General features: G+C 38.5%; 5 protein-coding genes, 1 long non-coding RNA gene and 1 pseudogene across 11 annotated transcripts in view; 6 read left to right on the forward strand and 1 right to left on the reverse strand.

Annotated features, from left to right (window-relative positions):
• Window positions 1-11,712: 11,712 nt before the first annotated feature.
• On the reverse strand, window positions 11,713-13,237 carry LOC143861274 (zinc finger BED domain-containing protein RICESLEEPER 1-like). Its single transcript, XM_077372216.1, has 2 exons — window positions 12,711-13,237; window positions 11,713-12,529 (listed from the first exon to the last, which is right to left on the reverse strand). The coding sequence occupies exons 1-2, from the start codon at window positions 13,235-13,237 to the stop codon at window positions 11,713-11,715; spliced, it is 1,344 nt and encodes a 447-aa protein (XP_077228331.1).
• A 1,631-nt stretch (window positions 13,238-14,868) lies between these two features.
• On the forward strand, window positions 14,869-33,455 carry LOC143862611 (transcription initiation factor IIB). Of its 2 annotated transcripts, XM_077373673.1 has the most exons (9): window positions 14,884-14,990; window positions 18,589-18,665; window positions 24,169-24,623; window positions 24,707-24,731; window positions 29,601-29,730; window positions 29,817-29,947; window positions 30,340-30,428; window positions 32,654-32,730; window positions 33,057-33,455. In XM_077373673.1, exons 3-9 carry the CDS (start codon window positions 24,271-24,273, stop codon window positions 33,188-33,190), a joined length of 939 nt encoding a protein of 312 aa, XP_077229788.1. In that variant the 5' UTR covers window positions 14,884-14,990; window positions 18,589-18,665; window positions 24,169-24,270; the 3' UTR covers window positions 33,191-33,455. The 2 variants fall into 2 exon arrangements, with proteins under 2 accessions (XP_077229789.1, XP_077229788.1); XM_077373674.1 differs by lacking the exon at window positions 18,589-18,665 and having other exon boundaries at window positions 14,869-14,990.
• Window positions 33,456-40,560: 7,105 nt separating this feature from the next.
• On the forward strand, window positions 40,561-59,520 carry LOC143860116 (transcription initiation factor IIB-like). Of its 3 annotated transcripts, none has more exons than XM_077370644.1 (8): window positions 40,561-40,683; window positions 42,365-42,563; window positions 42,645-42,669; window positions 51,132-51,261; window positions 51,349-51,461; window positions 51,959-52,047; window positions 58,744-58,820; window positions 59,193-59,520. In XM_077370644.1, exons 2-8 carry the CDS (start codon window positions 42,553-42,555, stop codon window positions 59,324-59,326), a joined length of 579 nt encoding a protein of 192 aa, XP_077226759.1. In that variant the 5' UTR covers window positions 40,561-40,683; window positions 42,365-42,552; the 3' UTR covers window positions 59,327-59,520. The 3 variants fall into 3 exon arrangements, with proteins under 3 accessions (XP_077226759.1, XP_077226758.1, XP_077226757.1); XM_077370643.1 differs by having other exon boundaries at window positions 40,587-40,683; window positions 42,337-42,563; XM_077370642.1 differs by having other exon boundaries at window positions 40,652-40,683; window positions 42,298-42,563.
• Window positions 59,521-60,515: 995 nt separating this feature from the next.
• LOC143862031 (large ribosomal subunit protein uL11 pseudogene) lies at window positions 60,516-61,323 on the forward strand (annotated as a pseudogene).
• Window positions 61,324-80,182: 18,859 nt separating this feature from the next.
• Window positions 80,183-93,232, forward strand: LOC143860705 (aquaporin PIP2-4-like). The gene is made up of 4 exons (XM_077371492.1): window positions 80,183-80,588; window positions 89,881-90,176; window positions 92,336-92,476; window positions 92,957-93,232. The coding sequence occupies exons 1-4, from the start codon at window positions 80,273-80,275 to the stop codon at window positions 93,095-93,097; spliced, it is 894 nt and encodes a 297-aa protein (XP_077227607.1). The 5' UTR covers window positions 80,183-80,272; the 3' UTR covers window positions 93,098-93,232.
• A 1,625-nt stretch (window positions 93,233-94,857) lies between these two features.
• On the forward strand, window positions 94,858-102,634 carry LOC143861104 (uncharacterized). Of its 3 annotated transcripts, none has more exons than XR_013239886.1 (6): window positions 94,858-95,390; window positions 95,693-95,781; window positions 96,013-96,063; window positions 97,466-97,533; window positions 99,137-99,276; window positions 102,380-102,634. It is a non-coding gene; the product is annotated as an uncharacterized LOC143861104 (long non-coding RNA). The 3 variants fall into 3 exon arrangements; XR_013239885.1 differs by lacking the exon at window positions 102,380-102,634 and adding an exon at window positions 99,749-99,778; XR_013239884.1 differs by lacking the exons at window positions 97,466-97,533; window positions 99,137-99,276; window positions 102,380-102,634 and having other exon boundaries at window positions 94,868-95,390; window positions 96,013-96,998.
• A 28,164-nt stretch (window positions 102,635-130,798) lies between these two features.
• The window catches only part of LOC143861043 (aquaporin PIP2-4-like), a 17,487-nt gene continuing 4,106 nt past the window's right edge, over window positions 130,799-144,179 (forward strand). Inside the window, exon 1 of the mRNA XM_077371928.1 lies at window positions 130,799-131,201. Within this exon, the coding sequence (XP_077228043.1) occupies window positions 130,886-131,201 (316 nt within the window). The 5' untranslated portion in view covers window positions 130,799-130,885. The remainder of the gene's footprint in view (window positions 131,202-144,179) is intronic.

Consider the following 144,179-nt stretch of genomic DNA (forward strand, 5'->3'; position numbering starts at 1 on the left):
TTTTTTTTTCACATTTCATATATAATTAATTTTTCTGAAATAAATTTTCGATGAAACGGGTTTTCCCGACAACTATGGTCTAAAGTCATATATGTAAAATACTGAAGATTTCCACTAATCTTTGCTTATCTTACAATCAAGCCTAATGAGTGTTTATATAGAACACTCAAGAGGATAAACATAGAAAGTAGTATCACAAGATTTATGGAAAGAGATTTGACAATATATGAGAAGATAATCTCAATACCTAATCTAGCATGCCTACATAATCTTCCCCAATTAATCCAAATCAAATCTTGGAAGATGTGATTTTATTCTACCTAATCAAACCATAGTTGCCTAATCTAACCTATTGGTGAGATCTCACATATTCTAACATGCCCCCTCAAATGTATATGGATTGAAAATCGATATACGCTTGATTACAATGAATATCCCAAAAAAAATGTAAAAATTTGCCAATTTTGTTGCACGTTGTCACGATTGATGTCTGCTTGATGTATGTTGCCAATATTGTTGAGATGATGGCCGCCTGTTGTTGAAGAATGTGTCACATTAAAAGGTGAGCCGCAAAGAGCTTCAATGAACTGAATTGGACTCAAGCCTGAATGGGCGAGTCATTAGGCCGATTAGAATATCGAACTTTCTGAAAATGAGTCACAATGGACCAATGCCGGAATGGGCAAGAAATGGCCTCTATGGGCAAAAGAAAGCCTCAATGGGCAAACTTCACGGATTAGCTTGAGATACCGATCCTTATGAAAGAGAGAAATTGCTCTCTCAGGCACGAACCTCAACGAGAGAGGCCCCTCAACTGAGTAGAGCTCCTATTTTGAGCACGCACCACAAAGAGGTACCTTCACCGAAATAGGCGAAAGACAAAAATATAAAGAAAGAGAAGAAGAAATAGAAGAGAAAGCGACAAATAGCGGCTAGGAATGGTGGCAACAATTATCGACGAAAAATTGGACATTGGGAAAAAGTGTGCAAATATCAAATACGTGTTTTGAAAATGCAAATCCCTTTTTTTATGAAGTTGTTGACAGCAAAATAAGGAGACCGTGTAATTGGCACAAGATGATACGAGGGGTGCATTCAAGAAGATGAGGGGTTATTGAAGGCAACCACAAAAGTCTTGAAAATTAGATGAGAAAAGAATGCAAGGAGATTGAACAAGAATGCTAAGGAATTATGCTAAGGATGCAGGGAGATTGAAACTGATGAAGCTGGTAAGGAAGACAGTACTAGTGGTGTTAATTTGAGAAAGAGAATGTGGGAGCGATGGTGGCTGGGTGGATGGCTAGATCGGCCGTCCGTCGGAGAGAGCAGCTATTTGTCTTGTGGTCACTCCAAGATCGGTGGCTCTGATACCATGTAAAATATTGAAGATTTCCACTAATCTTTGCTTATCTTACAATCAAGCCTAATGAGTGTTTATATAGAACACTCAAGAGGATAAACATAGAAACTAGTGTCACAAGATTTATGGAAAGAGATTTGACAAGATATGAGAAGATAATCTCAATACTTAATCTAGCCTGCCTGCATAACTTTCCCCAATTAAGCCAAATCAAATCTTGGAAGATGTGATTTTATTCTACCTAATCAAACCATAGTTACCTAATCTAACCTATTGGTGAGATCTCACATATTCTAACAATATAGAGAGACTCTAAGACGAGGGATAGTATGCACGAGAGAGAGAGAGAGAGAGAGAGAGAGAGAGAGTGTAGAATACGTTTTTCATGCATCTCACACAGGTCTCAAATATATTTTTCACATTTCATATATAATTAGTGTTTCTGAAATAAATTTTCAATGAAACGGGTTTTTCCGACAAGTATGGTCTAAAGTCATATAGAGAGAAACTCTAAGACAAGGGATAATATGCACGAGAGAGAGAGAGAGAGAGAGAGAGAGAGAGAGAGAGAGAGAGAGAGAGAGAGAGAGAGAGAGAGAGAGAGAGAGATTGGGTCATTTAGAATACGTTTTTTCACGCATTTCACAGAGGTCTCATATATTTTTTCACATTTCATATACAATTAATGTTTCTGAAATAAATTTTCGATGAAACGGGCTTTCCCGACAACTATGGTCTAAAGTCATATAGAGAGACTCTAAGATGAGGGATAATATGCACGAGAGAGAGAGAGAGAGAGAGAGAGAGAGAGAGAGAGAGAGAGAAGAAGAGACGAGAGATGATTCTGGGTTTTAAAGGAAGAGAGGGAAGATATTTTGGGGCTCGAAAACATGGTTGTTGAAAATGGGTTCCTTGCGCAGAGAGAAAATTCTCACAAAACCTCGGCCATGACAAAAGTGGGTCGACTTGAGCGAGCTAACCATGACACAAGCTTTGAAACTATGCATATAATTTGCATGACTGTAAATGATGTGTGAGGTGGGTCCCCTCCCTATCAGCTTGAGGGGCCCTATTAAGGAGAATCCTATCTTAGAAGGAAATCTCACCAAACATGGCAACTTCCCTTGTAACAGTCCTTGTAAATAAGGACACTAAATATTTAATTAATTATTTCTTCTATAGTTGCTTTTATTTTCCTTGTATATTATTAGCATCCCGCAATCAAGGGATTTTCCAACTCATTGTAACGTGTATAGTGTTTTTAAATATATCAACAACACAGACTAACACAAGTTTTGAGTTGGTCAAACTTCATCTTCTTCTTCTGTGCAAAGCATTTCTTCCTCTTCCTTTGCAATCTTTTACGAATAAGCCCATACTGGCCCACATATTGATAGGCTATCAAATTCTCACTGATTTTTGCATGGTGTTGGGAAGATTTTTCAATTGATTAGAGCAAAAGGCTTGATGATATTATTTAATTGGGATTTGCTCGGAAAGCCATTTCGCCACTGACTTTATATGAGATAACAGTCACCTTAGATGAATTAAATGAATAAGACAAAATCTGCTGAAAAGTGAGCCTATGTGGCCTTTCCTTCAGGCAAAAGCTAGCCGTAAAATAACTTTCCGCGCGATTGCGCAATGGCATGCCTAGCAAATTCCTAATCTTATTATATAAATAGGACTCTCCACCTTCTCCCAACTTGGCATCAAGTCCTACTTGGCACCCTGAATATGAAAGCTTTAAACAGATGTCAAAGGTTATTACGTTTCCCAAAAAGATCTAAGCCAATTAAAAGAGAAAATACTTGTGGTGCAACTTGGGGTCGGGCTCAACCCGAACCCGACGGATTCAACCCGATTTTGGCTCGGGTTGGGTTGGGTTAGGGCTGGGAAAAGTCAACCAGATTTAAATTCGGGTTGGGTTAGGGTTGAGGCCTTTGCTACCCGACCCGAACCCGACCTCCGTATTCTAATTTTTTCATGATTTTCTCAAGATTATGTTTTTCTTTCTTGTATTTTTCTGTTTGGTCGTAGATGACCCGATCCCAACTCGACCTGATTTGGAGGCGCGTTGGGTTAGGGTTGACCAGCCTCAACCCGACCCAAGTTGCACCCCTAGAAAATACAGGCCGAGTTTGTGCAATTATTAAAACATGGAAGCGTAAATATCAGTTGGCTATATGTAGGTTATTGATATGTTCCATACATTGGCCCTGTTTTATACTTTTTAATTGGCTACTGTGAGCTTTTTGGAAATTGTAATAGCTTTTGACAGCTTATCTATTATAATATAGCTAGATGGGGGTTTCACTGTTCAAGCCTACGTGGACAGTCCCCCCATCTACCGTTTGATCTACGTGGCACCCTTTGCACATAACACATGGCGGGTTTTGATCGGATCACATTTGTTTATGAGAATTAGCCTTCCCAACACTTTATCATGGTGGAGATAAATAGTCAGAGGGTTGTTCTTGACCTGTACGATGCCATCAAGGAAGCCGGTATCATCATGTGCTTCTCATGTGTCTCTTTTTAGCTCATAATTTATTTTTGTATCGTTTTGTTCTCTTAAGAAATTCTAATTAATCTATTATTCATTTCTTTGGGGCAGTCTAACCAAAGTACTGTTTAACTAAGGCCGGAATCTGTAAGTTTCCTTGCTTTTCTTTTGAAATTTTCATGTGACATGTTAACAATCAGTGTTTATGACGATAACCCCTCTTGGAAATGCCACTTTTATGAATCCATTTCCGTTTTAGCATGTTGGTATTGAGAGAAATCTTGGAGTTTGGGCTTTTTCTACGCTCACCCTCTTTATAGTAAGATAGGATTTTCAGATATTATTAAAATGTATATAAGGTGTTGGGGGATTTAAGCCCTTTTTGTTAATGAATTTGAGAACGGGTTTTAATTGTGAAATTGGTTATTGGATTTCCAATTTATTCTTTCACCATCTCTTATTCCAAACTGATTTTAACCTATTTAGGTGTTAAAATTCTGATTTTTTCTTTACCCATCTCTTTCAACCCATCTGATTTGTTCTTTAATCAACTTTTATTTTATTTTCAATCTTAATTTACTCCCAAATCGTGCATCACACGGTTGGACCCACTAGTTAAACAATGTAAAACAAGGTGAGTTTGCCCCATTATCAAACATGGTGGTGTGGATATCAGTGGCCTATAGTACTTAATGAATTGAATGTGGTCTGGTCTATTGGATTGGGAATTTTGCTTCTTCATCTACATGAAGGCCATCGATTATTGGATCGATTGAAAGACCAGTTGTTGTCACGATACGCATGTTAATTGTACGGTGAAGATTTTAAAAGCATGATTAATTTAGTGAAATGATATCAGCACAACCATTTTTCTATATTTGCACTAAACCATCTTGTCTTTTATTATTTAAAGAGCTGTCAAAGCTTACTACAGTTCCAAAAAAGCTATCACAAGCCAATTAAAAGAAAAGAAAAGACAAGCATGTTTGTGCAATTATTAAAACACAGTTGTGTTGCTATCATTTCCATTAATTTATTAATTTTTTGGTAGGTAAGACAGCATTTGGCAGAAACCCCTACCAGTTTATTAATTGTAAAGAAAGATGATACATTTAAGTATGAAAACCATCCCTATTCTCGAAATACATTAGGACGGGAAAACAAATGACTCAAATGATCCAAATGCTAGTGACCTGAGAGCGAACCGATGGCAAAGAAACAAATTTCAAGCACATCGGGTTGACTTTGGAATGGAAAAGGGGTCTGGGCAGATGGTTTGAGTGAATTTGATGCCCCTAATTTTCAAGGAGGTCTATTGTTGAGCTTCTTGATTCTCCGAATCTTCCTCAACTTTTGGTGGTTTGTCCTCAATGGGAAGAGGGCTATCTTCTACTGACTCAACTTCCTGTTTTCTCTAGCTCATTGCAGGGGGAGAGTGTGGGGACTCATCCTCCTCCTCTTCTTCTTCTTCAGAGAGCACCTCGTAAAGGTTTTGGGTGCTAATGCTCGTAAGAAGTGCCTTTTTTCCTAGCTTCAAATACCTGTATTTGTCTGGCATGGATTGAGAACTGAGAAGTATCTGGCTCCTCAGGAGTGGGGCCTCGGTAGGGACAGTGGCTCAGTTTTAAACGCGTCTCCATTCATTTTTGGGAACTTTGGCAGTCATCTGTTCATTTGAGATAATGGGGCAAGAAGTATAAGAGTGGTTGAAGGTCCTGCAATTAGAACAAGACCATGGTTTCGATTTGTACTTGAACTTTTGAATTAATTTCCCCATGGAGTTTTTATCTCAATCTGATCTGGCAGGGTTGTCACAGCTTCCACAACCTCTACCTCAATACTAACTATAGCATAGCTTAATCCGAGCTTCCATTAATTTATTGTTGATGTCCACATAGATTATGTTATGATAATGAGACAAACTCGCCTCGTTTTGTATCTTTTAATATGCTGCCTAGAGATTTTTGGGGAATTGTAATAACCATTGACAACTAGTTAACAATGAGTTTGCCCCTTTATCAAAATATAGTCGTGCAGATAGATATCGGTAGCCGACGCTAATTTGATGAATTGAATGTGGGCTATCGAATTGGAAATTGGAAAAAATACAAATATGGGACATCAAAATATGAGAATTGCAAGAAAAATTATAAATGCGGGTTGATAACGGAATTTGCGGGAAAACCTGACCAAAATGCCCCTAAGGGTTATCAAGTCTAAAAAAGGGTTATTCACTGGTTAACAGGTCTAAATATGATTTAACAACTCTAACCTAAACAGAGTTATCAAATCTCGCCCGGGGATATCAAGTTCTCAACAGGGTTATTGAGTCTCACAAGGGGTTATCAAGTCTCTATGAACTTGATAACCCCTTTTAGACTGACTTGATAACCCCTTTTAGATTTAATAACCCTAGGGGCATTTTGGTCAGGTTTTCTCTGTTTACTACTTATTAACCCCTCTTTAGACTTGATAACCCCATTTTCTACCCCCTTATAATTTTTCAAAAGAGTGTCCCCCGTTGGCAATTCTTGCATTCTGGTGTCCCCCATTGGCAATTTTTCCTTGGAAATTTTGCTTCAGCATCTGCTCGAAGGCCATCAACCTTGGTTATTGGACGTGCATGAAAACTAGTTCCAATCCCCGTAGGCATGCCAATTGTATACTGGAGATTAAGAAGCAGTATCAGTTTATACTGTGTGCGTGTGAAGTTCATAATTTTTCAAACGTACATTGAGGCTCACTTCATAGGTTGATCTAAACCATTCGTTAACTTGGCAACAACGTAGATAGGCTGTATCTCATAAAAATACTCCATAGGATGATCCTTACCCTCCAATATGTGGAGTGACTGCAAATTATAGAAACCTCTATATAGATCGGAGGGTTAGGATCACTCCACAGATTGGAGGGATAGGATCATCCTGTTAGATACAACTTATCTGCATCGTGGCCGAACAAATGAATAGTTTTGATCATCCTACGGAGTGGGGGCCCACTAAACTTTTTAAAAAATACCAGACTTCATATGCACACTCGGTATAAAACTCCAATTTATGAAGTGCGATTACTGATACTGTGTTAGTGGACCTAGACGGTCCGATGGACCACCAGAATCTGAACTTTAACGGACAGGATCTAGACACGCTACCATGATCCATGGACACATTTCAGAACCCTATTATAAGATTTGAAATTAACAACTAACAAAAGCATGCGAGACAATCCTAAATCCAATTTTATTATACTATTTTACAAAAATACCCTCCGATTTCTTATAACTTTTAAGTATTATTTCAGTAGCCTTTTAGTGAAAAATAAGTCATATGCAATTTTATTTTATTTTTTTGAAAGATTCATATTTTTAGTATTTTTTCCATTCATCTTTCGTAGGTTTGGAGCATAATTAGCAAAACACTGTTTTAAATGACGTTTTAAAAAAAAAGGTGTTTTATTGGTTTGCCGTTTAATTCTCCTTTTAAAATTCCGTTTTTTAAGAAAAGATTTTAAACACATTTAAAACCCGTTTTAAAAGTATTAACTGTGATTGGGTTTTGTTAACGAGGTGCATTGAAAATGTAAAATCTACACATTGTTTCAGAAAAATTACTCAAAAGCCATGTAAAACTCTTAATCCCTATGTAAATTAAGGGAAATGATTTATGTGCTCAAGTGCTTTGATAAACACACGCTTCACTTGCTTGTCGTGTAGTATTTAAAGGGTTTTAAGAGCTTTATGAGAACCATAATATCCTATGACATCCCTTTAAATACTACACGACAAACAAGTGGAGCGCGTGTTTATCAAAAACACTTGAGCGCAAAAATCATTTCCCTAAGGGCCCGTTTGGATAGCTCATGCATTTGTATTTTGATTTGGATTTGAGTTTTGGATACAAAACACATCAATCATCTGCATGATCATGTGTTGAGAGAGAGAGAGAGAGAGAGAGAGAGATATGTCTCGCTACTGCAGGAGCAACGCGAGGAGCAGCGATGGTGACGGAAGTTGCCACAAATATTGATTTCCAAATAATGTCTCACAGAAAAGATTTGAAAATCGGATTTTTTTGCACTGTTGTAGCTGAATTGGAAATCTAAGGATCTGATTCAGTTCAAAATATCAACTAAATCCAAATCTAAATCTTGCTAGTATCCAAACGTGGCTAAACTAATTGTAGATTTACATTTTCAATGAACCTTAACGAGTGCCCCGGGGGCACTCTTTAACAAAACCCAATGTGACTTTTGGCCAACTTTCCAACTTCCTCACTCTATTTTGTAAATCACAAAATTTTAAACGCATTTTTTGTGATTCCGTATTAAACTCGATTTTTCCCATCCCGATGTTTCCCCTAATCTCGTTCTACTAAGGTCTAGAGTCACCCTCTTCTTTCTCTTCTCTAACCATTTGACCCTAAGTCCTTAGCCTAGACACTCGAGTTCGCCCTCTTATGAGAATTTTAACCGTGTAAAATGTAAGTCGACCTACTAGTAGGGGTGGACATGGTTCGGTTCGGTTCGGTTTTGGGCTAAACCCAGAACCGAACCATATATAATCGGTTCCTTAAAATTGGAACCAGAACCGAACCATATATGTATGGAACCGAACCGAACCAGAACCATATATAATCGGTTCGGTTCGGTTCGGTTCTGGGTTTACCCACCTTCACCAATGGCCCTGTTTGAGTGTTTATTAGGCCATGTCCACCCCTACTGTTTATAACTATGCATAATTAAACAATGTACTATGCCCACAAAAAAAAAACCCAATGTACTGTAACAGCATTATCACCTCAAAAACACATAGTTGCAAGTACACCACAATTTACAAAAGGTTTTTTTTTCTTTTTTCTTTTTTAATGGTCACAACTCACAACCTACGATGGTTATTCCACGTGTATTTAAAATTTGAAACATCTTATTGAACAATTGGCAAAGTATAGAGAAAATCGATGTCTCTACATTCGTTGGTATTGAAAGACTGAAATTTACACTGCGACCGACCTTTGCATTTCCATGCTTGATACAAAGCATGCCAAGCTTTGAACCATCTGTGGTGTGGATCATTCGAATAAGAAGTGGGCCTGACAACTGTTGAATCACATCTGTGGCAGAGGACTTTTAACAAATATAAATCAGATCTACAGAGCAACACCATATGCAAGATGAAAGCATATTCAAGAAGATAGAAAGAAAGTTCGCTAAAGAAGATTTCCATTTTTCTCTTTTTCTTTTTTTGTGTGTGTATAATATGAAAGCATAAATAAATGAGGAGCATACAACTATAAAAACAAATGGGAAGATAAGCAACTTTTTATTACCCTGTCAGCAATGCTTAAGTACTCCATTAATGCATGATGTATAATAGAATGATCCACAATCCCTTTCTCCATAATTGGCTGAATTACAGAAGTCATGTGTTGTACAACAGAAGACTTCTGAAGACCAAGTTTGGAAATTATATCTACTAAGCTGATACAAGGAAAAGAAATAAACAGTGTGTAGTAGCAACTGCAAAAAGAGCAACTGCAAAAAGAGAAGTATAACAGTGTGTAGTAGCATAGCATTTCAAATAATTGACCAGCATACATGCCTTCACTCGTTGAGGTCAAGTACTTAAACAATTGAAGCTCAGTAGAGTACAATTCTGAAAATATCAAAGAGAATATATATTGAAATGTATTCATGATCATAGAGAATATATTGAAATATCAAAGGATATTCATCAGATTATGTTGGGTAATGCAGAAAGAAATTCACATATGTTTATAGCATACCAACTGATCCAACCAGATAATTAGATAGTACCATTGCTCGCACCAATTGGGAATGTGCAAGCTATATAATTAGATGGTACCTTACTGAAGTACCGCTGAAGGCTGAAGCAAGCATTCCTTCAACACGCCACACATCCCATAAAAATATAGCAAATTTGACATCACCTGAACATGATTCAGTGTCTAATTTTATAAGATTAGGTTTCCTACAAGTGAGAGAATGTAATCAAATAAATAATTAAAAGGGATCCACCATTGATACTCCATTAATAAGCCTTTTTTACCATCACCAACACAAGAAGTAAAGCAGTATAACTTGGGCAAGGATGCATTTGCTGAGGTAGATCACAACCATAAGGTTTGAAACAGTAACCTTAGAAACCAAGATATGGTGGCAAATAGAAGGCCATAAAGAGTAGCACTAAAATACATCCATGTAGAACCTTGTTTAAAAAATATATCCAAAAATGCGAAACAAGAACAATGGTAATCTTTGAAACATAAACTCTTATTATACAAAGGTCAGAAGCCTGCAAATAAACCATAGAGTATCAAGTGCATTTATTCTGGAACTCTTGCACAATAGCAACCCAAAACAAGGAAAAAGAATTAAAGGGTAATATTGCTGCTATATTGAGATGAAAATTTAGATGCACATTTCCCTAAAATGAAACTACAGAGAGCATTTTGCAAATGGACATAGCATATGAATGGGGAGAGCTGAGAACAGAAATCCGTGTCAAGCAATTTTGCTTACTGTTTTGACCAGATAAATGAAACATATTTCCATTCAATATGTGAAACATTACCTTAAATTGAGAACTATCTTTAACAGGGGCTGTTTTATACTTACAATGGCCAGTGCCATGTTATAAAATTTTTGTATTACCCAAAGTAGTCAAGAACATCTGCCACCTGATCTGCTAAGTCATCAACAGAAGGCACGGGGATATCTGAAGAAATTGCCGCTGCTCCTAACTGCAAGAACTCTTGAGGAAAGTGCCAAACAAAATAACGTGAGTATAGTGTTGGATAGAAATGGTCCGTGCACAAACACAAGCCAACCAAAATGCTAGATCCTCAAAACCAATAAAGCATTTCATCCATTTTACAGTACCTCAATTGGATAATTGAAAGAACTAACTAGTTCATTTCATACATTTTATAGTATTAAACTTCATTAAGGGAAACATTACAAACAAAAAAAAACAACACAATTCCAAAGTCAAGTTGCATATAAAAGTCAAGTTCCTCAACCTGACATAACATCCAAGCATCCCAAGCCATAAAACATCCAAATAGAAAGGAAAAGTAAATAAAAAGGAATGCCATCAAATGATTCAAATCCTCCATTCCAATGTCCAAGTTCACGTTTCTTTGCATCATCCTCTTCAACATGAGTGAAGTGACAGTTGGACTTTCAAGGTCAATCAAGAGAAGTAACAACTGCAAAAGTATACAACAATTAATGTAGGCATACAAGTTACAATAATTAATTATAACAAAAGAATTAAGACAACAATAAAAAAACAAATAAAATGTTACCTGATTCAAATTCTTCAAGTTCATCTAGCTTTTCTTCTACTTCAATAGGGAGTGGCGAAGCCCGTAACCAATCTTGTCCACAAATCAAGCACTCTACTAATTTAGGGGTTAGAGAACTACGAAACTGATCAAGAATACGACCCCCGGTGCTAAAAGCGGACTCTGAGGCAACAGTAGAGACGGGAATAGCTAGAACATCTCTTGCTATTTTGGAAAGAATTTTGTATCTAGAACTATTCACTTTCCACCAACCCAATATTTCAAATTTTGGGTCTTGCTTTTCACATCTTTCTTCTAAGTACTTATCCACCTCAGACTTAGTATCCACACTCTCCTCTTCTTCTAAAAATGCAACAAAGTCCGAATCAACAAGATCTATAGTTTGCTTACAAGCGTCTAGGTTTTGCTTGTCAACCCCCATCTCATCTAAGTGTTGAACTTTATTGGGAGGCGATGTGGAAAGAGATTGGTAATGCACAAAAAGACGTTGAAATACTCCATATACTCTATTAGTGAGTGCACTAACCTTTTTCCGAAGCATAGAGTTTAGAGTAACAAAATTTAATATACTTCAACTTAAAGCGAGGATCCAACACCACGGCAAGTAATAACATCATATTAATTTTATCGATGTTCCCCCAATACTTGTCAAATTTTTCTTTCATTTTCAACGCCATAATGCTCAAATAAGCATCTCCACTTTTTGACGACTCATCCAAAAGACGTTCAATCTTGAAAACTTCATGAAAATATGAGTTAGATGTAACATATAAAGATCCAGATAACCGTAGAGTAGCCTCATAGAAAGATTTCAAAAATTGAGTCAATACTCGAGCATTATCCCAATCATCATCATTAGGGCACCCATCTTTCAACTCTGCCATAAAAAGTACATCTTCCTCTCCAAACCGTTCAAAAGCTTTTTGAAATTTCAATGCAATTTTCAACATAAGATAAGTAGAGTTCCATCGAGTTGGAACATCTAGGCAAAGTAAACTCTTACATGTAATTCTCTCTTTCTCCACACAAAACTTAAATCTCTGTGCTCTTGATGGAGAACTCCTAATGTACCTCACATCCCCACGAATTCGAGAAATCGAATCGATGACTTCACTTATCCCGTCTTTGACAATCAAATTTAATATATGGGCACAACACCTCATATGAAAAAACTCCCCATCTAAAATGAAACCGTTCCTAATAGAAATTTTTTTCTTCAAGTATCCAACAGCAGTATCGTTTGAACTTGCATTATCTACTGTAATTGTGCACACCTTTTCTATACCCCATTCTATCATGCATGACTCGACGGCTTGTCCAATTGCCTGACCCTTATGACTAGAAATCACACAAAAGTTTATTATTCTTTTATGTAATTTCCAATCATGATCAATAAAGTGAGCTGTAAGGCACATATAAGAAAGGTTTTGTAAAGATGTCCATGCATCTGTTGTTAGGGAAATTCTTTGGTATGTTTTATGCAACAAATCCTTTAATTTTTTTTTTCTCAATTGCATACATTGCCAAACAATCCCTAGCCACTGTACGCCGCCCAATCAACTTAAATCTAGGTTGCATGACACTACAAAAATGTCGAAAACCCTCTCGTTCTACAAACTTGAAAGGCAATTCATCGATGATAATCATCCTATTAAGCGCTTCCCTACACAGCTCTTGGTCAAATTTCCATGCCACAAGACTACTATCCCCTTCTTGTGACAATGATTGATATGAAGAAAGGAGTGTTTGCCTCCTGTCTTGAAAATTGGGATACTTACTGCAATTTTTAATATGCTTCCATAACGTACTAGTACCATAAGAACTGCTATAAGTATAAGAATTGTGGCAATAATTGCATGTTGCCTTTTCAAGTTTCCCCCCTTCCGGATCTTTAAGTCTAGCAAAATGCTCCCACACTCCAGATGTAAAAGACCTTTTTTTCATTTGGCATACCTTTGCTTTACTTTGAGACGTGCCTTCCTCAATAGGACTTAAACCTCCAACAGGTACATCATTAGGAATGTTGGTGTCTCCCATGCTCGACATCTAACAAGATAAACAAGATATGGAATATGGATGGTTAGATGCCTAGATGGTGTGACAAGAAATTCTAAGACAAGCTGCATCAATAAAATGAATTGAACTCAGACAATAATATGAATACGAATTGAACTCAAATTCTAATAGCAATAATTCTTGAGAGATGCATCAAAGCAGCATGTAAGAATATGATTTGAACTCAGACAAGCTGCCAACAAGAATATCTAAATGCCTCAAGAAAACGTGCAATGTGGTTTCAGAAGAAAATACCCTAATTAATTATGCACTTTCACAAAATATAAGAATTCTAAGAAAATAAAGTTATCTAAAATTAATGTTGCAAAGGACAAAATCACAAACCCTAATCTTTAAGTTTAAACCCTAATCTTTAAGTTTAAACCCTAACAAAGCTAAATGGATCAAAATTTGTAACAAAGAAAAACTACTCAATAGAGTCAAAAATACTAATATAAATCTGCAAATCTATAATGTGCAAAACCAATAGGGTTTTCCCCTCTTTCTAAAACCAATCTGCAAAACAGAAACCCCCCAAAAAAAATTCCTAAAATCTATAAATCTGTACAAAAAAAAGAAATCAAGGCCATGAGAAATAAAAACCCAACAATGAGAGAGAGAGAGAGAGAGGAATAGAGGGAAAATGAAACCCGAAATAGGGTTTTCCCCAAAAAACATAAAAATAAAATAAAAATTGCACCTCAAGAAATCAAATTCAAGTATTCAACAGCAGTTTGAACTTTGAAATAGACATACAGGTAGAAAAGATGGAGAAAATTGATGAAATTAAACTCACTCTGAGGCTGAGATCTGGAAAAAAATGACTCGAAGCTCGATTGGAGAAATCCGGCCGCCGAAAAGCCAAAAAACCCCTCTTCGAATCTTCTTTAACTAGGAAAGAGAGTGAAGAGAGAAAACGGGTTACAAAAAAGAAGAAAATAGAGAGAGAGAGGGATAAAACCCGAGAGAGAGAGAGAGAGAGAGAGAGAGAGAGAGAGAGGAGAATCATACCTTGCGGGAGCGTCGGAGACTCGGAGCGAGAGAGTCGGAGAGAAGGAGTGGCGGGAGACGGCGGGAGACGGCGAGAGCCGAGAGACAGAGAGAAGGAGGGAGCGGCGGGAGTGGAGGCGGTGGAGGCGTGGAGAAAAAAAAAACTAGGGTTTCTGTTTTGATATGTGATTTGTGAATATATTTTTTAGTTTTTTAACTTTTAAGTTTTAAGTTATAACTTATAAGTTACAGGGGGTGATTTAAAATGGGAGAGGGTGATTTTATCAAATGAGGAGTGGCTAAGGTGAGGGTCGGTTCTCGGTTCCGGAATCCCAAACCCAGAACCGAACCGATTTTCCGCCGGTTCCCGGATTTCGGAACCGGAACCGAACCATATAAATTTGGAACCGAACCGAACCGAACCATATGTGCCGGTTCGGTTCGGTTCCTCAGTTCGAAAACGGAACCATGTCCGCCCCTACCTACTAGGACACTCCGATGGATGGTCCGATTTGAAATAGATCGTGACCAAGACAAAGGAGTGGGATCAAAAGAACACTCCGATCCGGCCCAACCAGGCCCGGACCGACCCATATAAAAGAGGATCCGATCCGAAGTGGATCCATTGCACCCCTAACCATACCTCGCTGTCACGTGCCACCCAGTTCACCCGCTACAAAACAGTGAACATGCATTCATCCGAATTAGTCTCTCTCCCTTTCTCTCTGTAAACGGCCGGAACGTGAGCTATTAGGTCAGAGACTTCATCTTCTTTCTACCCGTTTTAATTTCGAGCTTTTAATTTTTTGTTCTCAATCCCATAAAACAGAAATCCTGGTGCAAAAAAAAAAAAAAAATCCTTCTCTCAATCTGAAACCCTAATTTTATTGTCTCGATCCCTGTTCTATACAATTCATCACCTTCACATGTTTTTGGAACCCTAAACATGTAATCGTGGAAGAAGTGCAAACCCTAGAAAATTAGGCAGTGTTTTCGTCATTTTAGTGAGGCGTTTTGTGTTCGCTGCATTTGTTTTGATCTATGAATTTCAGTGTGAATCGTTAGATTTTTTTATTTTATTTTTAAAGTTTCATGTATTTTATTTTGTGGAGACAGTGATATATAGATGGATTGCTTGTGATGGTTACCTATTTGTTTGGGGAAGAAATTGTTTGGAGATTCGGAATGTATCTAATTTTCTTGTAATGATTTATGCGTGAAGTGTCAGATTATTTTTATTCTTTGTATGAAATCGCTATTTGAATCATTCAAAAAAAATTAAAAAATCGCTGTTTGGTTTTGTGTTACAAACAGTGGGTTTAGAGGATTTTCCACATAGTATCTGTGATATGTGCATAATTTTATTATGTTTACAAGTAGTTGTAATGTAGTTATTATGTAATTGTGGTTATGTGGTTTAGGGTTGTGGGGGTTAGTTATTGGTGATGTGTCTTGTAAGTAGGTAGATGAGCTTGTGATGTGGCACTCTATTTTGCTTGTATTTAAGTAGTAGTAATTCAATGAAATGAAGAAGTAGAGAATTTTGCAGCGAAGAAAACTTTGTTCTCAGGAGAGTCATGGTCCCTCTCGAAATGAACCTCTAGGTAGTCCGGTTGGCTCGAATCAACCTCTTTCCCCATCTTCTCTATCTTTTGTTTTGTTTATTTGTGTTACGGCTAATTAGGGACATAAAATGTGGTATAAGAGCACTTGATCCTGCTCCATGGCTACAACTTGGGAGATTTTGGATTCTATGCGTGATGATTTTGAAAATCAACGCCCTTGTTTTGAAATTGATGGAAGAATACTGATGATTTGCGGAAAGCTTGGACAAAATCAGCATAGCGATCGAGGAAATGCCAAAAAAGATGAAAAGTTGAAACTTGAGAAAGCTAGTTTTTGTGCAGAGAAAAGTACGAGAATTGATGCCGACAAAGATGAAAAATTGTATTTCTTTTCGAGTTTGATCACAAAGGATTTTGAAAGTGGAGTTCAAAAGATCGCGGCTGTTATTTTTGAAGATGGAAGTAAAACATTAGTTGTGTTGCTCAACAAAATCACGCCCAATACGATATGGTACCCCGGTGGATTTAAGTATTTTCTCCAACAAATTCAACCTTGAGGACAGGGTTGTTTTTAAGGGGGAAGGAATGATATGTGCATAATTTGATTATGTTTATGGGTAGTTGTAATGCCGTTGTTATGTAATTTTTGGTATGTAGTTTAGGGTTGTGGGGTTAGTTATTGGTGATGTCTTGGAAGTGGGTAGATGCTCTTGTGATATGACACTCCCTTTTGCTTGTATTCAAGTAGTAATTCAATGAAATGAAGAAGACGGAACTTTTACAGCAAAGGAAACTTTGTTTTCAGGAGAGTCATTGTTCCTCTTGATTTGAACCTCTAGGAGGCCCGGTTGCCTCCAATCAACTTCTTTCCCCATCTTCTCTATATTTTGTTTTGTCTATTTGTGTTACGGCCAAGTAGGCACTCTGGAAAAATGAAAAGTTAAATTCCATATGTTGTCAAATTGGCTCATGGTTGACTTCTTTCACAGTAGAACAATTCTATATGATGTTAAATTCTCTGTTGTCAAATTGGCCCATGGTTGACTTTTCTAGTAAGGACTCCAATTATAGATTATGAATGTGGGAGCCGGATGAGAAGCTTTCTATTGACATCTTGTTTATGGAAGCTTCATGTCCCCTTCTGTCACCCCCTTAAAATGTCGACACACACATTGGCTTGTGGTGGCACCTCGCACCCTTGACAATGTGCACTTGGAACATCAAGGTGGGAAGAAGGCCATGAGACCAAGGCTTTGGCATGGCCTAGAGCATAGGTGTGGGCTATGCATAGCTTGCACGGGCAAGCATTAGTGGGAACCTAACCTAACCTAACTCAAGTATGGACTAGTTGGGCACTGGACTAGTTGGGCACTGGACTAGTTGGACACTGGTTGGGCACTGGACTAGTTGGACACTGGTTGGGCACTGGACTAGTTGGGCACTGGTTGGGCACTGGATTCGTAGGCACTGGATTGGTGGGCACTCTCATTGGTGGGCGTAGGCAAAACCAGCGCACCAGTGCGCATGTGACAATTGGCAAGCGTCGGGGTGTGTTGGCACATGGAGGCAATCGATACCATTCTTGCTTCTGTTCAGTACATCTTGACCTCCACCTCGTCATGATGCCAATTGCCAATCACTCAGATGAGGTCGCTGATTCTATCATGGCACTTACATATTCTGTCTACAACCGCTCTAACGTTGGATGCGTCGATGTAGGAGACTCGTGCCTGTGATTGTCTACATATATACCTTCTTGCTCTTGCTTCTCTCCATTTGGATTCCGTTCGCCCATCCAAATACTGTAAATCAATTTCCCTTGAAATGGTTCCCCCTGAATTCTATTTCCCCTCGATTTGATTTCTCTTTGAAATTGTTTTCAGTGCAGTTAAATAACCCCTTAATGTTGACATAAGCTAGAGGAAATTTGGTTCTGGTCAAAGTTGGAGGGTTTTTTCAGAAATCAATTATGGTTAGAGTGGGCCCTTCTAATCACACTTCACATATTCATGGAAAACATAAGAAAATAATGAGGTGACTTCCCTAATACGATCGTGTGGGTAAAGGAATTTAACTTTAATAGGAATTATTTGGACAAGCGAAGGCCGGCTAGGATAGGTGCCGTTAAGCTTAACTTGCCTTCTTAGGGTCCGGAGGGTGTATTTGGCTTGAACACTCATTGTTGGAGGTGTTAAGGTCCTTTATCATCCTATGTGGTAATCCAAGTGGAGACTTTGAATGCATTCTCATGGTAGGACTTTTCAAGTGTAAGGAGGTGTGAAACAAAAATAGGAGTCCATGAAGGTTGTGAACACATTAGAAGAACCATTGGAGTTGCCAGGGGATTGAGGTTGCTTGTCGTTGCAAAAGAAGGTTGTATCATGTCCCTTATTGTGCTTTGAGCAAGACGTACTGAAAATTTCTATTAGTTGCATCCCATAAAAGTTGGGTCATTTATCAAAGAAAAAGAATAAAAAAAGAAACAATTGGCTCATGGCTATTGGAGAAAAAGAAAAAGAGTGGTGGAGTGAGCTTTTTTTAGTGAGTATGTTACACATTTTGTTTCTAGAAAACGCACACATCCAAAAAAAGAAAATGAATAAGAAGCTCTGTTACAGATGATGCATGTGAATAGATTTGATCTTGATTTAGAATTTCTGATGTAATTAATCTGATAATGTTTGTTTTGATGTTTCTGCGAAGAATTATTGATAAATTAATTAGAAATTATATTTCATGCTTTTCAATGCTTCTTTGTCTTTCTCACTCTCTCTTGTCTTCTCTAAGGTGTGAGTGAAAGCTCAGGATTTGGTTTGGGTGGCGTGGAGGTTCAGCACATTTTCTAGGCATTTTCAGAACAATAAGTGGGTTTTCAATATTTGTCACTCCAATTAGTTATACTAAATCTGGTTTTGCTTTTCTTTTGGCCAATGTTAGGCAATGAATTCACTTTATCTAGATTGTGGCACGTCGTTGTGGTCATCATCATTGTGTGTGTGTGTGTGTGTGTGAGAGAGAGAGAGAGAGAGAGAGAGAGAGAGAGAGAGAGAGAGAGAGAGAGAGATTGGGTTTTTATTTGTTGGATTTAACTGTTCTATAATTTTATGGGAATGGCTTATGTTAGTTATTGTACTAGAACTACGGTAGGAAAATCTATTTCTCTTTTACTATCTCATCCGCATTGCACTTGCATTTTTATTAAATGAAAAAATAAAAATAAAAACAGATTAGAGACAGTTTGATTTATGAAAAAGAAAATAGAACCAAAACCAAACAATTGGAATAGAAAGTGCACATTTTGATGCACTGACTGAAAAAAGTTTAAATTTTGATAATTGTAATTATGTTCTCTTTTTGAACTTCTCCCAAAATCAAAGCCTAAACCTTAAGATACCTTTCTACCCAAAAGAGAAGAAGAACAATCAGTTTCTCGTCATTTCCCCTCTTCGTTTTGGATGATGGTCTTTTGTTTTCTTTGGTTTGTCTATGGTTATTCAACTCAACTCTCAACTCAACTCAACTCAACTCAACAAAGCCTTTGTCCCAAACTAGTTTGGGTCGGCTAAATGAATCCTTTAGAAAAATTTCATAAAGAAGGTGAAAGGAATCTACCCGGCTCTAATCCTGGCTCTAGTTGGGTTCGTCTACGTGAATCATTTTCTTCCTTTCTATCCTATCCAAGGTCACGTTCTATGTTATGTTCCTAGCTATCAAGTCTTTCCTCACTGTTTCTACCCAAGTTGTTTTCAGTCCGCCCCTACCTCTTTTTACTCCATCAACTTGGCACGAGTCACCTTTTCTCACTGGAGCATCCAAAGGCCTACGTTGGATGTGTCCAAACTCCAAACCATCTTAAGCAGTGCTCTCTCATCTTCTCCTCAATTGGTGTCACCCACACCTTTTTACGAATGTCTTCATTTTTAAATCTATCTAACCTTCTGTGGCCGCACATCCATCTAAGCATTCGCATCTCCGCTACACTCATCTTATGCACCTGCTGCTTCTTGGTGGCCCAACATTTTGAGCCGTACAACATGGCTGGCCTCACAACTGTCTTATAAAACTTTTCCTTCAACTTGGTAAGGATTTTACGGTCGCACAGAACTCCTGAGGCAAGCTTCCACTTCAATCAACCTGCTCTTATTCTATGGTTAACTTCCTCTTTAATCTCTCTTTCCTTATTTAGAATTGAACCAAGATAGCGAAAGATATCCCTCTTAGGTACCTCCTGTTCAGTCATATTTACTACATTCTCGTCCCGCCTCCTTACATTACGAAAGTTGCACTCCATATACTCTGTCTTAGTCCTACTCAGTCTAAAACCTTTGGTTTCCAAAGTAGTTCTCCATAACTCTAACTAAGCATTTACTCCTGCCTTGGTTCTGTCGATTAATACTATGTGATCTGCAAATAACGTACACCACGACACCTCATCCTGAATACCCTCCGTAAGCTCATCCATAACTAGCGTAAAAAGATAAGGGCTTAGAGCTGATCCTTGGTCCAGTCCTATTGTAATTGGAAACTCAGACGTGCCATCCGTGGTTCTGACACTAGTTACTGCTCCTGGGAATCCTATCATACGCTTTCTCCAAATCACTGAAAACCATATTAAGGTCCTTTTTATTTTCTTTAAATCTCTCCATTAACCGCCTAATCAAGAAGATAGCTTCCATAGTCGATCGTCTGGGCATGAAGTCACACTGATTCTCTGACACCTTAGTCTCTTTTCTTAGTCTATGCTCAATTACCCTCTCCCAAAGCTTCACGGTGTGACTAATTAGCTTAATTCCCCTGTAATTGGCGCAACTCTGAATATCCCCTTCATTCTTATAAATAGGTACTAATGTACTCTTCCTCCACTCATCAGGCATCTTCTTAGTCTATGGTTATGAAACTACTAAGAAATATTCCTTACAAGCTGATTTCTCTCCTCTATTCCCATATATGTGAACCCCTTAATTTACTGTCTATCCCTTTGGTGAACGCCAGCTCATCTGTTCCAGATCACTCATAACGTCTAATGTATTGACTTGATATGGCTGCAAATTTTGATGTTGAGTAAACAGTAACCTATCATCTGTCGCAAGTTGGATTTCAAAAGGGTACTTAGAAAGAGCACTGGTCAATGAGAGAACCAATATGGGAGAAGTCCAAGAAAGATCTGAAAGCTCAGAGAGCTACGGATTATCGAAGGATATGGGATCTCACGTATTGGGAATGGAGTAGACTCAACTACCAGAACTTTTGGTATAGGTTTTAATGTAGGAGATGCAATAAGGGGTGGACATCTTTTGATAGAGAAATAGGTAACAGGAGAGAGATAGATAACAGGCATTCGGGTTGGCAACGATGAAGAACATGAAAGGGATGAACAGATTATTAGGGCAACTATCAGCTAGAGAAAGAAAGAATCTAGACGAAAGGAATCATGGCGTAGAGAAATACTATCGAGATGTGGCTCAAGGTACAGAGTCATCATAACTTAACTTCACAATAGTTATCTTGAAAGACCTAATAATTAGAAGATGTTAACATTATGGAGCAGGCAAGAATGCTTGGTGAAGTGGACATTCAAAAAACAATGCTTGAAGAGTGGTGGCTTTTTTAGGAAAAGTTTTTTGATATACAAAATAAATAGTTACACGGTTTTTATTGAACCATCGATCATGGAGGACTCAAATCTGATGATTCACACCATACCTCGACAGTATTTGTCCAGGGATGTGGACAAGTGGTGCCCGGTAAGATCATTGGATCCAATTGGGACCTTTGTACTCCGTGACTAGAGTCCCACTACACGCTTGGGAGGAATCCACATTCCAGACGATTGATAGCCAAATTGGGGAAAACCTGGAGCTGATCTGTTCAGCACGTTATGAGTTTATGTTGAAGGAAGGTCGGATTTTGGTGAACGTGAATGGCTGGTCCCTGTCAGTTCTACACTTCAGATTGAAGGTGAGAAATAGGCCCTTTTGGGTCAAGATTTTGTTGGTCTGTGAGGGCAACTCGGTTGGAACTGGTTATGTGCATTTTCTGAGTCATTACTCAATGGAACCCTGAGCCAAGAAGCTTGGTGAATCGGAAGTTTTAAGAAGACGACCAATAGAACTCATCCCAACAGTCAATCAAGTGTGGTAATGAACAACTGGCACCCATTAAAGAAAAATCCATAATTTGCCCGCCGAAATGGGAAAAAAGAAAGTTTTGAGAAAAAATGTGGCAGAAAAAAAAGATTTTCCAGTATAATGAGGTTTGTGGAATCATTTACATCTAAATCCAATCTTCACCGCCCAAAACTTATCATTTTAAAATGGAAGGAAATACTTTGGAGGCGGAAATCCTGAGCCAACTCGCTAAATTTGGGAGACGAAACACTGTATATTTCCACAAAATGGCTTATGCTCGGCCAAGAGTCAACAATATCCATTGCATCATGAGGATCGAAGAGGCTAGAGGCCAAAGAGGAAATAAAGATCACTCATTATATATTCTCAAATCTTTATAGTAAAGAGAATGATTGGAGGCCTAAGATGGACGACTTCCAATTCAAATCCATTTCAGGGGAGAAGGCAGAAAGACTTGAAGCATCTTTTGAGCTATATGAGGTCAAAGAGGTGATTTTTCTATATGGCCAAAGACAAAGCCCCTGGCACCTGATATATGAATTCCACTTCTATCATGCTAATTCCCAAAAAGGAAGACGATGTTGAAGCTAAAGACTTCAAACGTAACAGTCTGGTGAATATCTTGTATGAGATCAACAAGGTGATCTCGAAGGTTATCACCAACCACACTAGGAGGGTGTTTTTTTTTCTTGAATGGCAATGTATAAATAATAGAGGGAGGGAAAATACAAACCGATCGAGAAGGTCAGCTAAGAAGGATGAAAATAAGAGCTACAAGATAACAAGGAAAGCAACAGACAAAGCCTTAACAGGGGGCTATGTCACAAATGTCCTTCTTGGGAATTTCTCGGCAAGGGAAAATCTCGGTATGCATTTTTTTTTTTCGGGTTTATATTGGGGAAAAAACGGTAAAGATAATTTTTTATGGGTAAAAATAAAATTATTTTAAAAATATACAATTATTAAATTTAAGAAAAAAATATAAAATAAAAATATCGGGATAATATCGCGATATTATCTGAAAATTTTATGATAAAAACAAAAAATATTGCTATATCTTGGGATTGGTTGAGGATTTTGTCGTTCTATCAACATGTCGCGATAAAAATGCGTTATTTTGAAAATATCGGAGATATTTGCCGATCCCATCACGTGTTGAAAAGATATTTCTAACCCCTCAACACGACCCACGATCCATTATCTCATCAATCTAGCAGGAAAACCTCCACTAGGAGGGTGTTGTTGCTTATTCTATCAAAACATTGAGGGGTGATAGATTCTAGATGGAGTCGTTATTCCTCATGTGGATATGTTGCGCCATAGTAAAACAAAGGGGGTGTTTTATAGATTATATGGAGACCTTCTTTGATTAGTTAGTTGATTTCTCTCTAATTCAAACCTATTGTTGGAACTTTACTTGGATGTGTTGATTTCTATTGATGAATTACTTTTAAAGCTCTGAATCTTTATGAAAACTTGTTTATTTTGATTTGGGAATGTACGTTGCTGTTAATCTGATTAGAAACCTTCCCTAAACTCCAATGTTCTCAGAAAATGCTGTGTGAACCCTAGGTTTGCAACAATATCGGTACTCTTGCAGTCTTGCCCCCATCAAGATATATCTGACCCCTTCTCTTCCCAGTTATGTATATGGGATATTTTAAGAAGAGAACTTATTTCTTAGTAGAAGTTTCGGAGAAGGAATGTGGAATACGATTTCATTATATTTCTGATAAGGAACAAGACATCTCACAAGAATATTTTTTAGTCAAGTTATAGCTTTGAGAAGACAAATTTCCTATCTTTTTCATCCCAGGATAAATGTGATAGGGGAGTCACTCTTAGGCGGCTATTTGGCGACTAGTTAAGTAGACATGCGTTTCACCGGTCTAGGAGTAGTTCTTTCTGTTGTTTTCAGTTTTGTCAGAGTTACTAAATCACAGATCAGAAACGCTGGACACAAAGCAAGTATTGTGAGTCATAAAATTGAAATCAGAATGTTCATCGCATGCAAGTGCGTTGGATATAGCTCATGTCATTGCCTATTTTAAGCTAAGTTAGGTGTTTGTCTTTTATAAATCTCAGATTGGTCCTCTTATCTTTTCAACTCAAACAGAGGGTAGACCATGGCTGTATTCTACACTCCTCTATTCATTGATAGTCTTACAACTCCTTTGTTTCCTCTTCTCATTCATTCATTGATAATTCCTCCCGTTTTGTTTTTTTCATCCACTGCCAGAAAGAGGGAGAGGGAGGGAGAAAGATAAAAGAAAAGGGATTATATTCCCAAACAAACAAAGAAAGTACCAGCAAGCGTATTCGTAGATTAATTCTTTGATCCATGGCGGAAACATACTGTCCAGACTGCAAGAAGAATACAGAGGTGGTTTTTGACCACTCGGCGGGGGATACTGTGTGCTTCGAATGTGGCCTTGTCCTGGAGGCCCACTCCATTGATGAGACTTCTGAGTGGAGGACGTTTGCCAATGAGTCAGGCGACAATGATCCTGTCCGTGTTGGCGGCCCCTCCAATCCTCTCCTGACAGATGGGGGTCTCTCCACTGTTATCTCCAAGCCTAATGGTGCCCAAGGGGACTTCCTCTCCTCCTCCCTAGGGCGCTGGCAGAATCGTGGGTCCAATCCTGATCGGTCCCTCATCCAAGCCTTTCGCAGCATCGCTACCATGTCTGATAGGTATGTTCTTTTCTCTGAATGATAACGACTCTCAGAAAGATATATAAAAAAATGTTACTGATCTGGTTGCTCTGTTTTTTCAGGCTGGGCCTTGTTGCAACCATCAAGGTACACTATTGTAACTTGCATATGGTTATTATGTTTGATGTTTTGGTTATGGAACAGTTGCATTGTTGGAGATATCATTACTTACTGCCAATGCTTGCAATCGAGCAATATTATTATTTCAAATCCTATGTTTGCAAATTAACTGTTACTTTTCCTTTTTCTTGTATGTATGTTTGGTGTTGCAATGGGATTGCCAAATGCCAACTATGAGCCTCTATTTTTTTTTATCTCTATCGATGAGTATAAATTGATTCTTAGCATATGGACTATATTCATTTTTAATATGAACTATATTCATTTTTATACTTACACATTTTATTATGAAAAAGAAAGGATTACAGCATATTCAAGAGGAAGTCGTATGTGTTAGAATGGGAATAAAACTCCCAATACACAAAGACAACTTTCTTTGTGATGATATCCACCTTCCTTATTTGCATTCCTATCTGATGCAAGTAGAACTGTAATCTGAAAATTACAGGTACTACTTTCTGATTTGTACATATAGGAAATTCACAACTTGCTGGGGGGGGGGGGGGTTCTTCTGAACATTTCAGAGTTCTATGAAATTTTCTGCATTTATGAAATTTCAGAGCCCAGAAAAATTCCAGTCTGAAATTTTCAATATGCATGGAAATTCAGACTTCTAGTAGTTCAGAAAACGCGCAGTTGAATTTTCCACACGCAGACTGTAATCAAGAGCAGCACAACCTTTTGTGAAAAATTTCAGAGCAAGAGTGAAAGTGCTCTTGCTGTTGATTGAGCTGTACAAGGAGTGTGCCGCTGGTTGAAGACAAGTTAGAAAACTCACCGAGTCAACTCATGACTTTCCGAATCAACTCATTTTTTCATAAAACCGAGTTAAGACTGTTTTTGTCCAAGTTTTTTATGAAAACAGTCATGACTCAACTGTTTTTGTCCAAGTTTTTTTATGTCTCGGTGACTTGCCAAGTTAGAAAATAGAACGAGTCAGTACTGTTTTTCTTTATTTTGCGTTAAATGCAACTTGGGCAATCAATTTACGACTTGAACGAATCCCCAATATTTGGATGCGCAGCATAGACTCAGAGAGTAGTGGAATTAGAAGCCAACATGGAGGAGACAATCATTGGATTTGCCTAAAAGTACCTTGGTGAACAGTGGTAAGTAGTGTTTGGTTGTGCGGCATAGACTGAGAGAGTAGGGGAATTAGTAGGGGTGTCATTATTAATATAGAGAGAAGAGAGAGAGGGAAGAGAGAAAGAGAGAAAGAGAGAAAAGTACCATTCCCAATAATTTTCAAGCTAAATTCTACCTTTTTGGTGGATTTTGGCTTGGAAGTCATAGGGGGGATATGAATTCCAACTCAGTAGACATGCAATAATTACCTAGGAGACATCCTAGGGAGTCTCCGGAGAGTTCAATGCTATATTGGCAACCATATGAGGAGTAACATCCCAAATTCAAATCGACGACAACTGGGATTTTGTGCAACCAAACACAGCCAGTGTTTAAAAACTCCTTGACTCGACAAGGAACTTACCCGAGTCGACTCCTTTTTACCTTGGCCACGTTCCGCGTTGCACCACATCCGCATTCTGCATTTTGCACTATAGAGTCAATAAACTCCTTTGACTCTCCCGAGTTATGACCGTGTTAACTGCGTTCTTGGCCGCGTCCGCGCCTAGTCGACAAGGATTTCTTTTGGCCGTGCTCCGTGTCATATCCACATTTTTAAACACTGAACACAACCATTCAACCCAAACTAGATCACTATTCGTGCCTTTAACTCCTACTTTAAACTAATCATAGAAAATGAGGCCAACACCATTTCTAAACAGTAGGGTGAGACTTAGGTCTGGCTTTTAGGGGAAAATCCAATGATGCAGATTGTAGTCCCAATAAGAGGCATATTTGCCCATTATGACTTTTAGGGATTTATTTATTTATTTTTAGTAGTTTTTAGGGATTTATTTATTTGGGGGACCGTAGCTTCATAAGTACAAGGTCGTGCCCTCCATAAGACTGACAATCCGAAGTCACAGGTTCACCTCTTTAGGATTGATCTTTGACTATCAGTTGATGGAGAGGGAGGAGAAAGCGGGAGACAGGAATGAGTGGGCCCCCTATCACGTACTAACCTGTCTGATGTTATGTTCCAGGCAATGAGTAATGAAAATGCTCCAAAGAGCTCAAAAGAAGGATACAAGCCAATTAACATAAAAGCAGTCAAAAGAGAGGTATGTTGTTTAGTTTCTAGGATTTTTTATTTCCTTGGTATTTAGTTTTAGAACTGGTGGTGGGAGAGCCTTGGCGCAACGGTAAGGTTGCTCTATTGTGACCTGGTGGTCACGGGTTCGAGTCACGGAAACAGCCTCTCTGCAAAGCAAGGTTAAAGGCTGTGTATACCTAGCCCTCCCTAGACACCGCAATGGTGGGAGCCTCGTGCACTGGGCTGCCCTTTTCTTTTCTTTTTTTCTTTTTTGGGTTTGAGAACTGCGGTTGATCATGTTAAAGAGAAATTGGCTTCATTGACAGGACAGAAGTTACATGCTTTCCATTTTCTGTGCACTGGGCGTGAGCTAATCACCTTCTTCTGCATCATCAATCTCCAAGTTACATGCTTTCCATTCACAAGTTCCTATGTTGTACAGGTCCCCTGCAAAAGGCTGCACAAATAATCCATGTAACACTGCTTCCATTTGGAGTGGCGCGAAAGGTTATGTGCTAGAAAAATTGAAGGCATGCTAGGCTCTGGCAAACGAACAGCAAGTCAAAATATTAGTAAAATCTCCAAGAAATGTTTAATCCCACCAAATCCAATGATCGGCATTTGCATGCAAGAATATTTTGAAACGCTGCATACACGCATCAGGGACTGGCAGATATCCATTTGTTATGAGTCTCCTTAGGCTTCTTAGTTTCTTCTAAGATTTGATATCAATACCGGAATCACTTGTATAGTATTTGAAACGGTTATGCTTATGAACATGTTATCATGCCTTGATGATTAATCTTGCTCAATTAAGCCATTGTGATTGCCTTATTTCAGGAGAGTCAATTTGAAACTCTTGCTTGACCTAGGTATGATGACTAAATTTAAGGAAAACCTGAATCCTTTGATTACTTGGTTCAAACTCAGATCTAAATTAGGGCTTTAAGGCCAAAAGTAAAGCAGTGTCTTATCTGAGATACCTATTTTAATCTTGAGTTAAGGCTTTCTCTTTTTGCATCGTTTGTGAATGTCAATTTGACCCAATTCTAATATATAGATCCTTTTCTGTATGGCACTATGCTGCGCCTGTTTGGAATTAATTCTTGCATTATAAGTTGTCTATTCTATATTTGTTCTTAAGAAGTGCATTGATGTATTGCTTTCTTATGTTCCTTTTGTGAGCAACCCTTTGTTTACTTGCATGGCTTAAATCACTTCGGATTTTAATATCTGTTTGTGACATTCTCGGCATCCAAGTACATTTTAGTGGATCTGCAATTTCTATTCATCCAGCTTTATTCATGCTTGGTGTGTATCTTCCTAATTTACTTATTAGAGTGTTGGCTTTATCGTCATTATTTCTTTCCATTTCATGGTGTTTCTTTGCTGTTTATTTGCATGGTTTAAATCACTTCGGATTTTAGTATCTGTTTGTGACTTTCTTGGCATCCAAGTACATTTTAGTGGATCTGAAATTTCTATTCATCCAGCTTTATTCATTCTTGGTGTGTATCTTCCTCATTTACTTATTAGAGTGATAGCTTTATCGTCGTTATTTCTTTCCATTTCATGGTGTTTCTTTGCTGGCACTTTCTTGGTTTTTCTTGATTGTTTTGAACTATGCATTCTGGCTATATGCACTTCCTCCATTTGCTATGTTAAGGCAGTCTAATTGACGGCAGCCATTTTGGCATGCTTTGCATTTTCTTCTTATAAAAATTTGAATCTTGCTTGACTGATAAAAGTAGATTAGGTTTTACCTTTCTCTTGGAATAGCTATACATGATTCATAATTATTTTACTACTATAAAGACTTGTATTGATCTGTTCATTAGGCTGTTGTATGCTATTATTGGGCTATCACAGCCAAGGCACTTGTATTGGTTTGGTCTTTTGGGGACCCACTTCATCTTTTTTTTTTTAATGATAAACCCACATCATCTTTCTTGTGAAGTGCCTTGGCCAACACTGCAGTTCACTGAGCTAGGTGCCTGCATTTAATTGGTGGGCAATTTATGGCTAGTCATTTTTGAATGACAAGTTTAATGAATGACCGGCAATTCCCATGGAAAACATGATTTAGATGATATAAACAGGATAGGCTGTATATTGGGGGAGATTTGTTTCTGATGAACAGGGATATTCTTGGAATAAATGGTATTTATGAGGCCGTTAAAGTATAATTTGTAAAAAAAAAAAAAAGCTACACAAGTTTGCAAACTAATGGACCATGGTAGTTTGGTCATTTGAAACCTAAATATTGATCTAATGGGTATTGGGAATTCATGATTCGCTGTCATAAATGTAGTTGACTGAAGAACCAAGTATACTCTTTATTAATAGAATTAAGTGTGCAATATTCAAAGGGAAATGATATCAACACTATCATGTTATGATATTTTCACTAACACTTCTTGTTTTTTAGTATTTAAAGAGCTGTCAAGGTTATTACAGTTTCCAAAAAACTCTCACAAGGCAATTAAAAAAGAAAAGACGAGCTAGGTTTGTGCAATTATCAAAACATGGTTGAGCTGATATCATTTCCCTATGCAAATTGCAAGTGTTATCTTTATAAAGTTATTGGATTTGCAATTTTCATGTTAGATCGTACAAATGTAATATTGTTAGATGTTCTTGAGTGTTTCCTATTGCTGACTTTGGAATTTGGTATGAAGGACCGGGCCAACGAGATATATAAGAAGGTGGAAGATCTAAAGTCAATTAGAGGAAGAAATCAGGATGCAATTTTGGCCGCTTGCCTGTACATTGCTTGTCGGCAAGAGGACAGGCCTCGCACTGTTAAGGGTACAGTTTAAAGCTTAACATATGGATGCTTCCTGGTTTATCTTTCAATATCTATAAGCTTCCTTGGATTTGTGACTTTCAATTAGAAATTTGCTCTGTTGCCAATGGAGCTACAAAAAAGGAAATTGGCCGAGCAAAAGAGTACATTGTGAAACAGCTGGAAGTAGAGATGGGTCAATCAATGGAGATGGGAACTATTCATGCTGGGGATTTTCTGGTGAGTTCATCAAAGCTAAATCACAAATATCATTCTCGGGAATTTCTTGGCAAGGGAAAATCTCGGGATATATTAAATTTGTTTTATTTTTCGGGTTTATGTCGGGAAAAATGATAAAAATAAAATTATTTAAAAATATATAAATTAATAAAAAAATATTAAATATAAAATATCGTTAAAATACCGTTAAAATATTGTGATATTATCACGATATTATTGTGGTAAATGGAAATATCGCCATTTTTTTACATTTCTCGGGATTATTTCAGGATTTTGTCGTTTCATTGAACCATCTACTGTATGTGTTGCTTTTAATTGTTCTGTTGGAATTTGACTTTGTCGATGATTCGTATAAAATTGATCTCTAATTTGTTCTCCGTCTTAATCTACAGAGGCGTTTTTGTTCCCATCTTGGCATGACCAATCAAGCAGTTAAAGCTGCCCAAGAAGCAGTTCAAAAGTCGGAGGAGCTCGATATAAGGTGGGTTTCTGGTCAGAATCTCTGGATAGGTCACTGAATAATAATATTATGGATATTTATTTTATGAGGAATGCTAGTTGCAGATGCATGGCCTGCAGATGCACGTCAAACATGCAGAAATGCATCTAATGAACTACAGTTAATGTGTTTTGAATAGTTAGTTGAAATAAGTGTGGTTATCAGTGAAGGTTTTCCTCAACTTTTGAATTCAGATATGTATGTTGTCTCAGGTGTGCTGTTAGTTAAGCATCTCTGTCCACGATGTCAGAGTGCTTTTGATTTATCTGGTTTTTCCATTTGACCTTGTTGTCATATCTGGTTGACTTGACCTCATGATCCATCTTTTATCTGAAGCATCAATCGTGAGAATTGAGACAGATAATCAGTTTTGGACTCACAATATGCTGAGCACCTCACAATGAAGTTTAATTTTGAGTCCAATACCAATTATTGGACCTGCTTGCACCTGGTATCATATAGATTATAGGTACCAGCGTACCGTATACTTGGATACTCATCAAGCTGTTGATCCCCATCCATGTTGCATATGGAAATATATGTAAAGGCCCTGGTTTTATTTTTTTTATTTTTTTGAAAATGCTGCCATCTTGGATGCATGTTAAAAGAAGCTATAGAAGGAAATTTTAAAGTTATCGATTTTCTTTTTTTGGACATATTCGATATATGCAATTTTGATTCATATTTTTAAAATGTATATGTTTTTCCCTTTTATTATGATCTGATATGCATATTATTATTCTTTTATTTATCATACCATTGTATGCTCATGTCTACTTTTTTGGATTTCCAGGATCGCTAGTTTGACTTCTGCTCACCTGTTATATCCAAGTTTGATAGTCCATAACTGCATTTCTGGTTATATACTATAGTTTTCTATAGAATCATTATTGTTAACTTACCTACTTCTCCAAAAGCTTAAGCTGTTGGAGAAAGGCGTTATTTATCTTTTATACTTTAACACTCCCCTGCACGTGTGGCCCACTTGGCAAACACGTGGCACATGTGGTCCCACTTTGGGCCGACCATCACATGTGGATTTTTGCTATCTGGGAGGTTTGAACTCGTGACCTTTGGCTCTGATACCATGTTAAACAACCAGTTACTCCAAGAGCTTAAGCTGTTGGAGAAGTTGGAGAACAGCATTATTTATCTTTTACAATTATCATATACATTATGTGTTTCAACTTTCAAGAACAGAATAAGCATCTCCCTCGATGTAATCATTTTGTGTACAAAGCCAAATACCAGTTGATTGTGGTAAGGGACGATCAATGTCGGAACCGGGTGGGATCAGATGATCCCTTTTAAAGCCCGGATTCTTTCAAACTTGGTTTCCTTGCATTAGCTCTATCCACTCAGTCTGCTGTTGAAAGCATTGAATTCGTCAACATGGCGTGTCTTATTTTAGTATTTCAATATCTCATATCCAGGCAATTACAAGTTTTCAGTAGCCCTAGCTTCAACATTCTGTTAATGCATAGCTGCTGGTTAACTTTATTCGTCAATGTGAGGCCTCGTAGCTAGAAGAATGTGTGTACTGTGCTGTCTATTGATTTGTTCTGAATTTTAATTATTTTATTAGTTTTCTTTTTATTTTTTTTTAATATCCCTTTGCAATGAATGATGAAGTTCTAAAGTTTGTGCTCATTCAATAATAAAAAACATTGTTAGTTTTTGCACGTATCTCGTGAATGCAGTAGTTACGATTAAGATCTAAAAATATTAGAGAGAACATGACTGGAATACCAGCCTAGACTTTTTTACTAGACTTTAGAATACATTAAATTGGAGGTTTGCCCAAATGGATGGCAAGCATTCTGATGAAGGAATGCACTCTAAATGGATATAACAGAACAAAGAGTAGACCACTAATAGGCTAAGAATCCATCACGGCAACACATAAGAAAAAAAAATAACAAAAGGAGAGGACAAAATTGTCCCCGAAAGAACTGGAATGGGCCAGCAAAGACTACTACTAACCACAACTAAAACCACCCATGTTTGTTGTAGAGCCAAAATGACCGTATGATATGGTCCTTTCTTGCCTTCAGTACTTTCATACTTTACGAGGTACCATGTCCCACTTCATGTGTAGATTATAAAACAATGAGGATTGAACAGCGCTTTTTCCCCCCCACTGTATCAGTGTTATGTGGACAGTCCATATTTTTCTTACAAAGAGAATTCATATCATGTATTTGCAGGAGGAGCCCCATATCAGTGGCAGCGGCGGTTATTTACATGATAACCCAGCTATCAGATGAAAAGAAACTTCTCAGAGGTTTTAAAATCTCTCCTTCATCTACTACTGTTGCATTTGTTGCTAGCATCATTACTTCGTAGAGCAATCTTCAAAATTTTGATTGAGATTTTGCGCCCATTTTTTTTTTTAGAAACGGCTTGAGCAGGAACTTGAAGAACTTGTAACATTAGATTATATTAGGTTGTTAAACCCTACTAACTAAATGGAATATTTGACTGGGTTTTATCATTCGAAAAAATGTTTCACCGAGTTTTGTATCGACCCATAATTGGGCAGTCATTGGTCAACTTTGCGTTCCGATTTTTTAAACCTTGCCTTCTTAGATGAGAATTGCACTCTTGCAGATATTTCACTTGCAACAGGAGTTGCAGAAGGGACGATCAGGAACTCCTATAAGGACCTCTATCCCTATGCTTCAAGACTGATACCAAGTTCGTTTGCAAAGGAAGAAGACCTCAGGAATCTATGCACTCCTTAAATGAATTTTGTTGACATATAACTCCTTTCTGAACGAGAAAGCCCCTTAAAGGGTAGGGGCTATGGCAGAAAGAAATTCTCTGACTTTGACGATATCTGCATTGAATATGATGTTATGTTACTTTGATCAACAAACTTAATACATATATGTCCAGGATAAACCCAAAACAGATATTGGGCTTTTTTTCCTATTGTTCTTTTCCTCTTCTTTGTATTCATTTAGAGAGAGATATTTGATTGTTAGTTGTTTTGTAGTTTGTATTATTTATGACTTTTTTCCTCAAAAAACAAGAACAAAAAAATAAGTAACTGAATTGGACCTATAAAAGAAAGAAGGCAAAGGTCCTTTTCGACCTTTGATATATATGATTTATATCATAGTTTTATTATTTATTTGAATTTATTTGTTTTTAATTTGAATTTCTTAGGATATTTTAACCAAAAAAATCTTGAAAAAGGGAGAAGAGGGATGGTATCGCCATCCATGGTTTTAAATTTCGTCCGAAATCCAAAATCCGAAATTTCAGATTTCGGTGGAGACCAAAACTGAAATTTCCTGAAATTCTATTTTTTGCCATTTACCAAATTTCGGTAATTTCGGTCCAAAATTTTGATTAAATGCCATTATTTATTAAAAAAGAAGTGTTACAAAATTTTGGCCCGAAATTTCGAAAATTTGGTCCGGAATTTCGAACCAAATTAGGAAATTTTGGATTTTGCCGAAATTTCGGTTTTCGGTGGGGTCCGAGACGGTTACCGAAACCGAAATTTTAAACAATGTTGCCATCAATAAATTTAGGCCCCTCCACTGTAAAATTCTATGGTTTACACCCATACCTGCATATAATGTATATGCATTCGGCTACGCACAGACTATATGAAAATTCTTCCGCAAATGTCATTGCCCCTTTTCGGTTTTACCACGTATGACAACAGAATTTCTTTCGTTCCCACAAAAATTGGTCATTTTTCATCTTTTGATTCAATTGTTTTGAGAGGGTTTAAAATCTTGGGGTTTTTCTCCAAATCAAAGAAAATGAGGGCCTTTTCTTCTCGCAAATCCCATGACTTTACTTCTTGGTTACTAATTTTAGCATAACTTAATTGAGGTCTAAGTTAACAACTTAAAAAGGGAAATGATTTCAGCGCTCCAATGTTTTGATAAACATGCGCTCCACTTGTTTGTCGTGTAGTATTTAAGGGATTTAATAGCTTTTTGAGAACCATAATATTCCTCTGACAACCCTTTCAATACTACACGACAAAAGTTGGAGCGCAGAAATCATTTCCCCTTAAAAAATATGTGCACATTAGTAACAATCTGTTTCAAGGAAACATATGAAACAAAATTTCTCCCCAAACCTTTAAAATTTCAAAACCAATCTCTTATCACAATATGTATTACAATTTCAAAATGGATTGCTATTTGTGATTGGTTGGTTACCGATCCGAAGGGATTGCAATAAATAATTTATTACATCTACCAATCCTAAGAAATTAAAATTAATTGCAAAAGAATTTTAATATCTAAATGTTAATTTAAAATAAAAAAAAGGTAAAAGTAAATTTATATTTATTATTAAATGTAATTTAAACTATTACTGTAAGAAATATTTTTGGGATCACCGATTGTTGATGTTTGGTTCGACTATCCTAATTTTCATCTAATAATGTGTGTACACTTCATTTTGTTCCTTCCCAACCTGGCATTTGTCAATTGTTATAGTTGTATTATGATGATAATATAATTATATTTTGTTTCTTATGCAAATAAAGTCGAGTTTACAAAGATCATATTGTAATATCTTGGGTGAGGGTGCTCCCTTCTTTCAAATTTTACTCTAGCTCTAATCTCAACAGCTGCTAGAAGGAGTTTTGTTATGGATTTGAGAGGGCAGAGTTGATTACTCCCCCTTGGATGCCTCCTGACCCTGGGTGGCTCGAGTTAAATTTTGATGGCTCTGGCACTGGAAATCCGAGGCCTGCTGGGGTTGGAGGATTGCTTAGAGATGAGGATGGAGTTACTGGATGGGCCTTCTCATGTCCCATTGGGGTCATAGACTCCAATGAAGTAGAAGTTAGAGCGGTGCTTCAGGGCATTAGGATTATTGAAGTTAGTGAAATAAACAGGCTTATAGTCGAGAGAGATTCCCTCAATACCATTATATGGATGGACAATAGTAGGCCTCATTCGTGGAGATTTGACGAGATTCATGACTGTTTGGAAGGCCATTTGGTTCATTTTTAGCACGTTCAATGTATGACTAATAGTGAGGCAGGCCAATTAGGTAGACATGGGGTGAATCGGGCGTCACTAGAGATTTTTTATTTCCTCCCCTTGTGAGTTATGCTTGATCTGTATTTTCTTTTCTATCATTTTTCTCTCTTCTGGTTCGGTCTTGGGGCTCTTCCCCCTCTATTTTATTATACATCTCACAATTTACAGAAAATAAAGATGAGTTTACATGATTTGTCAAGATTTCCTCCATCCATGAGAGAGAACCCAACTCCCACTATGAGCAAAATAGCACAAGAGATTATAAAGAGACAATAAAACTCCCTTAACCTAATCTTTACATGCTCTGTTGGAAACTTGTTTCCTTAAGGTGGCCCACATTGAGCTTGCCTAGTAATTAGGTTAAGTCTCAGACATTTTCTAATATTGGTTTTTTGGCTAACTAAAGATAACCCTCATTAAAAGTCCTAAAAGGTAAGAGTTTTAGTGCAAGTGGGAAACTAACCTATTCCCTAAAGCTCAAATACAGGAGTTTCTTAATGGGAGCAACTTTTCCATCAAGAAATTGGGTTTAGGGTTTTCTCTAAGTGGTCCAAAATCTACTAAGAACGGCTAGTGATTCCATTGATCTAATCATGAGGCTTGGATAGATTTGATTGCTACATCAAAATCGAGTTCTTCGAGCTCATCATGAAACATCTTCAATCATCAGATCACACGCATCATCGGAGCTTCAATATGATCATCATGGCTGGAGGTAACAATCTTTTCGCTCAAGATTAATTAAAATTTCTAACATGCTCAACATTCACAACGTAGAAGATCAGACTAGTGAGGACCCAACTTCTGAGTGAAACTCCTTCTGCTTCCCACATGTTCAAGCTCTCATATATTTTTCTCCCCTTTCATAATGTATGACAATATCTTTATACTTAGGTCTTCTAAACCTAAGTCCCTTCTCTCTCCTTGTGTCTCCTCTAATCCAAGCAGGAAAGCTACAAGAGAGATCCCGTAGTTCTAGAAAACTGTCCAAACTTCTCTCTATGTTTCCTGTACAAATAAAGACACCTCAAAGAAGAAAAAAAATACTTAGTCCAACTAGGATGGCCCCGCTCATATCTCACAGGAAACGGGACACAATCCCAATCTCTTTAGATTTCTTTAACCCTTCAAAATATAGTTAAATTATAAATTTCTTCAAAATCTTAAGATTTTTTTTCTTTTTTGAATGAATTCCATTGTAAATTTCAAAATTAATGTAGGTTTTTCAAAAGTCAATCCCCCTTGAATCAATTTTATCAAATCCTAACCAAATTCATTTGCATTTTCTAAATTTAACATACCTTTTAAAACTCAGATTGAAACCAATAAGAAAATTGCACCATACAAGCCATGGTCAAAATGCTTTAGTGTTTATTTGCAGTCTAGACCTACTGATCGGCAAAGCCAGATAGGCGTATACCGACCACAATTATCTAGACCACAGAGTAATGAAACTAGTCTAGTGGTTTTTTGAAACGTTTTAAAGCATGGTAGCTCGTCAATATTCTTAACATAATAGTATTTTACCACGTAGTATATTTTTTCGTAGGTAAGCTGGGATCAAACCTCTCACCTCAAGATTGAAGAACAAAGCCTTGACCACTGGGCTAGAGGCTCAATCCCTTTGTCGCACAGTATAGATTCAATATGTTTAGACTTCAATCTTTGATTAAGATGTATTACAGTTAAAAACCCGTAGTCTTTGTAGAGACTCAACATTAGTGTCTAATGCCTTCCAACTCTATAATCTGATCTTGAATATGACTGGAATCGTAGACCAGTCTACTAGAGTCAATCTAGGGTCCTAGGCTCTAACCTAGATTGCGACTATAGTTTCAATTTTAAGAGTTGTTATTTCTTCAACTACAATGAAATGAGAAGCGATGCTTGAATTCCGACTTGGGCGCCTCTAGTGGCAACTCTGCTGGGACACATCAAAGTTGAAAAGACTTGCATGTTTCCTTTGTAATCCATTTCATTATGTTAGCAGCTAGTACATGTACCTTAGTTTTAAATTAATTTTGTGGTATGTAAGTGGATAAGACAAAAGTGAAATTGACCAACGATTTGGCCATTTTCATTGTGTTATTTTGCATTTCATGTGGGTCGAGCTCAATTCTTTGTTTTCTTGTGCATTTGTCACAAAAGAGGTTTAATCTTTCTTCTTCTTCTTCAAAACCAATATCCGCGGGTTCATCAATTTTCTTTCTCCCTCATAGAGGAAATAAGGTGGTGAGATGGTATACTATATGCATCTGCTTGTTAGAACTCCTTCTAACGACCTATGCATTATGTTATCATTTCCAATTGGATTAATTTCCAATTGGACGATCCATTAATTCAATTGGAGGAGGATTATAAATGGATAAATATTTTGGATTTTCACTGGAGACTAGGGATCGATGGACTTTCCATTGGACCCATTTTACTGACAGGATTCTATCACTACTTTAGCTACTTTAGCGGCTTGGCCAGTTACTAGAGATTCGTGATTGTTCCATTTCCTCATGTTAGCAATGTGTCAAATTCCTAATCTCAGATCGTGTTCCGTTCGGATTGTGACAACTGATGGAGAGGGCCCAACCGATTATTTCGGGCCAATAATCGGTTGGGCCCTCACCATCAATGGTTGTCACAATCCAAAACGAAGAGGGCCTTAATATAATTAGGATTGCCATGTAGCGGTTCAGGGCTAAGGCCTAAGGTGGACACTCCCCATTCTGCCAACTTGACATCAAGTCCTACTTGGCACCCTGAATTCGAAAGCTTTAAACAGCTGTCAAAGGTTATTACATTTCCCAAAAAGACCTAAGCCAATTAAAAGAGAAAATACAAGCCAATTTTGTGCAATTATTAAAACATGGTAGCGTAAATAACAGTTGCCTATATGTAGGTTATTGATATGTTTTACAATTTACACAATGGCCTTGTTTTTATCTTTTTAATTGGCTGGTGTGAGCGTTGTGGAAATTGTAATAGCTTTTGACAACTTATAAACAATGTAAAACAAGGTGAGTTTGCCCCATTATCAAAACATGGTGGAGTGGGTTGTGGAAATTGTAATAGCTTTTGACAGCTTATAAACAATGTAAAACAAGGTGAGTTTGCCCCATTATCAAAACATGGTGGAGTGGATATCAGTAGCCTAAAGTACTTAATACTTAACGAATTGAATGTGGTCTATTGGATTGGAAATTTTGTTTCTCCATGTGCATGAAGGCCATCGATCATAGCTGTTGGATAGACTGAAAGACCGGTTTCTGTCATGGTACGCAAGCTAATTGTACGGTGAAGATTTTAAAAGCACGATTAATTAAGGGAAATGATATCAACACAACTATTTTTTGATATTTGCACTAATCCATCTTGTCTTTTATTATTTAAAGAGCTGTCAAAGGTTATTTCAGTTCCAAAAAAGCTATCACAGGCCAATTAAAAAAAAGAAAAGACAAGCTATGTTTTGATAATGAGACAAACTCGCCTTGTTTTATACCTTTTAATAGGCTGCCGAGAGATTTTTGGGGAATTGTGATAACCATTGACAACCAATGCAAAACAACAAGATGAGTTTGCTCCTTTGTCAAAACATGGTCGTGCCGATATCAGTAGCTGATAATAATTTGACGAATTGGAAATTTTGCTTCAGCATATGCTTCAAGGCCAATTGTATAGTGGAGATTAAGAAGCACTATCAATTTATATTTTATACTGTTTTTTTTCAAACAGTACATTGAGGCTCACTTCATAGGATGATCCAAACTGTTCATTAGTTGGGCCACAACGTAGATAGGCTGTATCTCATCAAACATTTCCATATGATGATCCTAACCCTACGATCTGTTTACTGACTGCAACTTATAGAAACCTCTATACAGATCGGCGGGTTAGGATCATCCTGTGAAGATACAACCTGTCTGCATTGTGGCCCAACAAATGAACAGTTTTGATCGTCCTGAGGAGTGGGGCCCACTGAACTTTTTGAAAAATACAAGACTACATATTCACCCACCTTGTAAATCACCAATTTATGCAGCACGATTACTAATACGGGTGTCAATGGACCTATATGGTCCGATGGACCACCCGAATCAGAAATTTAACTAACAGGATGTAGACACGTTACCACGATCCATGGGCACATTTCGTAACCCTATTATAGGATTCAAAATTATTATCGATCGGATCTAGAAAACTAAGAAAAGCATGTGAGACAATCCTAAATCCAAAATTTATTATCCTATTTTACAGAAATACCCTATGATATTTTATAACATTTTTCAGGACTCTTTTAGCAAAAAAAATAAGCCATATGCATTTTTTTGAATGATTCCTATTTTTAGTATTTTTTCATTCATCTCTCAGATCTGGAGCATAGTTTTTTTTTTCAGGACTCTTTTTTTATCTAGAGCATAGTTAGCAAAACACAGTTTTAAATGTTTTTTTTTTCCTTAAAAAAAAAAAAAGGCTTTTTAATGGTTTGCCGTTTAAGTCTCCATTTAAAACCCTGTAGTTATAGGAAAACGAGTTTTAAACGTATTAAATGAATTTTTGGCCAACTTTTCAACTTTCCCCGATATATTTTGTAAATTACAAAATTTTAAACGGATTTTTGTGTCTACATCTTTTTAACCAATACCGTATTAAACTCAAATATCTCCCCTCCCATTTTTTTTTTGCTAAATCATCCAATACTTTCCATCCTTGACCTAGAAGAGGAGCTTAATGGAGGACCCTGTAGTGGGATTCAGAACAACCACCGAACGTCTTTCACTCAAGGGACTTGCGCGCACTATTAAACTCAAGTGCTCTGGAGGGGAATGGATCACTCATTCTTCCATTGGGGACAGGTGCACGAAGGACAACTCCAAACATCAACTAAGGTCTTATGTTACCCTCTCCTCTTTCTTTTCGATAATTTTAACTGTGTAAAATGTAACTAGGACACTCCGATTTTAAATAGATCGTGACCAGACACAGGAGTAGGATCCGAATAACACTCTGAACCCAACCCGATCCGACCCATGACGGATTATGACGGATTTGAATGGGTCCAATCCGAAGTGGTCCATTTACGCCCCTAACTATACCATCTCTGTCACGTGCCACCCTGTTCCCCTCTTATAATAAAACAGCAAAGGGAACATTCATCTGAAATACTCTCTCTCTCTCTCTCTCTCTCTCTCTCTCTCTCCGGCAGGAAATCGAGCTATTAGAAGGTAGTCTTGATCTTCTGTCTACACGTTTTAATTTCAATCTTCTCTCATACAAGTTTCGAGTTTTTAATATTTTTTTTCCTTTCTCTTTCACCGTGAATCTGCTCTCAATCCATAAAACAGAAATCCTGGTCCCAAAAAAAAATAAAATAAAATAAAAAATTCTTTCTGTCTATCTGTAACCCTAATTTTATAGTCTCTATTCCCTTTCTATACAATTCATCACCTTCACATGTCGTTGGAATCCTAAACATGTAAGCGTGGAAGAAACGTAAACCCTAGAAAATTAGGTATTATTTTCGTCATTTTTAGTGACGGGTATTGTTTTTGTTGCATTTGTTTTGATCTACTCCCTGTGAATTTTATTTTTAATCGTTAGATGTTTTTTTTTTGTTTTCTTTTTTCCTTTTTTTAGTTTCTTATAATCTATTTTGTGGATACAATGATTCATAGATGGATTACCAGTGATGGTAGCTATTTGTTTGGGTCTCTTTGGGGAAGAAATTGTTTGGAGATTTGGAATGTATCTAATTTTCTTGTATTGATTTATTCGTGAAGTGTTAGATCATTTTTATTCCTTCTATAAAACTGTTGTTTGGTGTTGTGTTACAAACGGTGGGTTTAGAGGATTCTCCACATAGTATATGTGATATGTGCATAATTTTATTATGTTTATGGGTAGTTGTAAATTTGTAATGTAGTTATTATGTAATTGTGGGTATGTAGTTTAGGGTTGTGGGAGTTAGTTATTGTTGATGTGTCTTGTAAGTCGGTAGATAGGCTTGTGATGTGCCACTCCCTTTTGCTTGTATTTAAGTAGTGGTAATTCAATGAAATGAATAAGAAGATAATTTTACATCAAAGGAGACTTTGTTTTTATGAGTGTCATGGTTCTTCTCGAATTGAACCTCTAGGAGGTCCAGTTGGATCGAATCAACATCTTTCCCCATCTTCTCTATCTTTTGTTTTGTTTATTTGTGTTACGGCCTATTGGACATGCAATAAGTGGTATTAGAGCAGTCGATCCTGCCCCATGGCTATAACTTGGGAGATTTTGGATTCCATGCGTGATGATTTTTGAAAGATCAACACCCTTGTTTTGAAATTGATGAAAGAACACCGACGATTTGCGGAAAGCTTGAACAAAATCGGCATAGTGATCGAGGAAATGTGCAAAGAAGATTCAACTTGTGAAAGTTGATGTTCGTGTAGAGAAAAGTATGATAATTGATGCCGACAAAGATGGAAAATTGTATTTCTTTTCGATTTTGATCACAATAGATTTTGAAAGTGGAGTTCAAAAGATTACGACCGTTATTTTTGAAGATGGAAGTCCAACGTTAGTTGTGTTGCTCAACAACATCATGCCCAATACGATTTGGGACCCCGGTGGATTAAAGTATTTTCTCCAATAAATTCAACCTTCAAGACAAGGTTGTTTTTAAGGGGGAGGAATGATATGTGCATAATTTTATTATGTTTATGGGTAGTTTTAATGTAGTTATTATGTAATTGTTGGTATGTGGTTTAGGGATGTTGGGGTTAGTTATTGGTGACGTGTCTTGTGAGTGGGTAGATGGGCTTGTAATGTGGCACTCCCTTTTGCTTGTATTTAAGTGGTGGTAATTCAATGAAATGAAGAAGAGAATTTTACAGCAATGGAGGACGTTTGCCAATGAGTCAGGTGACAATGACCCTGTCCGTGTCGGCGGGCCCTCCAATACTCTCGTGACAGATGGGGGTCTCTCCACTGTCATCTCCAAGCCCAACGGTGCCCAAGGAGAATTCCTGTCCTCCTCCCTACAGCGCTGGCAGAATCGGGGGTCCAATCCCGATCGGTCCCTCATCCAAGCCTTTCGCAGCATCGCTACCATGTCTGATAGGTATGTTCTTTTCTAATGAATGATACGACTCTCAGAAAGATATATTAAAAATGTTACTGATCTGGTTGCTCTGTTTTTCAGGCTGAGCCTTGTTGCAACCATCAAGGTACACTATTGTAACTTTCATATGGTTATTATGTTTGATGTTTTGGTTATGGAACAGTTGCATTGTTGGAGATATATTTACTGACTGCCAATGTTGCAATGGAGCAATATTATTTTTTCAAATCCGAGGTTTGGAAATTAATTGTCACTTTTCCTTTTTCTCGTATGTATGGTTGGTGTTGCAATGGGGTTGCCAAATGCCAACTATGAGTCTCGATTTTTTTTGTTCTCTCTATTGATGAGTATAAATTGATTCTTAGAATCATTTCCAACAAAAAAAAATGATTCTTAGCATATGGACTATATTCATTTTTATACTAACACATTTTATTATGACAAAAGAAAGGATTACAACATATTCAAGTGGAAGTCGTACATGTTAAATGGGAATAAAACTCCCAATACACAAAGACAACTTTCTTTGTTGATGATATCCACCTACCTTATTTGTGTCCCTATCTGATGCAAGTAGAACTGTAATCTGAAAATCACAGGTACTACTTTCTGATTTGTACATCCTGGAAATTCAGCACTTGCTGAGGTTCTTCTTCTGAACATTTCAGAGTTCTATGAAATTTCTGCATTTATGAAATTTCAGAGCCCAGAAAAAATTCCAGTCTGAAATTTTCAGTATGCATGGCAATTCAGTCTTCTAGGAGTTCAGGAAACATTCAGATGACTTTTCAACACACAGGCTGTAATCAAGAGCAGCACAACCTTTTGTGAAAATTTTCAGAGCAAGGAGTGAAAGTAATGCTCTTGCTGCTTATTGAGCTGTACAAGAAGGTGCAGTACGCTGCTGGTTAAGGACAAGGCTAGAAAAGTCACTGAGTCAACTCATGGCTTTCCGGTTCAACTGACTTTTACATAAAACCGACTCAAAATATGAGAAATCTCGGTTTTTATGAAAACAGTCATGACTCAACTGTGTTTGTCCAAGTTTTTTATGCCTCGGTGACTTGCTGAGTCAGGAAATAGAATGAGTCAGGACTGTTTTGTTTATTTTGTGTGAATGCAACTTGGGCAATCAATTTACAACTTGAACGAATCCCCAAGGGTCTGTTTGGATGCGCAACACTCAGAGAGTAGTGGAATAAGAAGTCAACAGGGAGGAGACAAGCATTGGATTTGCCTGAAATTACCTCGGAGAACAGTGATAAGTAGTGTTTGGTTGCACGGCATAGACTCTGAGAGTAGGGGAGTAAGTAGGGTTGTCATTATATATATATATATATATATATATATATATATATATAGAGAGAGAGAGAGAGAGAGAGAGAGAGAGAGAGAGAGAGAGAGAGAGTAGGCTGATGTTTTTTTGGTTCTCCTTGGGCACGTCACTGATGTTTTTGATTCATGGGTTTTTGTCCCATAACCTTCTAGAGGCAAGGTTCTTTGAATGTCATAAGGTGGCTCAAGAAATCTCAAAATCCACCATTGCATTTCAATCACTTCTTTGATGAAATGTTCGATTGGATGGCTAGATATTGTTGGTCTTTTTGTTATGTTCGCCACTCTGCTAACCAAGTGGCCGATCATCTGGCTAGATAGGGAGTCTCTAAGGATGCGCTAGCTCTTTTCGATTCTCTTGCTCATTAGTTTCCATTTTTGCATTGTATCTTGCTTCCTCGATGTATCTTGTTTGCCTTTTCTCTGTTTTTTGCTTTGCTCTTTGACCACGTCGGTCGTTTTCTCTAATAAAATTGGCTATCCTCTTAAAAAAATAAAAAAAAAATCCTTCTAGAGGTAAGATACTTTGAAGCTTTCTCTTTGCTGCTAGTCTTTGGCTATTTGAAAGGAAATGAACATGGGGGTTTTCAAAGTTATATCAAAAGGAGTGCACAATATTTAGAGGCAAATTATTTCTTTAGTTGGCCTGTGGGCAGCAAACCTTCCTACTTTTAGTAGAATCATGGTAATCTCTTTCCACGGGTCTTGGGAGGAGATTAGGCTAAGCAGATGCTTCAAGGATGGTCCTCGACCCAGGTGGGACCCATCTTCTCCTAGGAAGTTGAAGCTGAACTTCGATGGCTTAATCATTTCAAAAAAATAAAAAATAAAATAATCGATGGCTCAATTTGGGCAACCCAGGCACGGCTGGCATTGGGGGTCTTATGAGGAATGCAAATAGAGATGTTATGGGCCTTTTCAGAACTTATTGGTGAGAACTTAGAAGGATTCTAACGAGGTGGAGGTTCAGGCACTTCATGAAGTTCAGCTTGTGGAGGGTCGTGACATAGAAATTTGACATGTTTGGCGGTTGCCCAATTCTCATGCAGATCTGCTTACACTTCCTTGTTCACCGAGAATCGATATTGTTATTCGATTATCTTCTTCCTTGCGGACGTTTCAGATGTCGGAATGTTCTCTTTTGCCGTTTTTTTTCCTTCGCCGTCTATTTACCTCCTTTTCTCCTCCTCCTTTCATTACTTTTGTTTTGTTGTGGTTTGACCATCTCTATTATTGGACTCTTGCTCCTTTGCATTAATAAAACTTTGCCATTAAAAAAAAACAACGTTATCTGTCTAACAATAATATGTGGTTGTGATCTACCAATTTGTGTATGACCGGTGATTTTATGTTTGCATCTGTTAGATTTGGAGCTAGGGTAATTAGAATAGAGGAAGAAGAAGACGAATGGAAAGATGGAGTGTCTCCACTAGGGAGCTCCTCATGTAAATGATGTATATATAGGCCCAAATAGGGCATCCTACCATTGAAACCCTCCTGCGTACACTCATTTTTTTGGTCCATCTCATTCTCCTTAAAAAAGTGATTCTAATTCCCGAAGTTGCTATCTATCCCCGAGTGCATGCAATAATCAATGGGGATTTCGTAAATATCCTATTCCAAAAATCGAAAGTTCAAAAATTCCCGAAGTTGCTATCTATCCCCAAGTGCATGCAATAATCAATGGGGATTCCGTGAATATCCCATTCCAAAAATCGAAAGTTCAAAACAATTGGGACTTTTTCGAAGATTGGATGCAGTTACTAATCCATGATCTGGCATGTACAGAATGAAAACTTCATTTGTAATGCCTAATCTACCCTTATACATTATTCACACTCCCCCTCAATCTGGAGTGTATATACTAGGGAACTCTAGCTTGCTAGAAAGAAACTACAACAAACAACTAGAAGTACAACAAAAAGACCATACAATAAAAACTACAATAAGCTCATACACACATCCATCTTGGTATAACACTCCTCAAGCTGGTGTGGTGAATACATAATGAAAAGTGTAATAATGGAAGAGAATGGCCAACATGAGTGTACACTCGTCGAGATCAGCAGCCACAAAAAAGGAACAGCTCCCCCTGAAGCAGCACTACGGCAAGAGCGATCAGAACAAGGCATCTCCTTGGATGAGAGCCCGACGAATAAATCTGCAAACCTCGAAGGATCAAACAGAGACACCTCGGTAGGGAAATAACAATGATCCACCGGCAAAAAGGTGCACACCTAAGGTGCACACCTGAGCAACGACGAAGCACCACGAGCGGGAACACCAACTAAGCAGCACAAAGCTAATAGAAGAAGATAACTAATGATGGGGAAACTATCGGAGACATGGTCGACGGGAAAACTGTCGCCTTGAGAGAACCAACTAATGATGGTGAAATCATCGTCTGGAGACAAGGTCGACGGGAAAACCGTCGCTTGAAGAGAGCTAACCAACAATGGGGACACCATCGTCTGGAGACAAGGTCGACGGGGAAATCGTCGCTAAAGAGAGCCAACCAACGATGGGGACACCATCGTCTGGAAAGAAGGTTAACTGCATGAACATCGTCGTCTGAAGAGAGGTCGACAGGGAAACCGTCGCTGAAGAGAGCCAACCAACGATGGGGACACTATCGTCTGGAAAGAAGGTCGACAACATGAACATCATCACGTGAAGAGAGGTCGACGGGGAAACCGTCGTTTGAAGAGAGCCAACTAACGATGGGGACACCATCGTCTGGTAAGAAGGTCGATGGTATCAACATTATTGCTTGAAGAGAGGTCGAAGGGGAAACCATCGCCTGAAGAGTGCCTACCAATGATGGGGACACCATCATTTGGAGATAAGGTCGACGGGGACACCGTTGCCTGAAGAACACTGAATGATATGAAGAACAAACAGCGCGAATGCGAATGAACAACTCACGAAGGACTGACAATAAAGATGACAAGACATAGGATGAAGAACAACACGAAGAACAGCCCGAGCACTCCCCCTCGGGCGAGACTACCTGTGCTCGGGACACAACAACAAGACAAGAGAAAATACAACGCTCCCTCAAGAAAAGACAACATAAAGGGACAACATCAAGAAAAAAAGAGAGACAACCCAAGAACTACATGTCAACCACAAAGGACTACATGACAACACAAGAAGAGCTACTTAGATAACACCCCCCTCAAGTTGAAGGCCGACTTGCCACGAAAAGAAGACAATCAAGTCACAACACCTCTCATAGACATTTGATCAAACACTTAGTGTGCGCCTTGAAGAAGAATACAAAGGCCATAGAAGACAATGGAAAGAACTACACTAACACAGAGGCCATAAAGGCCAAAAAAGATAGAAAAGAGAAAATAAAGGGAGTTGGAGTTGAGATTGGGTGTTTTGACTTTTGGGTGGGGATTAGGTTAAAGAGAAAGAAGAAATGGGGATTGGGTGGAGATTTAGGATGCTAAAAAGGGATTTGGGAGGAAGATTTCTTCCCAAATGGGAATTCAAAAGAGAAAGAAAGCAAGTAATAAAAAATTTGGAGTTACAGATCTAGGATTTGTGGATGATAAAAAAAGAGAAAGAAAGTTGGAAACAAATGGCGGAGACCCAAAAAATGGGTTTACGGTCAACAGAGAAAAAGAGATAGATCTGGCTTAGGAAAACCCAAATTGGGTGTGCGCAAAGGGGTCAGATGGAAAAGAGGGGGTTTCGAGGGTTTATGGGAAGATTATGGCAACCCAAAAAGGGTTTGCCTTGAGAGATGGGTTGCGGCAAACAAAAAAAAAAGAGGTTTTGCGCATGGTAGAGAGAGAGGGTTTCACGGCTTGGGTAATATTTGAGAGGGAGAGAGAGAGATTTTAGGAAGATTTTGTAGAGATTTTCCTTAAAACAAAGGAAAAAGAGTGAACATATAGGGAGAGATATTTTAGGGCTCGACGGCAACCCAAAAGGGTTTGGATTTCACGTCAACAAAAAAAGAGAGAGAGATTGGCGTGAGATTGAAAGGGAGAGAGGAGGGATTTTAGGGATTTGAGAGAGAGAATAGGAGAGGATTTTCGGCAACCAAAAAAGAGAAAAGGAACAGAGAGAGAGAGAGAGAGAGAGAGAGAGAGAGAGAGAGAGAGAGAGAGAGAGAGAGAGAGAGAGAGAGACTCTTCGTGTTTCCTTCTTGAGATCAGCCCTGAAGCTTTGATAGCATGTTAGAAATGAGATTAGGGCTAGAGAGGAAGAAGCAGAGGAATGGAGATGATGGAGAGTCTACACTAGGGAGCTCCTCATGTAAATGATGTATATATAGGCCCTAATAGGGCATCCAATGTACAATGACTCCAATACCCATAATCTACATGTAATGCCTAATCTACGCTTAATCATTATTCTACAGCATCCATTATAACTTCACATGCTGGTTTCTATGGTTTGGTCCCAAATTATTCCCACGCGTGAACAATTGGTCAAACAAATATTTTATCGTAGTTGATTTTCATTTTTTTACTCCAGGAAAGGATTGCTCTGCATCCCATCATCACCGGGTAATCATGTTTATTTGCATCACAGAGTGGAGAGCATTCCCTTCATATTCTTTGAGTTTCCATTTTCATACAAGGTTGTGCTGGACAAGAATGGTTTCACACCCCTTTGTTATATATCTATGTGCTTTGGTTCACCCTTTCATTTCCCACTCATGCGGTGGCCAAGCTTTTAGGAGGAACTTGTACAATACTTGAGGCAAGTGAAGCAAAGTTACCCTCTTTTGTGGTTGTTGACTTCAACAAATTAGCATATAAAGTATTAGTAAAAATGATCAGCAAATCAAAATATTAGTAAAATCAACATGAAATGTGAACTCCACCAAATCCAATGATGGACATTTGCATGCAAGAATATTTTGAAACGTTGCATACATGCATCAGGGACTGGCAGATAGCTATTCCCTTTGTTAGATATCTATGTGCTCTGGTTCACCCTTTCGTTTCCCACTCATGCGGTGACCTAGGAGGAACTTGTACAGTTACTTGGGGCAAATGAAGCAAAGTCACCCTCTTTTGTGGTCGTTGACTTCACTTCAACAAATTAGCATATCAAGTATTAGTAAAATATTAGTAAAAATGAACAGCAAATCAAAATATTAGTAAAATCTGCATGAAATGTGTAACTCCACCAAATCCAATGATGGACATTTGCATGCAAGAATATTTTGAAACGTTGCATACACGCATCAGGGACTGGCAGATAGCTATTTTTTACGGGTGTCCTTAGGCTTATTCGTTTCTTCTAAGATCTGATATCAATACCGGAATCACTTATAAAGTCTTTGAAACGGTATGAAGTATGAACGTTTTATCATGCTTTGATGATTAATCTCACTCAATTAAGCCATTGTGGTTGCCTTATCAGGAGAGTCAATTTGAAACTCTTGCTTGACTTAGGTATGATGACTAAATTTAAGGAAAACCTGAAACCATTGATTACTTGATTCAAACTTAGATGTAAATTAGGCTTTATGGCCAAAAATGAAGCAGTGTCTTATTTGAGTTAGTTATTTTAATCTAAAACCTGAACCATTGATTACTTGGTTGAAACTTAGATCTAAATTAGGGCTTTAAGGCCAAAAATGAATCAGTGTCTTATTTGAGTTAGTTATTTTAATCTAAAACCTGAAACCATTAATTACTTGGTTCAAACTTAGATGTAAATTAGGGCTTTAAGGCCAAAAGTGAAGCAGTGTCTTATTTGAGTTAGTTATTTTAATCTTGAGTTAGGCTTTCTCTTTTTGCATCGTTTGTGAATGTCAATTTCACCCAATTCTTATTTATAGGTCCTTTTCTGTACAGCACTATGCTGACTATGCTGCGCCTGTTTGGATCCAATTCTTGCAATATAAGTTCTATATTCTGTATTGCTTCTTAAGAAGTGCATTGATGCATTGCTTTCTTAGTGAGCAACCATTTGTTTATTTGAACAGCTTAAATTACTTCGGATTTTAATATCTGTTTGTGATTTTCTCTGCATGCAAGTACATTTTAGTGGATCTGCAATTTCTATTCGTGCAGCTTTAGTCATTCTTGGCGTATATCGTCCTAATTAACTTATTAGAGTGATGGCTTCATCGCCGTTATTTCTTTCCATTGCATGATGTTTCTTTGCTGTCACTTTCTCGGTTTTTCTTGATTGTTTCGAACTATGTATTCTGGCTATATGCACTTCCTCCATTTGCTATGTTAAGGCATTCTAATTGACGGCAACCATTTTGGCATGCTTTGCATTTCTTCGTATATATATATTTTTTAGAAGATAACTATTTCATTTCATCAGTAAAAATTTACAAATTGACACAGGGGACAAGCTGTCCCTGTGACTACAAAAAGAAGAAGACATATAATCTTATGTAATCCTCCTGGTATCGTTGAAAGATAAAGATATTTCCGTGTCTGATCGTGTTGCGCCCGCCTTTGCTACGATATCCGCCATTGAAATTTTGAATCTTGCCTGATTGAATTCATAATTGTTTTACTACTGTAAAGACTTGTACTGATCTGTTCATTAGGTTTTTGTATGCTATTGATTGGGCTATCACAGCCAAGGCACTTGTATTGGTTTGGTCTTTTGGGGACCCACTTCATCTTGCGTGTGAATTGCCTTGGCCAACACTGCCTGCATTTAATTAGTGGGCAATTTTTGGCTAGTCATTTTTGAATGAAAAGTTTTTCCTTAGAACTGCACTAGCAAAAGGCACTCTTAGTGAATGACGGGCAATGCCCATGGAAAACATGACGTAGATTGTATATACAGGATAGGCTGTATATTGGGGGAGATTTGTTTCTGATGGGCAGGGATAGGCAGTTTAAGTATAATTGGTAAAAAAAAGTTACAAGTTTGCAAACTAATGGACTGTGGACCTGTGGTAGTTTGGTCATTTGAAATCTAAACATCGATCTAATGGGTATTGGGAATTCATGATTAGCTGTCATAAATGATAAATGTAATTGACTGAATAACCAAGTTTACTCTTTATTTTTATTTTTTTTTGAAAATAAAGTTTACTCTTTATTAATAGAATTAAATGTGCAATATTCAAATTGCAAGTGTTCTATTTATAAAGTTATTGGATGTGCAATTTTCATGTTAGATGGTACAGATGTAATTGAAGGATTGAGTCAACGACAAAGTATTTCCTTTATAATATTGTTAGATGTATTTGAGTGTTTCCTATTGCTGACTGTGGAATTTGATATGAAGGACCGGGCCAACGAAATATATAAGAAGGTGGAAGATCTAAAGTCAATTAGAGGAAGAAATCAGGATGCAATTTTGGCGGCTTGCCTGTACATTGCATGCCGGCAAGAGGACAGGCCTCGCACTGTAAAGGGTACAGTTTAAGCTTAACATTTGGATGCTTCCTGGTTTATCTTTCAATATCTATAAAAGCTTCCTTGGATTTGTGACTTTCAACTAGAAATTTGCTCTGTTGCCAATGGAGCTACAAAAAAGGAAGTTGGCCGAGCACAAATGTACATTGTGAAACAGCTGGAAGTAGAGATGGGAACTATCCATGCTGGGGATTTTCTGGTGAGTTCATCAAAGCTAAGTCACAAATATCATTCTAGGGAATTTCTCCGTAAGGGAAAAAATCTCGGGATAGATTAAATTTGTTTTATTTTTTTGGGTTTATATCTAGAAAAATGACAAAACTAAAATGATTTAAAAATATATAAATTAATAAAAAAAATATAAATATCGTTAAAATACCGTAAAAATATCGTGATATTATCACGATCTTATCGTGGTAAATGGAAATATCGCCATATTTTTAAATTTCTTAGGATTATTTCCGGATTTTATTGTTTTATCACAATGTCGCGATAAAATCTCTATATTTTGAAAAATATTGGAGATATTTGTGACATAGCATTGAAGTATGGCTATTCTTTAGCTGGATATGTCCTTGACATTTTAGTTTTAGTTCTCATCTTCTGCATGTGTTGCTTTTAATTGTTCTGTTTGAATTTGTCTATGATTTATATAAAATTGTTGATCTCTAATTTTTACTCCCTCTTAATCTACAGAGGCGTTTTTGTTCCCATCTTGGCATGACCAATCACGCAGTTAAAGCTGCCCAAGAAGCAGTTCAGAAGGAGGAGGAGCTCGATATAAGGTGGTTTTCTGGTTAGAATCTCTGGATAGGTCACTGAATAATATTCTTCTCGATATTTGTTTTATGAGGAATGCTAGTTGCAAATGCAAGGCCTGCAGATGCACCTCAAACATGCAGACATGCATCCAATGAACTACAGTTAATGTGTTTTGAATAGTTAGTTGAAATAAGCGTGGTTCTCTGTGAAGTTTTTTCCTCAACTTTTGAATGCAGATATGTATGTTATCTCATGTGTGCTGTTAGTTAAGCATCTCTTTCCATGACTTCATAGTGCTTTTGATTTATCTGGTTTTTCCATTTGACCTTGTCATATACTCATATCTGGTTGACTTGACCGCATGATCCATCTTTTATCTGAAGCACCAATTGTGAGACAGATAATCAGTTTTGGACTCACAAAATGATGAGCATCTCACAATAAGTTTAATTTTTAGTCCAATAATCAGTTTTGGACCTACTTGCACCTGGTATCATAACATATAGATATAGGTATCGATGTACCGTACTCTTGGATACTCATCAAGTGGACGAACCCCATCCATGCTGTGCATATATATAGAAATATATTGTGAGGCTCTTTTTTTTTTTTTTTTTTGAAAATGTGGCCATCTTGGATGCATGTAAAACAAGCTATAGAAGGAAATTTTAAAGTTACCGATTTTCTTTTCTTTTTTTGGACGGAAAACGTATACCATTTAATCTTTATACAATTTTGATTCATATTTTTAAAATCTATATGCTTATCCCTTTAATTATGATCTGATAGGTATATATTATTCTTTTATTTATCATACAATCAAATGACCATGTCACCTTTTTGGATTTCCTGGATTACTAGTTTGACTTCTGCTCACCTGTTATATCCAAGTTGCATAGTCCATAGCTCCGTTTATGGTTATATGCTGTAGTGTTCTATAATCATTTTCATATACAACATGTGTTTTAATTTTCATGAACAGAATAAGCATCTGCCTTGATGTAAACATTTTGTGTACAGAGCCGAATACCGGCTCTTAGGATTCCGATTTCTCATATCCAGGCAATTCCAAGTTTTCAGTAGCCCTAGCTTCAACATTCTGTTAATGCATAGCTGTGATGCAGATTGTAGGCCAAATAAGTGGCATATTTGCCCATTAGGATTTCTTTCCATATTATTTAGTTTCTAGGATTTTTATTTCCATGTTATTAGTTTCTAGGATTTTATTTTCCATGGAATTTTATTTCCATCGCATTGCCTATATAAAGGCCTTATTGTATTAGGAATTTTAACTTTGATGATTATTGAATTGAATTGAGAGCTTCTCCCCTAGATTTCTTTCTTCCCCTTCTACTTCTCCCAAATTCCGTCTCTTCTTCTACTTCTTCATCTTCTCCCTAAATTCATCTATTCTTCTCTTCTTCTCTCCCCTTATTCTTCTATTCTCTTCTTCCCCTATTCCTCGTCTATTCTTCTCTTTCTCTTCTACTTTCCCCTAAATTCATCTCTTCTATCTCTAATCTTCTCTTCTTCTTCTTTCTCCTCTTTCTTCTATTTCTCTACCTAGTCCTACATCAAATTTGGTATCAAAGCAAAATATTTGAGTTTTCCGTGCAATTTCTCAACCAACCAACCAACCAACCGATCCAACCTTCAAACCCTTTTTTTGCAGCCCGTACAATCCCACCATCAAACCCTAGCTGAGCCACCTTGTCACCCATCTTGTTTGAAACCCTAACTCAATCAGCCCTTCCAAAACCCCCTTGCACCCATCTCCACCAACCTAAAATCTGCCCCAAACCTGCAGAAAATTTACAACAAATCTCACCCAGAAATCCTAAAACCAGTCCCTGCTATTTGGATTTGCATCACTAACTTCCACCTTGTCCCACCTGCAACGTTAAATCCAAACCCATCTCTAACCCTCTTATCTCAGCCATATTGCACAGCCCTTACACCCAACAGCCCCCTTCTTTCCACTTCCAACACTGGTACTGGATCTTCTCCGGCAAGATTGGTAGCAATACTTCAGTCGCAGCTTCTTCTGGAGATCCACTTCTGTTCTTTTTCCGGAGCCGCATCTTTTTCCGTCTAATTGTTTCCGTGAGGGACAAGGAAACTGATAAGACTTTCCTCCCAGAGAACTTTTCTCAAGAAGGCAACTTAACTTATCTCAGGAAGGCAACTTACCTATCTTTATTTGTACATGCAAAGGTAAGTTTCTTTCATTGGTTACATAAGCATAGGATATTTCCTTAGTGAGGAAGGAGACTCGGGAAGTTTCCAAAGCCAAAAATAAAGAAAATCCTTACCTACAGCTGGCAGTGATAGGTTAATGTAAATTTATAAAAAAGGGAGTGGTGAAATCATCATCAGAAGTAAAGAGACGTGTCTATAGAAAAAGGAGAGCTTTCCTTCTCGTACAAGCATCATATAAGAAACAAAGTGGGCCCCAATTATTGAAAGCACCAGCTTGCAGATAAAAAAAGAAGGTAACTTTCTCCTTTTCTGTGACGCATAAGGCTACACATAAATCTTATCCGACCCCACCTTTATTTTCCTTGGGCACGCCATTCTCCCCCCCCATGCTCCCCCCCATGCTTAGCTCTTTTAATTAACGTGGTTTCACTTAACAGACTGTCAGGTAAATAAAAAAATACCCCCACGCCCTTCTTGTTCCTGGACCACCCCCTTTATATTAGTTAATATTTCCATACCCCCCCGTTCTTCCCTTGGGCACCCCTTCCTCATTTATAAACACCTATTAACCCTCTCTTTTACCTTTAGACACCCCCCTAAATAAAGAAAATCAGAAAAAGTGCCTTTTCACTCTTTACTTTCTCTCTCTACCCCATCTCATTTTCTCTCTCCTCACCTGAGCTATTTCGGCTCAAAATTGGGTTTCGCCATCAACACGAAAGTTGTTCGTGACAACTTTTCGCGTATATCACGTCTACTTTCAGCAGTCAATGAGTGCAGCACCACAACCTATGAAGCAAGGGTACGGGGTGCGGGTATGACACGACACGGGTACGTGATTTTCCAAAAAACCCAGGTGCGGGTACGTTCGGGTACGCCGAATATAATAATATATTTTAATATTTTATTATATATTTATAAAAATTTAAAAATAATAATTGGAGAGCAATCAAATAACAATAACATTACCAAAATGGAAAACTCTAATATTACTCTTCATTTCATAAGTGATTAAGTTCCATAACATGAGGCATCAATACTTCATTCATTAGAAAAAAGTTGTCGCCAGTGTGTTGACCAGTGCCTGACAAGATGAATAATTTTTAGAGACCAAATTATGAGATTTTTTATACCGGACTTTGGGATTTAATAATGTTTGGACATGATAGATTTTATGAATTTCTAAAATTTGAAAAATACCCCACCGTTTGGAAGTTAAGAAAGTTAAAATTTTGATCCGACCATTTTTTTTCGGAATTTGTACTAGAACAGGAGAGTTGACTTTTTTTCCTTTTAGATTTGGGTCTTGAAACAATTTTTAATAAATCCAAATGGGGGTATTCCGTTATTTACATGTAAATCTTAAATACATTTACTTAAATGGTTTACATGTAAATACTAAGTACAGGAGAGGAGAGAGAAGAAGCACATGAAGGATTTAAACATGATACGAGAAGCAAGAGGTATCGGGTACGCGTGGGTGCGCACCCTAAACGCACCCGACACACACCCATCAACGAAAATTGGGGTTTATTTTTAAAACAAATTGGGGTACGTACCCGCACCCCCATACCTGTCGGGTATGGGTACGGGAGCCCCAGGAGAGTACCTGTGCTTCCTAGACCACAACGACCAACTTTTGGCATCCGTCCGTTTGGTCCGACCGCTGATCCGAGCCATCCAGGAGTTTGACTTCAGATCTGCGAAAAGCAGTGTCTTCCATTCGACTTGACAAATAGATTAGAAGGTTGATTTCAGTTTTCGACACTGATCCTTATGGCTCCACCCTTTGTTCCATATTTTGATGGTTACGACGAAAGCTATTGGCAAGGCCACACTCACTATAGCTATTATGAGGATGCATGTCTACGGTGGATCTATGCTTTGGTGGCATATTATGGGTACTACGACTACGATGAACGCGCACCCATCTACCGACTCCGAAAAACTGTAAGAGGGCAAGCTCAGTCATTTTAGACACATGGTGACACAACGCCGTAACTGAGGCAAACCTCTGTCATAATTTTCTGAGAGCTTATGCACCAGTGCCCTTCTATCACTACGAGGTGAGGTTGGTACGTGAGGAGGCAGCTCGTCGTGAACGTGAAGTTGTAGCTCGTCGTGCACAAGAGGCCGAAATTGAAGCAGCGAAGGAATTTGTTAACACTAATGACAAGCCAGACACAGATGTTGCTATTGGTCCGACAGATGATATTGTGGATGAGTTCATTATAGAGGTTGAACCCATGATTATGTCAGATACTGAGTCCATGATGGCAGATACTGAGTCAGAGAAGTCAGATATAGAGATAGATAATCCAATGATTGATGCGGCCGACGTCGACGAGCATGATGATTCAGAAATTTCCCCAATACCAGTTGCTGAGTATCTAGAGAGACAGCTTAACACTTCCCCAGTTGAGGCAGATATTGTGGCTGAGCCACGTGCGATTGTTCCACTGATTGAGTCGACCAAGCATCCTCCTGAGTCAAAGCCGAGTGACCTGATTTCTAAGCCATTACCTGAGATGGATGATCGAGAGCATATTACGGAGGATTGCACTATCTTTGGGCCGATTGATCAGATTGTCGATCTTTGTGCCGACACAGAGGAGCTTGTTACGCAGATTGATCAGGAGGTCTTAGCATTTACAGAGATGGTTCAGTTGGACAAGATGAGACTACAAATGAGAGTATTATGGGGAAGTTTTGCCGAGGCTTGCTAGAGATTGACCTTGTAAAGCAGGGATTGATGCTACCCATGGCCATCACTCCAGTATAGGAGGAGTACGTTGCTATATTCCCAGCCACATTACTTGTCAGGAGAGGTTTGTTTCTTTATGGTTCTTCATGGATGATGTCTTCTCTATCACTACGCTCTCATTCCATACCACTTTCACAGACATCACGAGCGTTGCACGGCATTTCAGAGTTCGACGGATTACGACTCATACTACTTTAGTGGATTGTCTACGTATTTGATCCAGGTGGACTAGAACTCGAGGTCGAGTTCTTTTCAAGCGGGGGAGAATGATGCAGATTGTAGGCCAAATAAGTGGCGTATTTGCCCATTATGATTTATTTCCATATTATTTAGTTTCTAGGATTTTTATTTCCATGTTATTAGTTTTTAGGATTTTATTTTTCATGGAATGTTATTTCCATCGCATTGCCTGTATATAGGCCTCATTAAGAATTTTAACTTTGATGATTGTTGAATTGAATTGAATTGAGAGCTTCTTCCCCGGATTTCTTTCTTCCTCTTCTACTTCTCCCTAATTTTGTCTCTTCTTCTCCTTAAATTCCTCTATTCTTCTCTTCTTCTCTCCCCTTATTCTTCTATTCTCTTCTTTCCCTATTCCTCGTCTATTCTTCTCTTTCTCTTCGACTTTCCCCTAAATTCGTCTCTTCTATCTCTAATCTTCTCTTCTTCTTCTTAGTCCTCTTTCTTCTATTTCTCTTCCAAGTCCTACATCAAGCTGCTGGTTAACTTTATTCGTCAAAGTGAGACTCATAGCTAGAAGAATGAATGTGTTATGTTGTCTATTGATTTGTTATGAATGTTAATAACCTTATTGGTTTTCTTTTAATTTTTTCTCGTATCTCCTTGCCATGAATGATGGAATTCTAAATTTTGTGCTCATTCAATAATAAAACACATTGTTAGCTTTTGCACGTATCTCGTGTATGCGGTGGTAACGATTAAGATCTAAAAATATTAGAGAACATGACCGGAATACCAACCTAGATTTTTTCACATGAATTAGTGAGTTTCTTGGAGGCTCAGAAAACAGAGTTCATGACTAGGTTTGAAACCAATACAGATAGAAAAACTTGTTAATTTATAGTCAGACAATCCTTGAGATTTTGCTTCAGGTAAAAAAAAGGGCTCCCGTGCCTATACTTTAGAAGACATTAAATTGGAGGTTAGCCCAAATGGATGACAAGCATTCTAATAAATGCATGCACTCTAAATGGATATAACATAACAAAGAGTATACCATTAGATAGGCTAAAATATCTATCAGGGCAACATATTAGACGAAAAATAACAAAAAGGATTGGACAAAATTGTCACCGAAAAAATAATCACCGAAAGAACTAGAACGGGCCCGCAAAGACTGTTACAAACCTCAAGTAAAACCACCCATGTGTGTTTTAGTGCCAAAATGGTCCTTTCTAGCCTTAAGTACTTATCATACTTTGCATGTTACCATGTCCCACTTTGGCCCTGTTTGTTTCAGATTGTGATAACCGATTGTAACTCCAATACCTATTATTGCGCTAAAAATAAACGTAATTTTGAGCCCAATAATAGGTTTGGGGCCTACTATCAGTTGTCACAATCTGAAACAAACAGGGCATTCTTGTGTAGATTATAAAACAATGTGATTTTACAATCTTGTAAATTCCTTAGAGGATTGAACAGTGCTTTTTGATTTTTTTTCCCTATAAGTGTTGTGATGTGATGAACAGTCCATATTTTTCTTACAGAGAGAGCTCATATCATGTATTTGCAGGAGGAATCCCATATCAGTGGCAGCGGCGGTTATTTACATGATAACCCAGCTATCAGATGAAAAGAAACTTCTCAGAGGTTTATAATCTTTCTCCTTCATCTACTACTGTTGCATTGTTTGCCAGCATCACTACTTTAAGAACAATCTTTGAAAGTTTGATTGGGTTGTCGGTTCCGCTTAATCATTGATCTAGGCTTGGGACAAACTAAAGAGGCGACCCCCCCTCTGTTATTTTTTTTTTTTAAAGCTAGGAACTTGAAGAATTTGTAACATTAGATTGTGCTAGGTTGTTAAACCCAATTAAATAAATTGAATAACTTACGGAGTTTTATCATTCAAAAATATGCTCGACTGAGTTTTGGATCAACTGATAATTGGGTTGTCATTGGTCAAATGAGTTACCGATTTTTTAAACCTTGCATTCTTAGATGAGGATTGCACTGTTGCAGATATTTCACTTGCAACTGGAGTTGCAGAAGGGACGATCTGGAACTCCTATAAGGATCTCTATCCCTATGCTTCAAGACTGATACCAAGTTCGTTTGCAACGGAAGAAGACCTCAGGAATCTGTGCACTCCTTAATAAATGAAATTTTGTAGATATATAACCCCTTCTGAACGAGAAAGCCGCCCCTCAAGGGAAGGGGCTATGGAAGAATGAAATTCTGACTTTGAGACTATATCTGCATTGAATATGTTATTTTACTTTGATCAACAGACTTACTGATTTCCAAATAATGTCTTGCAGAACAGATTTGAAAATTGGAGTTTTTTGCATTGTGTTAGCTGATTTGGAAATCTAAGGATCTGATCCAGTTCAAAATATCAACTAAATCCAAATCCAAAACTTGTGGGTATCCAAACGTAGCCTAATTGAATTGGACCTATAAAAGAAAGAAGGAAAAGGTCGATATATATATATATATATATATATATATATATATATATATATGATTTATATGACAGTTTTATTATTTATTTGTTTTTAATTTAAATTTCTTAGGAAAATTCAACAAAAAAAATCTTGAAGAAGAGAGAAGGGGGATGGTATAGCCATCAACAAATTTAGGCCCTTCCACTACAAAATTCTATGGTTCACACCATGTAATGTGTGCACTAAATATGAAAACGTCATGTACCTTTTCAATCTTAGCAAGTAGGACAACAGAATTTCTTTTGATCCCACAAAAAATTGTCATTTTTCATCCTTCGATTCAATTGATTTGAGAGGGCTTGAAATCTTGGGGTTTTTGTCCGAATCAAAGAAAACTAGACCCTTTTCTTCTCGCAGATCCCATGGAATTTACCTCTTGGTTACCAATTTTAAGCATAGCATAATTGAGGTCTAGTTAACAGCTCACTTAGGTCTCTTTTAAAAAATAAGAATAGCACAGCTGCTGTTGGATCAAATATCAAGGATGGGATGGGATGGTGAGTACGAGTTTGTACGCCATTTTGTCATAACCAAAAATTGTGGAAGAAGAGGCCCCCTTCGAAAGGATAATGCGCCCCCCTTTTAATGCGAATTGTGGGCACGTCAAATCACGTAAAAAGTGGGGCGCATTATCCTACAAGGGGAGCGAAAAAAATCATCGCCCCAGTTTTATGGTGTTTATAGGAATTACCGTCTTTACATAAAATTACGAGTTAAACCCCAAATATTCATCTCAAACCAGTACATTCAAATCAAAACTTGCCGAAATCCCAAGGTCAAATTAGTCATTTCTCCACCCACTCCCAAACCCTAACTCTATAAAAACCCTAGACTCTAACATTACAATCTCCTCTCCCCTCTTCTCCCGAACCCTAACTCCCCGAACCCTAATTCCTACAACGATGCCGCCCAAATTCGACCCATCCCAAGTCATCGACGTCTACGTCCGAGTAACCGGCGGCGAAGTCGGAGCGGCCTCCTCACTCGCTCCAAAAATCGGACCACTCGGTCTCTCTCCAAAGAAAATCGGTGAAGATATCGCAAAAGAAACAGCAAAAGACTGGAAAGGTCTCCGAGTCACCGTAAAACTCACCGTTCAAAATCGTCAGGCGAAAGTCGCGGTCGTTCCCTCGGCCTCGGCTCTGGTGATCAAGGCTCTGAAAGAGCCAGAGCGAGATCGGAAAAAGACGAAGAATATTAAACATTCTGGAAATATATCTCTTGATGATGTGATTGAGATTGCGAGGATTATGAAGCCGAGATCGATGGCGAAGGATCTGAGTGGGACGGTTAAGGAGATACTCGGGACTTGTGTTTCTGTGGGGTGTACTGTTGATGGGAAAGATCCGAAGGATTTGCAGAAGGAGATTTCGGATGGTGATGTTGAAGTTCCTACTGAGTGAGGAGGAGGACTTGATTGAGGGTGAGGGTTTTTAGATCTATTCGTGTTATGAATTTCTGTTTTTGTTATTGTTTTGTTAGGATTTTGTTTTTTTAATTTGGTTTAGTATGTTTTTCAAGCATTTTGCGGTTTTGGGATATTTCGTAAAGGACTCCAGAAATGTGAGCTTAGTGTTAAAGTTTGGAAGTCATCTGAATTATAACTTGGATTCTTAATCTGCTTTGACATATGATCTTTTGTTTTATTCCTCTTTTTTTAGGTTTCAGATTTTGACAACCAATTGTGCTTCCAAAACCTATTATGGGACTCAAATTTACATTTAAATTTGATTCCGATAACAGGTTTGAGGCTGATAATCAGTCGCCACGATGTCAAACGAACAGGGTGTTAAGAATTTGTTTTGTGTGGAATTCTGAATTATTGAATAATAATCGGGATGTATGATTAGTTAGTAGTATATTTTGAGTAACATTGAGAATGTATGGGTAGTTGTATGTTTTGGTTGCCGGAATTTGGTTTCTTACTATCTTTTCACATTGTATTTAGTGTTTACTATCTTGTATGTTGCAGCTGTGCTTCTTCCTTTAACCTGGGGTGTGTGCATTCAGATTATATATTTTTATGCTCTCATATAATTTGAAGTCAGATATGTGATATTATTGTTGGAGTGCAACCATAGGCTTAGCTATGAGACATCAGGTTAATGCCGGTGTGTTTTGAATTCATGAACTACTATCTTTTGTATCATACATTTATACACTTCTTTATTCTTCCGGTACTGCTGTATGGATTCAATTACTTGCTGCTACATGTCTGCACGAACATGGTTTGTCATCTATTCCGTGTGTGAGGCAATCTCTAGTGCATTCTTGAACTTGGGTTCAGATGTACTGTCCAACCAAGAGCCAAGAACACAATCTTTGCTGGTTGATTGATGGGGTTAGAAATTTGGGAAGTTGCCAATATACATATCTTCTTTTTAACCCTACCCTTTCTGCGAGGCATCCATTTCCAGCTAGTTCTTTCTTTCTACCGTCTTTCTTTTTGTTGCTCAACATTTGTGACACAAGTATCTTTCTATGTTTATCCTCACTTTTTTGATACACTACATCCTTTGGTTTGGGTTGGTCCATGGGTTCTTTGTTTCTGCTGCCTTCCTTTCTAGCACTTTACATTTATGAGATTAGTAACCTTCCTAGGGTACCCTTGTTTTTATATGAACTATACTCCCAATATAACTGGATTTTGACATTAGATATTCATATTAGGAGAGGTATGAGAAATTCATATTAGGAGAGGTTGACTTGAATTGCTATATTGATGTGTTTGTGAAGATTAGATAACAGTACATATTGATTGGTGGAGACCTTTTGATCATTTAACAGCTGGTTGTATTAGATGACCAGGACATGTGGAATTCAATGAGAATATTTAAAAACTGTTTTTGTTATACCAGGTGGAAAACATCTGCTTCTACCTGGCAATCACTTTTTGTGGAAAGTAGGGTCAAATTATGTGGACATTAATAGACAATCTTTTGAATGTTTAGCATCTTGGGCATTGATGGACGAACACTTGGAATTGTATCTTTCATGGGCATAGGCATATTGTATACTATTCAATGGCATGGATGGGTATTGCTATGTATTGTCATGCTTAAGAAAGGGAGAACTAGTAATGCCATAATCCTCCATTAGAGCATGGCAAGCATGATTGTTTTGCAAACTTTACAAATGGTCACAGTTGAAAGGTTGCCATTTGGTTGTAGAGGTTTTAAATTGCCAAGTCTTCCTTTGTAATATGTATGATCCCATTCAAGGTTTTAAATGTCGGTTTCGGTGGAAATTTCAGCCGAAATCATATAAAATTTTGACAAAAAATTCGGTTTTCTCAAAATTTCCACCGAAAAGTACAAAATTATGGTGAAAATTTTGGCATTTCGGTAGAAATTTTGTAAATAAGGGTGAAAAACAAAATTTCGGTTAAAATTTCGGGCGAAATTTCGTGGAAATCATGTAGAGATCCGATTCAATGTAATTTCAGTTTTGGTCCAAACCGAAACAGAAATATTTTGGCTGAAATTTAAAACTATGATCCCATTTGGTCTTGACTTCTCTAGCAATGCTTGCAGGACCTTACCTCATTTTATATTGTGGTTCTATTGATGTTTCGATTTATTTATTGCCACCAATTTTGTATTATAGTAAATTTTATATTGCACTTTAAAACCCTCTCTCATGGTGCTAGACGTCGAGGAGTGAAGGTATGATGAATCATGTGGAGGGACAACTTAATACTAGACTTTTTGATAGTTTGATTGGTTGATGCAATAGCTTCTTGAATTGGGCCAATATTAGGTTAGAAATCCTTGAAGGCTTAAAAATAAATAGAGAAGAAGAATAAGAAAGTAATTTGACAAGAAGAAAAAGAATAGAAAATCAACAAAGAAGAGAAGAAGAAAACTGAGAAGAGAAGAAGAGAATATCAATTCTTACAGTAAATTCCTCTACTTTCTCCCCCTTTGTTTTTCTTTTTGTTCTTATCTAATTCTAAATATTGTGGGGCTTTTTTCATTTTTGGTGCTCTAAGGATTCTTCATTTTTTGTGCTTTATGGATTCTTCTACAAGTTTTTCCAAGTTATTTGGACTTCTAGCATTTTGACCCAACTTTTAACCTAAACCCTAAACCTCTCTTCGATGTTTCTTACCAGTGAGAGTAGTTTCATGTTAGGATTTCAAGAAGAGCTAGACAGAGTATAATAAAGCTTCAATTCATATATTGGCTTTTATCAGCTGTAGAAGAATCAGAGGTAGAGAGCCATATAGTGATGCTTTTCTTGCTAGACATATGTGCGACTTGCACCAATAGACAATTTATTACAGGATGTTAGTCTCTACTATTTGACCTTACATTGAAGTATCGAATGAGAAGAAGGTTACATGCGTTCTGTAAGAGACTTGATGAGGATCATGTTGACATGATGACTTTCCTCCTTTGAAAGATTATGTTGAGAAAGTCATATGAGGGTTGTGCCTGATGACACTCAATATGACACTCAGAATGAGCTTGATGATTCTTCATCTTAGTATACAGAAAACCTTATACAGAAAGAATTTTCAATAAAAATGTACCATAGAAAAACTTGTACAACGAAAAATTCACGTTTAAAAAAAACAAATGACAGAGCAAAGAAACAATTGTAGTGTACAAAAAACTTCCTTAAAACAACACTTATAGCTTCTTAATATGATCATCGGTAGAAGGAACTTGGTCATGTCATCCCGAGTGTCATCAGGCCCCATACAAACCTCATTTCATCCTGATCACCATCAAGTCTCTTACAGATTCATGTAATTAAGTCTCTTTCAGAACTCATGTAACCTTCTCATCAGATACTTGAATGCAAGGTCAAATGGTAGAGACCAAAATCCTGTAATAAACTGTCTAGCGTGAGTCGCACATATGTTTAGCATTTCTTCGTAGAGATATAGAAGCCTCTCCAAGAAAAGCATCACTATATGTTTATCTACCTTTGATTCTTCCACATCTGATAAAAACCAATGTATGAATTGAAGCTTTATATATATTCTGTCTAGTTCTTCTTGAAATCCTAATATGAAACGACTCTCACTGGTATGAAACATCGAAGAGAGGTTTATGGTAAAAGTTGCGTTAAAATGCTAGAAGTTCAGAAAATTTAGAAAAACTTGTAGAAGAATCCTTAAAATACAAATAATGAAGAGAGCCCTACAATACCTAGAATTAGATAAGAACAAAAAGAATAAAATAGAGGGAGAGAGATGAGAGAGATTTACCGTAAGAATTGATATTTTCTTTTTCTCTTCTCAGTTTTCTTCTTCCATTCTCTGTTGATTTTTTTTCTTCTTCTTGTCTAATTACCTCTTCCTCTTCTTCTTTTGTGTAGCAAGTAGGTTTTTTGTATTAGTTTTGTGGATCTCGAGGTTAGGTGATATGCCCCCCTCTTCGTTCTCTTTTGTCATATCATTAAAATTTAAGGTTCTGGCCTGGGGGGTTCATAGATAAATTCCGGTTTGAAAAAAGGTAATCATTTTGATCGTAATGCACTGGAAGGCAAAACATTTATGTTTGATGGATTGGAGGAGAGGCTCGTTTGATCCCTAGAATATGGTGATTATGGAGTTCAACTTGAGGAGGACTTTCTCATGGAAGATGACATGTAGAAATCTTCTTAAAATGGCTCACTAGTACTGATGGAAGGGAAGCTAAAGGACTAGGTTGCTAAGCTTTTGCAAGATTTGGGGTTTTGAAATGGAGGCAGATTGGAATATGAGGGAAAATATGAATGATAAATTGAAACGAAGGTTTCCCCAGGTTGATCGAGATCAATCGCTCCTTCCTCGTCGGTGCTAGACGTCGTGGAGTGAAGGTAGGGTGAGTCAAGTGAAGGTACAACTTAATGCAAGGATTTTTGACAGGTTGATTGGTTGATGCAATAACTTCTTGAATCAGGCTAATTATTGGTCGATAATCCTTGAAATAAGGCTCAATATCGCGAAGAATATATTACTTGTTAAAGAAAAGCTAGGAGCGTGCCAAAGAGCGAATGAGGTCTCTTAAAATAAGGTTCAATATCGCGAAGAAGATATTACTTGTTAAAAAAAAGTATGAATTAGATGGTTCACTTGAGAAATTCTATATGAGAACGGTAATCATTTTGACCGTACTGCAAAAAAAGAACTTGCTGATTGCTAAAATGGTTGGAGAACATGTTACTGTCCGACACTTGGCATAAATTGAAATTTGTTATAAATGTTTTTGTCAATCGAAGTTTTGGGTGAACACCCTTTTGAGGATGCATACAAGGACAAGAAATCATGTGCTTGATATAATAAGATAGTGTCTTTTGTCAATGTAGGAGGTTCTAGAGGCTTGTATCACTAATTGAAGACAAAGAAGCAAAATGCTTATCATCTTAGAGTTTCGAGTGATATTACCATGAATCTCACTTCAATGTTTTGATTTAAATGATTATCCAGGTTATGTACTTGGAGATGGAAGATGGGTGCGTGGAGTTGAAGAAGGATGGATACATCAAATTCTCAGTGTGCTAGTGAAGGGATTGTAGATCTCTTTGATTTATGGAATGTGCATACTAGGCAAGGTGTGATGGCTACAACAAATTTTTATTTAAGCAGAATGGAAACATGAACATGGGGAGTAGTAGTATGGTAAGGATCATCACTCAAACTAATGAGAGGTGGCGATATCTTTCATGTAGGGAAACTGCAGATATCTTTGATGTATAGAATGCGTGTCCTTGGCAAGGTGATGGCTACAACAAATTTTTATAGAAAACACTTAGAAAACGGGATTCCATTTGGAAAATAACTAGGGGATAGACATGACCATTGATTTGACCTTTTTAATGGTGTATTTATTATTTTTATGGGGATTTGAACCCCTTCCTTTACCTTTTAGTGGATGTGGCTCCATTGATTGATGCCCCCCGTTTTTTTTCCCAAAACGGATACCCGTTTTCCTAGCAAATCTCAAATTTTATTCAAGCAGAATGGAAAGATGAAAATGGGGAGTAGTTAGTATGGTAAGGATCATCACGCGAACTAATGAGAGGTGGTGATGTCTTTGGTGTATGGTAACTGTAGATATCTTTGATGTATGGAATGTGTATGCTTGACCATAGTTACCAGGGTGGGAAACGAAATGTGAAATGGAAACGGGAAATGTGTGGAAAAAAATATAGGGGAAACGAGGAACGAGAAAACGAGAAAATCGTATGAGAAACGTCTTAGGATAATAAGGAAACACATTTGAAGCGTTTCAGAAATGATAGATAAAACACACATGAAACACACATGAAAATCTTATGAGAAACATCTTACAATATATGCTTTTGTTTTCTTTTTTTAATTTCTATTTCACAATTTTTTATGTATTTTTTCCAAAATGATTTTTGTAAGTTCCACACATGTTTCCTACACGTTTCACATGTGTTTTTCTACGAGTGTTGCATACGTTTATCACGCGTTTTACACATGAATTACATAAGTTTCTCATATGTTTCCCATGCGTTTCGGAAACATTTCTCCAAATTTTTTATCATGTTTCGGAAACGTTTCCGAAACGCGTTTCCCATGTTTTAGGGGAAACGAGTTTCCCACTCGCGAGAAATGCATTTTAGGGGAAACGTGTTTCCCACCTGCGCAAGGAGTTTCCGGCAACTATGTGTTTGCCAAGGTGGAGAGGGGTGATGAAGAAATATCGACTGACCACATTCCTAAGTACCCTCATGGGAAAACTGTAGATATCTTTGACATATGGAATGCGCATGCTTGACAAGGTGATAGCTACAACCTTTGTAGACGTATGTGTAAGGATCTTTGTGCAAAATAATGAATAATTATATGAATGGTTTGTGCAAATTACCTTTGGAAAAAAAATAATGGTTTGTGCAAATTCAGTCTGCAGCCTCAAGAATTTTACAACCGTTAGGTTAGGGAAAGAGTCATAAAAGAGATTGAGAACGCGTCTTGGTTAATAATGCAGTTCATGCTGGCGTGAGCAATGGGGTCAATAAGCGAGTTGAAATCAAAAATTGAGGGGATCGTTAGTTTTTTATTTATTTTTATTTCCTTCTAATGGTATTTTTTTTAATTATTTGCGATACATGTGTTGGAGACCGGTCTTGAGCGGTTTCTATCCTTGTTTTTTTCACTTAGTCACTCATTATTGAAGGACCTATTTATAGTTTCCGAGTTTTCCTTTGAAGCAATATACCTTCAAAGCCTATAGTATTTTCCTTTATTCTAGATTACGATACAGTACTTGGTTCTATTATTGTTTCAATTTATATTTGTGCTGCACCTTTCATCTTCAAATCAGTAGAGGGACATGTGTTCAAGTCCAATTGTTCCCTGCTTATTGTTTCATTTTTTTACACGGGCAAGCCTTCATGTCCCAAATCTGCCATCATGCAACAGTCCTTTCTTCACTTCTCTTACCATGGCAAGTAAACAATTTTATTTTTCTTGTCTAAATCTCCCACACGTGTCTATCTGTCCTCTTTGTTTTTTATTTTGAGTTTGAGTTTTTGATTTTTATGAGCCCTATTCTTGTTGATTTGACTGGTTGAGGGCTTTTGATGTGGGATTTGGACTTAACCTGAATATTTTCGGTCGAATTCAGTAGTATTGTGTAGAGAAACTATCTTGGATGTTCAAGTTGGAACCAGGTTGATAATTTGATTGGAAGCGACTTGCCACTAGCTAACACGGTTGAAAACAGAATAGAGGGAAAATTTAATATGGACTAGAACAAAGAAAATCAAAATTTTTGATGGCTTGTGTTTTTGCCATGAATTGTCAGTAAGCAGCCGTTCTATTTTGTGATGAAGTTGTGACATTTGTTTTGAAGAGAAATATAGATAACCATTTCAAAAGGGAGAAGAAAAATATAGGTACCATTGTCCATTGGTATGGAAATATATTCTTCGATGATGCAAAGTGCCATAGTTTGGCACTTACGGAACGAAAGAAGTAATAGAAATTTCGAGGACAAGAAGCAAGGCCGACCTTTTCCATAGCGTTAAAACTGCTCCATCATATTGTGTCGGGAAATACTACAAAGATTGGAAGACAAGACTGTTATAGAAAAAATGGCAAAAGTCCAAAGTGACACTGAAGTGGTTTCTGCCTCGTTTGGGATGGATTAAATTGAACTTTTTTGACGGAAGTATAAAAGGAAACCTTGGAAGATTCGGCATAGGAGTTCTATCTTTACTCGGGACCAGTTGGAGATTGTGACACCAACGAGGCGGATGCAGGAGTGTAATTATGGGGCTTGAGATGGTACGAGGAAAATGAGTCGGGACCTTTGGTCATCCAAGGGGACTCGTTAAATGGGATAGCTTGGGCTACCAACAAGGCGACTGGTCAATGGCATAGAGCAAAAATCATTGATGAGGTAAGCAATAATTGTTTTTGATGATATAGGGTATTCCCACCCCATTTTAGGGCGGGACTAATCCCTACAGATGAGGTAAGCAGTATTGTGAAGCTGATCTTGCCTAAGTTTCAACATATGAGACATTAGGCCAAGGAGGAATCTGACAAAATAGCCAAAGATGGGGTGGACATGGTGGAATACTCAGATTGTATGGTGTTGGATTTCGGCACTGCTTCGGAGCTACAACCTGCGGTGCTGTCGGCGTAACATAGGAAAGGGCCCTCTTCATAAATCTTCTCTTCTCGAAAAATGAAAAGCATCACATGTGAGATTACAACCTTTGCTTTCTGGCAGTTGTGAGATGAAAGATTGTCGTGTGCTGGGATCTACACTCTATCCAACAGGGTGTCATTCAAATGAGGCGGAAGTGAGAGCTCTTCTTTGCAGTTTAAGAATATTTACATCATCAAAGATGTGCAATCTCTTGGTTGAAGGGGGGGCTTTTGTCAACATCATTCATCGGCTCAAAAGGATTTCTTAGGACTCGCAATTAGTGGGTATAAACATGGAAATATTCAATTTGAGAGAATTTTTTTTTTTTTTTTTTGAGGCAATTTTAGAGATATATCCCCATCTTTTATGCACAGACCAAGATTAGCAAACAATATGACAGATACATTGGCAAAAGGAGTGAAAAGAGAGGCTTTCATAAACTGGTTTGTCCTAGTTTGAATTGCTTTGAACGGCAACTTGGGCTCCATACGAGTATCTGCCCTGCTGTTATGGTGGTCGTGGTGGTGGACGCCTATTTGACTAAGTTGATTTTTTAGAATTCTGGTGTAGCTTTTACCTTAAAATCTAGTCATTTTTGGGTTGATTCCAGTTCACTTTTTTAGAAAAACTTCAATCCGACCTGCTGTTCCGGTGGTGGTGGTCGTGGGTGCATATTCCGTTCCCATATTTTATTGGGAGTGAACTCCCCTCCCAATTGATGAAATATGCATTTTCTCGGCTTGAAGGCTTATCATTCCAAAAAAAAAAAAAGTTTTTAAGGCTTAGGAGTGGAGGTAAGTTGAATAAAATGTCTTGTGATTTGTCATACCAACCTTAGAATCTGCCTGTTTTAGTATGGGAAGGATTGATCTTGTAATGCTAAACCTATTGGTGGAATGCAAATGATTTTCAGTGTTATTATGGTTTGTCTGGTTGTATGTTATTTGGATGTTGTTCTAAGCATATTTCTCTTTTGAATATATACCTGAACAATCAATTTATTCAAAGAGCCTTCTTGTTATTTGGTTAAGACCATTCATTTAAATCCATTCAAAGAGCTTCATTTAGTTGTTTTTTTTTTTGGTGAAATCCTGAAAAATCATAGAAACATACGCAATTGATATATTTTTAGTACGAAACTTAAAAAATTTCTAGGAAAATCACAAATACACATTTCGAAACCATAACGTAAGCAAGACAGCTAGTACATAATACATGATGGTTTAATAACATTGAACACCTAATGGTATGCATTGTTTTGTCTAATAATTCAGTAGAGGCCACAATTTACATGAATTCAAGGGTCCCCTTGAGGTCAGCGTCCCGTAATATTTATCATAATACCTGTACTATATTTTACATGCAATTCATATAAATAATTATGTAAAAATATATTATACTACCAATGCTCTTATAGTCTTGGTTTTGGTATGCTATTTTGTTGTGGATAGTTTTGTGTCAGATGATTTCTATTTCTTTAATTTGTCGCGGTGAATTTAGACTGATCTTTCTGTGTTCACTGTTCATTTAGCGTCCATAAATTAAAGGTGTCTAATTATCTGATTAGAGTGAAATTTGGGGCATGGCCCTGTCTATAGCAAGGCCGTAAGGATAGATGGTTTGGATCATTCAACGAGTGAGCCCTAACACTTATTTTTTTAGTGGCAAAATCTGACTGACGGATGGGCCTTTATGAGCTTTCTAGACCTATTTGGTTTATTAGTTTATTTAAGTTATATGTAGACCTTAGTATTTATTTTAAAAGCTTCATTGTCATCTTTAGCTGAAAAAGATTCCACTTCTTATGGGGTCTCAAATATAGAAAAAGCTCTCTGGTGTTTGTTTGATGTTAGCTTTGTGGGGAATTTTAAATCAAAGAGAGGAGTGCGATTATCTTAATAAAGGAATACTGAAATCTTTAAAAAAAAAAAGACCTTAGCATTTATTTTATTTGCTTTCACAATATTTATCAGTAGAAGTATTTCTCATATTAGAAGATGGAGATGACAAAAAGGGGGAGTGGAATGACTAGAAAAGGAGATGGAAATACCACGCATTTGATACTGGTAGGAGAAGAACCCGACTCGGTATCTTTTAAAAAGAGAGGAAGCAGAACCAAGTCAAGATGATACGGATCTATCCCTTCTTGCAAATTCCAAGTTTTAAATGAAATGAGCGGATAGGATCAACCTCTTCCAATGTTGTAAACTGAACCTAACGGGTTCGACCCTAGTTTTGCTCGACTTGGGTTGGCATTTCCTCGCGTTGGGTTGGATTAGGGTTGGGAAAGGCCAGCTCGATTTAGTTTTGGTTTGGGTTAGGTTGAAGCCTTGTCGACCCATCCCAAATCTGACCTCCGTCTTCTAATATTATTGTGATTTTTTTTATGATTATGCTGTTTTCTTGTATTTTTCGGTTTGGCCCTAGGTGAACCCAAACACAACCCGATTTGGAAAAAAAAGGATAGATGGGTTAGGTTAGGGTTGAGAGATTTAGAGGCAGGTTGGGTTAGGGTTGATCATCCTCGACCCTATTGTCGGGTAGGGTTGAGGGAATGCTATCTCGGGTTGGGCTAGGGTTGACCTCAACCCGATCCAACCTGATCCCAAGTTGCACCTCTATGTTTTAGTTCATGATATTTTTATTTTTTTGGTCATAACTCAATTCCAATTACCTGTTTTGTCAGAATATACCAGTGGTAGTGGGTAATTGCAAATGATGCTGAAACTATGCTTCTCTACAAATTTTGATTTATTAGGTGGTTCTTTGCAAATAAGGCGGACCGAAGCCTTGAAAAGCTGTCTATCCCCAATGTGTAGGGATTTACAATTTTGTCCCTCTTGGAATAACTAGAATGGAAACAAGAAACAAGGGATACTTTTTCTCGGAATATTTACGAAAAGAAGTCCAACTCCTTTCCATTGTGTTAGATTATCCCACTTGTAGTATATATGGTTTGGTGAAATGGGATACTTGAAATTCAACATGTCCCTTGTTTTTTTTTTCCTTCCTGAGGAATAAATGAGAAATGATCTTTTTACCATAAGGAAATGGTAATGAAAAATTGGCACCCCCTGTAGGATAATTCACACCCCAGTAAGGTCAAAAAGGTGTTAAAGTCTGCCAGGTGGTGCGAATTATTCTACAGGTGGTGCGAATTATTCTACAGGTGGTGCGAATTTATCTTCGCCCTAAAGAAATTATGAATTCTTTTTCTTAGCCACAAATATAGATTTTTACTGATCAGGAAGGCTAATAGCTATAGGCCATGATATTACCACTTGGATGTGGAACTTACATGCCGAGGCTCCTGATTTTAATAGTGATACTAGTTATTTGGATGATTACTCTGAAGTGCGGTTATAAATTTCATTTTAACAGCGGAATTGCATAAACCAAAATCAGTATACTATATTAGTATAGTATTGTGTAATTATACATATGATATGAAAAGTGGTGCGTAAATTATGTATAAATATTTATATAAATTACATATGAAGTTTGGTATGTACTAAATTATTAGATTTTCCATGTCATTGGATGTCCAATATGAATGGTTGTCTTGCTTGTATAATGGTTTCTAAGTATCTATTTGTACTTATTCTAGTATTTTCCTAAGTTTTATCTTTAAATTTTAATCCTTAACATATATGTTTTCATTTGTTTTCGTGATTTTACAGCATTTACACCGAAATTTTCTTCTTAAACCAAAACGTCTACATTTCCATGTTGATGGAAACTGAAATTGAAATTTAAAATCTTGCTCTTAAGCATGGTTTGAAATTTCGACAGAAATCCGAAATGGTCGTTTTCCCCTGAAATTTCGTTCCAAAATTTAACCGAAAGTTCAAAATTTCATTTTCCCCTGAAATCCCGTTCCGAAATTTAATGAATATCCCAAAAAAAATCTGGATTTTATCCCTTATTTAATATTATCACGAAATTTTGGCCGAGTTAAGGTATCTTTTAAATTGATTTCGTTGGATATCGCCCGATGAGATCAATTGATGGCTATTTTTCTCGTGTAGAATTTTGACCGAAATTTCCGGATAATAATTAAATAATTATCAAAAATTTCGATTTTGGGGGGAAATCCTTAATTTTTGGACGAAATTTCGGGATAAATGAAATTTTGGCCGAAAAAACTATGTTTCGGGTATTACTATTTTGGTTTCGGTAGCAAAACCTGAAATTTCGGATTTCGGTTGAAATGTAAAACCATGCTCTAGTACGCAGTGCTCATTCCACTTTTAATCTGGTAGTTTTGTCTCACATCAACCGTGACTAATTGCATCGCCGAAAATCAGCCTTTTATTGTTTTGTGAAGAGCTGAGATAAATTCCACTAATAAACAAGTTTTTTAAATCTCAGCCCTTAACACAAAAGGCTGATTTTTGGGCGACCCAACGGAGGTGAAATAGTCTACGTTTGCCATCCATATATTTCTAGCTTAAGATATGTAATTTATTTGTATCAAATAACAACTCTTCACAGCTCCTCTGCAAAGGCGGCAGTTATCAATAGGCTCTAGCAGCTTTAAGAAAAGGAATTTTCAAAGCAGATGTATTGAAAATATGAGAGTAATAGAAAAGGTTCCATCTCTACCATAGCTTCATTATCATCCTTAGCTTAAAAAGATTCCACTTCTTATGTGGTCTCAAATATAGAAAAAGCTCTCTGGTGTTTGTTTGATGTAGCTTGGTGGGGAATTTTAAATCAAAGAGAGGAGTGCGAATGTGCGATTATCTTAATATAGGAAAACTGTTATCATCTCCAATGATAACATAGATGATGTCAATAATGAGGCTGGCTATACCAATTTGTTAACATTTTAAATAAGTCATTTTCTACAGACCTGACTTGAAAATTGAGGTGGAGAGAATCAGGCTAACTTTCCCTTATGTCGGCAAGTCTGATTTTCTTACTATTTTAATGCTTCTGAATGCAACCCTCTTCTCATTTTCATCATGCAATCGATATTGACGCTTTCAGGAATCGAGGATGGGTGTATTTTGAGGAAAAGGGTGCCCATATCAGCTTGGCAAGATCAATAGACCTTGGCTGCTTAGACTCTGTTTATTTTGGATCTTGATAACCGATTGCAGCCCGAAACCGATTATTGGACTCAAAATTGATTCACAATCGGTTCACGAAATCCAAGATAAACAGGGCCTTAGGTTCACGAAGTAGCCTTTGGCGAAGGTGGCTAGCAAATCCCTATAAAAAAAAAACAAAAATCTTAAAATTAAAAAAAAAACAAAATTTCATTAAAAAAAACGGGTGACCCGCAGGCCCACACTTAGTGACCCGTAAATTTTCTAACCCGTTTTTAAATGGAGCCGTACGGGTTGTGTCAAACCCGGCCCGGCCCACCCCCTCTTAATTTTTTAATAACCACAGATATCTTTCCTTTTCGTACATTTATGAGGCCGGTCTTATTTTTTTCATAAGCACAGATATCTTTTCTTTTCGTACATTTATGAGGCCGGTCTTATTTTTCTCATAAGCACAGATATCTTTCCTTTTCGTACATTTATTTCAGTACTTATCTTTCAATCTTTTCTCGAGTAAATGACGAGAATACCCTTACACTAGATAGACATTCCCCTCATACCCTAATTATAGAGGATGACATAAACAAGAAATTTATTCTGACAGGTTCGTTTGAAATCTACCTTCATTTGAATATGTTATCTGGCTTAAATAAGTAGTGTCGTGGTTTGAGGCTTATTAGCGTGAGTTTTCTGCTATTGGAATTTGGCTCTACTACCTAGGAAGAAAGTAGGTCTAATGCAGTAGAGGGACAGGGGAGAAAATGTGTGTGTGTGTGTGTTTTTTTTTTTCCCGTGAGTTTCTTTGGAAAGAGTAGATTTTGTTTTCTTATTACAAATCCTGATTAAGAAGGGAAAGGACTGCTATTTGAGGCTTTGTTAATATAATTGCAATCATTGTATTTTATTTTCCCCGTAGTGGAAGGTTGTGTTCTTGCCGAGGACATACCGACATAGGCATCTTGGCCGAACCACATAAAAATCTTGATTTATTTATCTTGTAGTTTGAAGATTTTTATTATTTCGTTTATTTGTGTGCTATCCAATCTGATTTTGCCCTACAATTTCTCAACAAGTGGCATCAGAACCGTGGTTAAAGCAATCGTCGGTTAGGTCACAACTGGAGTGATCACGGTTGTTGTTGTCAGATCACGGTTAAAGTGATCTTCAAAGATACAAAGACTGATAGAGAGATTCTCATTTGAGATGCACTTCTGCATGGGGATATTTATCATATAAATGCTTCTCTACCATTTCGGAATGTTATTGTATCAATCAAAAATTAATTAGATCGATCTGTGTGTAGAAAGATGTTTCCTATTAGTCTTTCTTTGGGTTCGGGAAAGTTGCCTTATTTCCCACCACTCATCTTTCCTCTTTAGATTAGGAAAGTTGTTTGCTTGGGTGGGAAGGGAAAAAGCAAAGGCTAAAAAGGAAAGTGGTTTCTTTTTTTGGTCTTTGGTAAAGCTTATAAAAGGAGCATTGGCTCTCTTTGTGAGTGTGTGGAAATGTGAGAGAGAGAAGGGGGAGAGAAAAGAAGAAAGAGAGGAGAGAAAGAGAGTTTGTTGTTGGGTTCTTTTTTTTCTTCTTGGATTTTCTCTTAGGGTTTTCTCTTGGGCACCGTCTTGGGTTGAGAAGCAAGGAAAGGGTTGTGGGTTTTGGCTTAAGTCCACTGTAATCCTTGTATATTGTTTTCTCATAGTGGAATATCGTGTTTCTCGCTCGTGAAAGTAGGCTTGGCCGAACCACATAAAATCTTGGCGTTCATATTGTGGTTTGTTTTGCTTGTATTTATTTTTTCTTTTCATTAATTTGTGCACAATCGGATTGGATTTGCCGAGTGGATTTTATCAAAACCTGTAAAGTCGATTTATACCGGGTTCAACATTGATATTTTTGACAGAAAGTGTAATTTCATTCTATTACTGATGAGGGTGAAAGACACATTTTTCAACAAGGTCTGGCTAAGGTGCTATGTTTAACACTATGGAAGAAGAATCGGTGCTTAGGTAATGAGATAAGTTGGAAAAGCTTTACATGTAAAATAGTTTGGCCAACCAATTGTATCTGGATCGGTAGTTGCACGAGTTAAATATGCACGTAGATAGAATTGTTTTAGAACGCATGAATGTGCTCAAAGGGTTTGGGGATCAACTCTACAAGGTAGAAGAAAAGTTGAAAGAAAAATATAATGCTCCTATACTAATTGACGACTCTATTCCATGGTAAAGAAATGGTAAGGTTAAAAAAGATCACGTCTTTACACTTATAAGATGCAGAAGAAACACGTTCCTAATAGGAGTCAAGAGCATATATAGTTAGTTCATTATGGGAATCAAAGAGGAAAGTCATCTAATAGTGGAAAAGACATCTCAAGATACAGGGGTCCACAAAAACAGGTGTAGTATTATAATTGCAAAGGAGTGCAATTACATCAGGCGGGATTGTCCACAGTGAGCTAAGAAGTCAAATGAGTGCAATTACATTAGGCGGGATTGTCCATAGTGAACTAAGAAGTCAGATAATGGTGCTGCAAATCTGGTGGTGGTAACCACAAATGAGGAGAGTGAAATGTTTTGAGATTTTCTCACAACCTCCGAAAGTAATCATACTTTTCCTCTTGATAAGTAAATTCTAGATTAGGGATTCTCTGGTCGTGTATGTTCCATGAGAGATAATTTTAATGCCTTCCAAGATATAAGAGTAGTTGTAGTGTTCTTAGGTGATGGGTTAACTTGTGACATGTCATGAGAATTGAGTCAGTGAGAATTAAGATGTTCGACAGCAGTTTGTACTCCGGGTGGTATGGCGTATGTCCAAAAAAATATGAAAGAATATAGTGTTTCTTCGCTGGTACTCTATGGGTTGCAGGTGGCGCCGTGAAAATCAAACACGACTATCTAGTTCTAATTAGATAAGAGAAGTGTGGTAGATTGTATTATCTAGTTGAGAACATGGTGACTAGTATTCTTTAGATCTTAATGGATGGATGGAAATGTTGGATGAGTATCAAGTACTTGTGTGGGGTCTCCTTTTGCAGTTGGTGTAGAGACTCATTTTGATGGTTTCTATGGTGTAAATGGTAGTGAGGTAATGATGGTTGCTATGGCGGGGACGATGAATCGAGATTCTTCTCCAAAGTTGACTAGGTGAGTCAATAAGTTAGTAGCTACACATGTGCATTGAGTGTGTTGATCAAGTTGGGTGGAGTCAAAATCAGGATTATTCGATGATGTGTAGCTGGTGCTTTAGAAGGCCAATGGTGGACCGATGGCGAAATCATTGAAAAATCTTCAGGTGGCTGAAACAAGCCAAGGTAGAGACTTTTGGAAGCTTCTCTGTTACCACGATCTTGCTATTTTAGTAGGCCAACTAAGAAAGAGGGTTGGTTGGTGTAGAGACTCATTTTGATGGTTTTTATGGTGTAAATGGTAGTGAGGTAATGATGGTTCCTACGATGGTGAGGGTGAATCGAGATTCTTCTCCAAAGTTGACTAGGTGAGTCAATAAGTTAGTATCTACACATGTGCATTAGGTGTGTCGATCAAGTTAGGTGGAGTCAAAATCAGGATTATTCGATTATGTGTAGCTGGTGCTTTAGAAGGCCAATGGTGGTTTGCGACGATGGTGGACCGATGGCAAAGTCATTGAAAAATCTTCATGTGGCTGAAACAAGCCAAAGTAGAGACTATTGGAAGCTTCTCTGTTACCCCGATCTTCCTATTTTAGTAGGCCAACTAAGAAAGAAGGTTGGCGTATGTTTTTTGGGAAAATCCTATGGTAAAAAATCACTCTACTAGCTATGGCCAAAGTAGGGCTAAGGTGGTGTCTTGGAGGAGTATGAGAGAAAAACGTGCTTAAAAGGTAGTTTATAGAGAGTTTAGTCATTTTTTGAGATAAAATTAAAGCACGACTTAAAAGGTAATGTGTTTAAGAGCTATAAAGGAATTTATATAAAAAGGATCTCTAGTGGGGCACCCCGCGCGATGCGCGGGAGAGAAAAAAAACTTAAAAATAAAGATACAATTGTTATTTTAAAAAAGAAATAAATAGAACTGTTGAAATTTGGAGGAAATGGGGAATGTAATAGTAAAATAGAGGTGGATAAGTTTTTAAAAAATGAGAATAACATCAAACTATAAATTAAAGAGTACATAAAATATGTACAAAATAATGAATGGGCAGTTTTTCTTCTTATATTTGAAGCAAAGAAAGACGTTCAATTTATGATGATATTACCCTAAATTAACCATAATCTTATTATTTCCCTTTAGATTGTGGGGAAAAAAAAATTCAATAGAAAAATATTTCTTCAGAAAAGTTTTTCTTGCAATCCAAACAGGACCTTGGGGAAGAAATTTCTTTCTACAGTTTAATGAGAAATAATACAGTTGAATGAATAAGACAAAATCTGTTGAAAAGTGAGCCTATGTGGCTGCTCTTTTTTCTTTTTCTTTTTTTTCCAAACCGGAATTCCGTTTTCCTAGCAATGCTCTTGAATAAAAGGAGAGCTTGTGCTGAATTTTTTTGTCTTATAAGCGCGTGTCAGGAACATGAAGATGAACATTGAATGGTCGATCATATTATTTTCAAAGATTGCTGAGAAAGAAGAGCCTCTTCTCCCTGGTGATCATAGTTGAATGTATGATAGTCAAATGTTTTTTTTTTTTTTTTGAAAATATAGTGTTTGATGTCACTGTTATTGAGCTTATTCCTATAGGTTAAGCTTATGCAATGTCCCACTCCCACCAATTCACGAACGACCGGCAGGAGTTCTAAATATGATTCTCAGTCTAAGAAGAGATGTAGCAGTGGTCCTCAATGTCAGTATATATTTGCACTTTCATGGAATTGATTTTTTTGGGGCACAACTTATTTACTTTGTGGCCCATCAAATGGACGGTTTGGATCATCCTATCGTGTGGGCCGAACTGCACTTTTTGAAAAATACTGGATTATAAGGGCATGCACCATATAAACTCTTTCCATGAGATTTTATATGTTGTAAGTCCGTATAGTCCAGTATTTCTCAAAAAAATACTATGGCTTACACCATAGGATGATCCAAACAGTCCATTTGATGGGCCACAATGTAAATAGGCTGTGCCCTAATAAACATTTCCAGATGATCCTAACCCTCCATTCAATGTAGGTTTCCATAATATGCAGTTACCATGAAGATCGTAGGCCTAGGATTATTGTACGGATATGATTTTTTTGGGCACAACCTATTGACAATTGTTGGCATCAAATGGACGGCTTGGATCATCCTATAAGCTGGATAACACTATATATAAAACATTTTTTTGTGGCCAACTTTCTCTCATTAGTTTATTATTATTTTTTGTCAGCTGTGAAGAGCCACATGAGATGAATTAAATGTATAATACAAAATCTAAGAAAGGGTCAACATGTGTGGCAGCTCTCTCTCTCTCTCTCTATTGTATTTATGACTAAAATCTCTCATATTTGCTTGTTCTTTTGACAGATAAAAGTGGGTGGAAATCTCATTTCTCCTAAAATAATACTAAATTATAAGAGATTTAGGTAAAATAAATTTATAAAACTACCCTCGTTAATGGCATCTTGTCAAGAGGTGTTATTTTGTTCAGTAAATTAACTTTACTGATAAAGATAAAAAAAAAGAAGTCAGGAAGAAAAAACACATGACAAGGGTATTATCGTCATTATACGTGGTCCGAGCAACATAATTCAATATCCAAATCTTTTTTCTGCCTCTCTTCAGAAAAAGAAATATTCGGTCGTTGAGACGGCAAATCAAACCATAATTAACCTCATCTCTCCACTTCCTTCAACTCAATAAATACCCCCATCTCTTCCTATTCTCACCCAACACTACACACACTCTCTCTATTCTAATATTCTCACACCAGACCTTCTGTTTTTCTCTTCAATCTTCTAAAATGGAAAAGGAATTAGAGGGAACTGAGCAGGGGGAGGTCACGGCTAAAGACTACACGGACCCACCACCGACTCCGCTGATCAACGGTGAGGAATTGGCCCAGTGGTCGTTCTACAGAGCGTTGATCGCCGAGTTCGTAGCTACTTTGCTATTTCTCTACATACTTGTGGCTACTGTGATTGGGTACAAGAGCCAGGTGGACCCCTTGATGAACACTCGCCCAGATGCTGCTTGTGGTGGGGTCGGGATTTTGGGTATCGCTTGGGCTGCCGGAGGGATGATCTTTATCCTTGTCTACTGCACTGCTGGGATTTCTGGTCAGTTTCTTATACACCACCCTTGCCGGAATATTCTTTCCTTGGAATTTATACTAATTACAACACTTTCCTCTCTCTCTCTATATATATAAATTAGCTTAAAATATAGTGGAGGCCCACATTGTTTGGGTGATTCAAACCATTCATTTGATAGGGTGTCCACAAAAAATCAGCTCCATAGGATCATCCTAACCCTTTGAACCTCATCCTAACCCTTTGAACCGTGAAGAGTGTGGACTATTTGCCTGAAGTCGGAAAGAAATGAAAGAAGGAGAAACCTAGTCCCAACTCGGAAGGAAATTGAGGAAGAAAAACCTTACCTGGAAATAACACTTATATCAGGAATTTTATCAAACAGGTAACACACGATAAAAGGAGCTAGTCGGAACGAACAGCAGAAAAGAAGACCATATATAGCTCACATATAGATGTCAAAATCAATGAATCAATCTAAAAATACCTCATTTCATACAATTGCCTCAGCTTTTCAAAAAATCTGATGCCTATTAGTGAGAGAAGAAAAATCAGGAGGAGAATCGAGAGGGTTCGTGAGAGAGAGAGAGAGAGAGAATGGTACGGTGGGACGTGGGGAAGAGGGAGGAGTACACGTCGTCTGCAAAGTCCGATGCGTGGAGAATAAAGCATTTACTCGAAAACAGAACTTCCTGTAACTTTCTATTTTACCCTTAAATATGGACGTAGATCTGGTATGACAGTGAAGGGGTATATGGTAAAAAAAAATCTAAAACTAACCTGTAAATAGGAATAGGAGAGAATTTTACATAAAATGAAAATTTTCTGATCTTCTGTGTATAGTAGCAAAAAACCCGCACGGGCGGACAAAGAATTGTACAGACCACATCATAGGTTGATCTAAACCGTCCATGTGATGGAACACAACATAAATAGGTTGTGCCTGTAAAATAATTTTCATATGCTGATCCTAGCCCTCCAATCTATAGAGGTTTCCATAATTGTTGTTTTTCTTACGGTGCTCAGAATTCGTCAATATTTTTACAGGTGTCCTGCATTCGTAATATCAAACTTTCCGTAATTTAACCCGCACATAATGAATAAGGAAACATAGTTTTTTGGTCATCGTTAGGGATGCAACTTGGGTCTCAAACCAACCCAACCCAAGGAACCCATACTTTCCAACCCAACCTGATTTCCAACCCGACCCAACCCGATTTGCAATTTCCTCAACCCGACCCAACCCGATTTCCAATTCGGGCCGGGTTGGGTCGGGTTGACCCGATTTGATATGGTACCAATTGTTGACCACCACAACTCAAGCCGAGTTGTTTTGGATTTTGAGAACCAATAGTGAGTCACCAATAATCAGTTTTTAACTCACAATCGGTTCTCAAAATCCAAACCAAACAGGGACTAACAATTAACAAAGGGAAATGTTATCCACACTACTATATTTTGATGATCACACTCCTCACTTTATTAAAGTACGGTATGGCCCGCACCATAGGATTATCCAAACCGTCCATTGTGGACTGTGAAGACTATTTCAATGTTGAAAAAGAAAAACACATATACAGAACTTCTTCAGATGGAACCCAAATTCGGGTTTCGGGTCGGGTTGCCCGACAGCCCAACCCGACTTGACCCGATTTCCAATTCGAGTTGATTTTTCCCAACCCAACCCAACCAAACCCGATTTGCGAAAAAGCTTAACCCGACCCAACCCAAATTCGGGTTGAACCCGGGCGTGGGAACTTCCAAGTAACAATGATGGTTTAAAATTATATATAGTGCTAATGTCATCAATACCATATTTTATAATGTCACTACTCACCGTATTTTGATGATCGCACTCCTCACTTTATTAAAATGTACTGTATGGCCCGTACCATAGGATGATCCAAACCGTCCATTAGATGGGCCACTGCCTACATAGGTTGTGCCCCAAAACTAATTTTCATAGGTTGATCCGAACCCTCCAATCTATAGAGGGTTATAGGTTGATCCAAACCGTCCATGTGATGGAACACAACATCAATCAGTTGTGCCCGTAAAATCATTTCCATAGGTTGATCCTAGCCCTCCAATCGATATAAGCTGATCCTAGCCCTCCAATCGATAGAGGTTTCCATAATTGTTGTTCCTCTTCAGGTGCCCAGAATCCGTCAATATTTTGCAAGTGTTCTGCATGAGTAATATAAAGTCGTTCTTTCGTCATTGTCATATGTCTTTACCTCTTCTTGGTAGTTTTTTCCTGTAATTGTCGTAGATAGGTACCCGTGTCGGTACTTTTCGTATGTAGATTACGATTTTACCCTCAAATAATTTCTCATAGAGATAGATGTTAGATATCAGCAAAGGGGTTAATGGTAAAAAAGTAATGCTGCCGTGTAAATCCTAGATAAAAAGAAAAGAAATTTCTTTTTCCTCCCGCTATATTGTAGTAGATATATACAAGTAAAAACCCCTTGCGATGAACGGGCCGACAAAGAACTGTGCGGACCACATCATAGGTTGATCCAAACCGTCCATGTGATGGAACAAAACAGATATAGGTTGTGCCCGTAAAATCATTTCCATATGATGATCCTAGCCCTCAATCTATAGAGGTTTCCATAATATGTTGTGCCTCTTAAAGTGCCCGAAATCCATCAATATTTTGAAAGGCGCCTTGAATCCGTAGTATTATATAATATGTTCACAAAAATCCGTAGTATTATGTAGCATATGTACCCAATCCGTAATCTTGCAAAGTGATTTTGTCCACTTTTTTTATTACAAAAGCATAAAAGAGGGGGGTAGGATTGAAATTATGTGGCTTTAATGGGTGCCTTTGTTAAAAAGCATGAAAGAAGGGGTAGGATTGAAAATATGTGGTTGAACAGGTGTCTTTGTTAAAAAAAAAGTCAAAAAGTGATGTGTAATTCTCATAGAATTTTGGGAGAAATTCAAATAATTCTCTTCTTTTCTCTTCTGCTATATATATATATATATATATATATATATATATATATATATATATAGAGAGAGAGAGAGAGAGAGAGAGAGAGAGAGAGAGTGAGAGAGAGAGAGAGAACGCTTCCTACACACATGTGTACATAAGTTATCTACACACTAGCTTAAAATACAGTGGGGGCCACATTATTTGGGTGATCCAAACCATTCATTTTTAAGGCCCTCTCATAGATAGAGTGTCCACAAAAAATCAGATACATAGGATCATCCTAACCATTCGAATTGTAGAGGCAAAAAATGGACTAATTTGTGAAGGTTTAACGACATCCATTTTACCTCCACAAATCGTAGGGTTGGAATGATCCTATGGATCTGATTTTTTGTAGACACCCTATTTATGTGAGGGCCTTTAAAATGGATGGCTTGGATCACTCAATCAATGTGGGCCCCCACTGTATTTTAAGCTAGTGTGTAGAGAACTCTCTACACATGTGTAGGAATCGTTTTCTCATATATATATATATATGAGAAAACGGTTCCTACACATGAGTTATCTACACATTAGTTTAAAATACAGTGGAGGGCATATTGTTTGGGTGATCCAAACCATTCATTTGATTGGCCCTCACATAGATAGGGTGTCCACAAAAAATCAGCTCCATAGGATCATCCCTCCATGTATAAACCTTCACAAATATGTCCATTTTTTTACCTCCATGGTTCTAAGGGTTAGGATGATCCCTGGCATAGATAGGGTGTGCCCAAAAAATCAGTTGCATAGGATCATCCTAGCCCTTCGATTTGTGGAGGTTAAAAATGGATAGTGGAGGTTAAAAACACAGTGAGCCAGCGTTGTTTTGATGATCCAAATCATTTATTTGATGGGCCCTAACATAGATAGGATGTGCCTAGAAAATCATCTCCATAGGATCATCCTAACCCTTCGATTTATGGAGGTTAAAATGGACGCGTATAAGCTACACAAATCTGTCCATTTTTAACATCCACAAATCAAAGGGTTAGGATGATCCTATGCAGCTGATTTTTTGGGCACACCCTATCTATCCCAGGGCCTATCAAATGAATGTTTTCAATTATCCAAATATTGTGGGCCCACTGTGTTTTTTGGTCAGCGGACTAGAGAAGGTTCTCTAGCCAACCGACTAGAAACACTTTCCTCTCTCTCTCTCTCTCTCTATATATATATATATATATATATATATATATATATATATATATATATATAGCAGAAGAGAAATTAGAGAATTTTTTGAATTTCTTCCTAAATTCTGTGAATTAAACACGTCAAGGTAGTTGTGTTTTTACCGTTTACGACTCTTCCTATATATCCATCCATGCATTTCGTGGGGGTAGTTTTGCCCTTTCAGTGGCCTTACCCTTAAGGAGAAAAAGACTGAATTAATGTAATGTAACACGTCAAGTTGGTTCCAGATATATTTTTGATTTTTTTTAGTCAACGTGTCAAATCGTTACAGAGATATTTTTCCTTTGTCTCTATTGAGTATTGACAAAAGAAAAGAAAGAGGCATTCATTTGTTCCAGAGATATTTTACCTTCTTCTATCAACACAAGAAAAAAAACAGAGGCCTTCATTTCTCCTCTCGCTCACGAGGGGACGAATAGGGAAGTGGATTTGATCCAAATTTCTAATTGGTTTGATGATGCATTCTGTGAGAAGATCAGCATGGTAGCATTGGGTGAGACTATTTTACCATACTTTGGGTGCAGTTCCATCAATGTTCATACTTGTGGGCATGTTTTAGCTAAACTGAAATAATTCTCTTGAGTAATGAGTGCTCTTGCATCTCATTGTCAGCCCCTTATCCTACAAATTTGGAGAATATGAATGCTTCAACTATGTCACATGCAGAAAGCTTTTGGAAAAGTTTGGGAAAGAAAAATTACATTCCTCCACAGTATTCCACATGAAAAAAGTAACTTGAACCACTGAGTTCAAGATTTAATTTAAATTTTTTGTTTTTTGAACAATTTTTTTTTTAAAAATTATTGCCATTTGTACACTTTCATTTATTTGAGATTTTCATTGTTGTTTTCCCTTTTTACCCTGTTTAGATTGCAGAAATTTTCTGCAAATGTTTCAAAAATAATAGCTTCTCCAAAGTAGCCTGATTTTCCATTGTTTGATTAGACATGAGAAAAGCAACTTATACCATATATAGTTTATGCAAACAAGTGAACATATGCCATTATCTAATGCATTAGGAAACACAACTAAGCTTCGGCCCAGTTTGGAATGTAAGAAAAACATTTCTAAAGAATTTTTCTTAAGAATTTTTAAAGACTTTTTAAAAAATGTTTTTCTTAAAATTTCTTAAATTTTTTACTTTCCATAATTTAGAGGGAAATGATATGTTTATAGTTAATTTAAAGGGATATTATCATTAATTGAAGGCCCCTCTAAGTGAAAATTGAATAGGGTTGGTGTAAGTCTTCTTTTTTCATGTGTAAGAAAGGTGGGAACTTTTACAAATATTTTCATTTCCAAACTTTATGAGAAAATTCCTGCAATCCAAACAATCCAAGCAGGGCTTTGATGAGTTTGTGGATTTAAATTTGTTATGTTGGACCAACGTCCCCTTCATTATGGTTTGTGAGCATTTTCTAACCATGTTTCTTGGTAGATTCATTTCTTTTTTCATTTCATGAATACTCTTTGAGTAATGTATTCAAAAGCCTATAATTTTTCCATGAAATGATTACTTCCTTCATTTCATTTGTAAATAATTAATATCCCTATTTTGAGCCCTGTGCCTTTTTCATTGTCTATTGTTTATATTATGACTCAATTTATAAATTCATAGTGTTATGGGCGGAAATCCAGGCTATATTTGCCGAGATAGTTTTATTCCATTGAACCACTTTACTTTTTATTAGTTTTGACTTTTTTAGTTGGTAATGGTTTCTTGGATTTTAATTTATCCTGCAAGACAAAATTAGGTAATAAAAAATCTATAGGGTGATCTTAACCATCCGATTTAAGAGGAACAACATATTATGGAAATCTCTAAAGATTGGAGGGCTAGGATCAACCTATGGAAATGATTGGACGGTTTGGATCAACCTATGATGTGGTCCGTACAGTTCTTTGTCGGCCCGTGCATCGCACGGGGTTTTTTACTAGTATATATATATATATATATATATATATATATATATATATATATATATATAGAGAGAGAGAGAGAGAGAGAGAGAGAGAGAGAGAGAGAGAGAGAGGTTTCTACACACAAGTGTAGATAAGTTATCTACACACTAGCTTAAAATACAGTGGAGGCCTACATTGTTTGGGTGATCCAAACCATTCATTTGATTGGCCCTCACATAGATAGGGTGTCCACAAAAAATCAGCTCCATAGGATCATCCTAACCGCTCGAACCGTGGAGGCAAAAAATGGACAGATTTGTAGAGGTTTATACACGTCCATTTTACCTCCACAAATCGTAGGGTTGGGATGATCCTATGGAGCTGATTTTTTGTGGACACCCTATTTATGTGAGGGCCAATCAAATGAATGGTTTGGATTATCCAAAAAATATGCCCTCCACTGTATTTTAAGCTAGTGTGTAAATAACTTATCTACACTTGTGTGTAGAAACCGTTTTCTCATATATATATATATATATATATATATATATATATATATATAGAGAGAGAGAGAGAGAGAGAGAGTTCCTAAGGGTGCCCTCATATAACTTATATGAGGTGGCTCTAACAAAACATAAGGGGCCCACATTGTTAGGATGATCCAAAGCATTCATTTGAAAGGCCCCATCATAGATAGGGTGTGTACAAAAAATCAGCTCCATTGGATCATCCCAACCCCTCCAAAAGTGGGGGCAAAAATGGATAGACACGTTTTGTCCACAAATCTGCCCATTTTTGCCCCCACTTTTGGAGGGGTTAGGATGATCCAATGGAGCTGATTTTTTGTACACACCCTATCTATGATGGGGCCTTTCAAATGAATGCTTCAGATCATCCTAACAATGTGGGCCCCTTATGTTTTGTGAGAGCCACCTCATATAAGCTTATATGAGGGCACCCTAAGAACTCTATTCTCATATATATATATATATATATATATATATATATATATATATATATATGATGGGTGGCCGTGAAAACACGTGATGTCTAAAAAAACTAGGTATGGCCCACTTTTTTTGATGATCCGAACCGGTCATCTGTTTGGACACAACATAAATAGGTTGTGCCCCAAAAATCAGTTCCATAGGATGATCCTTACCCTCCGATCTGTAGAAGATTCCATAAATGATTTTTGGAAATCTCCATATTCATATCAGTTCAGATCGGAGGTCCTATGGAACTGATTTTTGGGGCACAACCTATTTATGTTGTGCCCAAAGAGATGAACGGTTTGGATCATAAACAAATGTGGGCCATACCTACTTTTTTTAGACTTCACATGTTTTCACGGCCACCCATCATATAAATTCTCACTTTTTATGGAGTCTAAAAAAGTACACACGACCCGCTTTTTTTTATGATCCAAACCGTTCATCTGTTTGGGCACAACGTAAATAGGGTATGACCCAAAAATCATTTCCATAGGATGAACCTAACCCTCCGATCTGAACTTATCTGAGAATGGAGATTTCCAAAAATCATTTATGGAATCTTCTACAAATCGGAGGGTTAGGATCATCCTATGGAAATGATTTTTGGGGCACAACCTATTTACGTTGTGCCCAAACAGATGAACGGTTTGGATCATCGAAAAAAGTGGGCCGTACCTACTTTTTTCAGACTTCACGTGTTTTCATGGCCACCCATCATATAAATTCTCTCTCTCTCTCTCTCTCTCTCTATATATATATATATATATATATATATATATATATATATATATATATAGAGAGAGAGAGAGAGAGAGAGAGAGAGAGAGAGAGAGGATTGTACGCTCGATTGCCAAATCACATGGGTCCCACATTTTTTTTGGTCATCTAAACCATTCATTTGCAAGGCCCCTCATAGATAGGGTGCATACCAAAAATCAGCTCCATAGGATCATCCTAACCCATCCATTTGTGGAGGTCAAAATGGACAGACACTGTTTGTCCACAAATCTGCCCATTTTGCCCTCCAGTTTTGGAGGGGTGAGGATGATTCAATGGTGCTGATTTTTGGTACACACCCTATCTATGATGGGGCCTTGCAAATGAATGGTTTAGATGACCAAAAAAAATGTGAGACCTATGTGATTTGGCACTCGAGTGTACCTAACCTTAGGTACACTCGAGCGTACAATCCTTTTCCTCATATATATATATATATATATTTCTGATGTATCGCGCAGGGTGAGCAGCCCTCTATAAAATACCATCTCCATTTAACTTCACTCATCCAACCCATTCACTCTATAGGACCTCATATTGATTAGGTGTTCCTAACAAACCATAACCATAACCCTAACCCTAACCATAACCATAACCATAACCCAAATAATTTGTAGCCATCCATTTAAAAACGTTCACTAATCATAACCATAACCCTAACCCAACCATAACCATAATCCTACCTATAACCTACAAAACTAATAGCGAGGATGAGTCAACCAACTATGGAAACTATGGTAGATAGGGTATTTAGAGGGGGGCTGCTCACGCTGCGCGATACCTCAGAAACCTTTTCATGTCCATTTTTCAACTCTCTCTGATAAAGAAAGTGTTTTTTTACCACTAAACTTGTTTTTCAACTGTGAAAATTATTTTTTAAGGATTTATTTTCGTCAATGGGAAACCCGTTTGGAGACATGGATTTTATAATCCAGAATTGTTAAATCCCTAATTTATAAGCTAAAACCTAGATTTTATAAGCTAAAGTCTGGATTTTGTAAGCTAAAACCTGGATTTTGTAAGTTAAAACTTGGGTTGCACATTTTCAGGATTGCAAAATCGAGGTTTATGCTGTAAAAGTCAGAATTTTATAATCCTGTGTTATAAAATCCATGCATATAATGGGTTTCAAGTTGAAAATAACGATAATTTTTTTTTTTTTTTGAGAATTTCTTTTTCTTTTTACTTTTTTTGATAGAAGCGTCTAAAACCCATTTTCCTTTTTATGCCAATGGAAAGCTGAAGTGTTTGTTTATGTTTTATTGTAAAGAGAAATTTGTTATTTAATAAAAAAAGAAAAAGAAAATCTATTTCGATTTCTTAATAAAGTGATCAGGGATTTTTTTTTCTATAAACAGAAACTTCCTGTAAATCCATGAAAATTAACACTTATGATACCATAGTTTTTTTTTAGTTAGGCGCACGTTAGCATTATCTAAGAGATATTTTCTATCATGCGCAGGAGGACACATCAACCCTGCCGTGACTTTTGGTATGTTCCTGGCCCGGAAGATATCTTTGATCCGAGCCTTGATGTACATGGTGGCTCAGTGCCTTGGCGCCATATGCGGGGTCGGCTTGGTGAAGGGCTTTCAAAAAGCTTACTATGTTAGGTACGGGGGTGGAGTCAACGAGCTCTCACCAGACTACAGCAAGGGAGTTGGGCTCGGAGCCGAGATCATTGGCACCTTCGTTCTTGTCTACACCGTTTTCTCCGCCACAGATCCTAAGAGGAACGCCCGTGACTCTCACGTGCCGGTAAGCTACTTCTCTAACGTGCGCACCTTGTGATATGTGCACCCCAGAATTCATTTAACTTCTCTCTCGAGGGTCTCTTTGTTATATATTATAAATTATTATATTACTAATAATTTAATTAGTGTTATTAATTATATTATATTACAATAATATATTTTGAAGGAAAAAGTTATAGTTTTTGAGACTTGTGCAAGTTCCCTCCATTAATTTGAAGGGAAAAATCGAAGTCTTGAAAGCTGTGCAAAGTTCCCTTCATCTTTTTCATTTGGAATCTTTTCAAATGCTTTGGTGGGAATTATTTGAAATTTGGTGAATCCCACATGGAGATTTAGGATTCAAACTCCTTCCATCCTTCATCTATAAATAGGAGATGGTTTCACTAATCTCATTCAAGTTCTTTGGAGCACTTTCTCTTTGAGATAGCACCATGAAATAACTTCAAGGAATAATATATATATATATATATATATATATATATATATATATATATATATACAAGTTAAGTGAAGCTACACATACGTGTAGCTAACTTAGCTACACCGACGGCTTAAAATACAGTGGGCCCACATTGTTTGGGTGATCCAAACCATTCATTTGATAACCCTCACATTGATAGGGTGTGCCCAAAAAATCAGCTCCATCGGATGATCCCAACCCTTCAAACTGTGGAGGCAAAAATGGACAGATTTGTGAAGGCTTTTACACGTCCATTTTTGCCTCCACAAATCGTAGGGTTGGGATGATCCTATGGAACTGATCTTTTGGGCACACCCTATCTATGTGAGGGTCCATCAAATGAATGGTTTGCATCAACGAAACAATGTGGGGCCCATTGTATTTTAAGGCGTCGGTGTAGCTAAGTTAGCTACACGTATGTGTAGCTACACTTCTCTCTCTCTCTCTCTATATATATATATATATATATATATATATATATATATAGAAGAAGAAGAAGAAGAAACCGAAACAATTTTCTGTTAAACGGATATATTTGAAGAGATACGCCTCTTTTTTAGAAGGGTGCGAGTCTCTTCATGAGAGGGTGTCTTAGCTTCGATTCAGAGTATATAAAACGACTCGATCTGAGTTTGCTAAGTATCTTCTTCTTCAATCGTCTCTTCTCTCTTTCATATAAGTTTAAACGTTTTTTTTTCTGAGTGGGTTCTGATTCGTGAGAATACAGGAAGTGAAGTCCTGTTAAAATTCTCGGTGTTGAGCATTGTATCTTGGAGATAGAATTTCAAGAGTCCATCTACATCTATACGTGGGAAATTACTATCTTAAAGATAGCTTCCTGGAAGTGCCTTGCCCAATTAAGTCTTCTGTTCTATTTTCTGCATTCTGTTCTATCTTATCATTATCTACAACACTCTTGAGGGTCTGTGTGTAGTACGCATATTGTCATTCTGAGATTTTTAGTTGCTGTTTAGTTGCTTTCGCAAGGCACGTATTGAAAGAGCTGCTAAAGTACGCATGGTGCGTATTACAGGGGAAGAAAAGTTCAATTTGGTAAAGGGAAATGATTTATGCGCCAATGTGTTTCGATAAACAAGCGCTCCACTTGTTTACGGTTCTCAAAAGGCTCGAATACTACACGACAAACAAGTGGAGCGCATGGTTATTGAAACACTTGGTGTAGATATCATTTCCCTTTGCTCAAATGAGCACCTTTGTTGAAAGCTGTTTTTGACCTAATTTTCTGACACGGTGGTTTTTTTCCATGTAGTCCCTGTTTGGATTGCCGGAAAAATAATTCTCATGAAAAAGTTTTTAAAAGGAATTTTTTTTTTGTCGCGTAGGGGTGCTACTTTTGTCGGGCTCAACTCAAACCAAACGGGTTCAACCCGATTTTGGCTCGGGTTGAGTTGGGCTGGGTTAGGGCTGGAAAAAGCAAACCCAATTTAATTTCGGGTTGGGTTAGGGTTGAGGCCTTGGCAAACCCAATTTAATTTTACACTAGAAAGCGGGGAGAATATATCATTTCCCCTAAGTAAACCTAATGGGTAAATGTCAAAATTGCACTTGTGTTAGTTGAGAATGAGTATTCCTTCTACAACTAGATTTGATAAAATTGCTAATTTGGGTCATTGTTTTTAAATGTGCTTTTGTGGAATGGTTTGTACATTTGTTATGAAATTGATCTTGGATTTCTCAATTAGGTTTTGGCACCACTGCCAATTGGGTTTGCTGTTTTCTTGGTTCATTTGGCGACGATCCCGATCACCGGCACCGGAATCAACCCTGCCAGAAGCCTTGGCGCCGCCGTCATCTACAACAAGGATAAGGCTTGGGATGATCTGGTATTGTGTCATCCTTTACCTTTTGCCCTTCACAAAGTTCGTGAGGGTATTTTAGGCATTATATGTTATTGGGTATTTTGGTAATTTTAAGATTTTTTCACCTTAGTATGTTGTTGGTTGAATGCTTGGGGGCATTTTGAGATTAGTACGGTTCAAAAAAGTCACACCCTCACATTCACTACAATTTATTTACTGCACTTTTGTCATTCTCATTGATATTAGTTTTCAAACTTCAAACTTTCAAAGGTTTTGAAGGAGGGCCCCTCTCAAATGCTTCCCCAAATGATTACACACAGAACTATTAGTGTTGACTTCTGTTAGTCGTGATCAGATTTTCCAGTAGATCGAGACTGTTGGACCATTATATATGTTTGTCATGTGTTTCATGAGAACCACTTGTAAAATTTCTCTACAAAGAATGCATTGGGTTTTCTCTCAAAAAAAAAGTAATACATTCTAACATATATGTGTCTGTTTCAGTGGATCTTCTGGGCTGGGCCTTTCATCGGTGCTGCCATCGCTGCTGTTTATCACCAATACACCCTCCGAGCTGGGGCCTTCAAAGCTCTTATTGAAAGGTTAGGATCTTCATCTGAAGCCATAATGTCCTTGGATAATTGATCGTCGTACGTGCACTACGTTGATTTTGATTGCCGGATGTGTCGCCTCCTTTGGCCGTCAGAGCGTCATATTTGGTTTCCAATCTCAGTCACTTATTCTGTATTGTAAGAGAATAATGGGTGTTCTCTATCTCCCTTTGTTTTTGTTCGTGATGAGATGGGGACCAAACCCATGTATTTATATTGCTATATTCCCTCTTCCCATAATAGAGCGACTTAATGAGATAACAAATGCATGCCGATTATCTCCTTTACTTTTGCTAACCATCACCTAGTAGTGTGGCTTTATTTAAGAGTATTAAGAAATGTAAGGACCTTTTACAAATGTTAAGATGAGGCCATAACTGTTATGGAAAACCTTACATTCTCCCACTCGGCCCATCTTGACAATATTATATATAATTATTTATTATATATAAATAATAAATAATTATATATAATAAATAGGTGAACTGAGAGAAGGAAATCCTTGTAACTTTGACTACATTGGGAAGCCTGTAAATAGTGCTATAAGATATGTAAGGAAGAAAGAAATTCGCACCTCATATTCTGAACCATAGGTAAATAGATACACACAAATGTGCAATTGGCGAGAAGTAAAGAACAATCCGCAGCCCATAAAATTATAGAGTGTCTAATCTTCATAGTTGTAACACAGAATAGTAATATATACTTTTAGTAATAAAGTTTTTTTCCGTACAAGCATGGTAGATAGTAAAAATTTCATTCAGCAGACCTTTAGGGCCTGTTTGGATGCCGAGAAGATTTGGATTTGGATTTCTCAAACTTGCAGCCCTTTTTGCATTGTAATTTGGATCTAATTCAGGAGCTGACAGTGAAAAAAATCAGATTTATAAATATGTTGTGGAAATAAGAAATTGGAAATCCGGCAGTTTCCTTCGCCCTCTTTGCTCCTCAACCTCTCCCCTCCACTAGGAAGTATGCCCTTCCCTGTCTCTCTCCCTCAACATCAGCAGCCAGATCTACTCATTTTGTATTCAAAACTCAATTCCAAATCCAAATACAAAATGGGAGGTATCCAAACCGGCCCTTAGGGCATTTCGAAATTCTTCTTTCAATGTTAGCACAAATAAGGAAACAATAACAACCGCAACCCAGATAGAAGCTTGGAGATGAAAAATATTGGTTCTCTAATTTAGGGAAAAAAGAATATATGCAGAAACAAATTGCGGCCTTAAATCGCCCTAGATAGGAGCTCTAAGGTGGAAGTTCTTGTTTCTCTAATTTAAGAAAAAACCTACATACCCCGAATGAACTTCAGGAAATTAAGAAGCAAACCTAAGATGACTCTAGAGGTGTAACAAATTCAAAATAGTGGATACCTCCAATCTTTTTTTGCAAGGGTAAGAAAGAAAATCTAAATATCCTTACCAACGGGAAAATAAAAGAAATACAGAAACAACAAAAGCAAAAAAGCAGCAAATGAGAAGAAGAAGAGCAGCCTTGCACGGTAAGCTCAAAGAGTAGAAACAAATTTCATCAATAAATAGTCTTTTATCTTTCCATGAGGTTTGGATTCTAAGCCAATATTGAAAATCAAAATTTTACTCCCCATCAGTCTTAGCATAACTACAAAAAACAAACATCAGGAAAAATGCTTAGAAGTGCTGATTTTCTTTCGTAAAAAACAAACGAAACAAATGGGAACTTGGACAGGGTTATGTTCAATGGAACCTGATCAGTTCAATCATGTGCTATAACCACTTCAAATACTGCATCTTTAAGAATCTGGGCGCACTACAAGAAACTTGCATTTCACCGGCGGTCCTTCACCGACGTTCGGTAAAATCGTCCTTAATTGGTACTAATTACCGACATTCATTATCTAAACGTCGCTGCATATAAATTCCAGGCGACCCCGCCATTACTTTTACCAAGAATATACACCGGCGCTGAGGAAACGTCCCTAATTATATCTATTCACCAGCGTTTTTGTTGAAACGTCGCAATTCAACTTTTTATTCCGAGACCACACGACCTAATTTATGTCTTTTTTTCACCGACGTGTATTTAACGCCGTTAATTAAATTTTTAGTGACGTGGACAAGCAACCGCCTCGCCTCACCCGCCCGTTTGCTATTAGCTTCGGGAGCTTGCTTTGCAATTCATATTATACCATCGGTGAAAATATTAATTAAAAACGGAAAAGAGTACTCTGCTCTTCCCCTCGTGCGATATTTTTCCCACTCCCGCGCGTTCTCCCTCACCGGCAACTCTCTCTCCATTGAATCTCTCTCCGGTTGGCATCTGTTTCTATGGCATCCTCTTCTTAGGTATGTGATTTTGTTTCCAGGGTTTTCTTTTCCCATTTTCAATTTTTTAGGGTTTCTGGTTTCTTCAACAGGAAGGGTTTCCCTACCCATTTCCTCAAAAAAGAAGAAAGAGGAAAGATTAGGGTTTAAACTTTTCCTTACGGTTTTCAACCTCGTTTTGTTTTTTCACTCTTGAAAAGTTAGGGTTTTGGATATATTATTCTCACGTTTAAGTAATCTCTCCTTAGGTTTGTTAGATTTAATATCTAATCCCTTCTCCCTGTATTGTTTTTTACAAATCTTTTAAACTCAATAAATGGCAGTGAAGGAGAACATTGTGTGAGGATTGAGAGGTGACCTGCGGTTTTTGCTTCAGACCTTCATCACATTTGGTCATTCAAAACCCTAACTGGTATGTTGTTTTATCTATCTCTCTTCGGATCTTCATCACTTATTAAGTCATTCAAAACCCTAAAGTCTTATATAATCTTGATGTTTCTTTCCAGTTTTTACTTGATTCAACATATTCAGTTTTTTATTCCACATCTAGGGTTAGGATTTTTCTGTAAAATTCAGATCTAGATGTTAGGGTTTCGTATCGGAAATTTGTTTTTTATTACTTGTTTATTTCTATGCCATTTAGCAAGGACGAGTTGTGGGGAAGAAGATCGACTGAGTTTTCAGCTTTGATAAGGTATTTTCATTCATTATTTCCTTCAACGGTATTATTAGATTTCTAGGGTTTTCACTTGTTTGTATAAAATATATTTTTTGATCCCAGAACAATATTGTCTTTTCATCTTTATTGCAGCACTTCAGGAAGCTGTTGGTAAATCTTGATTTTTGATGTGTATATGGTTGGTTGTGTTTTTAGAAACTGTTTTCTCTTTGACTGTAATGCTCTATAATTGCTTATGTTCATTTTGTTCTCATTAATCTTGTTTATGCCTGAATGGATGATGGGAAGATGAGTTAAAAACATGTTCCTTTGACTCTTACAATGGTGGAAATCTTTAGTTGTTTATGGTATATTTAGGTCTTTTAAGGGATTGCTGAAAGTGCATAAGTTTCGGAATCTAGTTTTTATTTTCCTTAGTCTCTGAAATTGCTTACGTCTGTTGGATTTATTTGCATTCTTTGTTAGCATCTTGGAAAATTTTAGATTCTTATCTTAATGTTGTAGAAGTCCCACCATCATTCTTCCTTGTTCGTTTTGCAAAAATGGCTATCCTTTGATTATAGGATTTAATTATTAGTGAATTTATATGAAACTGTTCTTTTGACTTCCTATAACTGTGCCGAGGATGTCCATTGAAGTACATTGAAATGCATACATGATATTTGGGTTGATCTGCAAGGCAAGCTCAGCTACTGCAGTCAGAGCTTGGAAAATTTGTCTTTTAGGATGATGTTTGTGCACAAGACTTGTTTGATTTAATGCCCAATCACTAGCTTGGACTTCTCCTGTTATTGGTTTGATTTTTTTAACTTGTTACAAGCACCTTCAGTTCATAATCAATAAGGGAATTCAAAATTTTGGCTAGAGAAACCGTGGAGATCATAACACACTACAAGAAAAACATCCTTCACCGACATTCAACTAGCTGCGTTCAAGAAGAGTGCCACTAATATTATACATGCACTGACGTTTGTTAAGTTAGACGTTGGTAATAAGTGGATGGTTGGTATCTCTATGGGAATCCGAATTTCTGGATTTCTTGATGCTTGTATGATAATTACAAATACACAAAAAGTTGGGTCTGTAGACAGTAGCTTGTGCATAACCAACAGAACTACTGCCTAGTATTTTGTTGGATGAACATCATTGTGCTACTTGACATTCTAAATCTTTCAGCACTTTCTCTAGATTTAGAGGGGCTGATATTTCTCACGCATATTGGTAGCTGATTCTTTAGCTCGGAATTATGTAAGAAAGCTTCTCTATTATTGCTGAAATAATTAAAAAAATTGTGTACTTGATGTGTATACTCTGGTTTCATATTACCGAATGTCATAAAGCTGATAGACTCTGCTAAGCAAGCCCCTGAGCTAATATATCTCTACTGAACATCTGTTATTTTCTGTTGCTTGTGCAGCTTGTTCCTAAAGGGTATGTGTTTGTGATGGGGGATAATCGCAACAACAGCTATGACTCTCACAATTGGTATGTCCTTAAACTACCACCACCTTGTAAAAATCGAGTTTTAATGATGATGAGATGAGATGGGCACATAAATATTTTTTTTTTTGAATCAGTAGAGCTTTGTGTAGATTGAGAGAACCAACAGACTTCAGTTTGGTCTTGCAGACCCACTTGCAACCAACAAGCTTCATGTGAGGTTGGGGTCGTAGTACTAGGGACCAGGTCTAATTCTAAAGAAGAGCATTGAATATGTGTTGCATGGGTTGTCGCCAGTGGGCATGGTGGGAGGCTTTAGCGAAGCATGTGGGATCAAAGGTTGCGGTCAAGGTAGTAAGGTAGCACTTGAGGATGGGGTGTTTGATGGAAATCATGGCCTTAGGTTTTCAAATGCCATCTTTAAGCCATGTAACCATGGGGTCAGTATTTGTAGGTGGGGAAGTGAGGTTGATGGGGAAGAGGAAGGTTGTGGATCGAGGAGGAGTTGACTACGAGGAAGACAGACACAAGGTGATTAAGGTTGGTGATTGTGGGCCGTGAAGAAGGAGATGGCAAGGAGAGAGGGGCGAGAGTTGGGGTTGGCAACTGTGGAGGAGGTCATAGTTTTCGTTGCAGAAGCGATAGGGGGTAGGAGAGGGGAAAGAGGATTTGTTGGATCAAGATAGTTGTGCTCAATTGTCCTCTGATACCATGTAAGGAATCTATCACAGGTTCCACTAGAGAAACCAAGAGAAGAGGAGCACAATAGATACATAGAGAAGACAATGTCAGTGGAGATATACTACTAACCTCTTGGTTGCTGAATTTCTCAATTAATAAATATAATGTTGCAACATATTGAGCAACAATAAATATTACAAGATATTACAAGGATAGGAAAAGAAAGGTGTTGGTGATTGACCAAACTCAAAAGGACAGAGAGGTGGCTGATTGCCAAACTCTAAAGATAGAAAGTGATAAAGTTGGCCGGTAGCCAAACCCTTAAGATAGAAAAGACAAAAACGAAGACATAATGTTTTTTGAGAAAACTCTTAAAACAAGGATGGAATCCGCAAAGTGATCTGTTATCTCTTAAAATCCCCCCACCTTCGGAGCTGATCCCATGAAGAGATAGCACTGAGGTCACGCTCCTCCGAGAGAGGTTTCCGTTACCGGTGAATACGTGAACAATGGGTCAAATGGGACTTATCATAGCACTAAAATTACTGCTGTCACCAAACTGGCAATTCTTTTCTTCTTTCACCAGTGACTTGCGTGATTTAAGTTCAGAATTTCTGTACAATATGATTCAATTTGGATCACCATCATTTTTTGGGGGATTTGAATCTAATTGTAGAATTGTAACAATTTTTTTGCAACCTTATACTGATAAACTCATTTCTTTGACATCAAGATTTTCATCTCCTCATATACGAGTATGACATTTGTTCTTATTCTGTAACACTACTATAGATACTGTTTTTTCACAGCTTAAAGAGAAAGGTTATTTTTTCATTAAGCCCATTACTGTTTTATATTTGGGTCATGCATAAGCAGTATTCTTTATGTGTTCCTTTCCTTAAGCTTGTATGCATGCATTCAATTACCCTGTGTAAACTTGTAATGGAAGGAGCTTTTTTTTTGGTAGGTGCAATTGAAGGAGGTGACTGATTAGATTTCTGGATTTGATACAAATTACTGGATGTTTTGGGATGCAAATTCACCCTTGAATTTGTTTGCAATCATAGTGAAAAGGATGCTTAAGGAGATCACAGACGTAATGCTGGTGTAGGTTTACATATCATTTTCTGAATTTCTGGGAACTTTGGAAAGTAGAAATTGTTTCTACTTCAGTTAAATAGCAACATGCAATCTGAAATCAAACTAATAATCAAAAGCAGCTAGAATTATATAGAGATGAAGAGCTTTTACAGTACTTCATCAATAGAAAACAACTCATCCAAGTAAAGTCCCAACAATATGTTATAACCGAGGGGAAAATCAACTATAATTAAAAGAAATCAGATCTCAATATATGTCTACCAAACGAATCCGATCTACTAAATAATATCCATGGCCCAAAAAGGTGTCTAACAGGATATAAGACTAATGGAAGTTAATAGGATAAGACTTCATAATATGGTGAAAAGCAAATAGGCAAGGAATAAGGTTCATTAAAAAGCTGTGTTTTATGGATTTGGTAGCTATCTTATTCCAAACACTGGTTGACTTTGGATGCTTTTGAAATCCTTCCTTGCAGGATGTGTTCAATCTACTTCCAAATCTAAATGTGAGTGAACTAATCAAGGCTTTTGCAGATAATGGCATCAATGTTGCTGAAAACTGCTTTTGAAACCCTTTTTTTTACCGACGTTTAAAACCGTCGGTATAACATCATACATCGATGGTTTATTAGAACCGTCGGTAAAAGGGTTTAGTCATGGTAGCATTACCGACGCTATGACAAACCGTCGGTGTTACATTCACCGATGTTTTTACGACGTTTTACCGATGCTCGTGAACGTCGCTAAATGTCCTTTTTCTTGTAGTGGCGGTAAGTGCGTTTAAGAAGAAAGATTCGAATAGTTTAAGCGAAGAAAATAGTAAAGAAGTTATTCAACCCATATAATTAAGTGAAGATGATGAATAAAAAAATACAGTTTACAGTAAAATTCATTAACACACACTTTTTAGAAATTAGAACTTGCTAAATACAAATGGAAGTAATATATCCATGACAGTCTCATTGGAAAAATGACATTAGCATGATAGAATAGAAATAAAGTGTACTGTAAGGTTTCATTTATGTAAATACAGAAGTTAGTTCGTACAATCAAAATGAGAGTACCTCATGGGAATCTCAAAATTAGATATAACTTTCTCTGAAAGCCATTTTTTGAACAACACTGAAATATACAAAATATTTAAATTACTCATAATGGAACAGAAGCCCACTGCAACAACAAACCCGAAAAACCAATCACTGGTTTCTAATTCTTGCTCTTATTTTGAACACTTTACTTGCTTCGAACTGCACAACTCTTTTCTCAATTATTTAGATTTCACACTTAGTTTTCATAGATTCTGCCAATTTTCATTAATTTATATTTCACAATTATAATTTACTAAATAAATGTATATAAATAATCTACTATCTTTCAGTGAGGTTTCGATTCTAAGACAATATTCAAAATCCTAATTTCCTAAACAAATGGCCACTTGGATGGGTTTATGGCATAAATGATTACATCTTCATTTGGAGAGTCTGTTGATCCTAAACAATTCCTTTTGTTGGCTGCAAACATTCATAAAAGTCTAATAGTTTGAATAGTTCATTTGAAAATTCTCTCTAATGGATGGTGACCTGATCCCCATACTTTACAAGGGTTTCCTATTCTTAAATCATCTACTCAGTGTACCTATTTCTGATGTAGGCAACTATTTAAAAAATACATATTAAATAAAGAACAAGTAGATATGAGACCCTTAATAAGAAAACATAAAAAATCTTAGCTCATTTTAAAGCAGAGAAGGGGAAGGAAAGCAAAATATTAATACAATTAACCTCGGCCAAGAAAAAAAAATTTTGAACATAAAATTAAACGATAAACTACAAAAATACAGCACCTCAAATATTTCAAGGCAAACTCCAATATCCAAATATTGTGAGGAACTTTGAATAGAGCATAGAACAATAGTGCCATTCTTCTATACCTGCAAATATCATAGAAAGGATTAGATCAATGATCAAAATAAATAAAACCCAAAAATTTCATTCTTTAGCTTCTGAGAAAAATAATAAAAAAGCCAGACCGCATCTCAACCTTCATAAAATTTTACAAATAAATGTATCCTGTGGTGGTATTTTATAGTGTGGTTAAAATTTGGTAAGACCATGAAAAATTAAGAAGAAAATTTGGTAAAAGATATTGAGGGTTGTCGGATACGTGAGGATGCATATCCCTTTCTCCTATCTATTATACTATTATTATAAAGAGAAATAGGTGGAGAACTGTAATTATACAACGAGAGAGAGAGAGAGAGAGAGAGAGAGAGAGAGAGAGAGAGAGAGTCCCAAATAAAAATTTAGCAAAAAATTAGGAAAGCAAACTGGAATAGGAAACCAATATGGCATTCTTTGTATAGAGAGTCCCAAATAAAAATTCACCCAAAAATTAGGAATGCAAATCGGAATAGGAGTCATTAAACTTTAAAAAAAAATAATTAAGAATGCAAACCGGAATAGGAGTTTTTTTTAAGGGTTTGGAGGATAAATAGGGATTTCGGGAATAAGAAACCTATACTAAATAGGAAACCAATACAATTTTTAGGCTTTTCTCGGCGTGTTTTGAAGGAAGGTGCCACGTAGATCAAACGCTGGATGGGGGGACTGTCCATGGCAGCATGAACAGTGAAACCCCATCCAGCTATATTATAATAGATTTCCACCCCTTTCCTAGCATCTCCACTCCATTGGATTCTCTTTCCCAAAAATGACTAAATTCTCTCATACTTGCTTGTTATTTTGACAGAAAAAACAGATAAAATCTCATTTCTCCTAAAATAATACTAAATTATAAGAGATTTAGGTAAAAAAAATTTACAAAACTACCCTCGTTAATGGCATCTTCTCAAGAAGTGTTATTTTGTTAAATTAAATCAAAATTAATCAAAAGACCCTTTATTGTATTTAAAAACAATGTAATTATATTTTCTTGATGTTTTTAATAAGAAAAGTTATATGTTCGCCTCATTTTTTTACTTGGGGCAGCTCCCTCTATTGTATCTATGACTACTCTTTTACATTTGAGGGGGGCTGTCCCAAGTTTTAAAAAAAGGGGCGAATATATCATATACCTTTCAATTATTGTGTATTTTTTTTATAATGTAGGATGTCCCCACCCCCTTCGGGAGTAGGACTAGTCCCCACGGATACACGCAACGACACACACCACGTGTATCAAGTAAGTCGGAGGCGGGATTCGAAAACTTGTCAACAAGGAGCATACCCGTGACTTTATGCCGAAGAGCCAACTGCCTCGGTGTGTATCAATTATTGTGTATTGGAGAAAGTTTCCCAGTCTCCCAGCTTAACATCTAAAATGACTAGATTACCCTCATACCAACTTTAGAATCCGCCTGTTTTAGTATCGGAAGGATTGATCTTGTAATGCTAAACCTATTGGTGGAACGCAAATGATTTTCAGTGTTATTATGGTTTGTGTGGTTGTGTGTTATTTGGATGTTGTTCTAAGCATATTTCTCTTTTGAATATATACCTGAACAATCAATTTATTCAAACAGCCTTCTAGTTATTTGGTTAAGACCATTCATTTAAATCCATTCAAAGAGCTTCATTTAGTTGTTTTTTTTTTTTTTTTTTTTTTTTTGTGAAATCCTGAAAAATCATGGAAACATACGCAATTGATATATTTTTAGTACGAAACTTAAAAAATTGCTAGTATAATCACAAATACACATTTTGAAACCATAATGTAAGCAAGACAGCTAGTACATAATACATGATGGTTTAATAACATTGAACACCTAATGGTATGCATTGTTTTGTCTAATAATTCAGTAGAGGCCACAATTTACATGAATTCAAGGGTCCCCTTGAGGTCAGCGTCCCTTAATATTTATACATAATACCTGTACTATATTTTACATGCAATTTATATAAATAATTATGTAAAAACATAGTATACTACCAATGCTCTTATAGTCTTGGTTTTGGTATGCTATTTTGTTGTGGATGAAAACTGAAATATTTGGATCGTTTTGTGTAGGCACCCCATTTTGACCAGACCATTTTCTCCAAAAATCGAATAAATTCTCGAAATCGAATAAAATCCCAATCCCGAAGTTGAGTCGAGTCCCGAACCGAATTCCGAAATTCCTGAAAAGGTGGGCCCCAAGTGCAGAAAAAACTTCAAAATGGTACCCACCCACTGCAGTGCAAAATCCCTAAGAGGCTGCTAATATCCCTAGGAGTGCATTTATCAAAGCGTGCGTGTGTTAAATCACTTTCCCATGTTAAGTAGGAGGGGAGTGAATTAGCCAGCTTAGGGGTTGCTTGGAGAAGAGAGAGGGAATAATATACCATTCCCTTTAAGAGAAGAAAAGCCAAATAGGGTATAGTGGCAAGAGGGTAAAATTGCCTTCTCCTTGGGGTATTTAGTAAAATGGACATTACTTTCTCTACAAGCCACATGCATGGGCCATTGGATTAAAGAGATGAGGTGTAGGGCTTAGATCAGCTAGACACTCTAGGTTTTTAGGGTTTCTAGGATAGAATTAGGGCAAGAGAGATAAGGAATCAAGGGCTGATAGCAACCAAGAAAGGGAATCTGATAAATGGATGGCTGAGATTAGCATGAGGGCTTGAACCCTAGCTATAAAATCTCAAGGAGTCTCGTGGGTAGAGAGGAGAGCCCCATTTTTCTTAGAAAAAAAAAGAAACAAAACAGAGAGAGGAAGGAAAAGGAGACCGGCCAAACCAACTCCACCACCACCGTCAACCACCACCTCCAAAACCAAAACCCTTTTTCACCTCTTCCACCATTTTTTACCACCACCATTTCTTCATTTCCGCCACCATCTTCATTGATTCCGGCACGACCATCTTCTTCCACCTCCTCCATTAATTCCGGCACCATCCCTCTGCAACCCACCCTCATTTGCACCTCCATCTCCTCCAATACCTCCACCATCTTCCCCATCACCACCGACACCACCATTAAAAAAATAAAAAACAAACAGAGAGAGGAAAAAAGTAGAGAGAGAGGGGAAGAGAGAAACTAAGAGAGCAAGGAAGGAAAGAGGGAGGGTTTGCTGCCACCATCGCCATCTTCCCACCTCCATCGAACAACACCTCCGTCCATCTTTTCCAACCAACACCGCCATCGATCTCCGGCCAAGCTATCACCACCGACCACCATCCTCCACCATCACTATCACTCTCTCCACCTCCTACCTCCCCTCACGGCCACCCTTGACAAACCTATCTAACCCCTCTTCTCCGGCCACTCCTCCTCCAGCCGACCCCTCCATTGCCGCCACCATCTCTTCTCCTCCGTCCAAACCCACCTTCAAACCCACACCATTTTCACATCTCCACCGGTAGATCTGTCCACCCCCTTTATTCCCATCGCAAAACCCATTTGGATTTTCATTTTGCCCTATTTTCCGGCTAGGAAACCCACTTCGAATCACCAAGTACCTCCACCAACACCACCTTCTCCGGTCATTCTTCCCACCACTAAAACCCATTCTATTCCCTTCATTAACACCACCCTAGCAATCAAACCCACTCCATTTTCTCTTCTTAGCCATCACACCATTAGCCACCATTAATATCTCCCCCAGCAAACCCACCTCCTATTTCTTCATCTCCATAGGAACCCCCTGTATCTACAACCCAAACCGATCCCTCTTCTCTTCTCCCCCTCACTGTATACTACCTCAATCTCCAACTTGCAGACCCTACCATCAATTACCTCCACCTCTTTCGGTCTCATGCCCAAATTGGGTTTGTGAAGTAGGGTTAAAGGGAAATTGACGTAGGGTTTGAGTTGCCGAGAGCATTTGAAGGCCTTTAAGTTGCCTAATCTCAAGGAAGAAGCATCATTTGGCCATCTAATGTCATTGCCGCCTATCACGCACTGAGCCGCAGCTGTCATCCCAACTCGTCGGTAATTCCACCATTGCAAACTGACTTTCTAAGGGTTCAATGAGCTGTTGTCCAATACATTTATCCACTGTAAGTGTGGATGGTTACTTCAAATTCTTCGTGCCTTATTCTTCATCTATGATATTTCGATATACATGTTCCTGCTTCTATGATGGTGCCGCGATTTTCATGGGTTGATTGTTGAAATTAAATCATTCTCAATTAGAAAGAAATTGTTGAGTTTCTTCGCTATCATTTTCTTTGGCTGAATATCAAATTTCCTTTGATCAATCTAATTCGTAGATTTTGCTGTTAGCTTTGCAATATCCTCTGAAATTCTAGTAGAAAGTGAATGTTAGCATCTGAGAATGTCAATTGTGGAAAAGAAATATTCTATGCCCGTTTCGATTGGGAGTTTTACTCAACTCATTTGAACAAAAATGGTAAATATTGAGAACCTACACAAATAGTCGGTTGAGACAAATTCTGCTCATGGCTTTTGTATAACAGTAGTGTCAAGATTGCATGCTAATTGTGGAAAATAATCGGATTTTAACTTGTTTCGTATGGTTTTTCTGATTTGAGATGATTCTTTAATGGGAATTAAGTTTACAGTCCTAGGGGATATGCAATGGATCGAGCGTAATAGCTTTAATACTATTTGCTTGATAATGCACCCATATGATCACAACCATGTCTTGTTGCTTGCCTAACCCATGTTTGTATATTGCTTCAACCAATTTCTGAGAATTTTTAGAGAGTCATGGTAATATCTTCATAATTTTTAGATACAAGGGGTCAAAGCAAATTAGGGACAAATCGATCAGGATGTTGGTCATAGGTGAAGGTTCATGTGTTCTTCCTTTCACGAAATGGCATGGTCATTGTGTGCTTAAATACATGTAAAAGTTTCAAGGTCCCTAGTGTGAGATGTTCCTTACTCACTCGTTTGATTTTCTCCATTCTCACTTATGAAGGCTTGTGTGAAATAAGCTTGCTAGAATTGTTAAAAATAGAATAAGCTGTCTTGTATCAATTACGCCAAGTCACCTCGTCTTCGGTGGACCTTCATTACAATTTCCAAGAGGCCAAGGGAGGCTAGAAGGCATTGTGATTTACAAGAGGATATAAGGTCAGGACATCTTTCTTTCAACATCAGGTTGATGGAAAGCGATACTTATCTTTGGTTGCGACCCCTCTCTATTTCCCCTCGCTCCTCGTTCAGATGTTGCTTCGGCATTTGGAACTCTTATAGGATCTTAGCGATCTCCATCTACATTCGGGATTTCTATTGGGTTTTGAGATTCTCTTTTCCTTTCAAGATTGCTCTGTGTATTTTCAAGATTTCCATCAATATAAGGATTCCATCGATTTTGAGTATGTTCCATCGGGTTAAGGCGATGACGGAATTTTTCTTGAGCCAACCCCTTGCCCTTCCTATCATTTTCTCTATCTTAGGATCTTCACAGGGTTTGAGGGGTTTTCCTTTCTTTTCGGGACTATTCTTTGGACGTTCCTCGGGATCCTTTTCGAGTTTTGAGATTCCATCAATCATGGGAACACTTTGTCGGGTTTGGCGACGACGGACGGCAACCTCCTGAGCCAAAACCCCCCCTTTCAATCAAAAGGGATAAAAATGCATAAAAATCAAATAACAAAAATACAAAAAACAACAAAAAATATCACAAAACAACAAAAGCGTTTTTCGAAAAGCTGTTTCGAACTACGTTGGCTTGATCCCTTTCCACAGGGTACGTAGGCAGCTTGGGATTCTCGTCCCAAGTTCAGTCAAACTTTTCATTAAAATCATTTAAACCCTTCAAAAAATTATTTCAGCATCTGAAAATATCTTTCAAGCTTTTCCCAAAAATACAAAAACCAAAATGGGCAAGGATGGTGATCGCCAGGTCACTCGGAGCCTTCTTTTCATTTCATTTCCAATTTTGATCGTGGTTTGCTGGTTTTATCGGTTTTTCGACGTTTTATCGGGTTTTGGGACGGGCGACGATGTAGCGTGGCTCTTTTACAGGGATTGCCCTCGCTGAGCCCAACGATAGGCTATGACGATAGCGAGACTTGTCCGATCTTTAGCGGATCAGGATCACTGAGCTCGATTCCTTTAGAATCGCTCCCTGAGTCTATCGTATGTCCCATTTTCTTTTCCCTGGCATTTTGGGTTTGCGCATACTGTCTATTTTCTGATTCCTTTATTTCCTCGCATCTTTTAGCTTATCGTGTGTTTGTCTTTGGTTCCTTGTGTGTTTACTTTTAGCTTGCTTATTCCTTGTGCGTTTAGTTTCACATGCTTATTTACATGCTTAGCTGTGACATTTATTTGCTTACTTATCATGATCATATGCTTAGCTGTAAATATTTACCGCTTTTCTGCTTATCATATCTGCTATTACTTGCTTAGCTGTAGCTGTGCATGCGGATGTTATTGCTTTCCTAGATGTGATGGATTAGGAGTAGATGCGGTGAGTTAGGATTTGGATGTTTATTTTCTTTTGCCCATCCCCGGGTCATGCATGCTTAGATAGACGTTTCTTCGGGGGTGCTCGTTCCAATTTCACATGATTTTAGCAAAAAACTCTTCGAAATCAATTAAAAATGGCATAAGAGGCTAGGTGCTTGCACTTGGGCGAATTGGGGGCGCTTAACACCTTCCCCATTCGTCATCAGGCACAAACTTTTGTATCTCTGGTTATCCGTTGCAAAAGAGTATTTCATGGGATCCAGGGCATATTTCCTTGGATGGCGACTTTTCTTTGTTATAGGTACATCTTGGTTCCAGCCTAGTCCTTGAATCGAGAGGTATCTCATTTATATCGTCACCCATGCTGTGAGTGGCACAATTTCGAGAGTTCCTTGGTAGAGCTCTCCTTCACATTGTGGAGATCTTAGAGGATAGGCGTGGGATCTCGTGTCCCTCGCCATTCGTCCTTGGGATAGGGGTCCACATTTTGTGTCAGATGATTTCTATTTCTTTAATTTGTCGCGGTGAATTTAGACTGATCGTTCTGTGTTCACTGTTCATTTAGCGTCCACAAATTAAAGGTGTCTAATTATCTGATTGGAGTGAAATTTGGGGCATGGCCCCGTCTATAGCAAGGCCGTAAGGATAGATGGGGCCATGCCCATCTGACTGACAGATGGGCCTTTATGAGCTTTCTAGACCTATTTGGTTTATTAGTTTATTTAAGTTATATGTAGACCTTAGCATTTATTTTGAAAAGCTTCATTATCAGGGTCCAGGGCGGGGGCAATTGCCCCCCCCCCCCCCCTGAAATCTGGAAAATTTTCAAAATCTATGGATTAAGAGTTTTTCATAAAGTTAACCCCTCTTTTATGAAAATCATGAATCTTCCCTATCTTATAGGCTTTTGCCAACTAAATTAATGCATTTTTCCACCTAGATTGACTCTATCCAAAGTCTTCCACCTATTAATGCCCTTTTTCTACCTAGATTAACCCCCCTCCTCTCTCTCTCTCTCTCTCTCTCTCTCTCTCTCTCTCTCTCAATATTAATCAATGCCCTCTCTCTCTCGTTTCAACTGATTTGCTGAGGGGAATGGCACATTATTTGCATGATTGTATATGATGTAGGCCCATATTTGAAAAATAGTACACCACAAGACAATCAAGACCGTCCATTTGATTAGAGTCACAAGATTTTACATAGCGTAAGCCCGTATCAGAAAAATTGTATTGTACGGGCTGCACCATAGGATGATCTAAACCGTCCATTTGATGGGCCAAGACGAAAATAAGTCGCGCCCAAAAATTCATTTATGTGGGAACATAATGTGATGTACACCTCTATATATTTAAATGAATTTTCGGGCACAGCCTATTAACGTTGTGGCCCATCAAATGGATGAGCGTCTGGATCATCCTATGGCATGGCCTGTAGTCCTGTACAATACTTTTGAAAAATACTGAACTATACATGTGAAAACTCTCTACTAGTTAATTATGAGATTTTATATGTTGTATGAATGTAAAGTCAAGTATTTTTTAAAAAGTAGGGCCCAATTCATAAGATGATCCAAACTGTTCATTTGTTGCGCACTATATAAGTAGGTTGCACACCTGCACCCCCGTAAATCATCTCCATAGGATGATCCTAACCCTCTGATCTATAATGGGATTGCTAGCTATAGAAACCTCTATAGATTGAATGGATAGGATCATCCTATGGTGATGATTTACGTGATGCAACCTATTTATGTTGTGGCCCAATAAATGAACGGTTTGGATCACGTATGAACTAGGCCCCATAGTATTTTTTTGAAAAATGCTTGACTTTATGTGAACGCAAAATATAAAATCTCGAATATTATTGGGATTTTCAAAGTAGAAAGTGATCCTCTTGGGGGGGGGGGTATGGAATTTATTAAATCACCAATATTCTTGGGCAAAGGATAGTAGGCCCTGCTACATCAAAATTTGAGGTGTAAAATGTGGGCTCCACCTTATGCATAGGTTAGGGGGAGATGGTGGGCCCTACCTATCAAACATGAAGTGTAGAATGGTGGGCCTCAACATGCTATAACAACCTTCTTTGCCACTTTGCCCCCCCCCCCCCCCCCCCCCCCCGAGCAAATTCCTGGCTCCGTCCCTGTTCATTATCATCATTAGCTGAAAAAGATTCCACTTCTTATGTGGTCTGAAATATAGAAAAAGCTCTCTGGTGTTCGTTTGATGTAGCTATGTGGGGAATTTTAAATCAAAGACAGGAGTGCGATTATCTTAATAAGGGAATACGGAAATCTTTTTAAAAAAAAGACCTTAGCATTTATTTTATTATTTACGAATGAAAACAAGAAATAGGGGGTACTTTTTCTCGGAATATTTACGAATAGAAGTTTAACTCCTTTCCATTGTGTAAGCATTTCCATTGGTTAGATTATCCCACTTTTCTATAGGTATATATAGTCCTATATGGGCGACTCCCTTGATTTTCTTGATGTACAAGGCAAATTTGGTTCGTTTTGATTAAATTTTTACTATTATTATTACTATTATTAGGGAAATGATTTTAGCGCTCCAATGTTTTGATAAACATGCGCTCACTTGTTTGTCGTGTAGTATTTATAGGGTTTTAAGAGCTTTTTGAGAACAGCAATATCCTCTTACATCCTTTTAAATACTACACGACAAACAAGTAGAGAGCATGTTTATCAAAACACTGGAGCCCAGAAATCATTTCCCTTATTATTATTATTATTATAATTATTATTGAAGATTCTGTAGCAGCCACAACCGAAATTTATGCAAACTCCTTACCTTCTTGATGGTTTAAGATACTACAACTTGTAGTATATATGGTTTGGTGAAATGGGATACTTGAAATTCAACATGTCCCTTGATTTGTTTTTCCTTCTTGAGGATTAACTGAGAAATTATCCTTTTACCATAAAGAAAGGGTAATGATAAATTGGCACCCCCTGTAGGATAATTCACACCCAATTAAGGTCAAAAAAGCGTTAAAGTCTGCCACTTACCCTCCTTTAAAAGGGTGCGAATTATTCTACAGAGCCCAGGGGTGCAAATTTATCTTCGCCCTAAAGAAATTATGAATTCCTTTTCTTCTCCACAAATATAAATTTTTACTGATCAGGAAGAATAAGAGCTAAAGGCCATGATATTACCACTTGGATGTGGAACTTACACGCCGAGGCTCATGATTTTAATAGTGATACTAGTTATTTGGATGATATCTCTGAAGTGCGGTTATAAATTTCATTTTAACAGCGGAATTGCATAAACCAAAATCGTAAGTGTAATAAGTGTAATAGTGGTATACTATATTAGTATAGTATTGTGTAATTATACATATGATATGAAATGTGGTGCATATATTATGTATAAATACTTATATAAATTACATATGAAATTTGGTATGTACTAAATTATTAGATTTGCCATGTCATTGGATGTCCAATATGAATGGTTGTCTTGCTTGTATAATGGTTTCTAAGAACCTATTTGTACTTATTCTAGTATTTTCCTAAGTTTTATCTTTAAATTTTAATCCTTAACATATATTTTCATTTGTTTTCGTGATTTTACAGGATTTACACCGAAATTTTCATCTGAAACCGAAATGTCTACATGGTTTCCATGACGATGGAAACCGAAATTGAAATTTAAAATCTTGCTCATCAGCATGGTTTGAAATTTCGACCTAAATCCAAATCCGGTAAACCCAAAATGGTATGAAATTTCTAATTTCTAACGAAATTTCATTTCCCCTGAAATTTAACGGAAATTTCAAATTTTCGATCGAAATTTCATTTCCCCCCGAAATCCCGTTCCAAGATTTAATGAATATCCCAAAAAATTTGGATTTTATCCCTTATTTAATATTATCCCGAAATTTTGGCCGAGTTAAAGTATCTTTTAAATTGATTTCCTTGGATTTTGCCCGACGAAATCAATTAACGGATATTTTTCTCGTATAGAATTTTGACCGAAATTTCGGCTGAAATTTTGGGATAATATTAAATAATTATCAAAAATCTCGATTTTTGGATGAAATTTGGGGATAAATGAAATTTCGGCCGAAAAAACTATGTTTCGGGTATTACTGATTTCGGTTTCTATCTCAAGCAAAACCCGAAATTTCGGATTTCGGTTGAAATTTAAAACTATGCTCTTAACTACGAGTGCTCATTCCACTTTTAATTTGGTAGCTTTGTCTCACATCAACCGTGACCATTCTACTTTTAATCTGGTAGTTTTGTCTCACATCAACCGTGACTAATTGCATCGCCGAAAATCAGCCTTTTATTGTTTTGTGAAGAGCTGAGATAAATTCCACTAATAAACAAGTTTTTTAAATCTCAGCCCTTAACACAAAAGGCTGATTTTTGGGCGACCCAATGGAGGTGAAATAGTCTAAGTTTGCCATCCATATATTTCTAGCTTAAGATATGTAATTTATGTGTATCAAATAACAACTCTTCACAGCTTCTCTTCAAAGGCGGCAGTTATCAATCGCTCTAGCAGCTTTAAGAAAAGGTATTTTCAAAGCAGATGTATTGAAAATATGAGAGTAACAGCTTCATTATCATCCTTAGCTTAAAAAGATTCCACTTCTTATGTGGTCTCAAATATAGAAAAAGCTCTCTGGCGTTTGTTTGATGTAGCTTGGTGGGGAATTTTAAATCAAAGAGAGGAGTGCGAATGTGCGATTATCTTAATATGGGAAAACTGTAATCATCTCCAATGATAACATAGATGATGTCAATAATGAGGCTGGCTATACCAATTTGTTAACATTTTAAATAAGTCATTTTCTACAGACCTGACTTGAAAATTAAGGTGGAGACAATCAGGCTAACTTTCCCTTATGTCGGCAAGTCTGATTTTCTTACTATTTTAATGCTTCTGAATGCAACCCTCTTCTCATTTTCATCATGCAATTGATACTGACGCTTTCAGGAATCGAGGGTGGGTGTCCTTAGAGGAAAAGGGTGCCCATATCAGCTTGGCAAGATCAATAGACCTTGGCTGCTTAGACTCTGTTTATTTTGGATCTTGATAACCAATTGCAGCCCAAAACTGATTATTGGACTCAAAATTGATTCACAATCGGTTCACGAAATCCAAGATAAACAGGGCCTTTGGGTTCGCAAAGTCTGGCTAGCAAATCCCTATAGAAAAACAAAAATCTTAAAAATTAAAGAAAAACAAAATTTCATTAAAAAAAAGGGTGACCCGCAGGTCCACATTTAGTGACCCGTAAATTGTCTAACCCGGCGGCCGCTCTTTTATTTTTTCATAAGCACAGATGTCTTTCCTTTTGGCCGCTCTTTTGTTTTTTCATAAGCACATATATCTTTCCTTTTCGTACATTTATGAGGCCGGTCTTATTTTTTTCATAAGCACAGATATCTTTCCTTTTCGTACATTTAATTAGTACTTATCTTTCAATATTTTCTCGATTAAATGACGAGAATACCCTTACACTAGATAAACATTACCCTCATACCCTAATTATAGAGGATGACATAAACAAGAAATTTATTCTGACAGGTTCGTTTGAAATCTACCTTAATTTGAATATGTTATCTGGCTTAAATAAGTAGTGTCATGGTTTGAGGCTTATTAGCGTGAGTTTTTTTCTTCTTGGATTTTCTTAGGGTTTTTCTCTTGGGCACGGTCTTGGGTTGAGAAGCAAGGAAAGGGTTGTGGGTTTTGGCTTAAGTCCACTGTAATCGTTGTATATTGTTTTCTCATAGTGGAATATCGTGTTTCTCGCTCGTGAAACTAGGCTTGGCCGAACCACATAAAATCTTGGCGTTCATATTGTGGTTTGTTTTGCTTGTATTTATTTTTTCCTTTCATTAATTTGTGCACGATCGGATTGGATTTGCCCAGTGGATTTTCTCAAAACCTGTAAAGTCGATTTATACCGGGTTCAACATTGATATTTTTGACAGAAAGTGTAATTTCATTCTATTACTGATGAGGGTGAAAGACACATTTTTCAACAAGGTCTGACTAAGGTGCTATGTTTAACACTATGGAAGAAGAATCGGTGCTTAGGTAATGAGATAAGTTGGAAAAGCTTTACATGTAAAATAGCTTGGCCAACCAATTGTATCTGGATCGGTAGTTGCACGAGTTAAATATGCACATAGATAGAATTGTTTTAGAACACATGAATGTGCTCAAAGGGTTTGGGGATCAACTCTACAAGTAGAAGAAAAGTTGAAAGAAAAACATAATGCTCCTATACTAAGTGACGACTCTATTCCATGGTAAAGAAATGGTAAGGTTAAAAAAGGTCACGTCTTTACACTTATAAGATGCAGAAGAAACATGTTCCTAATAGGAGTCAAGAGCTCTCAAGATACAGGGGTCCACAAAAACAGGTGTAGTATTATAATTGCAAAGGAGTGCAATTACATCAGGCGGGATTGTCCACAGTGAGCTAACAAGTCAGATAATGGTGCCTGCAAATCTGGTGGTGGTAACCACAAATGAGGAGAGCAAAATGTTTTGAGATTTTCTCACAACCTCCGAAAGTAATCATACTTTTCCTCTTGATAAGTAAATTCTAGATTAGGGATTCTTTGTTTGTGTATGCTCCATGAGAGATAATTTTAATGTGTTCCAAGATATAAGAGTAGTTGTAGTGTTCTTAGGTGATGGGTTAACTTGTGACATGTCATGAGAATTGAGTCAGTGAAAATTAAGATGTTCGACAGCAGTTTGTACTCCGGGTGGTATGGCGTATGTCCAAAAAAATATTATAGTGTTTCTTCGCTGGTACTCTATGGGTTGCAGGTGGCGCCGTGAAAATCAAACACGACTATCTAGTTCTAATTAGAGGAGAGAAGTGTGGTAGATTGTATTATCTAGTTGAGAACATGGTGACTAGTATTCTTTAGATCTTGATGGATGGATGGAAACAGTGGATGAGTAGCAAGTACTTGCGTGGGGTCTCCTCTTGCAGTTGGTGTAGAGACTCATTTTGATGGTTTCTATGGTGTAAATGGTAGTGAGGTAATGATGGTTCCTATGGCGGGGAGGATGAATCGAGATTCTTCTCCAAAGTTGACTAGGTGAGTCAATAAGTTAGTAGCCACACATGTGCATTGAGTGTGTTGATCAAGTTAGGTGGAGTCAAAATCAGGATTATTCGATGATGTGTAGCTGGTGCTTTATAAGGCCAATGGTGGACCGATGGCGAAATCACTGAAAAATCTTCAGGTGGCTGAAACAAGCCAAGGTAGAGACTTTTGGAAGCTTCTATGTTACCACGATCTTGCTATTTTAGTAGGCCAACTAAGAAAGAGGGTTGGTTGGTGTAGAGACTCATTTTGATGGTTTTTATGGTGTAAATGGTAGTGAGGTAATGATGGTTCCTACGATAGGGAGGGTGAATCGAGATTCTTCTCCAAAGTTGACTAGGTGAGTAAATAAGTTAGTAGCTACACATGTGCATTCAGTGTGTCGATCAAGTTAGGTGGAGTCAAAATCAGGATTATTCGATTATCTGTAGCTAGTGCTTTAGAAGGTCAATGGTGGTTTGCGACGATGGTGGACCGATGGCGAAGTCATTGAAAAATCTTCAAGTGGCTGAAACAAGCCAAAGTAGAGACTATTGGAAGCTTCTCTGTTACCCCGATCTTGCTATTTTAGTAGGCCAACTAAGAAAGAAGGTTGGCGTATGTTTTTTGGGAAAATCCTATGGTAAAAAATCACTCTACTAGCTATGGCCAAAGTAGGGCTAAGGTGGTGTCTTGGAGGAGTATGAGAGAAAAACGTGCTTAAAAGGTAATGTGTGCTTAAAAGGTAGTTTATAGAGAGTTTAGTCATTTTTTGAGATAAAATTAAAGCACGATAAAGGTAATGTGTTTAAGAGCTATAAAGGAATTTATATAAAAAGGATCTTAGTAGCTTTTGAGAAATTTACATTTATAAAGAATTAAATTTCTAATAAAACTTTCCAAGTTTATATATATATATATATAAAGTTTTAAATAACCTCTAGTTCTAACCATGTTTTCCATTATATATATACATATGAGAAAACGGTTCCTACACATATGTGTGGATAAGTTATCTACACACTAGCTTAAAATACAGTGGGGGCCACATTATTTGGGTGATCCAAACTATTCATTTTTAAGGCCCTCACATAGATAGGGTGTCAACAAAAAATCAGATTCATAGGATCATCCTAACCATTCGAACTGCGGAGGCAAAAAATGGACTAATTTGTGAAGGTTTAAAGACATCCATTTTACCTCCACAATTCGTAGGGTTGGGATGATCCTATGGATCTGATTTTTGTAGACACCCTATCTATGTGAGGGCCTTTAAAATGGATGGCTTGGATCACCCAAACAATATGGGCCCCACTGTATTTTAAGCTAGTGTGTAGAGAACTCTCTACACATATGTGTAGGAACCGTTCTCTCTCTGTCTCTCTGTCTCTGTCTCTCTCTCTGTCTCTCTCTCTCTCTCTCTTTCTCTCTCTCTCTCTCTCTATATATATATATATATATATATATATAGAGAGAGAGAGAGAGAGAGAGAGAGAGAGAGAGAGATAGAGAGAAAACGGTTCCTACACATATGTGTAGATAAGTTATCTACACACTAGCTTAAAATACAGTGGGGGCCACAGTATTTGGGTGATCCAAACCATTCATTTTTAAGGCCCTCACATAGATAGGGTGTCCATAAAAAATCAGATCCATAGGATCATCCTAAACATTCGAACTGTGGAGGCAAAAAATGGACTAATTTGTGATGGTTTAAAGACATCAATTTTACCTCCACAAATCATAAGGTTGGGATGATCCTATGGATCTGATTTTTTGTAGACACCCTATCTATGTGAGGGCTTTTAAAATGGATGGCTTGGATCACCCAAACAATGTGGACCCCCACTGTATTTTAAGCTAGTGTGTAGAGAACTCTCTACACATATATATGTAGGAACTGTTTTCTCATATATATATATATATATATATATATATATATATACACACGCGCGCGCGCGCACACACACACAAACACACTAGTGGGGCACCCCGCGCGATGTGCGGGCGAGAAAAAAAACTTAAAAATAAAGATACAATTGTTATTTTAAAAAAGAAATAAATAGAACTGTCGAAATTTGGAGGAAATGGGGAATGTAATAGTAAAACAGGGGTGGATAAGTTTTTAAAAAATGAGAATAACATCAAACTCTAAATTAAAGAGTACATAAAATATGTACAAAATAATGAATGGGCAGTTTTTCTGCTTATATTTGAAGCAAAGAAAGACGTTCAATTTATGATGATATCACCCTAAAGTAACCATAATCGTATTATTTCCCTTTAGATTGTGGGAAGAAAAAATATTTAATAGAAATATATTCCTTCAGAAAAGTTTTTCTTGCAATCCAAACAGGACCTTGGGGAAGAAATTTCTTTTTACAGTTTAATGAGAAATAATATAGTCATGGTTACACTAGAGGCATATTATCATAAATTGAAATTTTACTATTTTTTGTAACCATCAAAGAAGGTGATGGGGTGTGAAAACACCAGCCTCTCACAGGCCGCCACCTGTCCCAGAGTAGGTGAGCTACAGCCTCTCACAAGCCGCCACCTGTCCCAGAGTAGGTGAGCTGCAGCCTCTCACAGGCCACCACCTGTCCCAGAGTAGGTGAGCTGCAGCCTCTAACAGGCCGCCACCTGTCCTGGACACCTGTCCAGGACACCTCACCAGATTTTCCTATAAATACAGGATCAAAGCTCAGACCAATGGGTAATGCGAAAAATCCCTTCTCTCCCTAAACTCTTAGACATCTCCCCTTCACTCCTGCTCATACTGACTTGAGTGTCGAAGGGCCTGTCCGGAGTAAAACCCGGTCTGGTCTTCTGACCTCGCTTGCCTTGTGCAGGACTCAGCCCTCATAGCAGGACTCTTTCTTGACCACCTCACTCCTCGTTCACTCCGGTCCTTCAGGACTCAGCTCTCCTAGTCATCCAGCTCAGCTCTTACATCACTGCTGTACCTGTTACCGATTTTAGGTCTAACAGATTGGTGCCATCCGTGGGACCCCAGAACTAAAAGCTGTCTTTACACCCCACTCACAAAAATGGCAGGACGCAAGAGTACGCGGATGCCTACTGCGCGGGCGCGGACTACCCAAACCGCGCTACCCCGCAGGACCCGGAGCGAGCGAATTGCATCACTAGTAGTAGCAGCTTCTGCTACAGCAGATCAGAGCCCGGCTCGCTCAGAACATCTGAATCCCTTGCCCACCCCGGAGCAGGTTCAAGCTCTATTTCAGCAGATGAAAGCCCTCGTTGGGCAGTACCAGCAACTACTTCAAGTACCCCCTCAACCTCCCCCAGAGGCTCCGCGATCTGTCCAAGGAAGGCCAGACGTCCACAGGGGAGAGTCATCACACCATGGTGAGGGCCGAACTCATCATTCCACCAGACAAGTCCCTCACCCCACGACGAGGCATGCCCAAACAGAGCCTCATCACCGTGAAAGGTCGCGGTCCCCCTCCGCACAGAGGTGCCGAGCTCATCAAGATCGTGCGCCACCAGCGAAACCTCGACCTCGTCGTATGAGTCGGGAGAGCCAATCCGGCTCCGCGGCGAGCCAGTCTGTGGAAAGGATCAGGTCCTTGGACCATAGGACGGATCCACTGCTACAAAGAATGGAGGAGATGGATCATCGGATAGAGGAATTGGCGAAGGACCAGAGCCGGCCAGTCTCCAGGGCGTTCTCAAGCAGGACGCCATTCACTGATGATGTTCTGGGTGCCCCAGCACCCAGAGGGTTTAAAATGCCCGCCGTCCCTCAGTATGACGGCACTACAGACCCCGTGGACCACTTGGAAACGTTCAGAACAATTATGCTCCTCCACGGAGCTTCCGATGGCTTTCTTTGCAGAGCGTTTCCAACGACGCTGACTGGCGCGGCAAGAGACTGGTATTCCAGGATCAAACCGAACTCCATCAACAATTTTGATGATTTTGGAGAGGATCTTGTCCGCCACTTCATGAGCAGCCGCAGGCCAAGGAAAACAACCGCTTCCCTGATGGCCTTGCGACAGGACGACAACGAGCCTCTGAAGGTGTTCGTCCGCCGATTCAACAGGGAGGCACTTCAAGTGCCAAATCTAGATCCCTCAGCAGCAATGAATGTGCTCCTCGCAGGCGCCAGGTCTAATGAATTCCGTCGAGCGGTGGCTCGACAAAATCCGCACTCACTAGCGGATCTTATGGCCGGAGCAGAAGAGTACATAACGGTGGAAGAAACACTGGCAGCTCTTAATTCAAATCGGAGGATAACCTCTGAAGAGAAGAATCTCCCTAAGCAGCGCAGGGAGGATAAACCTCCCAGGAGAGAGAAGTCTCCGCCTCCTCAGAGAAGAGAAGAAAACTTCACGCCTCTCAACACCTCCAGAAAGCACATACTGGCGGCGATCAGCGAAGAAGAGTTCGTGAAGTAGCCTGCTAGAATGATCTCCAAGGGAAACAGGAGAGATCCCTCAAAGTACTGCCAGTTCCACAAGGACCACGGCCACGACACAGATGATTGTTGGCAACTCAAGCAGGAAATTGAACAACTCATCAGCCGGGGCTATTTGAAAAAGTATATTCGAACTGACAGCCGCAACCAAGAGCGCAGAGGAAAGAGCCCCCAGGGCCGCAGCCCTCGAAGATCACAGCAGCCCCCTGCTCGGGACAAAACCCCTCAGCTGGGCAATGCGCAGCCTGAGGCACCCCAACCTCGGCCAAGGGGGGTCATCGGTACAATTATGGGTGGGCCTGCAGCTGGGGGCACCTCTTCTACCGCCCGCAAAGCATATGCACGGCGAGTTAACGCCGTGCACACAACCAGCAAAAAGACGAGAACGGAGAATGAGATCTCCTTCTCAGATGCAGATCTGGATAATCTTATCCTGCCCCACGACGATGCACTGGTTTTAACCATGCTCGTCGCCAACTGGGAGGTGAAGAAAATCCTCGTAGATAATGGGAGTTCGGCGGACATTCTATACTACCACGCCTTTGAGAAAATGATGATAGGCGATGACCGTCTGAAGCCGGCAAACTCAGATTTATTTGGCTTCTCTGGAGAGGTCGTGAAAGTGGTGGGGCAGATCGAGCTCCCTGTTCCTGTCGGAGATCCACCTTGTCAAGCTTTCGTCATGGTCAACTTTCTAGTAGTAAGGGCCACTTTGGTCTATAATGCTATCTTGGGACGGCCTGGCCAGAACCTCATCCGTGCAGTAGCCTCGGCCTACCACCAAAAAATGAAGTTCATAACCCCCAATGGTGTGGGGGAAGTTCGAGGAGATCAGCCTCAATCCAGAGAGTGCTACGCAACGGCACTTAAAGGCAAAAATGCAGTGGAGTCACTGCCAATTGAACTGCTCGATGTAAGGGACGAGCTCAGAGGGACTCAACCTGCTGAAGACCTCCTCTCCATCCCACTGTGCCCAGAGGACAGTGAGAAAGTCGCTCTGATCGGTTCCTCCCTCAGCACCGACATTCAGCACCAGCTCACCAATTTTCTCCAGGACAATGCAGATGTCTTTGCATGGGTTCCCGCCAATATGCCCGGCATTGATCCAGAGATCAGCACACACAGGCTCGGTGTTGATTCAACCTGCAGACCGGTGAAGCAGAAGAGACGACATTTCGCCTTCGAAAGGCGGCAGGCAATAAAAGAAGAAGTGGAGAGGCTTCTGAAGGCTGACTTCATTCGCGAGATTCGATACCCGGACTGGTTGGCAAACGTAGTCCTAGTCAAGAAGACTAATGGGAAATGGAGGACCTGCGTCGATTTCACCGATCTGAATAAGGCTTGTCCTAAGGACAGCTTATCACTCCCGAAGATCGACCAACTCATTGACGCCACAGCGGGTCATGAACTGTTGAGCTTCATGGACGCCTTCTCCGGATACAATCAGATCAGGATGTACGAGTCGGATATACCAAAGACCTCCTTCGTCACAGATCAAGGGACTTACTGCTACCGAGTTATGCCCTTCGGCCTCAAAAATGCCGGAGCCACTTACCAAAGGCTTGTGAACAAACTTTTTCAGAACCAGATCGGCCGTAACATGGAAGTCTATGTAGACGATATGCTGGTCAAAAGTCGGAGTGCGCAGGATCATGCGTCTGATCTCAGAGAAACATTCCAGGTCCTGAAGAAGCACAACATGAAACTTAACCCCACCAAGTGCACATTTGGTGTCAGCTCGGGGAAGTTCTTAGGATTCATGGTGAGCCAGCGAGGGATAGAAGCAAATCCAGAAAAGATCAGAGCCGTGATGGAGCTTACTACCCCAAAAACCATCAGGGAAGTCCAGCGGCTCACGGGAATGATAGCGGCGTTGGGTCGCTTTATCTCCAAATCAGCGGAAAGGTACCTCCCCTTTTTCAGCGCGGTCAAGGGACTCAAGACCGCGCCCTGGACGGAAGAATGCCAGATCGCATTCGAAGAGCTGAAAAGATATTTGTCCTCTCCGCCATTATTAACAAAGCCGGAGCCGGGCGAGGAGCTATTTTTGTATCTCTCCATCAGCTCCACGGCTCTGGCAGCTGTACTCGTCCGTGAAGAGCACCGCCAGCAAAAACCTATTTATTATGTTAGCAAGGTTCTTTACGACGCAGAAACAAGGTACCAGCGGGTCGAGAAATTGGCTTACGCGCTGGTAATGGCCGCCAGGAAGTTAAGGCCGTACTTCCAAGCTCACACTGTAAAGGTCTTGACTGATCAGCCACTTCGACAAGTTCTCCATCGACCAGATATCTCCGGGCGACTTGTGAAATGGGCTGTAGAGCTAAGCGAGTTCGATATTCAGTACGCACCCAGGCCAGCTATCAAGGCCCAAGTACTGGCAGACTTTGTAGCTGAGTGCACTATCCCCCAGCAGGTCGTCGACCCTGAAGCATTGTAGCTCCCAGTTATAGAGAAAGTAGTCCCTGAAGAGCGTATGACAGAGGAAATTCGGACGGGAAATCAGGCCACCTTCAGCCGAACAAGACTCCATAACCAGCACACCGACTTGGGAAGTATATGTCGACGGATCTTCAAATAAAAACGGCTGTGGAGCTGGCCTCATCCTCACTGGGCCTGATGAGTTCACTGCGGATTACGCCCTGAGATTCGGGTTCCGTGCATCAAATAATGAGGCGGAATATGAGGCCCTCCTTGCCGGAATGAGCCTGGCGATTCAGACCGGCGCCCAAAAATTGAAAGCGTACTGCGACTCGCAGCTGGTAGCAAATCAGATCCAAGGGGTCTACGAAGCCCGAGACGAGCGTATGATTAAATACCTCGCCAAGGTTCGCCAACTTTCCAGCCGGTTTGCAAGTTTCGAGGTCATCAGAGTGCCATGAACAGAGAATGCCAAAGCTGACGTGCTGTCAAAACTGGTTGCCTCTGGATATACCACTCTCGGAAGCATACACATGGAGTTTCTACAGAGGTCCAGCATCGACAGTAAAGCCATGGAAGTCATGCAGGTGGAAGATGAGCCGTGCTGGATGGATGAGATCATGGGTTATCTGCGCGATGCTAGACTCCCGGAGGATAAGAAAGAAGCTCGTAAGGTGATACAGAGAGCTGCCCGATTCTCCCTCAGTGGTGACAATCTATACAAAAGGTCATATACTCTCCCATATCTGAAGTGTCTGAGGCCGAGCGACGCCGCGTATGCACTACAAGAGACTCATGAAGGAATTTGCGGAGAACATCTGGGGGGCAAAGCCCTGGCGATAAAGGTGCTGCTCAGAGGACTGTATTGGCCTACTATCAGGCAGGATGCCCTGGATCTGGTTAAAAGGTGTGAGAGGTGTCAGAAGTTCTCTCCTACCATCCACCAGCCTGCCGTAGCAATGGCTCCAATTATTAGTCTGCTTCCCTTCGCAGTATGGGGATGGACATCCTGGGCCCTTTCCCACCGGCCTCTGGAAAGCGCATGTTCGTGGTAGTGGCGATCGACTATTTCACTAAGTGGGTGGAGGCAGAACCTCTGGCCCAGATCACTGAGCAGAATGTGCAGAACTTCTTCTGGAAGGCAGTAGTCTGTAGATTTGGGATTCCCCGTATCTTGATCACAGACAACGGCAAACAGTTCGACTGCCGGAACTTTCGAAAGTTCTGCTCGGACCTAAAGATTGAACAGAGATTCACTTTGGTTGCTCACCCCCAGACCAATGGGCAAACGGAAGTAACTAATAGAATCCTGCTTCAGGGGATAAAGAAGAGGCTGGACGAAAAAGCTGGCCGTTGGGCAGATGAGCTCTATCACGTTCTGTGGGCTTACCGCACTACTCCTCGCACGACGACTGGTGAATCGCCATTCAACCTTTCCTTTGGTACTGAGGCTGTGATACCAGTCGATATAGGCGCTCCGTCTCCCCGAATCACCAGCTTCAACGAGCAGCTTAACGGCGACGGGCTCCGTGCCGATCTCGACTTACTAGAAGAAATCCGGGAAGAATCTCGAATCCGGGTCGCCGCTTATAAGCAGAGGGTATCAAATTATCACAACTCCAAGATTCGCCCCAGAGAATTCAGGACAGGAGATTTAGTCCTGAGAAAGGCAGCCGTCTCCCAACCGACGAAAGTCGGGAAACTCTCCCCGACTTGGGAAGGGCCATATCGAGTGAAAGAAGTTATCCAGCCAGGAAGCTATAAACTGGAGACACTGGAGGAGCACTTATTACCTCACGCATGGAACTCCAAAAATCTCAGGAGATATTATCAATAGACAAAATGTACGGCGTAAAAAGGTGACTTTGTAAATTTGTCAATTTGTTGTTATAAATAAATAATCTTTTTTGCAGACTTTGTTTCACTCTACTCTCTGGAAACCCAGTTCACAAAACTCGGGTACTCACTGGAAACCCAGTTCACAAAACTTGGGTACTTACTGGAAACCCAGTTCTTAAACTTGGGTGCTCATTGGAAACCCAGTTCACAAAACTCGGGTACTCATTGGAAACCCAGTTCACAAAACTCGGGTACCCACTGGAAACCCAGTTCACAAAACTCGGGTACTCACTGGAAACCCAGTTCTTAAACTTGGGTACTCATTGGAAACCCAGTTCACAAAACTCGGGTACTCACTGGAAACCCAGTTCACAAAACTCGGGTACTCACTGGAAACCCAGTTCTTAAACTTGGGTACTCACTGGAAACCCAGTTCACAAAACTTGGGTACTCACTGGAAACCCAGTTCTTAAACTTGGGTACTCACTGGAAACCCAGTTCTTAAACTCGGGTACTTACTGGAAACCCATTTCACAAAACTTGGGTACTTGTTGTTCCTGAACTTGGGTACTTGTTAGAAGACCAGCTCGTCACAATTCGACTATCAACAGCCTCAGTCCCAGGTTATCAAAATTAAAAAGACAAGTCGAGCAAATCACTCAGTTGAGAAATATCAGAGACAGACAAATGTGATTTCATTGATCAGAATATGTGGGGCCTCGAGGGCCATTACAAAATTCACTTTAAAGATGTTGGTAAGAGCTGTAGGGTCTCAAGGACCATTACAAAAAGAGGTCAAAATAAACAAAAAAAATAAAATAATACTAAGCATCTGGAAGAGAGGTGATGTCAGCAGGAGCATCAGTAGGAGCATCTGGCTCCTCATCAGTAATCTTCGGCCTGGCAGGGAGAGTCATGTTCTGCATCAATAAGTTTGGATTGCAGGCCTGGAGCTCCTGGATGCAGTCGTAGTATCCAAGACTATAAGCCTCGCTCGACAGGCTGAAAAGTTCAGTCTCCTTCGCCTCTGTGGCCTCCTTCACTGCCGTCTCCTGCCTCTCTTTGGCTCTTCCTCTTTGAGCCTCCATGGCTTCAGCAGCCTTGACCAGTTTCTTCTTCTCTGCGGCCAGATCCTCCATCAACAACCTCTTCTCCTCCTCTACTCGCCCGATGCTCGTTTGAAGCTCTTGCACCTCAGCGGCCAACTTTCCGTTCACTTCTTCAGATGCAGTAATAGCTTGGGAGAACTTCTTACTCTTCTCCTTGAGGTCATTATAGTAAAGCAAGATCTGAAGAAAGAAACAGGCATCAGTATGGTGAAAGGAAGAAATGGGCAGAAAGTTAGCAAACGGATCACCTCTTCCTTACCTGGTAAGCTGAGGATAGCACAACCTCCTCTCCTGTAGCTGGCGGCTCATGAAGGATCTGTTGCTTGTCCTTCAGCAGCAAACACTTGCTCATGATCTCTGTTGCTACTCGGCTCTCGCCTAGGGCAGTGTCATCCTTCAGAACGGCCCAATTGGGTCGAAAGACGTGCTCACTAAGCCTCGTAGGAGGACGAGCCCCAGAACCGGTTCCGGTAGAAGCACCACCGGACTTAGAAGAGCCACCGCCCTGAGCAAAGGGGCCTATTAGCTTCACCGTAGTATTGGCCCTCTGGGATGGGGGTGGAGGAGTGCCCTGTGACGGGGCCGGACTCGCCAGTACAGTCGCCTTTCTCTTCTGGCGCTCCTGTTGTGCCTGTGCAGCACCCTCATGTGCCCGTAGCTGGGCTCCCTGTCTTATCTTCTCGACAGTCGATTGTTTCTTCATTTCTGCCAGACAAGCAAGCAGTCAGAAGCAAGCATATAAAAGTAAACATATCTTAAAAGACAAGTCTAGCTACATACGTTCTGGAGTCGCGGCACTCACGCCCAGTCCAACTAGCACCTCCTCTCCTGAGAACTCTGCACAGCGGATAAGGCCTGATTGCTCAATCTCCTTCCGCATCAAGGCGAAAGTCTCTCTGTCCTCACTCTCGAGGAGCGGCTTTCGACTTAATTTGGAAGTGTCCGGAGTGTCCCACACTAGAGGGACAGGCCAGGGCTCACTGACCTCCTTATCCTCGACGTAGAAGAACCTATTCTTCCATGAATGTATTGACGAGGGGATACCGGTAATGATTTTGAGTTCAGGGCGCTGGCTGATGTAGATCCAGCCCCCTTCCTTATGCCTCTTCAGATGTGCACAAGCACGGAATAGCGACAAGCTCACGCTCCTCTCTAACCGGCCGTGGACAAGATACAAGAACCCAATCAGTAGTCTCCATGAGTTCGGAGCTACTTGAGCTGGGGCCAGTCCGTAGTATCGAAGCACCGCTGTGAAGAATGGGTGCAGAGGAAATCGGAGTCCCGCCCTCATCGACTCCTCATAAATACAGAGATCTCGACTCTCGTTACAGGCTCTGTCTCCCTCTATAGCTGCCTTCAGTTCAAATCTTGGAGGCACACAGTACTTATTCCTAATGTCGCCTAGCATGGACCTGGTGAGGTAGTTCTCTTCGACTAGAGCTCGCAGGTTGTATTTTGGGTTGGCATCCATCCGCGCTCTAGCGACTACCTCCACCGCCTAACCAGGAGGGAATGTTGTAGACGCCTCAGCAACGTCACTTTCAACACTCCCTTCTGCTCGGGAGAGACTACCAGTGGGGAGTGGAGTGGCGTTCAAGTCTAAAAACACCTCCTCCTTATCCCCTTCGTCGTCACTATCTACAAGATCTACTCTAGTGGACGTCTTAGCCATTACAGGCTCCTGTGGCGGCCTAAATTCTGAACTACTGCTAGTGGAGGACTCCGTACCGGACTCGGAACTCGAATTACTATCAGACATGTAGTAAAGAGAAGGGCTGAGAGGAATACCGGTGAGTGGAGCTCGTCAAGTCCTTGCGCAACTCGAACTGCGAACTGTGAACTGCGAACTGTGAACTGCGAACTGAGAACTGAGAAGTCGAAGCTCCCAGAGCAAGAAAAAAAAGAAAAGATGAAAAGTAAAAAGTAAAAAATTAAAGGGGGTAAAACCTCCTTTTATAGCTTTTCAGAGGCGGTGGGGCATTAAATACGACGCACGCATCTCGAGGACACTCGAATGGCACCACGTGTCCCATATTTATGACGGACACATTCTCCCACTCAAAAATACGATCAAGCACGCGCGTGTTCCTACGTGCATGAAAATTCACATCTCCGCTCCGTACTACATGCTCCGCACTACATGCTCCGTACTCCATGCTCCGTACTCCGTGCTCCGTACTCCGTACTCCATGCTCCGTACTCCACGCTCCGCACTCCGTACTGGATCTTTAAAGCCGAACTGGATATAACGTGTTTCAACAAAACGACAAAAACCAGTCCGGTCCGAACCGGACTGGCCGCAAGATGACAAAAATCAGTCCGGCAAAATCCGAACTGGATATAACGCGTTTCAAACAAAATGACAAAAACCAGTCCGGTCCGAACCGGACTGGCCGCAAGACGACAAAAATCAGTCCGGGAAAATCCGAACTGGATACAACGCGTTTCAACAAAACGACAAAAACCAGTCCGGTCCGAACCGGACTGGCCGCAAGACGACAAAAATCAGTCCGGGAAAATCCGAACTGGATATAACGCGTTTCAACAAAACGACAAAAACCAATCCGGTCCGAACCGGACTGGCCGCAAGACGACAAAAATCTGTCCGGGAAAATCCGAACTGGATATAACGCGTTTCAACAAAACGACAAAAACCAGTCCGGTCCGAACCGGACTGGCCGCAAGACGACAAAAATCAGTCCGGGAAAATCCAAACTGGATATAACGCGTTTCAACAAAACGACAAAAACCAGTCCGGTCCGAACCGGACTGGCCGCAAGACGACAAAAATCAGTCCGGGAAAATCCGAACTGGATATAACGCGTTTTAACAAAACGACAAAAACCAGTCCGGTCCGAACCGGACTGGCCGCTAGACGACAAAAATGAGTCCGGTCCGAACCGGACTCCACTTCCAGCCGGACTCCGGACTGGACCTCCGGACTCAACTTCCAGCCGGACTCCGGACTGGATCTCCGGACTCCACTTCCAGCCGGACTCCGGACTGGACCTCCGGACTCAACTTCCAGCCGGACTCCGGACTGGATCTCCGGACTCAACTTCCAGCCGGACTCCGGACTGGATCTCCGGACTCAACTTCCAGCCGGACTCCGGACTGGATCTCTAAACTTAGTTTTCTGACTCATTCCTAGACAATGCCTACCCGTTAAGAGAATCGATTGATCACACTTTCCCAAGTCTCTCAATGACTTGGGAAACTGGGGGGCAACTGATGGGGTGTGAAAACACCAGTCTCTCACAGGCCGCCACCTGTCCCAGAGTAGGTGAGCTGCAGCCTCTCACAGGCCGCCACCTGTCCCAGAGTAGGTGAGCTGCAGCCTCTCACAGGCCGCCACCTGTCCCAGAGTAGGTGAGCTGCAGCCTCTAACAGGCCGCCACCTGTCCAGGACACCTCACCAGATTTTCCTATAAATACAGGATCAAAGCTCAGGCCAATGGGTAATGCGAAAAATCCCTTCTCTCCCTAAACTCTTAGACATCTCCCCTTCACTCCTGCTCATACTGACTTGAGTGTCGAAGGGCCTGTCCGGAGTAAAACCCGGTCTGGTCTTCTGACCTCGCTTGCCTTGTGCATGACTCAGCCCTCATAGCAGGACTCTTTCTCGACCACCTCACTCCTCGTTCACTCCGGTCCTTCAGGACTCAGCTCCCCTAGTCATCCAGCTCAGCTCTTACATCACTGCTGTACCTGTTACCGATTTTAGGTCTAACAGAAGGCATTTTGCGTGGGGGCTGTTGCATGGGAGAGCCGCCACATGGATGAATAAGACAAAATCTGTTGAAGAGTGAGCCTATGTGGCTGCTCTTTTTTTTCTTTTTTTTTCCAAACCGGAATTCCGTTTTCCTAGCAATGCTCTTGAATAAAAGGAGAGCTTGTGCTTAATTTTTTTGTCTTATAAGCGTGTGTCAGGAACATGAAGATGAACATTGATTCATTCTTGGTCGATCATATTATTTTCAAAGATGAGTAGATTGCTGAGAAAGAAGAGCCTCTTCTCCCTGGTGATCCTAGTTGAATGTATGATAGTCATATGTCTTCTTTTTTTAAAAAAATATAGTGAAATGGTGTTTGATGTCACTGTTATTGAGCTTATTCCTATAGGTTAAGCTTATGCAATGTCCCACTCCCACCAATTCACGAACGATTGGCAGGAGTTCTAAATATGATTCTCAGTCTAAGAAGAGATGTAGCAGTGGTCCTCAATGTCGGTATATATTTGCACTTTCATGGAATTGATTTTTTTGGGGCACAACTTATTTACTTTGTGGCCCATCAAATGGACGGTTTGGATCATCCTATGGCTGTGCCCTAATAAACATTTCCAGATGATCCTAACCCTCCATTCAATGTAGGTTTCCATAATATGCAGTTACCATGAAGATCGTAGGCCTAGGATTATTGTACGGATATGATATTTTTTTGGGCACAACCTATTGACAATTGTTGGCATCAAATGGACGGCTTGGATTATCCTATAAGGTAAGATACTGGATAACACTATATATAAAATATTTTTTTGTGGCCAACTTTCTCTCATTAGTTTATTATTATTTTTTGTCAGCTGTGAAGAGCCACATGAGATGAATTAAATGTATAATGCAAAATCTAAGAAAGGGTCAACATGTGTGTAGGGGTGTAAACAGATCGAATTCGAATCAGATATGGCTATATCCGAATTCGATTACAGTATAGACTATCCGAATTCGGATTCGGATTTGAATTTGACGGATATTTAATATCTATTACCGAATTCGTATCCGCTGGATTTTATTCGAAGTCGGATATTATCCGTATCCGTTTATCCGGTAAATTCGAACATTTTATTACAGCACTTTATCTTTCTTCTTCTTCTTACTCTTCGAATGAATTTTCCAAACCCTAAAACCAGACCTCTACTTTCTCTTCAAAAAATTAACTCTCAAACTAAAATATATGAGATCCTCTTCTTCCTTTTAAAACAAAGGCAGAGAGCGAGGCGATGGGGATGGATCATGGTGTTGGTAGTGGTCTTTGGGTTTTTTTTTTTTTTTTTTTTTTATATGATGGAATGGGTTTAGGCTATTTTGAACAGGGGAAGTGAGAGTGCTGATTGTGGAAGATGAAGAGAAATGAGGATGGAGATGAGGATTGGGTTAAAGATAGAGGTGACTGGCGGTGATGGAGGTGGCTGTGAGAAGGTGGAGAGGGGCGGCGGTGGATTTTGGTAGGTTGGAGGCACCAAGGAATGCCGAAGATAGTGTCTCAGCCTCCTCCTTTTTCCTCTCTCTTGCTTCTCTTTGTAAACCTTAGAAGTCACCTCTTTTAATTGCATTTTAGGTTTTTATGTAACCATAAGTTGGGAAATTGATCTGAGCCATCCATTTACCATCAATGACCTAGATGGCCTTTTTGCTTTAGAATTCTCTAGAAACTATGGCATCTTCTTTCAATCACCACCACCCATTTGTCTCTTGAGAGATTACTTCATTTCCTACCCAAAACACTTTTTATTTTTTTTTTCTAAAAAGAAAATTCACTTTTCTTTTAGAAACAAAAGATAGTGTGTCATTACTAAAAATAAATATTAATGATATTATTATTAATAAATAAATAAAAATTTACTTTTCGGATTCGGATGTTAAATGAATCGGATATACCATTTACCAGATTCGCATCCGCTTAGAGCCGGATATCTCATAAACGGATTCGGATAATATCCGCTTGAAACGGATCTGGATAATATTCGCTTTAAACGGATTTGGATGCGGACGGTAATCGAATTTTCAAATATCCATTTACACCCCTACATGTGTGGCAGCTCTCTCTCTCTCTATTGTATTTATGACTAAAATCTCTCATATTTGCTTGTTATTTTGACAGAAAAAAACAGATAAAAGTGGGTGGAAATCTCATTTCTCCTAAAATAATACTAAATTATAAGAGATTTAGGTAAAATAAATTTACAAAACTACCCTCGTTAATGGCATCTTGTCAAGAGGTGTTATTTTGTTAAGTTAACAAAATAACAGTAAATTATCACTAAATTAACTTTACTGATAAAGATAAAAAAGAAGAAGACAGGAAGAAAAAACGTATTATCGTCATTATACGTGGTCCCAGCAAAGATAATTCAATATCCAAATCTTTTTCCTCTCTTCAGAAAAAGAAATATTCGGTCGTTGAGACGGCGAATCAAACCAAAATTAAGTACGTCCAAATTTAACATACCCACTTCCTTCAACTCAATAAATACCCCCATCTCTTCCTATTCTCACCCAACACTACACACACTCTCTCTATTCTAATTTTCTCACACCAGACCTTCTGTTTTTCTCTCCAATCTTCTAAAATGGGAAAGGAATTAGAGGGAACTGAGCAGGGGGAGGTCATGGCTAAAGACTACACGGACACACCACCGACTCCGCTGATCAACGGTGAGGAATTGGCCCAGTGGTCGTTCTACAGAGCGCTGATCGCCGAGTTCGTAGCTACTTTGCTATTTCTCTACATACTCGTGGCTACTGTGATTGGGTACAAGAGCCAGGTGGACCCCTCGATGAACACTGGCCCAGATGCTGCTTATGGTGGGGTCGGGATTTTGGGCATCGCTTGGGCTGCCGGAGGGATGATCTTTATCCTTGTCTACTGCACTGCTGGGATTTCTCGTCAGTTTCTTATACACCACCCTCGCCGGAATATTCTCTCCTTGGAATTTATACTAATTACAACACTTTCCTCTCTCTATCTCTATAAATTAGCTTAAAAATATAGTGAAGGCCCACATTGTTTGGGTGATCCAAACCATTCATTTGATTGGCCCTCATATAGATAGGGTGTCCACAAAAAATCAGCTCCATAGGATCATCCTAACCCTTTGAACCGTGAAGAGTGTGGACTATTTGCCTGAAGTCGGAAAGAAATGAAAGAAGGAGAAGCCTAGTCCCAACTCGGAAGGAAATTGAGTAAGAAAAACCTTACCTGGAAACGACACTTTTATCAGGAATTTTATCAAACAGGGTAACACACGATAAAAGGAGCTAGTCGGAACGAACAGCAGAAAAGAAGACCATATATAGCTCACATATAGATGTCAAAATCAATGAATCAATCTAAAAATACCTCATTTCATACAATTGCCTCAGCTTTTCAAAAAATCTAATGCCTATTAGTGAGAGAAGAAAAATCAGGAGGAGATTCGAAAGGGTTCCTGAGAGAGAGAGAGAGAATGGTACGGTAGGATATGGGGAAGAGGGAGGAGTACACGTCGTCCGCAAAGTCCGATGCGTGGAGAATAAAGCATTTACTCGAAAACAGAACTTCCTGTAACTTTCTATTTTACCCTTAAATATGGACGTAGATATGGTACGACAGTGAAGGGGTATATGGTAAAAAAAAATCTAAAACTAACGTGTAACTAGGAGAGAATTTTACATAAAATGAAAAATTTCTGACCTTTTCTCTTCTATGTATACTAGCAAAAACCCCGCACGGGCCGACAAAGAATTGTACAGACCACATCATAGGTTTATCTAAACCGTCCATGTGATGGAACACAACATAAATAGGTTGTGCCCGTAAAATAATTTTCATAGGCTGATCCTAGCCCTCCAATCTATAGAGGTTTCCATAATTGTTGTTCTTCTTAAGGTGCCCAGAATTCGTCAATATTTTTACAGGTGTCCGCATTCGTAATATCAAACTTTCCGTTATTTGACCCGCACATAATGAATAAGGAAAAGTAGTTTTTTCGTCATCGTTAGGGGTGCAACTTGGGTCTCAGCCCAACCCAACCCAAAGAACCCATATTTTCCAACCCAACCTGATTTCCAGCCCGACCCAACCCGATTTCCAATTCGGATCGGGTTGACCCGATTTGATATGGTACCAATTATTGACCACCACAACTCAAGCCGGATTGTTTTGGATTTTGAGAACCAATAGTGAGTCACCAATAATCAGTTTTTAACTCACAATCGGTTCTCAAAATCCAAACCAAACAGGGACTAACAATTAACAAAGGGAAATGTTATCTACACTACTATATTTTGATGATCGCACTCCACACTTTATTAAAGTACGGTATGGCCCGCACCATAGGATTATCCAAATCATCCATTGTGTACTGTGGAGACTATTTCAATGTTGAAAAAGAAAAACACATATACAGAACTTCTTCAGATGGAACCCAAATTCGGGTTTCGGGTCGGGTTGCCCGACAGCCCAACCTGACCTGACCCGATTTCAAATTCGGGTTGATTTTTCCCAACCCAACCCGATTTACGAAAAGGCTTAACCCGACCCAACCCAAATTCGGGTTGAACCCGGGTGTGGGAACTTTCAAGTAACAATGATGGTTTAAAATTATATATAGTGCTAATGTCCTCACTACCATATTTTATAATGTCACTACTCAGCGTATTTTGATGATCGCACTCCTCACTTTATTAAAATGTACGGTATGGCCCGTACCATAGGATGATCCAAACCGTCCATTAGATGGGCCACTGCCTACATAGGTTGTGCCTCAAAACTAATTTTCATAGGTTGATCTGAACCCTTCGATCTATAGAGGGTTATAGGCTGATCCAAACCGTCCATGTGATAGAACACAACATCAATCAGTTGTGCCCGTAAAATCATTTCCATAGGTTGATCCTAGCCCTCCAATCGATATAGGCTAATCCTAGCCCTCCAATCGATAGAGGTTTCCATAATTGTTGTTTCTCTTCAAGTGCCCAGAATCCGTCAATATTTTGCAAGTGTTCTGCATGAGTAATATAAAGTCGTTCTTTCATCATTGTCATATGTCTTTACCTCTTCTTGGTAGTTTTTTCTGTAATTGTCATAGATAGGTACCCTGTGTCGGTATTTTTCGTATGTAGATTACGATTTTACCCTCAAATAATTTCTCATAGAGATAGATGTTAGATATCAGCAAAGGGGTTAATGGTAAAAGAGTAATGCTGCCGTGTAAATCCTAGATAAAAAGAAAAGAAATTTCTTTTTCCTCCCGCTATATTGTAGTAGATATATACTAGTAAAAACCCCGTGCAATGAACGGGCCGACAAAGAACTGTGCGGACCACATCATAGGTTGATCCAAACCGTCCATGTGATGGAACAAAACAGAAATAGGTTGTGCCCGTAAAATCATTTCCATAGGATGATCCTAGCCCTCAATCTATAGAGGTTTCCATAATATATTGTGCCTCTTAAGGTGCCCAAAATCCGTCAATATTTTGAAAGGCGTCCTGAATCCGTAGTATTATGTAATATGTTCACAAAAATCCGCAGTATTATGTACCGTATGTACCAAATCCGTAATCTTGCAAAGTGACTTTGTCCACTTTTTGTATTACAAAAGCATAAAGGAGGGGGGTAGGGTTGAAATTATGTGGCTTTAATGGGTGCCTTTGTTAAAAAGCATGAAAGAAGGGGTAGGATTGAAAATATGGATTGAAAATATGTGGGTTGAACAGGTGTCTTTGTTAAAAAGAAAGTCAAAAAAGTGATGTGTAATTCTCATAAAATTTTGGGAGAAATTCAAATAATTCTCTTCTTTTCTCTTCTGCTATATATATATATATATATATATATATATATATATATATATATATATAGAGGAAAGTGTTTCTAGTGGGTAGTGTAGGAAAGCTTATCTACTCCACCGTTATTAATAACCGTCCGATTATAAGTGTTCCGATCGAAACCGTTGAAGATATAAAGATATAACATGAGAAGGTGGGTTTTGTAAACAACAGAAACACGGTGGATTTTGGGTTTGGGTTTTCGACCGAACGACCGACTCTTCTCCCTCGCTGGATTTTGGTCTTCTCCCTCGCTGGATTTTGGGATTCCGATCGACGACCGACGCACGCCTCCCTCTCTCCCTCGAGGTAAGCTTCGGATCACCACTTTTTTTTTTCTTTTTAACCCATTTCTGTTGGGTTATTGTTGTTTTTTGGGTTTTTTCTGTTGAAACCCACATAAAACCCACCAGAAACAAACCCTCGGTTTTTTGAAACCCATTTCCAAAAAAACCGAGGGTTTCTGTTGCCTTTCAAATGGGATTCATTTGGGTTTTTTGGGTTGAAACCCATTTCTGTTGGGTTTAAGCTTTGGTGATCCAATAGAAACCCATTTCTGTTGCTTTGGCCGGCAGAAACCCACATAAAACTCAATACAAACCCTCGGTTTTTTTAAACCCATTTCCAAAAAAAACGAGGGTTTCTGTTGGGTTTGAAATGGGTTTCTATTGGGTTTTTTATTTTGAAACCCATTTCAAAAAAAACCGATTTTCCAATTTGGGTTTCTGTTGGGTTTTTTTTTTTCAAAACCATTTCTGTTGGGTTTCTGTTGTTTTGAAACCCATCTAGATCACCACTTTTCCAATTTGGGTTTATGTTGGTTTTTTTTTTTCAAACCAATTTTAAAAAAAAACCGAGGGTTTCAACTGGGGTTTTTTATTTTTATTTTGAAACCCATTTAAAAAAAAACCGATTTTCCAAGGTTTTTTTTTTTTTTTTTGAAACCCATTTCAAAAAAAACCCTTTTAAATAAAATAATTGAATTTTCTCTTTTCCAAGCCAGATGTTCTGTCCAAATTTCTATATTGTTTGTATGAGTCTTAAATCATTGTTGTATTTGTTATTAAAAGGTGCTGAAGTTGTATGTATGTGATGGATAGTAATGTGTCGCAAATTTGTGGGCATTTGATTGATGAAGTCGACTGTAATGGTTTAGTTGTGGTTGATGACAATGAAGTTGATGGCAATCAATTAGATATGTTGAATGAGGGGGAAATTTCGAATGAGGGTGTTGTAGGTTATGTTGATAACGAGGAGGGGTGTAGTGGTGTCGTTACTACGCCTAATAAGGATGATGGAGGGACAAGTGTAGCTAATGAACCCTTTCTTAATCAGCAGTTTGAAACCCCAGAAGCTGCGTACGAGTTCTATAATGTTTATGGTTTGGCTGCAGGGTTTGGTGTACGGAAAGACAAGACCAATAAGTCAAAGAAAAATTTAGAAGTGATAACGAGGAGATTTGTTTGTCAGAGAGAGGGTTTCAAAAATACTAAAGACAAGAGACAGATAGGAAAAGCAGTGAAGTTACGCCGCCCTGTAAGAGAGGGCTGTGAGGCACAGTTGGAGATTAAAAAGAGAAAAGATAAGTGGGTTGTGACTAGTTTTGAACCCAAACATTGTCATGATCTTACCTCTCCTACCAGAAGAGGAATGCATCGTTCACATAATAAATTCGTGAAGAATATGGTTTGTAAGAATTTGATGGAGAAGCTCAGTGACCATGGGGTTAAGCCTTGTAACATTGCTAGGGTGTGTACTTCGGCATCTGGTGGTGGCAGTGGCGTCACAGCAAATCAGGTGGTGTCCCATTTGAGGGTACGTAGGCGTAACAATATGGGGCAAGAAGCATTCCTAATAGCTCGACAGTTCCATGAGAAACAAGCTGAAGATCCAAATTTTTATTTTGCGATGGAGATGGATGACATTGGGAACTTGAGATCTATGTTTTGGGCAGATTCAAGGGCGAGGAATGCTTACCTCACCTTCGCTGACGTAATTGTATTCGATGTCACATACAAGACGAATAGGTTTCTGATGCCATTCGCACCATTCACTGGAGTTAACCACCACAGGCAGTCTACTCTATTCAGATGCGCGTTGCTAGCAAATGAGAAAGATGACACATTTACATGGTTATTTCAACAATGGTTGAAATGTATGTTTGGGGTAGCTCCGGGTTGTATAATTACAGATATGGATGTGGCGATGAGAAATGCTATTAGAAATGTTTTTTCGAAAACCCGTCATAGGTTTTGCTCGTGGCACATTCATAGGCATCTGATTGAGCATTGTGCAGGCATGCGAGATTCTGAATCTGACTTCTGTAAGGATTATAATAGGTGGTTTTATAAGAGAGAAATACCTGATTGTGAGAAAGAATGGGAAAATTTCGTGGATAAATATGGGATTGCTGAAAACAATTGGCTTGCGAAAATGTGGGAGCTACGAAGTCATTGGGTGCCAGCGTATTTTAGAGAGACTTTCACTGCTGGCATGACTTCTAGTTCGCGTAGCGAAAGCATAAATTCATTCTTTGATGGATATGTTAATCAGAGCACTACTCTACCAGAATTTGTGAAACAATATGCTAAGGCGCTTGCTGATCGTCGTAAAAAAGAATCTGAAGAAGATTTCAGGACTAAATCTTCAAATGCTGTTTTGATTTCAAGGAACAAACTGGAAGCACAAGGTGGGAAATGTTATACGAGGACAATGTTTAACATTTTCCAATCGGAGTTTAAGGATAGCAACGACTGTTGGTATGACTTATTGGGTGAGAATGGCAATGTCACAGAATACAGTGTTGGATTGAGTGATGAGGAGCCTTGGAAATGGTGCAAAGTTGTCTATGAAGAATCTGATGAAGGTGTAAAGGCCACATGTGCTTGTGCGAAGTTTGAGACCGTAGGGATTTTATGCAAACATATCATTCGCATAATGTCCCTGAAGCGTTTAAGTTGCATTCCGGAGCGATATATCCTAAATAGGTGGACAATTGGGGCAAGATTTCATGTAGATGGTAGGGTGGCCATAGGCGAAGATGATAATGATGAAGTAACTCCAGTTGAGAAATGGTACATACTATCAAAGTGTCAGAGAGTAGTAGAAGTACTTGAGAGCAGAAAAACTGTTTACAAGAAGATGGATGAGACTTTAGATGCGTGGCTGGAGGAATGTGAACAGGAGAAGAGAGAGAAGCAAAATGCGTTGTCAAGTAGTGGCAGCAAAGTGCAATCTAATTTTATAACTGAATCCCTTGATATATCTATTCGCGACCCCCTAGTTGTGAAAACCAAGGGTCGGCCGAAAGCTGCATCACGGTTTAAGTCTCCGTTGGAGGTCTCCCAATCCGAATTAAAGAAACGGACATGTAAAAAATGTGGAGGAAAAGGCCACTATTCAACAACCTGTAACAAAAAGAAAAAGGTTTGGACTTCTGCTTACTTATGTATTAATTTATAAATCACATGAGTTAACATATATCACTTATTTGTTCTTACTGTGTGTGTGCCAATAGGTGACCACACCAAATTTTGAAGGCGAAGAAGGGGACCAACAACACGAAGAGGAGCGTATGGAAGATTGAAATAGGTTAGTGTATTTTCACATTGATCAGGGAGCCCATTTTATATCCCGTCATTTCTGATAATGAAAAACTTGTCTAGATATAATATTCCAAAATATAGAACCAAGTACATGACCTTCTAGTGGAGTGCATCTGTCATTTCTAAAATGGCTAGGATACAGTAGTGACTTGAACAAAGTTATTTTTCTTCATTTTTTTTTCTGATCTTTTCCTCTGTCATGCAAACTTGTATTTTTCAGGTTTATATATGGCATAGAGGCACAGGAGAGCTCTTAGAGGTATTGCCTGGACATTCTGGTGCTGTTAACTGTTAACCATCTCGTGTTATCCTTGTGAACATGCCATGTATTTCTGTTGTGTTTCTTAGGAAAGTATAATAACAGGGCATCATTGTTTTTTTCTTTGCAAGGCATTTGCTGATGAAATTGGGATCCCATTCTTGGAGACAAGTGCGAAAAATGCTACTAATGTAGAACAGGCCTTCTAGTGGAGTGCATCTGTTTCTCATATGTTTTCATCTTCTCCTTGTAGGATGGCAAGCCAACCAACCATGAACAATGCCAGGCCCCCGACGGTGCAGTTCCATGGTAAACCAGTTGCCCAAAAGACCAGCTGTTGCTCTTCCTAAGAAATGTTTTCCTGTTTGATCTGCCCATGGCATATAAAACTAGCTTCGTTTCTTATTGAAAGACACACTCACTCTTGTGATTTATTTGTTTCTATTCTGATGTTTTGTTCGTTTGGGGAGGTTGAATATCACTATAGTTTTAGTCCTTTTATCCCTAGTTTTTTATTTTATTTTGCGAACCGTTCCGGAGTCCAAAACTGATTATTGGACTCAATGTCCAAAACAAAACCTGTGATACTGAAAGGTCTTGCCAAACCATGCATCAAAGTCCCTTAATATATGATTCTTAGTAGGCGGCCAATGGTACATAAAATCAATCCAATTGACATGTGTCCAACCCCTTTTTCTTTTTTTTTGATGGGCAAGCTGGGGTAGGTTTCCAACCTTCATTCTCTTCAAGTAACATCCTAAAAAGTCCATATCACAAGAAAAAAGTTTATATATGGAATCTGTCATTTCTAATTTGGCTAGGATACAGTAGTGACTTGAGTTCCAATGCTCATTGTGGATATATCTATGAGTGATTTAACAGGGACATGATATTTACCCACCGTTCTTTACCCCACGAATGTTCAGTTTTGTTCTCCAGTTTTGTTTTCAAATGGTGGACTTTTGTATTAGCCCCACTAATAGATCATTTATTAAGTGGTCGATTATCTTTTAGCCATTAGGCTCACAAAGGCACCGCTAATATATAACTAATTAGGACATTTGTAGGCTCCACAGACCATATCATAATTGAGCCACTAGCTAAATGGCCAAGGCTTTGTGGGAGATTTTATAAGTGGTGTCGTTTTTTTCAAGTGTCAGTCATCTACATGGAATAAATACTTCTACAAGAAAAAAAATTCTCTTTTTAAATTTGTTGAACCTAACAGTTAGAACAGTTTTTAAGAAAGTAATGGAAAGGATGTTCACACACCAAATGCAGTAAGGTGTTATGCTTTTGGTCCTAGAACATTCAAGCTGACTTTATTGCCATAATCATTGGAGCTAGAGGAGGTTTGCAGCCAAGTAAGTGTGCATCCACATCGAGGAATAAAAGAACAAAATGATATATACACTCCATGCCCTTCTCTCCATATTTATGTTCTTGTGGAGGGCCACCTTAGAATTAGCCACAGTTGTTCAGTTATCATAAAAGGAAGAAAAGTTGTTAGATTTTGGGGCCCTGAGAATCTTTGAAGCTTTGATCACATGAACTTGCCATTTTTTATCATTCCTTTAATTTTTTTTTCAGTGCCTTACAAATGCAGTTGTGTGACGTGGATCCAATTGGGCACCCTTGCATATGGGTTCTCACAAGGGCACCCTTGATGATGGTGAAACACGAGGAAACTCAAATATTTTAGAACTTTGAAATCCAGGGCAGATTTGTGAGATTGAGTTCTTGGATTTTTCTGAGATGGCTTGGGATTTAGCAAGGGGATGCTTATTAACGAGGTGGCTGCTCTCTCATGCAACAGCCGCCCCACGAAATTTTTGGCAACAAAACATCATTACATCACAAAACAGACAAAAATTCACATGATTAAAGCCTGAATCCTTATACAAGTGACAAAAATACTAACTGACAAAATTCTACTCTCACTTAGTACTTCGAAGGAAAAAGAAAAAAAAGAAGAAAACCCCTACTACTACACAAACTTTATACATGGAATTTTCATTCTTTAGCATCATAACATCATTCTTAAGTTCGTTGTTGCGGTCTTTAAGCAGGGAATTTTCAGTCTTCAGCATCATAACATCATTCTTAATTTCGTGGATGCTTTCTTTAACCATGGAATCTTCATTCTTCAGCATCGTTACATCATTCTCAAGAACGCTGATGCGGTCTTCCATCGTTCTGCCTTCGCGTCTATGGTGAAAACTCGACTCCCAGCCTGCCTCGTTCCCATCAAACGGAAGGTCAGCCCAGACGAAATATTTACATGTGTGGCCCTGCATGTTATTGACGCTGTTTAGAATTTCAACTTACCAAAAAAGTTATCAAAACAATGAATATCTCATCTGTAACTCAACTAGGTATCCAGCACATTTGAAGTATGGCCGGCCTTGGTTATTATTTATGTTGCTCCGTGTAATTTTTCGAACTGCTGGCTTATTACAAAAACAATTTATGGCTGTTGGTTGTACGCCATGTGAGATGCCACTAGTGTTGCTTGAAGATGCCATGGTTGATGCGTCTGTAATTAAACAAAAAAGATTCCAGAGAGTAAAATAATAATTTAAGCATAAAGCAACAGAACACCAATAAAAAAAAAGAGGATTCACAGAGAGTAAATCCATTTAAAAAAGAAGGAAGCAAGGATAAATGTTCCTATCATTGATCCATTAATGGACAGCATCCACAATGAAATTAACGTGTTGTTATTGCTTAGAGAAAAGAGACGATCTAAGAATGGAGATAACTTCAACAGTAGCAATTCACAATTACTAGCAATAATGGAGATACCTGCGATTATTTGCTATCTCAGAGGCAATAATGGAGATACCTGCGATTTACACTCTAAACAGAAATTTCAGCAGAGGACACTCAATTGAATTGAAAAAACTTATATGGTTCTAGATGGGTTTCAAAACAACAGAAACCCAACAGAATTGGCTTTCAAAAAAAAAACCCAATTTCAAAGGCAATAGGAAATGGGTTTCAAAATAAAAATAAAAAACCCCAGTTGAAACCCTCGGTTTTTTTTTAAATTGGTTTGAAAAAAAAAAACCAACATGAACCCAAATTGGAAAAGTGGTGATCTAGATGGGTTTCAAAACAACAGAAACCCAACAGAAATGGTTTTGAAAAAATAAAACCCAACAGAAACCCAAATTGGAAAATCGGTTTTTTTTGAAATGGGTTTCAAAATAAAAATAAAAAACCCCAGTTGAAACCCTCGGTTTTTTTTTAAAATTGGTTTGAAAAAAAAAAACCCAACAGAAACCCAAATTGGAAAATCGGTTTTTTTTTAAATGGGTTTCAAAATAAAAAACCCAATAGAAACCCATTTCAAACCCAACAGAAACCCTCGTTTTTTTTGGAAATGGGTTTAAAAAAACCGAGGGTTTGTATTGAGTTTTATGTGGGTTTCTGCCGGCCAAAGCAACAGAAATGGGTTTCTATTGGATCACCAAAGCTTAAACCCAACAGAAATGGGTTTCAACCCAAAAAACCCAAATGAATCCCATTTGAAAGGCAACAGAAACCCTCGGTTTTTTTGGAAATGGGTTTCAAAAAACCGAGGGTTTGTTTCTGGTGGGTTTTATGTGGGTTTCAACAGAAAAAACCCAAAAAACAACAATAACCCAACAGAAATGGGTTAAAAAGAAAAAAAAAAAGTGGTGATCCGAAGCTTACCTCGAGGGAGAGAGGGAGGCGTGCGTCGGTCGTCGATCGGAATCCCAAAATCCAGCGAGGGAGAAGACCAAAATCCAGCGAGGGAGAAGAGTCGGTCGTTCGGTCGAAAACCCAAACCCAAAATCCACCGTGTTTCTGTTGTTTACAAAACCCACCTTCTCATGTTATATCTTTATATCTTCAACGGTTTCGATCGGAACACTTATAATCGGACGGTTATTAATAACGGTGGAGTAGATAAGCTTTCCTACACTACCCACTAGAAACACTTTCCTCATATATATATATATATATATATATATATATATATATATATATATATATATATATAGAGAGAGAGAGAGAGAGAGAGAAAGAGAGAATATTTCCTACACACTTGTGTAGGTAAGTTACCTACACACTAGCTTAAAATACAGTGGGGGCCCACATTGTTTGGGTGATCCAAACCATTCATTTGAATGGTCCTCACATAGATAGGGTGTCCACAAAAAATCAGATCCATAGGATCATCCAAACCATTCAAACTATGGAGGCAAAAAATGGACTAATTTGTGAAGGTTTATACACGTCCATTTTACCTCCACAAATCGTAGGGTTGGGATGATCCTATGGATCTGTTTTTTGTGAACACCCTATCTCTGTGAGGACCATTCAAATGAATGGTTTGGATCACCCAAACAATATGCCCTCCACTGTATTTTAAGCTAGTGTGTAGGTAACTTACCCACACAAGTGTGTAGGAAATGTTTTCTCATATATATATATATATATATATATATATATATATATATATATATAGGATCATCCCTCCATGTATAAACCTTCACAAATCTGTCCATTTTTTGCCTCCACGGTTCAAAGGGTTAGGATGATCCCTGGCATAGATAGGGTGTGCCCAAAAAATCAGCTACATAGGATCATCCTAGCCCTTCGATTTGTGGAGGTTAAAAATGGATAGTGGAGGTTAAAAACACAGCGTTGTTTTGATGATCCAAAGTATTCATTTGATGGGCCCTGACATAGATAGGTTGTGCCTAGAAAATCATCTCCATAGGATCATCCTAACCCTTCGATTTATGGAGGTTAAAATGGACTCGTATAAGCTACACAAATCTGTCCATTTTTAACATCCACAAATCAAAGGGTTAGGATGATCCTATGCAGATGATTTTTTGGGCACACCCTATCTATCCCAGGGCCTATCAAATGAATGTTTTCAATTATCCAAATATTGTGGGCCCACTGTGTTTTTTGGTCGGCGGACTAGAGAAGGTTCTCTAGCCGACCGACTAGAAACACTCTCCTCTCTCTCTCTCTCTCTCTCTCTCTCTCTCTCTATATATATATATATATATATATATATATATATATATATATGAGCAATGATAGATACAAGGGAGCCCTTGCATAAAGAGCCAAAAAAGGGCTCTAGATATATATATGAGCAATGATAGATACAAGGGAGCTCTTGCATAAAGAGCCAAAAGGGGGCTCTAGATTGGATCCACGTCATCAAATGTAACTGATTTTACTTTTTCAACCAATTAAATTGTAACTGAAAATGACGTGGATCCAATCCAGAGCCCTTTTTTGGCTCTTTATGCAAGGGCTCCCTTGTATCTATCATTGCTCATATATATATATATATATATATATATATATATATTTTATATGATGGGTGGCCATGAAAACACGTGAAGTCTAGAAAATTACATACGGCCCACTTTTTTTTATGATCCAAACCGTTCATCAGTTTGGGCACAACGTAAATAGGGTATGTCCCAAAAACCATTTCCATAGGATGATCCTAACCCTCCAATCTGAACTGATCTGAGAATAGAGATTTCCAAAAATCATTTACGGAGGGTTAGGATCATCCTATGGAAATGATTTTTGGGGCACAACCTATTTACATTGTGCCCAAACAGATGAACGGTTTGGATCATCGAAAAAAGTGGGCCGTACCTACTTTTTTCAGACTTCACTTGTTTTCACGGCCACCCATCATATAAATTCTCTCTCTCTCTCTCTCTCTCTCTCTCTCTCTCTCTCTCTCTCTCTCTCTCTCTCTCTCTTTATATATATATATATATATATATATATATATATATATATATATATATATATATATATATATATATATATTTCTGATGTATCGCGCAGGGTGAGCAGCCCTCTATAAAATACCATCTCCATGTAACTTCACTCATCCAACCCATTCACTCTATAGGACCTCACATAGATTAGGTGTCCCTAACAAACCATAACCATAATCCTAACCCTAACCGTAACCATAACCATAACCCAAATAATTTGCAGCCATCCATTTAAAAACCTTCACTAATCATAACCATAACCCTAACCCTAACCCTAACCATAACCATAATCCTACCTATAACCTACAAAACTAATAGCAACCAACTATGGAAACTCCGGTAGATAGGGTATTTAGAGGGGCTGCTCATGTTGCGCGATACCTCAGTACCATTTTCA

This window comes from Tasmannia lanceolata, unplaced genomic scaffold (genome assembly GCF_043159265.1).
Source record: "Tasmannia lanceolata isolate RefF3 unplaced genomic scaffold, GAP_Taslan_0.1 ptg000037l, whole genome shotgun sequence".
Lineage (NCBI taxonomy): Eukaryota > Viridiplantae > Streptophyta > Magnoliopsida > Canellales > Winteraceae > Tasmannia > Tasmannia lanceolata.

Coding starts and splice junctions, on each gene's coding strand:
- LOC143862611 (XM_077373674.1), top strand. CDS start 24,271: ATGGCGGAAACATACTGTCCAGACTGCAAGAAGAATACAGAGGTGGTT. Junction 24,732..29,600: donor GCCTTGTTGCAACCATCAAG/GTACACTATTGT, acceptor TTTGGTATGAAG/GACCGGGCCAACGAGATATA. Junction 30,429..32,653: donor TCGGAGGAGCTCGATATAAG/GTGGGTTTCTGG, acceptor ATGTATTTGCAG/GAGGAGCCCCATATCAGTGG.
- LOC143860705 (XM_077371492.1), top strand. CDS start 80,273: ATGGAAAAGGAATTAGAGGGAACTGAGCAGGGGGAGGTCACGGCTAAA. Junction 90,177..92,335: donor CCCGTGACTCTCACGTGCCG/GTAAGCTACTTC, acceptor TTTCTCAATTAG/GTTTTGGCACCACTGCCAAT. Junction 92,477..92,956: donor ATAAGGCTTGGGATGATCTG/GTATTGTGTCAT, acceptor TGTCTGTTTCAG/TGGATCTTCTGGGCTGGGCC.
- LOC143861274 (XM_077372216.1), bottom strand. CDS start 13,237: ATGTCGAGCATGGGAGACACCAACATTCCTAATGATGTACCTGTTGGA. Junction 12,530..12,710: donor GCTAGGGATTGTTTGGCAAT/GTATGCAATTGA, acceptor TGTGATTTCTAG/TCATAAGGGTCAGGCAATTG.
- LOC143860116 (XM_077370642.1), top strand. CDS start 42,316: ATGAAGAAGAGAATTTTACAGCAATGGAGGACGTTTGCCAATGAGTCA. Junction 42,670..51,131: donor GCCTTGTTGCAACCATCAAG/GTACACTATTGT, acceptor TTTGATATGAAG/GACCGGGCCAACGAAATATA. Junction 58,821..59,192: donor TGAAAAGAAACTTCTCAGAG/GTTTATAATCTT, acceptor GCACTGTTGCAG/ATATTTCACTTGCAACTGGA.